The 138,832-nt window shown below is 57.8% G+C and overlaps 2 protein-coding genes and 1 pseudogene across 7 annotated transcripts; 2 read left to right on the top strand and 1 right to left on the bottom strand.

The window, feature by feature from the left end:
• Positions 1–30,856: 30,856 nt before the first annotated feature.
• RBFOX3 (RNA binding fox-1 homolog 3) lies at positions 30,857–117,513 on the top strand. 5 transcript variants are annotated; one of them, XM_087441716.1, is made up of 12 exons: positions 30,857–31,063; positions 94,488–94,742; positions 101,586–101,723; positions 102,971–103,024; positions 103,839–103,931; positions 105,516–105,576; positions 108,871–108,924; positions 109,159–109,291; positions 109,706–109,886; positions 110,897–110,958; positions 112,220–112,298; positions 114,165–117,513. In XM_087441716.1, exons 1-12 carry the CDS (start codon positions 30,959–30,961, stop codon positions 114,207–114,209), a joined length of 1,260 nt encoding a protein of 419 aa, XP_087297842.1. In that variant the 5' UTR covers positions 30,857–30,958; the 3' UTR covers positions 114,210–117,513. The 5 variants fall into 5 exon arrangements, with proteins under 5 accessions (XP_087297842.1, XP_087297843.1, XP_087297844.1 ...); XM_087441717.1 differs by having other exon boundaries at positions 30,858–31,063; positions 116,033–117,513; XM_087441719.1 differs by having other exon boundaries at positions 30,860–31,063; positions 109,847–109,886.
• Positions 117,514–120,244: 2,731 nt separating this feature from the next.
• Positions 120,245–130,262, bottom strand: ENGASE (endo-beta-N-acetylglucosaminidase). Of its 2 annotated transcripts, XM_087441714.1 has the most exons (14): positions 130,129–130,262; positions 128,421–128,488; positions 128,058–128,259; positions 126,888–127,036; positions 126,173–126,330; positions 125,444–125,592; positions 124,934–125,099; positions 123,881–123,984; positions 123,398–123,506; positions 123,015–123,205; positions 122,282–122,430; positions 121,656–121,764; positions 121,206–121,320; positions 120,245–120,989 (listed from the first exon to the last, which is right to left on the bottom strand). In XM_087441714.1, exons 1-14 carry the CDS (start codon positions 130,236–130,238, stop codon positions 120,570–120,572), a joined length of 2,199 nt encoding a protein of 732 aa, XP_087297840.1. In that variant the 5' UTR covers positions 130,239–130,262; the 3' UTR covers positions 120,245–120,569. The 2 variants fall into 2 exon arrangements, with proteins under 2 accessions (XP_087297840.1, XP_087297841.1); XM_087441715.1 differs by lacking the exon at positions 130,129–130,262 and having other exon boundaries at positions 128,058–128,255; positions 128,421–128,483.
• On the top strand, positions 130,237–137,604 carry LOC101399400 (translation machinery-associated protein 16 pseudogene; annotated as a pseudogene).
• The last annotated feature ends 1,228 nt before the right edge of the window (positions 137,605–138,832 follow it).

The raw sequence follows: 138,832 nt of genomic DNA, 5'->3' as shown, positions 1-138,832 counted from the left end.
ACTGGGCCCTGGTTCCTCCTGTGGCCCGGGAGCCCCTTCAGAGCCTGGCGGGGCTTCTCTCCGGTCTGGGGCTGGTAACCGGGAGATGCACCCCGGTGGCTGGTGTGGGGCAGGGGGGGCAGAGGGGAGGCTTGTCCTGCCTGGGCACTCTGCTTCTCATGGGGCTGCCCGCTTCTCTGGGGATCTTGCCTCCGGGGACCACTTCCGCCCACCAGGGCTCTGTCTGTGCTTGCCCACACTCCCAGTGAGGCCCTAGGGGATGTGCCGAGTGTGCCCTCGCTGAACCTAGGAGGCTATCTTAAGACAGAGGTGGAACCTGATCGGGACAGTCTCCCCGTCTCTTCTTCCCAGGCCGCCTCTGACTTCCAGGCAGGGGTTGGCAGCTGTAGAAGGAACGAGGCCACAACAGGCGGACCCCTTCTCTGGGTCTCCTCTCCCGCTCTCCCTCCCTGAGCCATGTCACTCACCCAGTTTGGAAGACGGCACCCGAACTGCCAACTCCCAGGTCAGCACCCCCAGACCCCCTCCACGCCCCACCTGCACACTCCACCTGGTGTCCACCACTGTCCACACGCTCCTCAGACTCAGCGCATTGAAAACTCACATTGCTCGTCTGACTGAAGGAAAAGAAGGCTTTTCCTTCTTAGTCCTGCGGATCACGGGAGCGTCCCCCAACCCACCTGAACTCTCGGAGTCACCCCAACTCTTGCCGACCTCAGCTGCCAGCACACGCTGGCCTCCTCCATTTCTCTGGGTCCCCTTCCGCACTCCCCCAGGCCTAGCCCCCAACACAGGTCCAGTCTAACGCTCCTAGCCTGGAGCACAGTTCTTTACCACCCACTCAGCCCAGCCTCACCCCTGCAGCTCCTTCACCTCCCATGTCCCTGTGCTCCGGCCAGGTGAGCTGCTCCACATTAACCCAGACATCTGCCAGGCTCCCCCTCCCCCAGGCTTGTTCCTCTTAAAACACCCTCCCTCCCACCCTCACCCCCAACCCCCAGCTGGTTGTTACCTTCCCTCCCCTTCAGGGTGAGCCTGCAGGCAGGGAGACATGAGGGGCTGCAGCATGTCCAGTGAGAGTCAGCTTAGACGTCACCACCTCCAGGAAGCCCTCCCTGACCACCCACAGCAGGGTGTTGCTCCCTCCTCTGCACTCCCATGCACTCGTCTGAGGACGGGTCATTAACCGTTTACTCTGCCATCTCCCCTCCACCAGTGGCCCCTCCAGGACCCTGCCTGGGTCTTGCTCAGCTCTTGCTTCTGGTGTCTGCACTGTGACTGCGCTTGCCCATGGCTCCAGGAACCTTGTGCACTGGAATGAACTAACGAGTCCGTTCCAAGAGGCAGGGCGGGGCCTGGTCAGGGGGTGTCCTCTGAAGCAGCAGCCCTATAGGGCTCCCCTCTCCAGTCTAGCCATTCCTCCCGTCCCTGCCCAGCTGGCCACCCAGTTGACCATGTGCTCTGTGAGAGAGGACCCCCACTTGCTCTGGGGGCACCTCTGTCTTTGGACTGTCTGCCTGGGGACTCCACCTGGAGGAAGGCTGCCGCCGAGGACGGGAGACAGAGGGGACGAAGGGCCGCCGGGTCTCGGCAGTGGGCCCAATGCCAGGGGCAGGGGCTTTGCATCCCTCAGGCTTGGCCTGGGATCCAGCTCTGCCACTCAGCAGCTGTGTGTCCTCAGTGAGTCTCCAAACCTCGCTGAGCCCCAGGGGCTCATCTATAGAATAGATCACCAGGTCATTGTGCAAGGTGAGTGAGAATCAGAGATGGTTGGCGTGTTCCATGCCCAGCACAGCAGGAGGAGGGATATTCACCAGCAGGACAGGGTAACCCGGGATGAGGTGACATCTTGTCTTTCTCACCCACCTGGGCTCTGCTCATGGCCGCACCTCCCCCTCAACCCAAAGCCTCGTCTGGCTTCACTGCTGTGGGATGAAGCTCACACCAGCCATCAGGACTATGCTGTTGGCCTCCTGGGTCCATAGCATTTTCTTCCCCATACCCTGTGGGATGCGTGGTTGCCCTTGGGCAAGGAGGAAACTCAGGCTGAAAGGTTGTGCCAGCGTCCACAGCTGCCCCGTGGCAGAGCCAGGCCTGAAGCCAGCTCTCTCACTGTAGCACCCAAACGCCTCGGGGCGCATGCTCACGCTGTCTCTCCCCACCCACCTCTGCTCGTCCGTGTCTGGTGTCCAGCCCTGTGCATCCGGTGGGGCCCACATGGTCTTCCCTAAGCCCAGCTCTCGCATCCTCTCTCATGCACGGCACCCTCAGACTGGGAACTCTGCATGGGCAGGAGATGTGTCTGAGCTGTCGTTCTGGCTGTGCCCTGGAAGGGGAGGAACTGGACAGATACTTGTAGGAGGGAGGGAGGAAGAAGGGAGGGAGGGAGGGAGGTTGTTGGTGGTGACATGTCCTTGGGGGGCAGAGCACCGGCTGGTCGTTCGTGTGTCTGAGTGAACAGGGGTACTTTCCAGAGCCGCCTCCTGCATAGGTCACAGTCATAGGGCCAGAGGTGCAGTGTGACTCCACTGTTGGTGGGGCTGAGCCCAGAGCAGACAGGACCCACCGCCGGCCCCTCCTCCTGGGCACAGCATTGCTGGGCTCCCCTCAGAGACACACAAGGGCAGACAGGTGCCGGGCCAGGGTCCGGGGGCTTCAGCCAGGTGGGAGCCCTGCAGAGGCAAACACCTCCCTCCCCACTTCCCCCACAGAGGGACCTCGGGGAACTGGCCTTCCCTGACAGATGGACAGGTCAGACAGATGGCCCAGGGTAAAAGGGCACTGGCTGGGGTGTGTGAGTGCCTGGAGGGGTGGCTTGGGTGTTTGCTCAGGTCCACAAAGGGGAAGGACAGGGAACGGACAGGGCTCATGTCAGTCCTGCAGCCTCAGGGTTGGGCGGCAGGAGAGGCTGGGGGTGGGGAGGCCAGTGGGTGGCTTCATAATGACTGGCACCGGGCAAAGATGCCAAAGCAAAACTTCTCCAAATTAGCAGTAATTGCAGGAGAAATGAAGAGCAAACAGGCAAGCTAAGTGAGGTTTTCTATAAATATTTCGTTTTTTAAAGTTTGCCCTGGAGTAATAGAAGCTGTTTAAAGGCTAATATCCTACCTGTGCATTTAAAAAGCCTTATAACGAGGATTTGGGGTCTGTGCTTCCTGGTATCCTGGCTCGTGGGTCTCCAGCCTCCTCTCCCCCGGGGGCATCTCAGGATGGGCACCCCCAAGAGTCTGAAAACCCACCTCACCTGGTGGGACCAGCCTCACTCCACTCATCTCTGCCCAGGTAGACGGGGCCCTTCCTGCTCGCCACACGCGGCCTCTAGGACACCTGGGCCCCCTCGCCCATCCCTGCAGAGATTCTCCTTCCTTATTCCCTTCTCCCCTGCTTCTTCCCTCCGGCCAGCGAAGGACGGCCAGCAGCAGCATTCTCTTGGTCAGAAACTCTTTTCTCTTGACTTTACTACCTTCGGCCTATTTTGTCAAGGCCGAGAGCCCCGCAGTCAGAGGGACAGCTTGTCTGATTGACGAGGGGATGACGTTCCTAGATGAGGCACCTACAGGACGATGTCTGGTTTTATTAAAAATCATTAAGCAAAATGTTCATTCATGCCGGCAACCACCGCGCAGCCATTTTCGCGTAGCGAGGGAGAATGTTGCAGGGGTCGCCCCGTGCATCCCCCAAGAGTGACTTCATCAGGGGCCTAACCCCACAGTTCTGGTGAAGAGTAGTTCCTGAAGGGGAGCTCTGGCATCAAAGAAATTCAATCCACTGGACCCCGTTTGTTTGAGCACCTAGTATGCACTAGGGCTGAGTGGGCCGCGCAGGTTGGCTCCGGGCGTTTCTTCTCCGTGGAGGGTCTTCAGGACACTTGTCCATCCAACCCACCAGTGCCACTTTCAGAAACAGACACGGGTCTGACGGCGGCGGCAATTCCTGCGCTCGGCGCACGTGACACGTGCAGCACACAACGTCGTAGCTTCCTCCACGTCCACAAATCCCAGCCCCGGACGTCGCGGGCTGCAGATTGACCAAGGTACACACCCGGGCTTGTGTGTGGCCGGCTACAAAGTCAGGCTGCACTCCTGCGGCCCTTATGCCCTTGTGGCACAAATGTTCCCCAAGTTGCGTCTGGTGGGGCCAACACAGGAGGAGAGATCTTACCACAACCCATCAACACCTGCGGCCAATACAGTCTCCCCGGAGTGAGGCGGCTCGAGGGGTCTGCAGCCCCCATGAAGGCTCCGAGCACTGCAATGGAAGGACTCGGGCCCCTGAGAAACAACAAGTGCGTGAATAAACGAGGAGGGAGAGGAGCGGCGCCTCAGAGCGGGGCTGACACTGGGGAGGAATCACACGGCCTGGCCGGCCACAGGGTCCTGGGGAGGGCCCAGCCCTCGGCTTCTGCTATCATTTCATCCTGCCCAGTCTGGCAGTCGCTAGACACAGGGCCCAGTAGGAGTTGCAGGTAAAAAAAATTGAGATTTGACACCACTCTGGAAAGACTCAAACCGACAGATGAAGACAAAGACGCCCGGTGGTTGAGTCTGATGGGATTTGAACAGTGGCCTTGCCCCACCCCACATCCTGTACCCTCCCTGTGAGAGTATGAGGTGGGGAAGATGCCCCACCTACTCCCACGGCCCTAATGCGGTCACAGGAGAAACGGGGAATTTTATCCCTTTTCTATTATTGTTAAAATGTTCCTGTCTAGGTCATAGCCGAGGTGATCCAGGTCCAGGTCCCAGGAAAGTGGCAGGGAACCAGGGGTGGGGCCTGTCATATTCTCACCCTTCACAGCACCCCCCGACTGAGCAACTTGGAATGTGGGGACAGCTGGGGGCATTTGTGACTCCAAAAGAGCAGAGGAAATAAGGACCGAAATTGTAGCTAAAGAATCCAGGACTGGGAAGGAGGAGGGTTTCAGGATTTTCTTGTGAAAGAAGCAGGTTGCTGAGTCTAATCTTTAGAGCTGATGAAGAATGAGGGGGTGGGCGGGCAAGTGTGGAACAGGGAGCAGGAGGGAATCTCAGGGGGCAGGCAGGAGGCAAGATCTGACCTCCAAAAGCGGGGTGACAAAGGCAGGGGTCTTACAGGAAGGAGACATTGGGAACAGAAGCCAGGCAGCAGGAGAGAAGGGAGGAACAGCTGGGGTGGGCTCTGCAGGAGCGGGCACAGGGCAGGCGGGGCTTTGTGGGCACAGACACTTCCTCGGGGGGCTGAATGGCTAGAAGAGGAGGGAGGGTAGCAAGGGAGCAGCCCTGCTCTAGACCTGAAGAAGCGGAGTGGGGCTGGGGAGTCTAGAGCCTCGAAAGTCTTCCAGAAAATGGACGACAGAGACCTGGCCCTCCACCCTGGGGCCATTGCTCTGCTGTCCCGTCTCCGGCATGGTCAAGGATTCCAGGGTGGGGCTATGCCCTTTGGTGTTTTTCAGTTCCCAAAATGCAGCAGGACTCGAGAAGGGTGAGATGCTGGCTGGTTGTCTCCAAAGATCCCAGGGGACCAGAGCTTGCGAGAGCTTGGCACGTCGAGGCCCTCCTGGGCCCGGCGGGGAGCTCCCTGTCCTGTAGCCTAGGCCCAGCCATGAGCCTGTACAACATGGGTGCCCTACGCGGGTGCTGAGCGAGGAAATGAGTGGATGTCAGCATTCAACAGAGTCCCAGGCAAGCACTGTAGTGGTTTCAAGGAAAGCTTGGCCATCTGAGATGATCCTGGTTCTGGTGAAGGCCTTTGGAGATTCTCTACCCAATGGTGGGAAGTAAGTATTGGGAACAAGGAGTCAGAACTGGAGACCAACCAGGGTGCGGTCCTGCTGGGGACTCACCTCAGGGCATCTGCAGCTGCCCGTGGTGTCCCTCAGCTCCCAGGGTCTAACTCTAAGAACCCCCTGGCTGGGCGGTGGGCAGCCCATCTCCTGAGCTGTTGGCAGGGCCAGCATGCCCCTCCAACCCCCATCCCCAGGGTTGCACGCCAGCGTCCACCTGAAGCCAAGCCCATCTGCTCAGCTGAATCCAGAGTTCAGCTGATTGTGATTTCAAAACTTCGTTATGGAAAGAAGCTGGGATTCCGGACCCTTCCGTTTGTTTTCCTCTGGCCGTGGCTTGTCAGTGGCTGGGATTTGCAGCATCCTGCTCACAGCTCCGGAGGATGAGCGGGGAGATGCGACAAAGGCCAGCTTTGGCAGGGTCAGGAGTAGGGGCTGCAACGTGCTGGGATGAGCATCCTGATTCGGCCCTGTCCCTCCCCCACAGCTGAAGCCACAGCCCCCGCCAGGAGACAACGCGCCCCATTTCGTATTTCACCCTGCCTGCTGGAGCCGCCTTCCCTCAAGTCCTGCCGTCCACTCCGTGGCACTGGGCACTCGGGCCAGTGTGAGACCACGGGACCTGGAGAAGGGCGGGATAACCTCCAAACTCGGCACCCTGACGGTGTCCAGAGCCCAAGCTGCGTGCTACATCCTTTCTCCATCCCCACACAGCCCCGCCGGGCACCAGATGCACGGGCAACGGGGCAGGTGGACACGCACGCCTCATCTACCCCGGCCCCAGCTTCTGGAAGGGCAACCTGGCAGACTGTAACCAGAGCCATCCCGACCCTGTGACTCCGTAATCCACTCCTGGGACCATATCCTCGGGAAAGAATTCAAAAGAAGAGAAAAGCTTGAGGTACCAAGATATTTGTAGCAGCAGCAGAAGCCCCACCGGCTGCAGCCTACCTGTCCGGCGGTTAGGCAGTAGTTACATGAATTATGCGGCAGCCACTCGATGGGATATTATGCAGCCTTTAAACCCAATGGGTAGGAAGACTCGAGACAGGGAAGGTGTCTTTGAAATATCATTAAATGAAAAAGTGGGACACCTGATTACAACTAGGTAAAAACTATAATTACATATAGATAAAGATCAGATGAGGCCACAGCGAAATGGGAACAGCAGTGTTAAGATGAAGAGGCTGGGCACCTAACTCTGAAAAAAATTTGAAGAAAAATAAAACTTACCGAAAGAATAGTCTCCCTCCGAGACGCCAGCCCCCTGTGCTTTGGGGTTATCTTAGCCAGGGAGGAGCCGCATCTGCCTGTCCTGTTTGTTCCCCAGCATTCTCTAAAGCGCCCTTCATGCACATGGGAAACGCCGTCCTGATGGCAAATGTCAGCCCCGCACACCCCGCCTCTCACTGTGTACCCACAGGTGGTTTCCTTGCGTTTATTTTTATTGAGGCAATACTATGCACAGACACTTGTGCTGGACCTTGGGAGTATGAACGGGCCCATCCCTATGGGCACAGGTGCAATGTGCAAGAGCACAGCGGGAGGGCGCCCCTGGCCCCTGGTGGGAGGAGGCTCACAGAGGGGTCCCTGCAGGAGGGATGCCTAAGCGTGTCACGAACCATGCCTCGGATGGGTGGCCTGGGCAGAATAAAGAGAAAGTGCAGAGAGAGGGCAGCCCAGGCCGAGATCCGGAGAGATGTCCACCTCGTTGGCAGGGTGGGAGCTGGGTGAAAGGGAACGTGAGCAGCGCCAAGCATGGGAACTCGGCCTGGAACAATTCTTGCTCAGCACCAGGAAGGGGCATCAGTCAGCAAGGCATCCCTCACTCGTGGCTACTCAACCCTGCTTGTCTGGGACCAACACTCCATGAGAAGGCCAACAGCTGACTGTCCAGACAAAGATACCACATGGGGGAACCAGCTGGAAGCTAGAGATTGTCCATAGAGAGGGGAAGTCAGCCAGTGGTTGGAGACCCCAACAGAAAGGAGCCAGTGCCTCTTTCTCTTCACCTTTCTGACCACCACCCAGCCCCCTCCCCCGTTGCCTGACTGCCCGTGAATCTGAGGGTCAGGACCTCAGGCCATTGGCTGCAATGGCCTTGACTGATGTGAACGTGATGGAGACGCTGGGCTACAGAAAGGACGACGAACCCCAGCTCTGTGCCTGAGTCCTGTCTCAAGAGCCGCAGAGCAGGGCCAACAGCTGGAGAGCCCTGCTTGCCAGGCAGCGTCTCAGCTCCTCCATGTCCACTTGGTTACGGTTACACCAACCGAAGGTAGAGGGAGCGTTTCTGCAGTGACTGTAAATAAGGCTTCCCCAAGAGTCGCAGGAAGGAGGCGGGAGTGACAGGAGAGTGCGAGAACAGAGAGAGGGGTGGGCCGGCCCAGTGGCTTAGGGGTTAACAGCATGTGCTCCACTACTGGCAGCCCGGGTTCGGATCCGGGCGCGCACCAACGCACCACTTCTCCGGCCATGCTGAGGCCACGTCCCACATACAACAACCAGAAGGATGTGCAGCTATGACATACAACTATCTACTGGGGCTTTGGGGGAAAAAAAAAAAAAGGAGGAGGATTGGCGATAGATGTTAGCTCAGAGCGGGTCTTCCTCAGCAAAAAGAGGAGGATTAGCACAGATGTTAGCTCAGGGCTGATCTTCCTCAAGAAAAAAAAAAAGAACAGAGAGAGGGGGATGCCAAGGACCAGCCAGAGATCTACTACCTTCTACAACGCCCAGCCCACACTGGCGGGGCTCCCACAGCCTCTGACTCATAGCAGCATTGTTTAAAAAGAGAGAGGCAAGATAGCGATTAATTGCATAACTAAATAAATAATCGTTTTCTCAATTCAGGAGCAAGACTGGCTAGATTTGAAGGAGCTGAAGCTAAGTAAGAAGAGAGGGAAGAGGATGAGAGAGGGATGACCCACACTCGGGGGCCCCTGGGGTGCCCCGGTACGCACTTGGATCTCCCAGAGGCCCAGGAGAAAGTTCCATGAAGGCAAATGCTCCCCAGAGGGCAGCACTGAGACTGAACAGATGTCCCCCTAGAAAGGGGGTGCCTGGCTGGGGACTTGGGGCTGGAGGGGGGTGCCAGGCAGGCCCATGAGAGGAGGGCTTCTTCCAGAATGTCCTGCTCCTGGATGAAAGCCCACGAACCTCACAGCCCATTGGCCCAGAGTCCCAGCTCTAGCCTGGTCACCGGGAATGGCCTGGGAAGCTTCCGGCTGAGCTTGCAAGGGCCACCTGCTCCATGTAGGGAGCGGGCCTCCCTAGAGGTGAATGCCGGGAAGGGGCAGTACCCAGGGCATGTCTGACCAGAGCTCCCTGACTCTGGCCTCAGGCCACGAGCAGATGGTGAATCGAGAGGCCCTGGAGGTCTCAGATCCAGCAAGCATCTTAGGGACACGAGGAGAAAGGTTTTAATTCTGTGCCTGAAACTGTGACATGGAAACAGCACCATGCTGTTCCTGCTACTTACCAACCTTAGGCCCAATAAGATCGCTAGATCACAGGTAAAAATCATCATATTTTGCTCTGTTTTCTAAATTAAAAAAAAAAACCTACTAATTATAATATTAAGAAGTACTTTTCACCCAACAAATATTTGGAAACTATTAATCTATTAGGGAGACTGGAGAGGAGAAGAAAGTCGTGTGACTTTTTTCTTGGGATGAGGAACTCCGGGTTTCAAAGCTTAGCTGTCTTAGTCTAGATTTTCCCCCAAAAGCAGAGCCTGAGACAAGGGCTTGTATGCAGGAGTTTATTTTGGGAAGGAGTCCAAGGGAAGGGGGGCTGGGAAAAGTGAGATGCGGAAGGAGGGAAGCCAGCACGGGTGCGTTACTGAGTTGATGAGCGCGGGCAACCGGGGCTTGGTCCCACGAGACTCCTCTGAGGAGTCTGCACCTTCTCTGAACGCACCTGCAAACTGCCCACCAGAGGGACAGGAGAGGGGATGGCACAAGGCTCCAGCTCCTGGCCTATCAGGAGGGTTATGCTGTGGGGTATTAACTTGCGGGCACCTCTAGGTTCGCTCCTGCGTTGCTTCCTGCGTGCATCTCGCACAGTGGTTTCCTGGGAGAGAGAGATGTAGTTCAGCTAAGGCAAGGGGCGGTCAGGTTGCACCTGTGGACCGCTGACTACTGCAGCGAAGGCTGGAGGAGAGAGGAGAGCTGAGAGGAGGCGAGGTCCACCTCTTGCAGCCCCATATTACGTCCAGCCCGTCACAGAGCCTTCCAGGTGGTGGCCAGCCTCAACCACCACTTCGGAGTCAGCACTGTGTCTCTTACTGAGACGTGCCAGAGACTGTTCACCACATTCTGGTCCCCTACAATATACCCCCAGCTCCCTGGGATGTCTGTGCTGCATCTTGGACCTGACACAGAGCCCTCTCTTGCTCTGGGACCTACTCGAAACTGGTAGCTCTGGAGACGTTAATATATGCCGCCTCCAAATCCAGAGAGGCCACTAAGCTCTGTGTCCCCTTCTTGGTGGAAGGGGTATAGGGCACAACAACTTGCCCTTACGTAAACTTCAAGGGGAGGTTCCGGAATGCCCCAGACTCTCAATACTTCATTGAGAGGGCAAGCCATGGATCTTCCTGGGGCTCATCTCTCACCCTCTGACACACATGTTCTACTGGGGTGTTTGGTCTACTTACCTCTTCCTGCCCATCCAGTCCTCAACATAGTGGGTGAGGTGATGTTCTGTGGAATGTCAAAATGACCAAAGACGCTGCAATATTGTGATAAAGAGCAAGAGAATAGTTATAGCCCCGGGGCAAGACAGTAAATATGTGTTGCTGTCCTTCCTGTATAAAAGCAAAGAGCTTCTGGCTGTCTTTACCCAGAGGGATTGGAAAGAGCACATTTTCCATATCAATGATGACGTACCAAGTAATAGAGGCTGTGCTGATTGGCTCCAGTAAATAAAGTGCTGCCACCTGTTCTTGGAGGCTTGGCTAAGTTTGTGGTAGTCCACCGGCATCCACATGATTCATCTGGTCCTTACAGGTGAATTGAACAGGGGTATGATGGGGGCCTCCACCCTTACTTCCTTCAAGGCCTTGATGGTGGATCTAATCTCTGCAATTTCCCTGAAGGGGGTGGTGTTAATTTTTCTGATTTGCTACCTCAGCTGGGCTGGGGGGAAGTTTCATGGGCTTCCAGTAGGCCCTTCCAGGTCAGAGAACCAATATGACGGTTATGTAAGATGTTAAGTATGTTCATCCGAATAATGTATTTGGAGATGAGAGAAAAAAACTGCAAGGTGGGTCTGTGAACCGCTGGACTCGCAGTAAGATGGACTTGGGTCAGGATGTCATGTATCTCTGGCTTTCCATAAACCCCTCTCTAGCCAGGGGACTATGATGGTGTTTCAGTTTCACTAGTATCTGTGTCAGCCTTGCCCACATACCTTACAGCTTTCAAAGTCTGGATATCTCCCCCTTTCCCAGGTACATGTTCTCTGGTAAATGTCCCTGGTCCCTTTGGGGAAGGCTGGGGAACTCTCACTGTATTTACCACAGGGGCATTGCAAAGCCCTACCTGGTCTCCCTCCAGTCAGTGGGATCTGATCTAGAACTGCCTTAGACCTAGATCTGGGTGAAGTATGGCATGTTTCCATTGTGAAGGCTGAGGACATTCTTCTGCTCACCAGCTCTTGATTTCTTTCTGGTTAGACAAGTCAAGCAGCACCCTAGCTGGCTGCCCATTTGTCTCATCCCCAGGAACACCATGGTCTATTGGCCACAGATCCCTGCAGTTCAAGGCACCCTGGTTGCTACCAGGCCTTGTTGACCATGATGGCATTTATGTCCACTTTACCTCTGATGGTTAAATGTGACCACCTCGACTATTCTGGAATCTTCTCATCCTCATTGATTCTAAAGAGCTCGGTTAGTGGCAATATCTCCTAATGACATCCTGGCCTGCAGAAGGCAGCCACCCCTGAGCTTTCCATAGACGTTGGTGCCCCCTCAGCAAAGCATTTCTTATCGCCTTTGTGAAGAGAGTATTTCCTGGAACCTCCTGGGCATCAGTCACTGGTGGCTTTTTTGGTCACATGACCTGGGCCCCTTCTTCAATGCTCTGCCAGAGTAGTTTCAGTGTCTCTGTCTCGTTTTCTGAACACCGTCAACGTGTCTGCACTTCAAGGAGCTGGTTACTGGACTGGCTCAGGTATCCTCGCCTGAGTCATGGGAGGCTACTTTCATGTCAATAATGTCTCCCCCATCCAGACTCATATTCTGCCCACCCTGATCCAACTCCTTCAAGGTCTACTCAGTCCTGCTCATAGTCCCACAGTTCCTGCTGCCACAAAACAGCTGGGTCTTGCAGGTCTTTGAGTGTGTAGGTGATTTCCTCCTGGAGCTGGGGTTGTCCCCCGACTTGGCCTCTGCTACATCCTGACTCCAGCTACTGGTCTTACAAAAATGAGAGAAGGTAGGGGCAGCTTTTGATGGGACAAGCATTATCTTGTGAGAAGTCTCCTCAAGGAACATTTTTGCTTGTTCTCCAGGTAAGGAGAGCCAGTTCTCTTCTATCAAGGAGGAAAGGGCTGCTTCTGCCAACCCAGAGAGTTCAGGAAATTCAGGGGGTTCAGGACCCTCAGGATCCCCATAAGTGTTCCATCCCCGGGTCCCACTCTTTCTTGTCAGGGCTCTGATTTTGGCAAAGGAGATGTGCCACGTCTGTGTGTTCAGGCTCCTTTGTGACTCTGCTACCCTTGTCAGTCAGTCCTGGGGCTTCAGAAGATAAGGTCGATTTAAATATATGGAGGCCAATGTCCCTTAAGCTGATAGCTCGGCTGAGATTCTCATTTTCTCTTTTACAAGGCCTCTAAAGCCAACCAACTCCATAGTCCTTATAACTTCTGTTGCCCCAGACCATTGCCACAGCTACTGCATAACCAAGTGCTTCACATTCCGCCTGTCCCTCTTCCCAATCCTCTGCCAGTGAGAATCTGTAACTGTGATGCTCCTACGTGTCAGGAGTTGTCACAAGCCTATTGGTACCAGCAATGAGGTCCTTAGCAGTGTCTGATGGTGAACACACAGAACCCCGCCCAGAGGGGCTGCCTTAGCTTGGGTTCCCCCCAGACACCAGGCTCTGGGAGAAGGGATCAGAGGCAGAGTGTATTTTGGGAAGTGCACAAGAGTGAAGGGAACTGGGGAGAATAAAATAGGGAAGAGGGAGAACCAATCCAAGGGCATGTCGTTGAGCTGGTCACCAGTGTGGGCAACCGGAGCTTAGCCCCACAAGGAAGCCTAGGAGGAGCCGAGAACGAATCCACCCGAGGTGGGGAGAGGGAGCATTGCCCACCGGGTCCTTTCTCCCTCTGGTCAAGGGTTGCCCCATGTGGCGTTAGCCCCTTCACACTTCCAGGTTTGCCCATGAGGTAGAACGGCTGAGTGGGCTCCTGCAGGTGTCCCAAGTGACAGCAGCAGGAAAGCCCCAGGGCAGACGGTGGAGGATGTGCAGTGAGCTCGCGAGAGGTGCTGTCAGATTACAGCTGGGTGCAGCTGGCTGGCATGGAGTGAAAGATGGATGGGAGCTGGGGCTTGGGAGATGTCTGATGCCTCGGCTCAAGTTGCGAGGTCTTGGGCAGGTCTCCTGCCTGGGCCTCACTGTCCCTGTGTGTAGGACTGCAGCATTAATAAGCACTCTGCAAGGGGGTGTGAGGCTCACATGAGATGGTGTTGGTGAAAGCTTTGTAAGCTATAGAGCTCTGCCCTCGTGTAGGGGATTTGCAGTTATTGTGCATGAGGGTGGCACCTTGGATGCAGCCCCAAAGTTTTCGTGGGGCTGCCTCTCCTTCCTACAGTGCTCCAATCCCCAAGCTTCTCCTCTTCTGCTGGGACAAGAGGTCCCCTGTAGATCATACAGTGGGAGGGAGTGCTGTCCATATCAGGTGCACCCCAGGGTTTGTGCTTCTCCCTCCAGGTTCTCCCTTGTCTGGGCCCTGCCCCACTCACCCACCCCCCAGGCCAGGGAAGCCTTGTCAGTGCCTCCAAGAACACCCAGGGGACCGAGGGCACTCTCCCAGTAATGACTGCTAATATTACCGAGACGTGTGTCATCCCCCCAGGATTGTGACAGCTCTGAGTGAAGCAGGCAGGAGGAGGAGGAGACGACAGCTGCTGCAGAGAGGAGGTGGCATCAGTTTGAAGCCTAGCTTTTGGGTCGTCGGCTGCAGGGGAGGAGGCGCCGAGAGAGGAGGCCTGAAAGTGGAAGGCAACTTTTAAGGAAGTTTGCCAGAGTCTGCCCCGGGCTCTTCGTCAGTCTCCTCCAGCCTCCAGCGGAGTCAGAGTGGGGAGAGTGTGGGGGAAAGGAAGCACCAGGAAGGGAGTGAGGAGGCAGAGCGACGAACACAGCACTGGGGGACCGTAGAGGGACAGGGGTTCCAACTTCATCCTCTCCAAGGGGCAGGAGGAATTTATAATTGTAAAATATGTTATAGACTTGCAGAAGCATTTTATATGTTCTAGAAAATACAAAAAAAAAAAAAGAGAGAGAGAGAAGTGATGAAGATCTCTCGAGAGGATGGACAGAAATCACCAGTGTCCCCAGAGTTAGAAGAGCCTGCACACCAATGGGCAGGTTCAGGACCAGGGACAGCATCCTGGGCAGTCTTGAGAAGCCTGGGTTTGGCTCACAATCCCCTGAAAATCCCACTTGTGCTCATGGTAGGAAGCCTGGTTTTCTGCATCCTGGCAGAGTTTGCCATTGCTGGTGTTGTGGGAAGCAAGACATTCCCTGGTTTCCCTCTTTCCATCCCTCCCACTCCATACATCTCCCCCACATTCCCTTTAAAAGCATCCGGAATTCCTTCTCTCAGCCCATTAACTTTGGATCCAAAAAGGGCAGATCTATTCCAACTTGGAGAACAGGAGAGAGTGCCCCTGGATGGGAAGGAAGGGCTCCTTGTTGGGGCAACCATTGGATCAGGATGGTTTTACGTATCACTTTTTGTTTTTGTTTTGTGGGAAAACAAGGTGATGTTTAAAAACTAAATAAGACAAGGAGAAGAGAAGAAGGGTCTCAGGGAGAGCAGAGGTGTGTGGGAATGGATGAAAAAGGGGCGAAGGACAATGAAGAACTGGGGAGTAGGGATGGGTTCATCCCGAGGGAACCGGGACGTGGCTGGCCCAGCTGCCCACTTCCAGAGATGCCCAAAGATGCATGGGTTTCTTTTGCCTTGGCATCCCCACGTGGCCTGAGGAAGGGATGACCAGGACCAATCTCTGCATCAGGTGGGGGCTCAGGCATCTCAGACTCATCCACCAGGTCAGTTTTTTGAGTTTTGTCCCCTTCCTCAGCAAAGGTTTGTTCTCTGTGCAAAGTTCCCTTTTGTTTTTTATTATTGAGTTGGTGTGTGGGTTTCTGCCAGCCCAGCAAAGCTTTCTTGGCTTCAGCGACTCCCCACAGACATGCTCTGTGAAACCCCGTGGCCCGACCTGCTGTGGCATTCCTCCCACAGCCCCCTCTCTGGTGCAGCAAGGAGCCAGATGGTGTGGAGCCACAGGGCTCTCCTCCCTCACTGCCACCCCGCCCCCGGGGTCACCTCTGCCCCTCACAGCTCTGTGCTGAAGCCATCCTTGTCTTGTAGCTCTATCTGTGGGGCTCATCTCCTCTTCTTATATTTTCTCTAAGCCTACGCGGCAGTATGAGTGACATGGCTGTTGCCCACTGTATCTGCCAATAGATAAGGGGCCTTTGGATCTCTCCTGGAACCTCATCCCTGACCCCCTGGGATTGGCCATGTCAAAGAGCACGTGTCCCATTGGCTGCCCACTCTCCACGGGTCTTCCAGTGCCTCTCTCCACTCCCAAGAGACTGGCAACTTGGGCACTAACCATGGGGCCACTTTGTTTACAATTTGTGCACTATGCTTTGATCATCTGCCATCTCACTGAGACTTGGACAATAGTTGGGGCACTTTTCTCCCCATTTTACAGATAAGGAAACTGAGACATGGGAAGCTGTAGAGCAGGACTGTCCAATAGAACTTTCTGCAACCATGGAAATGTTTTATATCTGCATTCAATACAGTAACCACTAGCTACATGTGACCATTATGCATTTGAAACGTAGTAGTGCAATGGAGGAACTGGAGTTTTACTTTTATCTCATTTTAATTGAAGCTTTAGAAACTTACTTAAGAGTATCTAATTACTTTTAGAACTGGGACCAAGTCAGGCTGTTCTGGTCACCTATTCCCACCACAGAGGTCACTGGCATTTCAAAGTCTACTGTTGGGTTCAGACACTCCAGATGTCTGGGCTTCTCTTCCTTGACTCTCACCTGAGCTAATTACTCACCCTGAAAACAACTCTGAGATCTGCAGTTCAGCAAGGAGGGATGAAGGGCAGAGAAGCCAGGCCCCCGGGCACACTCCCTACCCTGATTCTGATTCCCACACTTGCTGAGGGCGGGTAAGTGAGAGCTATGGGAGGAATGGGTCCCAGTGAGGGGGTGGCAGAGCAGGTGTGAAGCCTACCTGAGGGGTGTGGCCTGCTTCCCACCAGCTTACTTGGTGGTACCTCGCAGAGGGTCCCCCTCAGAGTGGCTGGCACTTGGCTGCAGCAGTGGTCACTAGTTTCCTTTTCCGATAGCCTCTTGCCACCCCTCTACTGCCTTCAGAGAAGATAGGGCAAGCGGCCAGACCCCACAGGGTGTCTTCCTATCTGCCATGGTATTACCATGGTGGCACCGTTTTCTGTGCGGTGTTCACGCCATGGAGGCAGCCCCCACTTGCTTCCCACTGGCCCAGTGTCTTCCAGATCTCCTCCTTCTCTCCCCAAAAGCCTACTCTCGGTTAGCCGTCTCACAAGGAGCTGTGGGTGAGCTTCAGCTTCACATGCTCAGCGTCTTTAGGGAGTGGAAAATGGTAGCACATCAGGCTTCAGGAAGCTCAAACGCAAGGAGGGGGCTTCTAGCTTCCTCAAAATCATAGCGGAGTGGCCAGAGGCCTGGACAATGGGTTCTGGGGGGTCCCTTAACTTCTCTGAGCCCCGGTCTTCCTCGTTGTACCTGTCCGTCTCACTGGATTGTGTGAGACACACTGAGGTGACATATGTGAACATGATCTGTGAGCTGGCATGCAGCACACAAATGGCAGAGTTTCCCTGTGGCCTTAGCACTGTGGCCCCTGAGAGCTGGAAGGACATCCTGAGTCACCACCACCCCCCAAAAAAAAACCCAGCGCACCTGAGCCTGAAGGATCATCCTGTGTGGATGGAGAGGATGCCAGGGCAGAAGGCTTTCAGGGAGCAGCAGTCCCTCAGGGAGCTTGCCTTCTGGTCTGGTTCAGACCAGAGAATGACCAAGCGTTCCACCCATAGCACTTGCTGGATGACAGCCTACCCCATGTTCTCTTGACACAGAATGAGGCCCTCAGATGGTGAAATCACTCGGCATGCTGAGAAAACCAGAGCGCAGGCCACTCATGGATAGCTGTTGTCTTGGTTGCCTAGTCTAGGGGCAGGACCCTCACCAATTCCATACCTGGAGATCTCTATGTGGGGTGGGTATGGGGAAGAGAGGGGACACAGAAAGATGGATTCATTGTGTTTTCTCCTTCCCTCCCTACCCTACAAAGAGAAATGGGGTGTCCAGTTAGATAAAACCTTCTTGGCCACCACAGTTCATGATTCAAGAGGGAAGATCCCCCAGCTGACCCCCCCAACGGAAGAGATGTGTGTTGAAAGAAGTATCTGTTTCCTGATTTGCCCCGGGGAGAAGAGTGCTGGAAACAGCACCAGTGGAGGAAGGTGTGGAGAGTGAGGAAGAGACACACACACAAAGACAGAAAGACACGGAGGGAGAGACACAGAGAGGAGCCCAGAGAGAGACAGAGAACAAAATATGGAACCCCTCAAGGGAAGGATGCAAGTGGGTACACATCTCATCTCTGCTCCTGCCTCCCCGGGAGACAATATCCAGCTCATGGGATCCAGTGTGGCCCCCAGGCCTCCACGTTGCCCACTCGTGCCCAGCCACCCACATAGGCAGACCCTTGAAGCAGAAATTAAAGTATCAGCCATCATTCCTCCTGGGCAGATATCAAGAAGAGCCTAGCACCCACTCCCTCCTTTTCCGTGGGTGTCAGTCCCCCCCCCCCCGGGTTGGTCTGTGGCTGGTGTCCACCTGGTGGTCCCGGTACACTTCTAGGGCACACCCTTCACCACCAACCAGTGTGAGTTTTGGGAATGCAAACAAATTTGAGCCTAAGCCAGAACAAACAGTAATTAGGAAGGTAAATCCAATGCAAAAGTAAGCACAATGCATTTCAAATTCAAATAAGAATTATTTGTGGACTCACTGCTCTTTCTGAGTTATCAGTGGAACGTTTCACTCCATTTGCATAGATAATCGAGAGCTAACTGTACTTTCCGTACCAAGACCTGGGAGATGGTTGGGGCAAATTCAGTTCATCTGCGTGGAGAGAAAGGAAACTTCATTGGCTGTCTCATTTGGCCACTGCAGACAGAGGGACCTAGAACAAAGCCTGGCATTTGGAGGCACTCTGTAGATATTTGTTGAATTAATTAACATGATTCATTGAGCATCTACTGTGTGCCAGCTCCTCTGTATGCAGAAGGTCTTTGAATGGCCACAGCCCTTGAGGGAGGTATTGCTTTCCCATTCTTCTAGATGCAGAAAGTAAAGCTCAAGATGTTGAACCACTTACTCTGAGTCTTATGGCTGGTCAGTGAACCACTTACTCTGAGTCTTATGGCTGGTCAGGGCAGAAATGGGCTTGCCTCCAGGTCAGGGTGCCTCTCAAGCCTGAGTGTGCATCACTCCCTGCTGGTGGAGGTTCCAGAAATGCAGAGGCTGGGCATGGGGTGGAAAGCAGGAGACATGGGATTACAGTCTTCTTATGAGCTCAGCTCTGCTTCTTTTCCTCAAGTCGAAGGGGGCGATGAAACAGACCCCAAGTCTTGGGTTCCACTTCGCACACTGGGACGTTCCTCTGCTCTCCCTGTTCCTCTTCTCCCTCTGATGAAACGGGAAGAATGACATGTCCACTCCTACTTCCTCCTCCCACCCTCCAGGGGGCTCGGGCATGGAGTGAGGCTGAGGGTGCTCTGGCTGCCTGAGATCCGATCTGTCCAAAGCACTGTGATGATGATGATAATTACACCGTGCTCTGTATCACCAGAATGGAATTTCCGAGGCCTCTCACTCCACACTGGAGAGGAAAATCAATACGCTCACCCAGGAGCCAAATGCAAACAAGTTCAGCCGCATGGGAGTTGGCTGCTGGGACGCTTTCTCCCACTGCAGGTCAGGAGGAAGAAGTGCCAGCTGTGAGCTAAGCCCCAAAGCAGAGCGGTGCTTGGAGTGCTGGTCTCCTTGTCCTGTCCTGGGCAGGAGGGGAGAGCAAGGAGGAAACCAGCCCACCACCACCATTGGCCTCTGGGCTTGTGCAGCGGCACTGGCAGGACATAACAATGACCCCAGTCCCAGACATCAGGATGGAGCAAATGGAAACCAAGTGACACATATTTAAATAGAGCAAACCCCATTGCTGGACGTCTCTGTCTGGGGTGGGAGAGTCAGGTGTGCTTCCTGCCAGCACGGACTATGTTCTCTGGGCCCCACCACAAGAAGAGACGCGGGCGGCTGCTCCTTCCGCATCCCACCACAGGCAGGCACTGTCGGACAATGAGTGTGAAAACGGCATGCCCCTGCCCCAGCCCAGTGCTGCCCAATGGAAGTATAGTGCAAACCACACCTGCCCATGTGTAACTTTCCAGTAGTCACATTAAAAAAGTAAAAAGAAACTAGTGAGATTAATTTTAACAATACACTTGAACCCAATATATCCAAAATATTATCATTTTGATGTGTAATCAGATACACAAGTTATTTTTCAATCTTTTTGTTGTCCCAAGTCTTCAAAATCTGGCTTGTATTTTGCACACATGGGAGCTGGTGGCTCCTGCGTTGGATGGCGCCAGGTCTAGACAAATCTCTTAAAGAACCGGGAGGTGATTTGTACCTAAGGTCCTGACAGACTCCCTTTCTCAGAATCAGAGTTTCCTTATTACAAGCCCCCTTGGACCATCTGGGCAACTGGGATCCTAAAGAGAAGCAAAGAGGAGGAAGCAGCCCAAGTCCAGGTCTGCCGTGGCGGGTATCGGAATGAAGGCTGCACCCTGGCAGAGTGGGTGTCTTCATGAGAAAGTGATCTATCTGATTTTTTTACCAAATTTTTTGCAACACCAAAAACACTGGACAGGGAGAACGCCAGGTTATTCCAGTGCTGCCTTCCGTCCATCTCCATCTCAGTGATCCCTCTCACTCTGCTGATAATGACAGTCCTTCCTTCACAGTCTCTCCTGCCTTCTTCAGACCAGCCTGGGAGGCATCGGGGCTGCCCCCTGGGCCCAGAACACCTACCTACCCCCTTGGTGTCCAGCCACCTTCTTGTGTGCCAGCTTAGGTGGTTCTCCTTTTAAACTGCCTCCGAACAGGCAGTGAACCAGTCACTCTTTCCTCCAGAGAAGAACCTGGCCAGCTCAAGGCTCCATTGACCCTCTCCACAGCATTTACTCTCAAAAATACAATTCCAACACAGTAAAGATTCCAGTCTCCCAGCGTGGATTTCCAATTACCCACACTCAGCCAAGTGGCAGGCACTTCATTATAATTCTGTAATTGCCATATAGAATTCCTATAAATTTGCTGTTAATTTTTAACCACTGCATCCTTCTCTTAGAAAGTGTAGCAATAATTTGAAAATCTATAGACGATATTTTTAAGTGGATAGAGGCAGAGTGGGGGAAATAAATCCAGCAGGGGCTAGGTCTAAAGAAAATCTTAATAAGACAGCAGTAGGGATGAGCATGAGAAGGCGAGTCTGGGGCTTCCTTCAACTTCAATGCAAATATTTCTTCCTAATATATGGCGTGTTGGTGGCAGCAAGGATTGATCAGACTCTGATCCAGGAAGATCTGCTCTTAAATGGGAATGGCTTTGCGCACTGGGTTCTCAGTTAACAGGCGCATTCCCTGCCCCCACTGGGAGGTAATTTACAAGCCCAGCTTCCGAGCATAATTTTCCCGCATTGTACTGCTCCACGGTGCCTCCGTGAATTGCAACACGGACCAGGTCTATAAAAGACGCTTCGGAGGAAATGGCAGCCACATAGGCATTCCCCACCCCCCCCCCACCGCCCCACCAAGCAAGTGAACACCCAGGTGCCAAGCAGAGAAATTAGCCTGCCTTTCAGGAGATGCTAATGAGGCAAGTTGGAAGGGGATGAGGTTGAGGCAGAAAGGAAATTGTTGCGCCCACAGAAGCCGTGGGCACCAGGGACTAGGAGAGAGACAGGCCAGGTAGTCCTAAGAGCAGCTGGCTTCTCTCTCGGGACGTCTCAGGCGGTCAGAGAATGAGAAAGCTGGATCTAGAGAAACTCTAAAGGGAAACCGTGCAGTGAGAGCGTGCGGGGTCTCAAAGGGGTACAGAAGACTCATTTGGCTGGCAAGGATGTTTTGGTGGAAGGCAGCCATCAACAGGGCTAGCCACTGGTCATCTCCAGCAAAACAGTGAGGTCTTTTACACCCATCTGTGTTTGGGCTCAGGAAGGCATTTAGGCAGTGCTGGACGCCCCAGGACCTGGCTGGAGCTGTCCCTGGTGCCGAGGGCTCATACACAGTTGAAGTGCCACTTCCTTCCAGCTCTCATTCCTGGCTGCCAGGAGGGTTTCAGCCATGGACATCCACGTCCAGTCCCCGTCCCCACCCCTGGAAAAGAGAGGTATTGGCACCAGGCTGGGAGGGTTATCAGGCAGCAGCAGTGATGAGAAATTGGGCCACGGAGCGATTTGAAGGTCCTAGTGTTTGATCTATTGCAGGGCTGGCTCCTTGCAGCTTTGCTGCTCCAGAGTTTGGCGACCTGAGAGAATTAAAGCTTCCTTAAATACAGTCTCTATTGGCTGTATATTAATCAAGCAGGAATCAAAAGTCACAGCATCCTAGGGAAGTAAGAAGAGGAACAGACGGCTCCTGCCATCCTAATGCAGCAACTCTCAGCGGGAGGAAAGGCTGGGAGCTGCTAAGAGCAGCACAGGGCCCTCAGCTGGCTGCCAACTTTCCCCAAACCTCCTTGCCAGTGAATTCTCAGAAACCTCATGCCTTGGAACTGGAGAGTTGTGTTGGTGCCAAAACGGGGCTGGACCCCAATGCTAGGATAGATTAGGAAAGAGGAGGGCTCCTCCCCCTAGGAGTGAGAGGGAGCAGAACAATAGGGGGTCAGCAGGGGTGGGGGCCCAAGAATAGCTTCACACCTAGGTCCCGCATACCTCCACCAGAGATGTCCCACCACTCTTGGCAATCTTTAGGGAGTCTAAAGAAACACAGCAGCAGCCACTGCCTCTTTCTCTGCTGCATTGTACTCACATTGAGCAGCAATTCACAACTCACCTGGTGTGTTTTGAGCTGCCAGGTAGGGCTGATGCTAGCCAGGGTCCTGCCTACCCCTCCCTTCTCCTTGCCCTGGCTCACTCTCCTCAAAGCCTGAGAGAGGAGCTCATATCTGGCCTCTGTCACACCTGGGGGTATAATGAGGAGAGTCTGCAGGTAAATATGTCTGTTCCTTTGCTTCCTGGCAGGCAGACTTTTCCCCACCCCTGTGAGTCCTGGAGAAGCTCAGGTCCCAAGAGGCTTCCTTGGAAGAGCCTCCTGCCTCCCACGCCCGCCTCCCACCACCGGCCACCTCCCTGCTCCATCGCTCAGCTCCTGTCTGCAGCTTGGCAGTGGCCGCCTGACATGGTGCACCTGCCTCCCCAGGGCCGTGCGCTTTGCCAGGACAGTGCTTCCTCTCTGGGCCTTTATTGCCTCGGGCTCCTAATGAGCTTTTAATGAGCTGATCCTTTGACTTTAGGGGGCATGAAGGGGCAGAAGTAGAGCGGCATGCCAGCCCCTCACATTCTGCTTCCCGAGGCCTTCAGGTCACTTTTTAACTAGCTGAGTGCTGGGACTGGGGCTGTAGGCAGATGTGTGATGCAGAGTCTTTCAGATTTGTTCAGAGTTGGAGGACCAACTTTCACAGTCCTGGGGCCCAGGCTACCCCCTGGCCATCCCTCCCTCTCTACAGGGCTTCGCTGGGTCTGTCCCTTGATGGCCTTTCCTCACCCAAGGCCGAAGGAAGGGGTGTTAGTTTCTCTGTTAGGTAAGATTCATTTTAACTGATGACAAAGTGAAGAGGCCAGCTATTTCAATTGCTGTCTTTATGAAGAGGCAGGAAACACAAGGATGGCCCTTGCTGCTCAGACCCATCCCCTATGAATGAAAGAACAAAGCTCGACCCCTTCCCATGGCTCCACTTATGGACTCTGAATGCTTTGTTTCCTCAGTTCAATTCTAACTGAACTTGACACAAATTCCTGCTGGTCACAGCAACAGGAGATTCCCAAATCGTCACCCACATCATGGGTACGGCCTTCCCCTTTGGACACCTTGAAGCATGCAGTGCCACTGTTGGACACTCCCCTGGAGCACACAGTCTTGTTCTACAAGTTATGGTGGGTAACCCCTGGCCCCTCCCGGGAGTTAGAGGAGGTGACAGTGGCTTCAGCTGCTGGTGGAAGGTCCCCCTTGACACTCCTTCAAGGCTTTTCCCCTTTGAATAAAATTAAGGTGGAAAAGGTTTGTGTGAGACAAAAGGCAGAATTTCTTAACAGTCAGGGTTATAAAAATCTGAATGGGCTCTCCAGAGAGATGTCAGGGTATCCCTCAATGGAGTGCTTCAAGGAAAAAAAAGACGGTGCCTGTCCCTGAAGGTTTCAGTGACTGCCAGCTAGGAGGCAGAGGACTGGGCAGTATGATCCCAAATTCCCTTCCAGCTCCATCGCCTGTGCCTATGAGCATTCTTGTCTCTTCCAGTGACTTTCTCACTGAGGGGAAGGAAAGGTGACCGGAAACAAGAGACTAGAACTGTCCCTGGTGCTGAAGGGCAGCAAGTAGTGGAGCCGAGGGCAATTTTAGTGCCCAGGAGTGCCACCCTGGGTGGGCTGTGTGGAGCAGTGAGTTATGTAGGTTTTCCTTAGCCCCACAACCTCTGCTAGTGATAATCCTGTAACATGAGCCCTGCCCTGGTGTGAGCAGAGGCTGTCATCAGTCATGTCTGCACTGGGGACATGGCCATCCAAGAGCATTTCATTGATGATCCAGTCAGAGCTGGAATCTTCATCTCCAAGCAAATAAACAGACTTCTTGTACCTCTTAGGACTCTTTCTTTTCTGTGGTCATTCGTGGTGTCAGCACAGGGCACCAAGTAGACATGCACAAGTTTCTATGTGACAAGAGAGCTCCCGGTGATGGGGCAGCTCAGAGCGTGGGATGAGGATCCAGAAAATTGAGCATCTTATGGCAGATCAGCTAGGAACCCCACAGAAGGGCTTCCTCAGTCCAATGGCAGCTTCTCTCCTTAGCTTCCTCATAGGGTTCAGCAACCCTAGTGAGTTCTTGTGACCTCCCGCCTAATGAGAAAGAGGAAATTCGAGATAATTGCTGCACAGACCAAGCAGCGGTGTGATTAGTAAATGCCCAAGCTATTGCAAATGACGATTACATTAACAGATTTGGTTTGGGGTTGATCCTGCTAGGAGAGAGAGAGCCAAGGGCTAATGATGAGGATGCTCACAGAAGCATGTGAGCCAAGCACAGTCATAGAAGGGAAGCAAGAGGCTCAAGTGAATCTGCAAGCCAGGAGGCTTGTTTTCCAGCCCAAACTCTGCCTCTTAACTAGTTATGTGACCTTGGGCCACCTCTGTGATCCTAGAAGTGTCATAATATACCACATGGGCATCATTCTACCTTCCCCATCTACCTTGTGAGATCAGACATGTTAACTTACGTTGAAAAGGTTGGGAAAGCACTGAACAAATGCAAGGTATTGTTACAGTTAGCAATCAATAGAATAATAAATCACCATTTTTTCCCTTTGTGCTTAACTTCCTTGGAAGTTTAAGCAAACAGTCAGGCTCTTGAAGCTTTAGATCAGAGAGAGAAATAAAAATTCTGTCCCCCTTCCTCCTCTGGCCCCAGGATACTGGGGCCAGTATCCTGAAGGGTGGCTTAGCCTCAGCTGGCACCGTAAAGCACGGATCTGTTTCTCCAAGGCTCTCTCAGCCCATGCTGCTTCCTCGCCAGGAGCTCATGGCCCAGATGCAGCAGGAGCCTGCAAAAAGCTTTCCAGGGCTGCAGCTGCCGAGTCCTCTTACCCACCAAGCCCCGAGGTAGAACATCACAGTGCTGGCTGATTTCAGATGTTCTTTTTGCTCTATGCTCAGCTCTCTCCCTCTCTCCAGAAGAGGAGAAGGGAGAAGTCCTGGGGGTTCATTTAAAATAAATAAAGCTTGGCAACAGTGCCGAGTGGAAAAGGCAGAGTGGAACAGCACCCACAGCCCCTTCTCTGAGAGCATTCCTCTAGCTCCCAGGCCCTGAGGAGAGAGGAACTTGCCAAAGAAAGATGTGCTTATAACTGCAACCCTGTGCAACTTCTGGCTTTGCCCATATATCTCGAGTGTGCCCTTTGCTTTCAGTCTCCCCGTATTTATTATGTTTAATTTTGCTGGGACATGGTTGTAAGTGAGACGGATAGACCTGAATGTGGCTGGCAAATGCCTCTTAATTAAACAGATAAATAAACTTCCTTTGCACGCCGATTTTTACTTTTGCTGCAGTCTCTGCTGGGGCCAAGGGGATAGCACCAGTGGGTGGGGGCCCCCCCTGAGCTGGAAGGTGGGTGCTGGCCACAGCAGCCTGGGCCAGGCCCCGCTTCTCCTCTGCATCGCTGAGCACTTGGTGACTCAGGGATGCAGAGGGGCCCAGGGGTGGGGAGCACTCCAGCACCCACTCCTCACAAGCCTGGCCACAAAGGGGAGGCTCTGGCTGGTATGAGTGGGCCCTCTGCTGGACGCCTCCAGCGTGGCCTCATCAGCCAGGGCAGCTAGCTCACTTCCATCCTGTCCTGGCAATTCTCCTCCTTGCAGGGGCTCCTCTGCCAACTTTTCTGCACTTCTGGGAGATTGGGACAGCAGGATAAAGCAGAAACAGCCCCCTACTCCCAAGATATAGAAACTTCCACCTTCAGGAATCTGAGGGGTTCCTACACTTTACGAGAAGGCCAAAGAGCTTCCTGTCCTCAACCTGACATATCCCCAGTGGTGTCTGTTGGAGACACCCTGAGTAGCCCTGAGCTCAGGGCTTTCCCCTGACTCCACTCCTGTTCCCTTAGCTGTGGAATTGGGGCATGAATTCCCCTGGGAGAGTGTTCAGTTGGTGATGTGGGCATCTGGTTGGGTCACGTAAAAGAAGCTTCTTGGGTCACGCCCCTCCCATACACACACACACTGCCCACCCTAACCCATCCCACCGTGGAGATGCCACGTACAATGCTGCCTCTCCTGCCTCCTTGGCCCCCCAGTGCTCACGCCTAACCCTGTGCCAAACACCCTGAAGTTGAGGCAGGAAGATCTAGCTCTGCTGGAAGCATGGAGCACACTGTCTCTGTGGATTATGGCCCAGCTGCAACCAGAGACGGTGAGTTCACCCCTTGTCCCGGGACGCCTTTGCCAAGCTCCACGCTGTCCTCCCTGCATGGGGAAAGCCTGAGGAAGCTAGCCTGCGCACTCGGAGGGGGAAAGAGGGGCAGGCCATGAGTAACTCAACGCCCACCCCATCTCCCCTACAGGGCCTGCGGGGCTGCTTGTTTCCTGCTGGAATATGCCGGTGTGCAGCCTTGGGAACTTCCCAAGGATGGGGGCTGGGGGTGTGGTCATAGGCAACACTCCCCCAAATCATTTGGCCACAGAACTGCCCACCTTTTGTTAAAAACACAGGCCATCTTGAACACTTTTTGGCACACACTCTCCCAGGGAGACTTCTGTGTCCACATTTCACAGAGGTGCACACCAAAGAGACTGAGGGTGTTTGCAAAGCTACGTGGGCCTGGGTCTCCCAGGCTGGCTCACCCCGGGAGGGTGGAAAAGGCAGACCCCGCCCTGCAGGGGGAGAGGGGGCAGCGCCTGCAGCCAGCAGAGGCTCCCCTGGGGAAGGTGACACTAGATGGGGGCAGGAAGGAGCCAGGAGATCTCCAAAGCCTTGGAGCCATCCGGACCTTTTGAGGTGCCTCCTTGCCTGGTATTTATAGTGGTGCCCAGGAGCGCAGAAATAATTACAGCTCAGTTCCTGCCTCCCTAACAAGGCCCGTCTCATATTCAGGGCGAATGGGATATTTTTTTCCTTGGCTCTTTTTTTAAGTAGTGAATATTAGCACTGGATTGACAGCTCTTCCCAGCTCGCAGCCTCCCTTCGCCCCAGAAGCGGGGGTAGCAGAGCAGTGAGCCCTGGGCTTCCCCCACCCGCCGCTCAGGGCCGCCCACTCTGGTCCAGGTGGCACCAGAGGGGTCTGGGGGATCTGAAGAACATTGCACCCCACAGTCTAAGGTGCCGCCCCCACACCAGGTACTGGAGGTCCTAGGTGAGGAGAGCAAGGTTCCTAACAGTAAGAAGGGCATAGACTCGGAAACAATCACAGCAGATGTGGTCTGTGCCACTGGGGCACTCCCAGGAGCACTGTTGGAGGAGCATGGAGCACGCTTCTCCTTTCTCCTCCAGTCCAGGAGAAGGGATGGTCCTGGCACCCAGGCACTCAGGACATCCAGCCGGGGGCACTGGTCTTTCTGCTGCAGGCTTGCCCAGCCCTCTCAGTGCCTGTGTTTCCTGGACCCTGCAGCAGCAGGGCCACCTCACCATCAGGACGAGCCCAGAGAGGGGGCAAGGCCGGGGCGACCACCCTTATCCCTGCCCGGTGCTTATTCTAGGCATTGGGATGATGCTCTGCGCCAGCCAGCAAGCTCTCTGTCCTCCTGACACTGACTCTCGAAGGGGAGACCCAGAGGAGACCAGCTGGGCTATAGCATTCGGCCGTTCCATGGCCTGACCCCACAAAGACACCCCTCAGTGGACCAAGGCCTCCCTCAATTTGCCATTTAGTAATCAGCTCGTAGTGGAAGTCCCAACTCCAGGGCACAGGGCGGGGAAGCAGTGGGCACGCAGCCCCTGTCCTGAAAAATAAGCCAAACACACATGTTGTTCAAATCCTTTTTCTGGAGGTTTTCTTTTAATTCTATTTTGCTGTTCTCAATCTCTCTGGAGCCCAGGTGTGATTAGCTGGCTGATGGAGGCAGGTGTCTAGACATGCTCCACGGGCCTGACACTCTCTGGAAGTGAGGCTTGAAGGCAGGTGGCTGGGCTGAGAGGCCCAGGGATAACGAGGTGCAAGGCCACTGGAAGTGATACAGATATGGAGGGTGGCCTTAGCGACTACCCTGGATTTCTTGGAGCCAACGACTGAGCTCAGGGTTCCTTCTAGGAAACCTTCCTTGACCGAACCCCAGGTCTAAGCTCACCCCAGATCTGAGCTCCCACTATCCTGGGCTGTCTTAGCTCTCAGCACAGCAGGCTGCACTCTTGGTTTGCTGGCTTGGTTTTCCCACCAGACAGTGCGCTCACTCCAGGACAGAGAACTTTATTTCTGCAGCTCCAGCACCTGGTTCAGTGCCTGCACACAGTGGGTACTCAATACGCAAGAGCAGGAGAGTCGACTCAAAGGGTGTCTGCTCTGGGTTAGGCACCGTTTAGGATATGCTCCCAAATCCTCTTCTGGGAGGGATTAAAGCCTTGATCTCAGTAGATGCTCGATAACAACAGAGAATTAATGAGTAAATGATTCTCGGGCAGGGGGATTTGGAGCCCAGGGCTGAGGGTAAATGCAGTGTGGCTGCCTCAAATTCCCGAGTGTACTCCAGGGAAGGAGTAGCAGGGGCAGCGACAACTGAGACGACCAACGACTGATGGGTGCTGGGAGTAGACAGAAGGGGAGGGAAGCCTTCTGAAAGAGGAAGGCAGAGCAGCACGACTTGAGAGGCAGGAGGCTGGCAGGGCTGCCCCTGCTCTTGCGGCCAGGGCCACTCCAGGGTGCCGCACTCCACAGGAGAGCCCTCTGCAAGATCTCCACTTGCAAATGCTGTATCCAGCCTGTGCTCCTGCCCCAGATGCACCCGGCCTGCGTGCCGGGCCTCCCCACCACTGTCTTAGACTGTAGGGGAGCCTTTTTGGGAGACCAAGTTAATAGCTGGTCCAGCCTGAAGGCAGAAGACTCTGCAAGTCCATGTCAGGCACCCCCATCCCCACCCCATGCCAGCGCCACCCCTGGGGCATCACAGTGAGGGATTCCAGAGAAAGGTCAGGCAAGTGTGGCCACCTGGCGAGGTGGGTCAGCTCCCCCCTACAGTCTCTCCTCTGTCCCTCATGCCTTCTCCCGTCTGCCTCCCCCTAGACGTTGCCCCCCTTCCATCTAAGAGGAAGATGAACTGGAGGCTGCTTTGTTCTGGGGACATGCCCTAGAAAGGGGCGTCCAAGGGGCACACGCCTGCCTGCCTTGTTCAAATTGAGCTTGTTCCCTTCTGTGGCCCATCCCGCTCCCCTCCTCCTGCTTTGTCTTGAACGGCCCTCTTCAACACAACCTGCAGTGAGTGCAACAGACATCCCAGACATCATCCAACCAACCTCTTAGGTCGGGTGCAGAAACCAAAGCCCAGAGAGGACAGGCGACTTTCCTAAGATCACACAGCAAGTGAGGGGGCCTCCACTTGACTCCAGGCCGCTGGTCTTCCCACTACCAGGGGGTCCCAGCCCTGCTTCCCTTCAGAGTGGGGCTCCCTCTCTGCAGTGAGAGGAGGGGACTCACAGGTGCCTTTAGGTAGGACAGGTGAGTCCAGAATTGGTACTGGGTATCTGGGATTCGCCCCCTTCCCAGAGGAAGTATTCATAAGTGGGACAAGATGCTGGGCATGCCCCCCTGCTGTCTCTGCCTCTGCCGGTGGCGAGCAGCACCCTGTCCCGCTCACAGCGGAGCTCACCTGTGGCTTGTCCTAGTGAACTGAGCTTGGCCGGGGTCCAAAGCGTGGCAAGCCCGCACGCGCGCGTGTGTGTGTGTGTTTGGCTGGTGAAGCTGCAGATGTATGTGCATGTACACACACACACACACCTGCCACAGTGGTGGTGTAGGGACACAGCCCAAACTTGTGCAAAGCGCTGACGGGGGATCAGGGGGTGGTAGCGTGCACTCCTGCCCCGTTGATGTGTGCACATGAAGTCAGGTGTGTTTGGGTGTGGGGAGGGGAGGACGCTTTGTGGCCAGTGCCTCTTGCCCCCCCGCCCCCCATATTAAGTGTCCACAAGATCACGTGCCTGTGGCAGGCTTGGGGTGTAAATAGGGCCTGGGGGCCAGTGGGAGAGCAGGAGAGGCTCCCGCGGGCTCCAGCTGGGTTTCCAAGCTTTGGGCAGCGGGAGAAGCGTTCCCCAGCGCGGAAGCCTCTGCGTAGATGCCCTCATTACATCACCGACATCCCTGCCACTGAGTCGGCCTCCCTTAGGAGAGGCGCTTCTCTCATCGCCAAGCAGGACTAAGCGCCTTCCGGTCGGGCCGCAGAGCCCACAGAGCCGCTCCTTCTCTCCGCAGCGGCCAGACGGCGGACAGAGCTGGGGAAAAGGGAGATTGCAGACCCCAAACTCGGGGGCAGCTGCTGGATGCAGGGAGGAGGAGGAGGGGAGCGGAGGGGCCCGCGGGAGGTGGCCAGGGCTGGCCGCCCCTGCGCCGGCGGGCGAGGGGTTAAATGTGGGATCAGCTGTTGTGCCGTCGTTGCCGATTCTCTTCCCTCCGCGCGGGGGCTGTTTGATGTTGGAGTACGCCAGGGACTCCCCCTCCCACCGCTACACACGCGCGCACACGCGCACACTCACACACGCACACGCACCACTCTTTGCAGACAGGGCTCCGGTGGCTCCAAAGTGACTGACTCGCTCTCCCCCGCTGTCCCTCATCCATTCTCTCGCGCGTATATCCTCTTTTGCCATATTCTCGCGCGCTCTCTCCAGCATCCCCGTCCGGCAGGGGAGCACCGGGCAGAGGCGGGCCGCTTTCCTTCCATGCCTCCCTCTTAAAGAGCGCCACGAGGGGGAGGGGAGGGCCGGAGGAGGAAGAGGAGAAGGAGGAGGAGACCGAGAGGGCGCCCGGGAGGCACGGCGCGCGCACACACCGAGGGACGTGCGGAGGGTGCGAGCCGCGCAGCGAGCGCAGATCTGCCTCCGGCCGCTGGGCGCCCCCCTGCCGCCCCATGCTGTGCTCCATGGCGAACTCGGGCTGCCTCCTGCTGTCCAACTCCGGCAGCATGCTCCCGCACTCCGTGCCCTGCCCGCCCGCCTTCCTCTACCTCCAACAGGTAAGCGGCCCCCGGCCCGGCCCGGCCCCCCGCCCGGCGCACGTGTGCCCCGCGCCGCCGCCCATACCCGCGCTTGGCCACCTCGGCGCCGCCGCCGGGGCCCCGCTGCACTCCCCGCGTCATGGCGCCGGGCCCGGTGAGGGGACTGCGCCCCTGCGCGGCGGCCTAGTGCGGGGTCGCCCGGGGCGCGTGTGGCGCCGGGCAGGGGGCCGGAGTTTGGGGCGTCGCTTGCAACTTTTCCAAAGGCGCGGGAGGGGGCGGCGGGCGGAGCCTCGGGGGAAACCCGAGGGGAGGAAAGGGGAGGGGGCGGAGGTGCTTGGCGCCCGGGTCACTTTGGGGAACTTCGCGCCGGGCCGCGGGGGGCGTGGGGGCGGGGCGCAGGGCCCCTCCCCGGCCGCGTCGGGAAAGCGTGGGGGCCGCGCGGAGGCGGCAGGGGCGCCGAGCTGTGCTGCATTGGGAACCACGCGCCGGGCCCCGGGGGAGGCGGGCCACCCGCTTGGTGGGGCTGGCTGGCAAGGGAGGCCCTGGGAGCTCCGGTCCGGGAGGGGGTTGGGGCTAGAGTTTTGCAATCTGCGGGGCTGCGCCGGAAGCTCGGGCTGGCGAGGGGGGCAGGAAGCCAAGCGACTCTGAGCCCCCAAATCCCCAGGACGCTCCACGGGGAGATGCGCACAGAGTATAGCTGCCGCCTGCCCGCCAGCCGGCCGGGATGTGGAGGGCAGAGGTCTTGCGATCCGCGATCCCCGTTACGGAATCAGTGCGGTCCCATGCCTGCACTGGGAACGGTCTGGGGACTCCCTCGCCTCCCCCAGGCCCTTTGGCCTCTTGGGGCTGCGGTTGTAGGTGCCAGCTTGGCCAGAGCCTGCCGGGGGCTACAGTACCCTGCTTCACCCACTCTGGGTGCCCACGCCTCCGGGCCTGCCCTCCCTCCTTTTGTCGTTGGGGCTGTCTTCATCTTTAGCACCCTCAACCTCTGCCTGGGCCTGCAGGGGCGGGAGCGGCTGCTTGGGGAGGCCTGGAGCTTGACGGGGGTGGACGGTGAGGCCGGACAGCTTCAGCCTGACCTGGGGCCTGCCCGGCCCAGCAGGAGGGCTCCCATAGGGCCAGATCTGCATCCTGGGCTGGGTGTGGACACGGGAAGCAGAGAGTAGGGGAGGCTACCCCAATGCTGGTGATCAGGGTCAGGCCAGGACTAAGGGTCGAAGTGGACGTGTTCCTTCACGGCCTCCCCGGTGCCAGCATTGGAAGGGAGGAAGGCAGAGGTGTGTGTTTCTTGGAGACAGTGAGGCTCCAGGTGGGGCTGGGCCTTTGGACAGTGGGTTCTTGTCTTTTTGTGCTCTTTGGGCTCTCCAGGGAGCCAAGAAGGAAGGAGCCATCGGAGGTGGCTCGGGAGGAGCTGTGGAGATGACAGATAAAGATGGGGCACTCAGAGCTGAGCCAGGGCAGCCAGCCCCTGGGCAGGTGGGCACTCGGGTCGGTTCCTCCCAAGGGTCCACGCGGCAGGAATTGCCAAACATGTTAGCAACTGCAGAGGAAGGGACAGGTCGGGAACATGACGGTCAGGGGCAGAGGGTGGCCGGAAGTGGCCTTCAATCCAGGGTCACCTGTGAGTCTGGGCCGCCCTGGGCACAGCTCAGTGGCAACAAGAGCCGTTGCCGGGGCCTCCATGCCCACAGGCAGGTGTCCGAGCCCAGGCCGTGGCCAAATCCTGAAATTCCCCACAGATGGTCAGGGTGGACCTCGAGGGTCAGCTTTCCAGCACCTCCCAAATTTCCATGGGGTCTCTGGGGTGGGACCCAAGAATCTGCATTTCTCACAAGCTCTCAGGTGAAGTCCAGGGGCACACCACTCAAAGTAGCAAGGATCTGCCCCACCCAGTCCCACCCCCACCTCCCTACTGGGCAGGAATGCCCTGGGCTGCAGGAAGAGGCTCCAGGTTCCATAGGCAGAGTGTGGGATTGGAAACTAATCTATGGTTTACTGATTGTGTTAAGCAAGTCAGTTCACCTCTCTGAACCTCAGGCTCTTCCTCTCAGAAAGAGGGTGAAAGCATACCATCCCCCCGGGCTGAATGGGAGGAGGGGTGAGTTAAGATGAATTAGCAGCAACCTTCCGAAGAAGCCCAGGCAGACATTGGCGCTGTCTGGATGGAGTCAGACCAGTGTTCATGGTTGGAGTGAGTGCACCAAAGTGATCAGTGGGGAAGGCACCCCGGTTCCTCCAGGGCTGGGTGAATGCATCCTCAATGAGTGGCGCTTGAGCTTTCTGTAGGGGCAGCGGGATGGCAAAAAGGCTGCTCGTGAGCCATACGCATCCCGAGTGAATGTCAGCCATGAGCAGGATCATTTCTGGGAGAGCCACAGAGAGTGCCCATAGGGCCAGGCTTTGAAGTTTCCTTCACAGCTGCCTGCAGGGGTGGCCCAGTGTTTCAGTGGGCTGGGAAAGATCTAGAATGCAGCCACTTCCTGCCTGTTTGTGGGGGCCTGTTTTTATAGGCGCACGCGCAGCTCTGGTGGTCCAGGGCCGATACAAAACAAACAGTGACATTTAGAGACCCAGGTTGTCCCAAACCACTTTTGAGTGAGACACAGCCTCCCGTGTCCCCTGGAAGTGGAGGCCACGTGAGGAGGGGGCTGGGGCAGCCCCTGGCCAGGCCTCCAGGATCAGAGCTGCCCCTCCTGCAGGCTCCTGGCGAGGGGTTGCAGGTCTGCATGAGTGAACCTTGGTGCCATATGTAGGCTGCGTGTTCAGTCTCAGCAGCACGTTTGATAACAGGAGCAGGAGCAAAAGATGTGAAATCAAGCAAGGCAAGAGGTGTAGTTTGTGGTGCATTAAGATGCAGCATTTAAACAAGAAGCTTTTGAAACATAGAGTCTTTCAAACTGGAAATTAGAAAATAAAACCCCAACCGATGGAATTCTTTTGTATTAAAACATCAACGTTTACCTGCTGCCCGGGCTGGACCCCAACTGTGCTGAGAAAGGGCTGTGTCCCCTCTGAGACACAGCAGCTCTATACGTAGTTAATTAGAGAAGCTTGTTGTCCAGCGTCCCTCCTCTCAGCTTCTCAGCAGTGCTGATATTTTCCACAGTTCTAACTGTCTGCGGGACAACTTCGGGTCCCCCGACACCGGGAGGAATCCAGCTGCGGTTGGGCTCTGGCGTGTATTAAGAGCTCACCTGAGCGGCCCTGGGCCTTGCTCAGGTTGTGTCCCACACAGCCCGGCCTTGGTTTCCCCACCTGCCCAGCCCGCCACGAGGAGCCCACCTACGGGCTCCGGCTCCATGTGAGTACCTCGGCTCCCTCCAGGGCAGTCCTGGGCCCTGGTTGCCCCACATCTAGCCCCTGCCAGGGATCTTGGGATGGGACGCAGGGAGGCTGCTGTCCCTGGTGCATTGCGGCCAGCGAGGGGTGGGGCCGAGACTGGTCACCTGTCAGAGCAAAGGGACCTGATCTGGAAATCCAGAACGTCCGCAAGACTCCCCATGAGGCCTGGTCTGGGCTCCAGCAAAGAAAGTTGTAGGAATGGGAGGAAAAAACCCCCATGCCCACCAAAAGGGATTTTCTCACGGTAGTTACTTATTATTAAGCTGCAGTGTCCTATAAAAGAGACTCTTATCACTACATCCGCTTGTGAAGCAGGGAAATGGCTCTGGGGGAGAGAGATGTAAGTGCTTAAGTTCTGTACAAAGGAGCCTTAGTGACGGAGGGGCCGGGGCTGCGCTGGCTGGTCAGAGAGGAACGGGCCCGGAGAACGTGAGCACCTGCAGCCTTCCTGAGGGCGGTGTTCTGAGTTCTGTTGGTCTTCTGTCTTTATGTTTTAATCAAGGTGAGATCACAGATAGCTTCCGTTGCTGTCAGAATTGCCAATCACCGGAAGTTTCCATGGAGGATGTGGGGTTTCCATCCAGCTTTGCAGTATGAGGCGGATTGCTTCTTAGAGTTGGTGAGAGCAGAAAGTGCTCCCTCAGGTGTGGAACCCAAAGGCTCCTCCGGGGGTCAGGGAGTTCCAGGATCTGTTCTGAGATTCATTAGGAAGCTCTGCTCTTATTAGTAATCATTCTCTTTGGGGTAGTAACACTGCTAATCACAGGAATTTTTAATAAGAATTAATTACTGTAGCAAAGGTAACACCGCTTCTCAAACCTTCTGAGCACGCCTGGGCGTTTCATCTCCGTTCCTGGGCTGTTGGTGTGTCGCCATGGTGGGGTTCCAGGAACCCCGACTGAGACCTCCTTGCTCGTGGTGACATCATGTGCCTATGAGTACCCCCCGGCCCGCGGGAGGGGCAGGCACCGAACAGCAGCTTGCCCACCTGCATCTTCAGAAGGACATGCTGTTGAGGTCTGGTCTGTTGGCCAGAGCTACATCCTAAAAATTATCCTATGAACTGGGGAGTTTAACCAGACGAGTAGTTGAGGTCACATGACGCTCATTCTAAATTGACCCACCTGGTCTAGGAGCCCTTGCCCCCGGGCATTCTTGGGGACCAAGGATAGCATTGTCTTAGCTACCCATGCCTTGAGACTTGTGTCCTTACGGCGAAACCACGTTACCCTGGCGTCAATTGGTTGCTGAAGTAACTCAGTTATTTCCCTGGGTTCTTCCCCAGTTTTCACTCCGGCAGCTCATGTTTGTTCCAGAATCTGCTGAGTGTATGTGCACATTTTACAGCTGAGGAAACTGAGGCACAGAGAGGTTAGGGAACGTGCTAACTCATATAAAGCTGCTGAGCCTGGATTCGAGCCAGGCAGTCAGACCACCGGATTGCCGCTCAGGTCCGCCTCACGTTCCGGTGAGTAGCGAGGACTTGGGAAGTTCTTTTCTTCTGCGGCCACGTGCAAAAGAAAAATGACTGGTGCAGCCTTCACGTGCCTTAAACGCTCTCGGCTTCCCTGCGTATCTTGAGCCCGGGTGTCCCTGAATAGCCAGCGGTGTTTTGGAGATTCCTTTTGGGTTGGGGAAGGTGGAAGTGGCCTGCCTCCAAAACCCGCGCATCTTGTCTTGTCATGTCTTGTTCCTTGGGGTGAGTGGGTTTCTCTGAAGAGCGTGGAGCAGGGGGCTGTGTCTGGCTGGATGTGGGATGAACACAGGTGGTGAGAATGGCGAGGAGCGGCAGCCGAGGGGAGCTCCAGCTCCGGGCACGGACAGAGGGCTGCTCAGCGCAGGAGCCGCGGGATGCTCCATGTTCAGACCCAGCAGAGCGTGAAGGCTGCGCAGAGCAAGTGGCCTTGGACCCTCAACTGCCCTGTGGGGCGTCTCTGCCCAGAGGCGGGGTGCCTCAGGCCAGGGACAGGGTCCTCCCCAATGAGACATCTCTGAGCCTGAGTCAGTGCGTCAATGTGGAGAGACACGCGTGCCTCGAGGCCTGGAGGGGTTGGGGGTGGTGGGGGAAGTCGTGGGGGGCCTCATAGCATATGGGGAATGGCTGACTTTTCCCAGCGTTGTAGGATTTTCCCGTTCTGTTAAGGAGGTCTGCGACTGTGTCTCATGGTTGTGGCTGAGGTTCGACTCACATACCCAGTTCCCGAGAATCATAAGTGAAGTGTTGGCTGGGCTGTCATCCTCCCCCACCTCAGGGACCCCCTACGACTCTGGGAAGTGGGCCCACCTGCACTGCGGCTCTGGGTTCTTGTGGGGTGCAGAGAAGGCTTGTCCTGACTGCCTCCCGAGGTCCTGGGTTTGGTGGCTGAGTAGATAGTGCTGGCCTTCCCCCCTCACCCTGCTGTCCAGCTGGTAGGGGGCAGAGGAGCAGGGGTGGCTGGCTTGGGGCTAAGCTGACAGCCAGTTGGCATGCTGGGAGGCCCGCAGAGGGCAGGGGAGAACGCTGCAGCCAGGCAAAGACTAGGCCTGCAGCCTCTTCTCTCCTCTGGGTACAGCTGGGTGCCCACAGCCCCCTAGACCAGCGGGGCAGTCGCTGAGCTGCACACACAACTTGGAAATCACAAAATGGCACCATCCTTGGAGGAGATGAGGCTGAAGTCCCAGCCCAAGTGCCCTCTGTCCTCTGTCCCTCTTGCTGAGGACAGCCACCCGAAGGCGGCTCAAAGCAGAATATTGGGTTCCCGGAGGATAGTGGGAGGCTGGCAGGGCCTCAGGCCAGCTCTGGGGCGGTGCCTGCCACTCCTGGCAGCTGGCTCGGCTCCTGGGCCAAGGCAGTGGTCCTGTGGACAGGGCAGGCGTCAGGAGGGAGGTCACAGCTCCTGGCAGCGTGGGGCCTGAGGAGCCTCAGGGGCCTCTGTGACCCAGAGTTGGTTCTGACCCAGGCCCTGTGAAGCAGCGGCTGTGCTACGGGCCTGCAGGAGGGGCTCCCTTACTCCCCAAGGGCAGGGCTTGGCCAGCCACCCTAGACCTCTGGGGACCCCGGTGAGCTGCACGTTGCTGTCCCTGTCTCCTCCTGGCCTCTCTCCCCCCAGCACCTCTCTCTCTGCTCCCCAACAGCCTTCATCCTTTCTCTTCTGCCTTCATGTCACTCGTCCCTAGAATATTCCACGCTGCTAAGACTCTCCCACCTTCTCCTCTCCTTCCCTCCCGGCCTACTTTCTCTTCTCTCCCGTATTCATTTTCTCTCTGCTTTTCCCCTTCACCCTGACTCCCTCCCGGGGTTCCAGTCCCTCCTCATCCCCTGCGCTCTGGCCAGCCCCCGCCAGCCCCTCCCCGGCCTGCCAGCCCATCAGCCAAATTGTTATGTGGCTCCGTCAGGGGCTGCACATACATTACAAATTGCATTTACTCGGACCAGCAGGACTGACCCCAGCCTTTTGTGTCACCAGCGCAGCTGAGCGTGGTCCTTGGCCTCCAGGGCTCCCTTGGGGAGCGAATCCAGTTCTGGAAGGAGACCTAGGTGGGGCTGGGACTTGGGCTGGGGCAGGAGGCCTCGGGCTGCTCGGCTGGGCTGTCAGGCATGTGCTATGGGCCCTGCTGTGGGGCTCCCTGGGGTGGCTCTGGTGCCAGCTGGGCCCAGCCCATCTGCCGGCACTGGAGTCACCGCCAGCTGTAACAGAGACGGGCCGGTAGCCTCTGAGAGGCGGTGGGAGCAAGTCTTGTCCCCCTCCAGGCCAGGAGCTCCAGGGGGCAGGCAAGGTCTCTGTACCCCTGGGATCCTTGCACAGCTCAGGGGATCGACAGACGAGGAGGGGGTGGTCAGCGTCCACGAATTATCTATGGAGTGGCTATTTGTGCCAGGCACTGCATTAGGCCCCGGGTTTAGAGTTGGGAATCAAAGCTCCCGTCCTGTGCTTCCTGGGGCTCACAGGCTCAACTCAGCCTCAGCAAATTGGCCTCGCCAATTTGGGCCATGGACATGCCGTGGCTGCAAGGGCGTGTCCATGGCTGGTCAGAGAGGGGGCCAGCCAATGTCTTCCCTCCCTGGCCAGGGCTTCAGTGTCCAGGCCTCTATGTTGGGATTTCACGTCTTCTTCCTTCCCCTCCAGAGGGCTTTTAGGGTGCAGAGGCTCCTTCTTGCTCCCCCCAGCCCATACCTGCCCCATCACCACCAGCCCAGGTGTGGCGTCCAGCCTCTTCCTCACCCCGAGTGGGTGTCTCCGGCATGCCCAGGTGTGGTGAGTCAGCTCTGAGCGTCTGACCATAGGGAGCTTGTCCAGGGGAGCAGTGGGGGGCCTGGGTGGACATGTGGGAGAGGACTGGTCCCTGGAGCCCCTCGAGCAGGAAGGAGGCTGCTTCATCGTGCTGCCTGAGCCAGTGCAGGGCTAGGCCCACAGGGGACTCCCAGAGTCACACCATCTGCTGGCCATCATGCACACTAGGTGGTCCTGAGAAGTGGCTTCCCCTCTAGCCTGGGAACGGCCGGCTGGAGGTCCTGTAATATTACCCCTGTGGGGGGTGGGGGTAGACTCTGACTGTCCTGGGCTCCCCCCAGCAGCTGGCCCTGGGGCCTAGAGCATGTGCCTGGGCTCTCCGTCTTGTTTCCTCAGGTCTTGTTTCCTCATCTGCAGAGCGGAGGTAGGAACCAGCAAAGGGCGGGGTGCTCTGTCAGCAGCGCCAGGTACGCCCCATGCATATTGGCCCCAGGCTGGTGTCGTCCCTGCCCACATGGAGTCTCGTTCCAGTGGGGAAGGGAGGCAACGGAAAGTCACCAGAAAGGCAGATAAGATTGCCAAGTGTGAGAAGAACAGTGAGGGACAGAGGTGAGAGGTGGAAAGGAGGACACGGGCTGGGGGAGGCCACGTGGCTTGTCAGGCGGGTCTCCCTGTGAGGGCAGAGAGGGCCTTTAGCTGAGACCCGGCAACAGAGGAGGAGGAGCCATTCTGGGCAGAGGGAGCAGCACTGCAGGGCGAAGGCTATGTTCTGCTGGGGTTCACGGCCATCACTCCTGCCCAGGAGGACCCTCGATTCTGCTGTGCCCAGATCACGGCTCCCAGGGCTTAGTCTCATTTAGACAATGTCGCCTGCACCCACACTGTGCCGAGGGGACGATGTGTATGTGCAAGTGTCAGTGAGACTGTGCAAGTGCCTGTGTGTGTTTGTGTGCCAGTGTGTGCGTGTGGTTGTGTATTGTGTGTGGTTGTGTGTTGTGCGTGTGCATGTGTGTGTGGTGGGAAAGCAAAAGGGAGCCACCGTGACGATGAAGATGCAATCCCTAGCCCCCGTGAACCTACCACCAAGCACTGGGGGACATTTGCTTTGGAGGCTTCCCTGGTGCCCTCCACCTCCGCCTGCGGCCACCTGGCCAAGCGAGACGCCCTGTTCTCCTGTTCTGGCCAGGGCTCACCTCGTGTTCCTGTACCTCTTGGCAAAGATGGGCAGGCCGGGAAATTAAGAGGAACGAAAAAAAACAGGCAAAAGAAGTATACACGTCATGAGCCCATGAGCCGCCGCCCTGACGATGATTCTGGGGTTGGGGGTCACTGATACGACACCCTGCTCCCTCCCTTGTCTGAAAGGACCCTCAGGGGCGGTTCAGCTTCAGTGCGTGGTATGTGCAAAGCTCCATATGCCTATGGGGAGGGGGGTCCCAAGACAACACAGGCAGAAACCGTCCCAGTAGAAGGTGGGGGGAGGGAAAACTTCATGCGTCTGGAGCTGCATGGCAAGGCACTGTGGGAAAAGGCCTGGATTAAAAATCAGGAACGTTTGAGTTCTGATCACAGGTCTGCCCGACCTGCCCTTCTCCTCCTGGGCCTCATTCCCTCATCAGGAAACCTGCCAAGGGACCAGTTCAGGGCTGCGCAAACATGGGGAGTGGGGTTAGGAATGGAGAACGCATGCGCGGGAATTTGCTCCGTCCCACGTGTCATATTTTCAGGGGGAAGGTACTGCCACACCATGGCGTATTTAGGGCAGGGCGAATAGGAGCTAAAGGCATCTGGGGGATTCAGTCAAGATCTTGGCAGGCCATCTTCAAAGCTCAGCAGGTTGGCACGTGGGGAGAACAGACCCTCCCACCTGGACAGGACCAGAGGGTGGGAACGGGCAGTGGGTTTACCGAAAAATCTCGAAGGACATTTCTAGCTATAATCTCCCAACTTTAGCATTGGTTGTCATGCGAGGTGGTAAGTTCCCTGTCACAAGAGGAATTCAAGAGAGGCTGGCTGGCTCTGTGTCTCAGAGGCTCTAGAACAATGCTGTCCGATAAAGATATAGTCCCAGCCAATAGGAAAGTTTAAATTTTATAGTAGCCAATTAAAAGAAGTGAAAAGAAGCAGATGAGATGAATTTCAGTAATACCTTTTTTTAACCCTGATTTATCCCAGATATCATCCCAACAAGTAACCAGTGTGAAATACGTTACTAATGAGTTGGTTGCATTCTTGTTTTTGTACTAAGTTTTTGAAATCTGGTATAGATTTTGCACGTACGGCACATCTCCATTCAGACTAGCCACATTTCAAGGGCTCAGTGCTCATGTGGGGTCATGAGTAACATGTGGGGCAGATCTAGAATGTTTCTGTCATTGCAGAAAGTTCTGTTGGACAAATGCAACTCCAGGCCTCACTACTCATAGTCTAGTCTGCAGACCAGCAGCACAGGGAACCAGGTAGAAATGCAGACCCTCCGGCCCCCCAAACCTCCTCCATCGGAATGGGCATGGAATGGGGGACCTGGAGGAGTCCACTGCTCTAAAACTTGGTGTGTTTTGGGGGGCCCCTCCTGCGGCCGCATGTCTCAGAGGCCCAGCATGTCTGCCAGACCCAGGGGCTGGCCTAGACCGACCCCCCAGTGCCAGTCTAGACGGGCTGTGTCCTTGACAAAGCCTTCACCTACCCGTGGCAAAGTGGGAAAACTAAGAGTCTACGAGTAGTAAATGTCTTCGTAAAGATGCGTCTGTTCACTCTTTGTGTGAATCCCCATTTGAATGCCCATTTTAATGAAGTGACAAGGATACCCATGGTTCACTTTTTTCATGTCCGTATTTGGTAAAATAAAAGGTTGGCAGTTGGAATCAATCTGCCCTCCCCCTTCCCCTTTTGAAAAATACATTTTACTAAGTAGTCCTCTTCAAAAGTCTAGAAACCAGTGATCTAGAGCGGAGACCACTGGGCCAGATCCATCCCACCCTCTGTTTTTATAAAAAAAGTTTGGTTGGAACCCGGCCACGCTCATGTGTTTACATGCTGTCCGTGGCAGCTTTTGCGCTGCGGTGGCAGCCTTGAGCAGCGGCAACAGAGACCATATGGCCCGCAGAGCTCGGAACATTTGCTGGACAAGTATGCCGACCCCTGGGCCGGAGCAGCGGTGTGCACAGAGGTGCAGTGGGAGCCGTGCGGTACTGAGGTTTCTTGTCTCCGCGTTCACCAAAATGAAAGGAAACAGACGAAATTCATCTTAATGATATATTTTATTTCACGCAATCCAAAATATTTTCATTGCAACATTTAATCAATCTAAATATAATTGAAGTATTTGGCATTCTTGTTTCATGCTAAATCTTCAGAATACACCGTGTATTTTTCACTCGTGGCCCTTCGCTCATCAGACCAGCCGCATGTCAAATGCCCAGGAGCCGCATGTGGCTGGTGGCTGCCACAGTGGACAGTGCAGTTCTGGAAGGAATGAGGCTAGTTCCAACTAGGGGATCTGGGAAGGTGGCTCAGAAGAGTTGGGCTCTGCCCTGGGTATCGATGGAGCTGAGACCTGCGACAGGTGAGTCTGTGGGCGGAACCATTTCCAAGGGAGGCAGCAGTTTATATGGAGAGACACAGAGTTGAGTGGGTTTAGGGTGGGCTCCTGGCCTGCCTGGTACCTGGGATGTGAGGGAGAGAATGACAACTGGGGTGTTTCTGGGTCTAGGCTGAGAAATTTGAACTTTTTTCAGGGGGCATTAGGGAGCCATGGAAAGTCTCTGAGCAGAGCAGTGGTGTGATCAGTTCTACAGGTAGGGAAGGTTAATCTGGCGTAGAAAAGAAGGCTGCAGAGGAGGAAAAGCCAGGACAAAGGCTTGGGCAAGAGACAGTGGGGCCTGGCCCAGGGGCAGGCAGTGGGGATGAGCTGGGGTGAATAGGGTAGATTTGCAGAAGTGTCCCCTAGACATGGTAACACATGGACCATGGAGAAAGAGGGTCTGTGCAGAATCGGTAGTTTCTGGCTTGAGGTTGGAGCCCATGCATGGTGGGATGCCCTAGGGGCCGTGGCCCAGGCCCTGGCTCTTTGGAGGAGAAAGCCCCCCCGCCAGCCGCTAGTCCAGGAGCCCTCCTGTGGGCGCCAGGTGGGGCTGTGTGCCCTGGTGGAGGACCACGGGTCCTGCCTCCTCCTTTGGCCTCCTTGCAGGCCTGCTCTGATGGACCAGGACAAGTGCCCCAGACAGATGTGAACATCTGGCTATGCCCTTTTGGAAGCTTAACACCTTCACCTCTTGTTCTCCCTAAACATCTGATCTGAGCCTGGCTGCAGCCTGAGGCAGCCCCTCTTGGATCCTGCTGTCCCCAAAATAAACGTGCTCCAAAGCTCATTTGCAAGGTAGATGGAACCACAAACTCCCACAGCCAGAGGAGGCGGTGGCCCCACATCCCCAGCCACTCTCACAAACACCTGGCCAGGGAGGTGCATGGCAAGGGCTTGGGGCAGACGGCAGGTGGCCTCCCCTGCGTACCTGCTGGGTGGAGGGTGACAGGACCAGGAGCATCTGGGGGAGCGCAGGAAGGTCCCAGCTCACCTCTGCGCCACCTGGAGGGCCTTGTGGAGTGAAGCAGGGCTCACCTGAACCGGGCTGGGGGCTGCTTGCCTGCCTGGGCGGGAGGACGGTGGCGCTCGCCAGGCAGCTCCAGCCTCCTGGCCTTTGTCCTTGCTGCGCCTTCCGCCAAGAGTGCCCGCCCCCAGACAGCGGCCTGACATGCCTTCTCACTGCCTTCAAGGCCTTGCTGTCTCCTGAGACCTTTCCTGCCTGTGATTAAGTCATCTAGAAGTGCAGCCGCCTCCATCACCCTCCCGCCCCCTTTCACCCTCCCCTGCGGTACTTTTCTTCGCAGCGTTTGTGGATATCTGGTATATTATACATTTGATTTCTTCTTCTGTTTGTCTGACCCGCCCCTTCTACAAGGGGAAGACTTGTTGTCTATTTTGTCTGCTGCTGTTCCGCCAGCACCTGGAACAGTGCCTGGCACATGGAAGATGCTCCATAAATATTTACTGGTGGTGGAGACCCCTGCCCTCCCTCCACTGGCCGTCTCGGGGAGCGAATGCTCTGTTTCTGTCCTACCCACTGCCCTTTCCAACACCCCCAGCCGGGCGCCCCCTCCAAGCCCAGCCATGTGCGCAGCCAGCCAGGAAGTGGCTGAGGAGCTGCAGGTGACAAAGATAGGGTGGGGGCTTCTGTCACAGCCCCTGTGGAGTTTCAAGGCTCAAAGGACAGGAATGTTCTGGGGGGAGAGCAGGCTTGGCTCCTTCGTTCCACCTCTCTCTCTCTCTTTCTACCGTATGGTTTGTATCTGTGGCTCTTTTTCTATTGAGGTATGAGTCACATCATAAAATACACCCTTAAGAAGTGTACAGTTCCGGGGTTTTTACGATATTCACAAAGTTGTGCAGCCGTCTCCACTATCTAGTTCCAGAGTGTTTTCATCCCCTCAAAAAGAAACCCCATCCCCATTAAGCAGTCACTCCCCTCCTCTCACCTCCCAGCCCCTGGCTCCACTGATCTGCTCTCTGCCTCTGTGGATTTACTTCTGGACGTTTCACATGGACGGAATCATGCAGGATGGAGCCCTTTGTGTCTGGCCACCACTGTTTCTTGGACACTGTGGTGTGGGGGGCTCTGCAGCAGGAAGATGCAGGCTCTGCCCTCAGAGGCCTGCAGACTGGGGAGGCAGCCGGTGTCTTGGTCCTGGGCAGGGTGTGACCTGCAGAGTCATCCTTGGCTGGCCCCTGGAGGGGCCTCGTGGGAGGTTCACCTTCCCTGCGCATGATGGGAGAGTGGGGTTGGGAGGAGCCCCTGCACAACCAGGAGGTGGCCCCTCAACTTTCCCAATTTGGTCTCCTCGTTGCCACCCTAGCATCTCAGTCCGAGCCTTGCCCCTCGTAGTGTGCGTGGAAAGAAACACCCAGACCCTCTGGTTTCTTCTGATGAAACCCAGGTGGCAGGTACTCATCAAGCAAGCACCCTGGGCCCGAGCAGACGTGAGCGCCCCATCCCTGACATCTGGGGACCAGCTAGACAACTGCTGCCTCCATCCCGCGTGCCAAGCCCAGCTCCTCCAGGCCCACATCCCCAAGTAGAAATGACTCCTGGACTCCCTTGGTCCCAGCTCCATGCAGTGGGCCCTCTGTGCAGCGGGGCGGGGGCCTGGGTGGCTGTTTGGAGGCCTCCGGGGCCCAGCAGGCAGCCTGGTGAGAGCGTGTGTGTTTGGTGCAGTGGTTTCCCGGGGTAGCACATATGTATGGACAGCTGTGTGTCTGAAGCACCACAATGTGGCTGAGAATTTGGGACTATGGGTGCAGAGTGAGTCGCTCTCCGGGCTGGCATGTCTCCCCTGGATGCGTGTGCCAGCGCACCGCCTGCGTGACCGGGGCTGGGCCAGGCGCTAGGACAGGGCGAGCTGGAAGGATGAACCACAAATGGCCTACGTTCCCGCACGGGCAGCCTGGCAGCGGAGGCCATGGGCTCTGTCCCTGCCAGACCACCTTTGCTGTCCCAGTCCCCAGGGCTGGAGGTGGGCAGGGCCTCCCGCAGAGCCCTCAGTTGTCTAGAAGTTGGGCCTCCCTGGGCGCCCCGTCCTGCTTCAGTGCACATGGTGTGCTGGGCACTGTCAACAGGGGCTCAAGGAGCAACAGGCCAGGCCTGCCCCTTGCCTGCTTAGTGACCCCTGGCACTTCTCCATCCGGTTTCAGTTTCCTCATGGGTCCGTGGGGCTGACAGTGCCTCCTCCTGTGGCGTCCAGTTGGGGGATGAATGGCACAGTGCAGCCAAAAGTGGCCAGCCCCGGGCCTGGGGCAGGGCCAGCCTGACGGACACTGGCCTCTTCTGTTGTTTAAAGCTCCAAATGTAGTAAGTCAAGACAAGGAATTGCTAAAATAAGGTCACAAAATGTGTAGTTAATCTTAAATATTTCTATTTAGCTAATTAACAATTTAAACCCATACTCGAGCAAATGTTGTGTAATTGTGCCGTTCACAAGCTGATGACAGGGATTTACTTTAATTCAAGATTGAAAGTGTACATTGGAGGCCAAACATTACCTGCCCCATGCAGCCCCGTAGGGCCCGGCAGGCGCCGGAGGGCCTGGGAGGTTGCGGGGAGGGCTGGGTAGTCAGTGCCCTCAGAGCTGGGTGTCAGAGTGGGCCTGGGCGTCCAGAGCCTCCAGGGCCTCCCGGTCTCTCACTGCGGGCTCTGCTGTTTTCCAGCTCCATAGACAAGCACTGACCACCCAGCCCCGTTTACCCACCCCTGCCCGGCACTATGGCTTGCATCCAGCCGGGGCCCCCGCCTTCTTCAGTCAGAGGAAAGAGAAGAGCCATTAGCTGTGCAAGGAGAAGGCCCATCCTCTCCCTCCTTCTCCTTGGAAATTGCTAGAGCCTTTGGAGGGCTCTGTGCAGCCCCTGGGTGGGGGACTGGAGTAGACCCTAAAAGGATCCAGCAGCGGATAGGCAGCTTCCCAAGGCCCTTCTGGCTCCTCTGGCCCTGAGCTCTGGCTCCAGGTTGGCCCGGACCTTAGGTGGGGCCAGGGCCAGGCGAGAGATGGCACAATTGTATGGGGGAAGTGGAGGAACCCATCGAGGGGCCGACCCTCGGGGTTGCAGGCGCGGGGTGAGGGATGACGAGCGAGGCCAGAAGACTCGGGCCTAAGGGGCTTGTGCCATTGTCGGTAAATTGGGGCTCAGGGCCCCTGCTGGGCCTGCGATGGCTGTGAAAGGGCTTCATGACCCACAGAAGGCTGCAAGGGGACCATGCATCACCACCAGACCCACGTGTGCAGTGTGGAACTCAGACACACACATCCCTCTGGATCAGTGCCGCCTTAGAGGGTCCTCAGTTTGCGGGACTGCAGAGCTTGATAGAGACCCCAGAGAAAGGGCAGGAGGGGGACCCCAGAGAGAGGACAGGGAGGGGAGCCAGCATTCCTCGGCCTTGTGCCTGGCTCTGCTCTCTTATGTGAGCTTCCCAGCAGCCCCAGGACATAGTCTATCAGCCCATTTTACAGAAAGAAAAACCGAGGCACAGAGAGGCTAAGAAGATGGAAAGGTGACATACCCATCTCACCCAGGTGGCCACAGCCAGAAACTACCCTGATGGGCAGCTCGCCCTGGGGCACTGCCGGCAGAGAGCCCCACTGCCCCCAAGCTCAGCTCCCTTGGTTACCAGGTGGTCACTTTTTTGAGGGTGTTTCTAGGTTCCCGGAGGGCAGGGACTCCAGTCTCCGCCCCTTACTACTTTGTAGTAGCTTTATTGAGGTATAATTTGCATGTCATAAAATTCGCGCGCTGTAAGGCGTACCACACAATGGCTTTTAATAAATGGAGAGAGTTGTGCGACCCTCGCCGCAGACCAGCGGTAGAACTTCCATCACCCGAAAAGTGTCTTGGCGACTTCCCTTTGTTTTGATTCTGCCACAGACGGGCTGGGGGCCGCCCTGGCGGGAGGGTGGGTGGGCTCTGAGCAGCCTGGGGCTTCCCTCCGGCGGGTGAGGTCCGAGCCCCCGCTTCCCTGCTCTGGTGCACACTCGCAGGGGCCAGGCCTCCTCCCCAGGAACCTCAGCGCTCTGGTGTTCGAGGTCACCTTCCTCCAGGCTCTGCCCCCACTCAGGACCCTCTCGAAGCCCCCTAGCCCCCTTCTGCAGCCTCAGCTCCCCATGGGTGGCTCGAGGACCCCTCTCTCATCCGTGGCTCAGAGCTAAGCCTGCTTAATTCTTTTGATCTTGGTTCAGAAATTAGCCCCTCTAGCCATTCCTACTCTGCTTAGCCGGGTCTGCAGCGCCCTAGTCGGAGCCCTGGGCTGCCAGCACCTCGTGGGGGGAGTTCCCCTGACACCTGGCCTGGCCTCCTTTCCTGAGCATAGCCCCCGCCGTGGGCCTGCCGGGCACTCTCCGGGGCGGGGGGCTGGGGGGGTGCTGCTTGCTGGGGTGGGAGCCCCCAGGAATGCAGGAGGGCTAGTCCATCCCTGGGTCTGCTTGCAGCTGGGTGTCTGTGTCCTGTCTGGGGTCAGGGTTTGCCCAGCCCCCGCCCCCAGGGGAGGAACAGGAGAGCGAGCGTGGGCAAAACCCAGATTTATAACCCATGGTACCCAGGTTCTCATCGCAGCTCTGCCGCGTGCTGGGTACAGAACGCTGCAACATTTCATCCCCCTCCCTGGGCCTCAGTTTCCCTATCTGTAAGCCTAGGGCCTACGGGTCATCGTTCCACCCCTGTCAGGGCAGGCAGGCGCCGGGCCCCCAAGCCAGGACTCAGCCCCTAGTGACCTTCTGACCTCACCTAACTTCTGGAAGCGCACAGAACGGGGGAGAGGGGATACACTCTGGGCACAAACCCCCAAGTCAAGCCAGAGAGCAGGGCTCAGACAGTCTCCCCGGCCAGTGCCGAAGGAGCCAGCGTGATCCCCTGGGTGAACCCAGAATTCCTGCAGGGGGGCCCCCGAGCCAGCAAATAGGCCTGGAACAGGAATTGATGTAAAGTTCTTCCCATCAGGCCCTGGGAAGGCCTGCTGTGGAGGAATCCTGGCCTGCCCAGGCTCTGCCACCACCTGCCCCCTAGTGGGGAACCCCACCTGTGCCCACCCCCGCCCCTTCCATGGTTCCCCACTCTCCGTCTGAAATGAGAACCAAAGGAAATGAGAGACTGGCAGTTCATTTGTAAGCTGCATTGTGTTGGGGGCTCTTAATTAGACCTAATTAGACTAATTAACTTTCAAATGAGAAACTTGGATTTTTTTTTTCTCCTGTCTCCCTCTCTTTCTATTGCTTTCTCTTCGTTCCCCTTTTGGAAAATGAAGCAAGGATAAATATTTGAGTGGCTCCCTGCAGCCCGGAGGGTGGAAGCCAGCAGAGGGCCAGGGGGAGAGCTCTGGGGGGGGTGCCCCTTCCGCCTTCCTCATCCCTCCCCTCTCCCCCTCGCTACCCCCTCCCTCCCCTATCCCTTTCTTCTCCCCACCACTCCCTCCCCCTCTTTCTGGCTGTGTTTGCCCTGGGGCCGTGTCAGGCACGCTTTATTCTGCTCTGGGAAGATTAGGGTGTGGCCGAGTCTTCCCTTTAGCAGATGATGTTCATTTTGTTCCTGACGCCAAGAGTGGAAGATGAGTAAGATGTTGGGTCCCCTGGGTGAGACTGGTGCAGGGAGAAAAGGGACAAGGGGACTTAGGGTGTGCCCTGCCCCCCCTGTTTCACTCTGGCCCTGCCCGCCTGCCCCCCCCAACCCTAACCCTTCCGGCCCCCAGCTCACCTGCCCAGGTGCTGGCCATTGGAGGATCAGCTCCAAACCCACCCCCCGTCAGTGAGGCTCAGAGAAGGGCTGCCGCCCACCCCTGCCCCAGCCCTCCCCACGCGCTCCCATGGGAGCTGAGGAGAGCCTGCTGACTTTGTTTGGACCCCCTACCTGCAGGCCACCAGTGATGCCATTTTTGTTGGCAAAGGTGGCCATTCCCCAGGTGCCCAGGGTGGGTGTTGTGTAGCACCACCCTCCCCCCGCTGGGAACGGAGACCCTCCCCCAGACCAGAGGGGGTGAAATGGTGCCCCCCTCCAGGAGGGGATCTGGCCAGGCAGAGAGCTCCTGTCCTCTTCCCCGAGATGGAGCCCCACGGCCGCTTGCTTCCCTCCTCAGTAGATCAGGGGCCCACCAGCACCTGCGCGGGGGAGTTGAGGGTTCAGTGGAACAACCCCATAACGAGCTTGGCTGGGGCCGCACAGGGAAGCCCTGTCTCCCCCACCCCCCAGGCATGGCTTCTGCAGATGTCCTGGCCCCAGAGACCCTGCACCTGGAGCCCTTGCCCAGGGGGACCTGCGGGCGCGTTGGTGACCTGAGGATGGCAGCAAAGCCCACCCCCAGAGGGCCTGGGACCTGGGCCGTCTTGCTGGCCCGTTCTTTCTCTCACCTCGTCTCACGCTTCCCGCAACCTGACGGGGAAGAATCCTGACACCTCCTGCTTCCTTATTGATTTCCCCTCTGCCTCAGTCCCAGCTGCCAGTGATGTCCCCCAGGTGGGCCCTGCAGCAGAGGAGCAGGAAGCTGCTTCTGCTGATGTTCTAGAAGATGCTCAGGCCAAGGGGCAGTGGCCAGGTCCCACATGGCCCCCTCTGTGCTGCCCCGGCTGGTTTGCGTGGCTCAGCATCAGGGTCGGGCTTGGGCCAAGTCCCCAAGGAGGCCTGGGCAGGGGGAGCTGCAGCAGGCTTGTCTGGACGCCATCTGGCCCGGGGCAACCCACAGCACCTGGGCAGGGAGAAGCTGAACCGGTTCTGCATCTGGTGGTCCCTGACGGCAGGCCTGAGGGGAGTGGAGCGCCCTGTCTGCAAGGCCTCGCATCAGCCGGGCAGAAAGCAGGCCGGCTCCGGCTGGCCAATGGGGCCTCCCGCCGGGCTTTCCCGCTCAGGCAACTTTGAACCCAGCGCTGAGTGGGCCAGGGCAGGGAGGGAGCTCAGGCCCCTCTGGTGGGCTGCTCAGGTCACCTCCTTCCTCTTCAGAGCCTGCCCTCTAGCTCTTGGGTTCCAACGACTTGTGTTGAATGGGTCTCCCCAGAGGGATGTTCTCCTGGACCACCCTGTCCCTGAAAACATGGGTCCGCCTCAGAGTCAGAAAGAGGGTGTGCAGGATGCCCCCAGGCCTCCGCACGTGCCCTGCCAGAGCCACGCCCCAGAGCAGACTTGAACCTTTGTTTCTGCGATCTGGGCTCCCCCGCTGCCTGTGTCGACACCTCATCTTGACACCAAAGGCACTGGGGGTCCAGGCCCAACTCTGGCCAAGAGCGCTGAGCCAGACAGCCTCTTCGCCCAGAAAGTCCCCAGGTCTGCTGCTTCCCCCTCGACACTTAGTGTCGGGCAGAGTTTAGTGACAGACTGCAACTCTGTGTTTAACAAAGCCAGCTCGTGATGGTGTGTCCTTCTGCGACATCTGTGCAACTCGGTTCAGCAGCGTGTGGTGCACGGGCTCTGAAGAGGGGCCACCCGGGCAAGAGAGGCGGGGGAGGCGGGGGAAGTCAGGGGAGAGGTGGCCACGTGATTTTCTCTCCCCCAGCTTGAGCCTCTCTGTTTCGGGATTGGAAGTGGCATGGGGACTCCACAGTTTCAGTCCCCAGCTGTCACTCTCTCTCCCCCAGACTGCCCCCACCATGCCTGCACTTGCTCAGGAATGTCCCCGTAAGCTCTCTTGCACAAACCTTGGTCCCCTTGGCGACTTCCTCCAGCTCCAGGTGGCGCCGGGGGATGCTCTGAAAAACTGCAGTTTGAGAACTGCCAGATCCAAAAAGTGTGTGGTTGGGTTTTTCCATTCCAGCACCTACATTTCTCCTAGTTCTCTGCTCCCCCGCCCCCTGCGCTGCCTCACTCGGAATCTCCCCGGATTGCTCTCGGCCTGCCTCTGCCTGTCTGTCTGTCTGTCCCTCCACCCGCTGCAGACCCTGCCTCGCTCGCCAGATCTGCCCGCATTCCCACCCTCGCCACCCGCAACACCCCAGGGCTTTGTTAGCACAACTCAGTTCAAATGTCTGATTAGTCCTTAGGAGATCCAGGGGTCAATTTTCCACAGCTCCTTCCTCTCCATTTAACTAATTTAACTGCACGATTGTTACAAATTTCATTTTATTATAGCCCTGCTTCTCAGTCCAATTGAATTACTAAAATCTCATTTTCTCAGAAGTGCTGAATATGTAATTAGGGGAAAAATTATGCTCCTGTCTGCCTATTAGGACGGTTCATGCATGTGTGAGCCGTGTGACATGTGACGCCACACGCACGTCCTGTGTGTGGTGGGCTTGGCCGGAGGCGGGCGGGAGGCGGGGCAGATGCTCCCGGGCAGGAGGCAAGCGTGTCCCATGGCAGTGCCCTGCAAAGTGGGGCCAGCCCCCGTCATGTGGGTGAGAACATGTGTGTGCAGGCAGCCCCATGATTGCAAGAGGGGAAAACCACATTAACTCCCCCATTACAAATTAAACAATATCTGTGGGCCATTGTAATTAAAGGGAAATTCAATTCCATCCTAATGCCCCATTATGCCAGGCTCTGCGAGGTGAGCTGGGCTGTGCAGCTAGTTTAATGGGACCCGAGGTTACGGGGAACATCGGCGTCCTCCTTCCAGCTCCTAGGCCTCAGCAGGGGCAGCGGGAGGAGGGCTGTGAGTTATTTTCTGATCTGCCTAGTCCCAGGAATTTCTTCCCATCTCCGCCCCTGAAGCGCCCTCAGTGGTGGCGGCAAGGTCTTCTTAGATACTTGCTTTGACCCTGGGGCCGCTGCCCACCCTGCGGGAGGCCCTGGTCCCCCCAGAGTGGGCAGGTGGGTGGGGGAGGGGCCGCACCAGAAGAGCAAGGGCAGATTCAGACAGAAGCCAAGGGCAGGAACAAAGCTCAAGGTTTGGGGAGAAATCCCTCTGACGCCCACATGCCCCAGAAGGGTGCTGGGGTGCAGGAGGACCCGTTGTGTCCACAGAGGTGAGGCCACACCAGGCTCTGGATCAGGCCGGTCTGCAAAGACCCATGGGATGGGATTGGGGTACGTGCCAGGGCCGTACGGCATTTCCGGGCCTCTGTCAGGGTTCTCTGGGGCTCCTTGGCAGCAAGGGATGGGCTTCTCTGGGCTCTTCAGTGTCTTCCCCGAACCTGACCCTCCAGTCTGGGCTCCAGGGGCACCAGCATGTGTACATCTTGCCTCCATGACTTGACTTCTGCTGGCCTCTGACTTGACCCTTTCTCGATTCCCTCCTCTGCATCCTTCAAGGCTCCAGCTGAGCCCCCTCCTCCAGGGAGCAACCCTGAGTGCCCCAGGCTGGGTGAATTCATCATAGACGGGCTGTTCTCTGTCCTCACACAGCTTCCGATTATCTGCAGAAGGGCCTGTGTGTCTAACTAAACTGTAACTTCTTGGAGGACAAGGGCCAAACAGATGTCTCATTCAGTGTCTGGCCCAAGAGACGTTTATAAAAAGGATGAAGGAGTGAATCTCAACTCCTGCCCTCCTGGCTACTCCATGGGTCTCCCATCATCCTTCTCGGAGACTTCTCTGCCAAGAGGAGTGGTAGACAGGATGTAGGGGCCCGGGGGCTCAGGGATCCCAGGCCTGGCTCTAGGGTAAGTGGACAGGGAGAGACAGCTGCAAACTCTGGTTACCGCCTTTCACCCCAGACACTGCCCAGACGTTAGAACCCAGGCCCTCGCCCACCCAGAAAACCACAGAGGACCCGTCCTGCTCCATCCCTGCAGCCTGGGGTCTGTGTGCCCCTGTGTGCTCACATGCTCCAGCCTCTGCGATTCGGGTGCCCACATGGTCCTCGAGTCTACCTCTCAGGTGTGCTGGGGGAAGCCAGGGGAAGCCGAGGTCCACGGGGCCAGCCCTGGCTCCAGGCTGCCCACCTGGCCTGGTTGTCTAGGAGAGCATCACGTGCAGTCTTTCCTGCCAGCCTGGAACTGTATCGTGTTCCCTAATCCCTGGTCTGTCCACTCTCCACACTCACGGGGGAGTCTCCCAGGGCCACAGCTGGACCCCCAGTTATCACTCACGCACAGTCCCTGAAAGTCAGCTGGGGGCCCGCTGGCCCGCCCTCGCCAGGCCTGGGAGGCCGCGAGCAGATTAGTTCTCCGTTTCATCAGCACTTCAGAGAGGGCGTGGGGATGCAGGGGCGCACACATGCGTGTGAGCACACAAACAACCCTCAGCCAAAGCCTTTGAACCTTTGCTTGTCAGGTCTTCAACCGTAAGGGAGCTGGGCATGGCGGCCCGTCCTGCACCATCGTCAGTTTTAGAGCTGTGTGAGGGTGCGAGTGTGCTGGTGTGTGAGAGGGAGAGATGTAAGTGACGGTGGCACATGAGTGAGTGTGAGCGAGTGTGTCTATGCTGTTCCTGGCTGTGAGTGGCGGCGTGGCCCCCAGGTGATCCCCAAGTGCTGGAGGGCGGGGGTGTCTTCTCCCGTCGGCTCATTTGTCAGTCTGTTTTCTTGTCCCATCCCGGGGAGGGGAAGGGAGCATATTCGAGGACCAGGGCCCAGGGCCACAGCCTCCCTGGCCGACAGGTGCCCCAGGTCCTGGCTGTCTTTTCCTAGGGGCGTGGAGGTCAGGAGGAGGGAGAGGAGGAGGCAGGGGCAGCTGGACCGGCCTCTCCCCTGGGGCCGCGGCCCTGAGGTGCTTGTTGCGCTGTAATATCACAGCTCAGCACTTCAGCCCTCACAGCATTTCTCAGGCAGTAATTGCCCCCTGGCCTCCCCTCATACAGGCAGAGAGTGGGAGGGGGCGCAGGGAGGGGTCTTAGCCCCACTCGACAGACGACGGGCAAGCTAACACAGGCCTGGGGGAAGCGCTTTGATGCCTTGACCCTGCGGTCAACAGGGCCGCAGTCTGGCAGCTCTGGGCACCTGGTTGACCCCACGGGGTAGGTGCCCCGCCTCTGCCTGAACCCCACTCAGCTCGGGTTAGGGTCCCTGAGCCCGGCCTCCTAGGTGTGTGTGCTTCCCGTCCCGCGCCCCAGCCCCTGCGACGGCGTTTTCAGGTTCCATTGACCGTCGGGCAGTGAGCGGTGGAGCCGCCCCCGGAGGCAGCTGTGGGTCCGGGTGCGCCTGCAGAGGGTCCACTGCCCTTTGCTTCAGTGTCAATGGCCGAGTCGTCGGGGCTGCTCATCCACAGGCCACTCCAAGGGTGGTCACGGCCATGTGCTTTTCCAGGCCACAGCGGGCCCAAGCTCGGTCCCCGGGGCACTGCCCAGCGCCTGCAGTGAGTGGCTGGGGCCATGGGGGCACTGGGGGAAGGACAGGCGCCAGACCAGGCACTTGGACTGCCACGTGAGGCAAGCCTGGCCTGGCCTTCTGTGCCAGGACGACTTGGGAGCAGTTGGTCACCCTGCCTCGCTGTCCCCCGTTGCCCCTTTTCTCCCCTCCCGGTTGCTCACCCCCACCCTATGTCCCCGCCCACCCTGGGGGTAGCAGCAGGCATCCCTCCCCAGCCCAGTCCCCCCGTCATGCCAGAACCATGTCTCGTGCACATGGTCTCAGAGTCTTGGGCTCCCCGCTGGCCCTGTTGTGAGCATGTGCTGAGGGCTGGGGATGTCCAGGCCGGCCAAGAGAGTGGAGACGCTGGGGGATATGTCCATGGTCTTTGAACACTGCAAGGCAGTCACATTAGAAGAGGTCTTGCTCGTGGTCTGGTGGGGCCCAAGGGCCTGGGGCTACTGGGAAGGGTCTGGGGGGCACACTGCTGATTCCCTCCTGGGGCCCCCCTCTGCCTGGGACACACAGCTCCGGCCACCACACCTGCGTCCAGTGCACACTGACAGCCCAGCTTCTCGGACCTAGATGCAGCCAGTTCCCTGGGTTCAGCTGAGACAAGGTTGACGTTTTCCCGAAGGAACTCTGCTGTGAGACTAAAGGGAAAACCAGAAAAAGGGCCCCGGGAGCCTGCTGCCAGCCGGTTTCCAGAGCCCAGCCTTTCCCACGGAGGCGGAGTTTGCAGGATGATGTGGCTGCACAGCATGGCCTGGGCCTGGAGGGGTCTCAGGGGTCGGAGAAGCCAGGGCTGGGGCAGGCAAGAATTGGCCCTGCAGGTCGTTTCTATAGCACCTGCAGAGCAGTGAGGGGGGCCTGCCTGGTGCCAGCTGGGCCCCAGGACTCTCTCCACACGGGCGTCTGCCTCCTGGTCTTTTCTCAGTGGATGCCCCGGCACCCCCAGGTCAGCTGGCCCAGTCCCAGGCAGTGGGAGCCACCCTGGCCACCCAGCACAGCTGTTGGAGTCTTACACCCCTGACTCACACACCCCAGCTCCCACCGCCCACTTGCTGCAGAAATGCCCCCTCCTGCTCCCATGTGGCCTCAGCAGCGAGGTCACATTGTCGTGCCCTGGTGCCCGGCTGTGAGCTGGATGTGGCCTGCATACAGCAGGTGCTCACGCAGTGTCCCCCAGACTTAACCATGCACTCCCCTTGCTGTCCTTCCTTTCACCCCCGCCCCCCGAAGATCCTTTCTCCTGGACAGAACGAGGTTCAATTCGATGCGTAGTTAGCTGTAGCTGCTGTGAGGGCTCTGGGCGCCGAGGGGGTGCCAGGCTTATCCCTCAGCAGTGACGAGGAGAGACCCCCACACAGGCCCATCCACCATAGGGACTTGAGCAGTGGGACACCTGTCAGCCGGGCACTGGAGAAAGTGGAGAATGGGGCCTGCACCTGAACCCTTTCTCCATTTCTCCATGTGTTCGTTTTGCCTGAAGCAAACCACCTACCATCTGCCCCCGGGGGGAAGGCTGGCTCCTTCCCTGCTGTGCAGGGCCAGTGTTTGGAAAGAGGCTCTACCTGCCCCTCGATGGACCCGCTGCTCCCTCTGAGCAGCCTCAGCTGGTACTCGGCAGGGACTGCCACTGCCCCCTGTCCATGTGGGCCTCCTGCGTGGGTCTGCCCACATGCCCCCTCCCTTGGGCCCCCCACCAGGGACATGCAAACTCACCAGGCTCACGTGCCACCACACGCCCACTGTTTTCGGGTGGAGAGAGTCTTCCACCATCAGAGCTGCCAGTGCCGACAGCCTCCTCCAGACACACGGGTGCCCGGCCCCGGGAGCCCAAGTAGGACCCAGGAGCCGTCAGTCAGGGATGCTAGAGGAGAGGACCCCTGTGTGGCCTGGACCAGGCCGCTGTCCAGACCCCTTCCCACCTCAGCCAAGTAATGGCATAGGTAGTGTCCGCGCCTGTGGCTGGGCCCCAAGCCTCGGTACCAGGGGCTGCCATGCTCCCTCCTCCCTCTGGCTCTTGTGGTGGGGTGCCGATCAGGGGTGTCTGGAGCGAGTGAGTGTGAGAGCTGCAGGCAGGGGCTGGGTTCTCCTGGCCTGGGAGATGTGGAGCGGGCAGTGACAGTAATAGGGACCATGCATACAGTGTCCCACGTGCCAGCCTGGTGGGAGCTCTTTACATGTTTTAACTCACACTTATTATAACCCCTCTAGGTGGGCACGTTGTTACCCCATCTTACAGTAGAGGAAACTGAGGTGCGGAGGGCACGAGCAGCCTACCTAGGGTTGTCTGGTAAGTGGCTGTGTTAGTTTGCCACAGACTAGGCGGCTTAAACAACAGAAATTTATTTCTCACAGACTGGAAGCTGGAAATCTGAGATCAAGGTGCAGGCAGGGCTGGTTTCTCCTGAGGCCTGTCTCCTTGGTTTGTAGATGGCCGTCTTCTCCCCCTTTCCTCACATGGTCGTCCCTCTGTGCGTGTCTCTTCTCATAAGGACGCCAGTCAGATTGGATCAGGACCCCCCTACTGACCTCAGTTAACCTTAATCGCCTCTTAAAGACCTTCTCTCCAAATACAGCCATCTTCTGAGGTGCTGGGGCTCAGGGCCTCAACACGTGAGTTTGGCGGCGGTGGGGCGGGGGGGACGAAATTCGGCCCCTAATGGTGGCAGAGGCAGCTCCAACCCGTCTGAGCTCCGAGTCACCCCTGTACCGCCTGTCCAGTAGCTCGATTATCATACACAGCAGTAATCACCAAAGCCACTGGGGCCGGGCAACCAGGGAGTGGGCTGCCCTTGGTCATCATGGCCGCAGTGTGCCAAGCCAGACAAAATACAGTAGCCCTCGGCCTCTAGAGGTACTGGAGGTGGGCAATCTGGACCTGCGACAACTGTCTGGGAGGGACCGCTCCTGCCCCCGCCTCCGCACCGCCACATGATGGCCTCCCTGAGGGACGGCTCTCCTGGGGCTGGGAAGCGAGGTGTGCTCAGGGCCCAGTTCGTCTGAGCTCTCAGGGACTCGTGGAGACCCGGCCCAGCGCAGCCTCACCCACCGAGTCCTCAGGCTTCTCCATGCTGAGTCCCTTGGGGACATCATTGAATGGCTCTCTGAGTTTGATTCATTGGCCCAGGTGGGCCAGGCATCTGCATTTTTAGCAGGTTCCCTCACAGGGTCCTGATGCAGGTGTTCCTCGGGCCTCACGGGGAGAAACACTGCTGTCGGTGTTTGCGGAACAAGGCGAGGGGGCGTTTGGCAGCCTCTTGTAACCCGGAGAGGAGAAGGGGCAGGCCTGGTGGCCAAGGGGAGGGAAAGCTGTCAGCCGAGGGCCAGCAGAAAGTTGGTCGACTTTCAAGCCGCAAGGGCCAGCTGCAGCCTGGACAGTGCCCAGGTGCTGATGGGCACCGGCGTGGCCAGTCTGGATCAGGAGCAGAGAGAGAGTGAGGGCAGACAGACTGGGGTGTGGCGTGGGAGACTAAGAGAGTGAGGACAAACTGGACACGAGAAGAACAGAGGACCAGAGGTGGCCATGAGCAGGGCAGAATCTCCCCGGGTCCTTGAGAGCCCTGCAGGTGCTCGTGCCCTTCAGCCCCCTCCCGCACCCCCTGGCCGGGGAAGGGGGCGGCCACCCTTGCTGGAAAGGCTGCAGACCGGACAGTGTGGCTCTGTGGTTCACCAGGGATGAAATTCATTCTCACCCAATGACCACAGTGGAGGCAGATGCCACCAGCCAAGGGCACGGAGTCACCGCTCCCTCTGTGTGTCCTGTGTCCTCTCACTCCCGCAGAAGCGCCAGTGCCCATCCACAGCAGCCAGAGGATTCCAGCAAACTGGTGCATCCCTGTTCTGCTGTCTAGTTCGGGCCAGCAAACCCATCCTGTGAGGGGCCGGGCTGTATACAGGTTAGGCTTTGCCAGCCGTACGGTCTCTGTTGCAGCCCCTCAGCTTTGCCACTACAGCACGAAAGCAGCCGTAGACCATGTGCGAGGGAATGGAGGTGGCTGGGTTCCAATAAATTTTTTTTTTTTTTTTTGGTGAGGAGTACCAGCCCTGAGCTAACATCCAATGCCAATCCTCCTGTTTTTTGCTGAGGAAGACTGGCCCTGGGCCAACATCTGTGCCCATCTTCCTCTACTTTATATGGGACGCCACCACAGCGTGGCTTGACAAGCAGTGCGTCAGCACGCGCCCGGCGAACCCCGGGCCACCGCAGCGGAGTGCACGCGCTTAACCGCTTGCACCACCGGGCCGGCCCCCCGATAAAATTTTATTTGCACAAACAAGCAGTGGGCCAGATTTGCCCTGTGGGCTCTAGTGGGCAGTGGACCCGTGGTACCCTAGGCCTGCCCAACTGTAGAAGTGGAAGAGGGGCGGGGGCGGGCCACGCGGGCCAGTCAGCAGCCAGTTGGCTCAAGGGGGGTTTTGCCCTGCCCTCAGCAGGACATGGGGCTACCAGACCTCTGGGGTCCCTGCCCTTGGAATGGCGAGGCTCCCAGCCAGGGGCTCTTCCTCCGGTGTGGGACCTGGGAGGCTGGCCTAGAGGAGCCGGGGTTAGCATTCTGGGTGGATGAAGACTGGAGGCCTGGGGGGGGGCCACGGTGGGACCCCGAACTTGAGCCCTGGCCCGGGAGACAGACGCCTCGGCGTCAGAGACCAGAGAACACTTTCTCCTCTCCCTGGGTGATCTCTGCAGCCCAGAGCTCATCTGAGATCCCTGGGCATGTCTCAGAGCCAGAAAGCAAGCAAGGCGTGCCCTCCCTCCTGAGACGTTGCACACACAGCCCCGAGTGGGCCAGTCCCCGGGCAGCGGCCAAATCAGACCCGTGGCTGGAGGAGCGCTAGGCCTAACTCCGGCATACCACTTAGATGGGGGAGGCCCCCTGAGTGATGCACACCCAGAGGGGCTGCATGGGGGTCTCCGTGGCAGGACTGGCTTGAAATCCCCCAGAGGCGCCGGCTGCTCCGCACCCGGGAGGCAGCCAGTGCTGAATCGGCACCAGGGCCTTGGCCTGAAACCCAAGCTCTCTGTGGCCGGCAGAGGGGACAGGCGCAGGCGGGGAGCCATCGGGACAGGAGGGTGCCTGGGGAGCCTCTGCCCGGAGGGTGGAGGGTGGGCTGCCTCCTTCTCGGTTCTAGAGCCTTCAGGGGCTCCCACAGCCCACCAACCATCCCTCACCACCCCTGTCTGGGAGCTGATGTGACCCCCCCTGGTTCTGTTCCTCATCCTGTTCAGAGAGCTGGTCATCCTCGTCTCTGTGCTCCCGAGGGACAGGAGTCTGGGGGTATCCTCCTCCCCACCCCACTCCATCTTCACCCTGAGAATTTCCCCGCCCCCCGCCCCTGCCATGCTCTGGCCCTCCTGGTCTCGCTGCCTCTGTTGCACAACATTATCATTTCATAATACTTTGAAATATACATGAAGTTGGCTGAATGCAGACAAAATTGCACCATTTACTGCATGAATATTTCATGCTGGCTTCACTCCGAGGTGTCCATCTGATGGAGCTGGGAGCCTGGACCTGGACCTCCCTGCCCATTCGCTCCTGGCTGAGAGTGGGCAGTGCTGGCTCCTCTGCTGAGTTGGGGTTGCCTGAGGAGGAGGGTAGAGACCAGGGCTCAGGGGTCCGTCGGGGTTTGCTGGCGAAGGTTGGGTCCTGAGCTGCTCTGTGGCGGCCACACCCCCACTTTGTGGGCTGGGTATTCAGAATAAAATCTTAGTAAGGCAGGGAGCCCTGGGGAGGGGCCAGGAACCACGGGGCACTGGCTGGCTGCTTTTCCAGAATGCTCCAGCACTGGCTGCTACTGTCCAGGGGGAGCTGGGCAGAGCCCAGAGTGCCCTGGCAGGGAGGCTACCATTTCATGTCTGCCCACTGCCACCTCCCCAACCTGGCCCTCTGGGAGCCTGGTGCGGCAGCCTCGCCCTTCCACAAACTCAAAGGCCAGGCTGCTGCACTAGGGGCTGTGAGGGCTGAGGAACAGGACACCCTGGGCCTGGGAAGGTGGGCGAGGGGCCCTGCGCATGGGTACGTGTGTGTGCACCTGCACACAGGTGATACGGAAGTGCACAGGTGGTGCAGGTGCTTGCTCCGAGGAGGACGTTGGAGAGGCCCTGCCACTTGGCAGGTGAGCAGCACAAAGGCCCTGCTCCTTGGTGCCCCCTGCCCACAGCCTCCCCTACCTCATCAAAGCAAGGACAGGCTGATGGGACAGGTGCCGGCAACTCTGACCTGGCCCCACCCCAGTCGCCCAGCTGCTCCCCAGTGCTCTGGACACTGGCGTCCATTCCCATCGCCATAGACCGTCTCCGCACTTGGGTCCTGAGTCTTTCAATGCAGACGCCCAACTTCTTCTACCCACTGTCCCTCCACCCATCCAATTACTGATTCACTCATTTGTTGAGCACCTGCTGTGTGCCAGGCATCGTGTGGCACTGAGAACAGCAGAGAACAAGATACATGTGGTCCCTGCCCTCGTGGGCTTGCAGTCTCCTGGGGCACAGAGACAATAGACAAGAACCAAGAAAATATTTACAAGTTGGCCTCAATGCTGTGAAAACAGGGTCCTGAGACAGAGGGTAACGGTGGGACTAACCTTAGATAGGGTGGTCGTGGAAGAGATCTCCGAGGGGGTGTCTTTGAAGCTAAAGGACTGACAGAAGCTGGGCGTGGAGAGACTAACGGGAACAGCATTATAAGCACAGAGAACAGCATGTATGGAGGCCCTGAGGCAGAGGGAGCTCGGTGTGTCCAGAGCACTACCAGAAGGCCCCAGTGACTAGAGTCAGGTGAGCAGGGCCGGGTTGGAGAGGAGGCGGGGGGCATGACCAGCAGGACTTTGGGGGCTGGAGGCAAGAGTGTGCATTTTCTTTGAAAAGCGAAGTGAAATCAGTAAGAGGTTTTACGTGGTGGGGAGACACAGTCTCATGTGTGCCTCATTTTAACTCCATCTGCATGGCTGCTGTGGGAGCTGGAGTCAGGCTGCGTCCCCCTAGCTCTAGGACAGTTGGGTCTGCAGTGGTCGTTTGAAGCTGAAGGTGATCGTGCTGCGCGGAGGCAGGCAGCCCAAAGTTTAGGCCTGTGGAGGAGTGCTGGCCGAGGGCCGGAGGTGGGGAGGAAGAGGGCAGGGCTGCCACAGCAGGTGCAGAGCGTCAGCGTCCACAGCTCTCACCCGGCGAAAATGTGTGAGCCCGCTGCCAAAGACGGGGTGAAGAGATGGGAAAACCAAGCACTGGAGTTAAGGTTCTGGGATTGCAGGTGATTGTTGTTCTTTTCTGTTTTCTTTTCCCCTGTTTATAATGTTTGTGTAACAAGGAAAGATTAAGAGGAAGCAAAAAGGAAAAGAGTGCCAGATGGGAAATTTGGGAGCCTGGCGTTCTCGCTCATAGCTGCTGTGTGTCCTCCGGCAAGCCCCTCTGCGTCTCTGGGCTCCATTAAATGAGAAGCACTGGCCCGCAGTGATTCCCAAGGGCCTGTCAGCTGTGCCGCCTCTGTCACTCTGGAGCCCCAAACCCTGTTCAGGAAGCGTTCCCCACACGGAGGCTTAGCCAGGCTCACGTCCGCTACCACCCCCACAGTCTCTGAAATGGGCTTCTCCTGGAGTAAGACAATTTTCCAGCTGAGGGAATTTGGAAATCCTTTCAATTAGGCGTGGAGTTCTGTCAACACATAGAACGCGCCATACCCTTGGCTCACCTGACCACACCCTCTGCACATCTGGGCTGGAACAGCGCTGGGAACCAAGGTGACAGTGAGCAGCTGCTGCTGCTGCTCGCCCATCTCTCACCCGCTGTGCCCGGCACCCCGCCCCCAGCCTGCTCCAGGATCCGGGGTGTCCACAGTCTGCATAGTGAAGGGACTCCAGGGCAGGGGCGGGGCGGCCAGACAGCTGGACCAGGGCGGGGCAGGAGGGAGCTGTTGACAGACAGGGCTGGGACGGGGGACAGCGGGGAGAGAGCACCCAGCGGGCAGACATCTTTCCTTGCACTCTGGGAGTAAGCAGGGGGTGCAGTGTGCTGGATAGCAGGGCCCCCAGCCCCAGGCACTCCCTCCTGTCCCCCCTCATCAGGAAAGGGCCAGGAACATCCCTAAGCGCCCCCAGGCTGCAGTGAAGGGCAGTAAATACACTAAATAAATAGATGGGCGAACGTGCCAGGTCTGGGCAGCTGGATCTGTTCTCTTGCACAGAAGCGGTCGGGATGAGCCCCCAGCATCACAGCCCCAGCATGTGAGCCCCCAGCGTCGCTGCTGCGGCCCCCTCTGCCCCCTCTCTGCCTCGCTCCCTTCATTACTTGGATATTGTTTCCTCCTGCAGCCCTCCCCGCCTCACCTCTGCTCTGGCTCTCTCGCTGGAACGGACAGTCACATATGTCCTTCCCCTTCCTCCTCCCTCCTTCCAGGGTCCCTCTGCCTCTCTCATCTCCCGGGTCTCTGTCTGGGGGCAGCTCCTTCTTGTGGTATACCCCACCACTGTCCCTCGTGTGCAGCCTACAGACTTGTGCAGGGGTGCAGGCCCTCGGGGGATGTTAAACAGAAGGAGCGCCCTCCATCCCAAGTTGGGGGTGGTCCCTGGCCCAGCTGGAAGTGCCCTCCCTGCCTTGGCCTCCCCTAAGAAAGTGGCTGCCATTGTGGGGCGGGCGCCTGCTCCTACAGCTGCCTCAGCGGCCCCTCCTCGCTGGCCGGCCCCTCCTCACTGGCTGGCAGCTGTACAGCACTTTGGTTTATCTGGAGGCAGCATCCGTATTTGCTGGACCTAATCAGCTACTGCTCAGCTAGTGGGGTTGAGCTGCGGGGCACCTGGGAGGGGTCTCCCCAGGGGCGTCCAGGCCCAGTGGCTGCAGAGCGTCGAGGCCTGGACATGGCTGCGGACGCTGCAGGGACTGAGCCCTCTGGGTCTGGGGTCCCTACAGTCCCACAGCCCACCACCCCAAAGCAGTGGGAACCCCCAGACAGCCAGCCAAAACGAGCTGTAGCCCTCTAGATGTTAGAGGGAAGCTGCCCCAGATTTTGGGCACTTCCCTGCCCCCCTGCTTCCCCCTTTCTGTGTGTTCACCCCTCTGGGGGGCGGGAGGAGCCCGGGGGGGCCCTGTGAGAGCGCACCTAGCTCCTCTCACTCCCGCCACTCCCCCACTGTGCTCTCTGCCAGGAAGACCCTTCCCAAGTTTCCATGACTCCGAGTCCCAGCCCTGCCCACCAGCCTTTCCTGACCGCCCGCCCTGCTGGGGTGGCCCTCTTGGTGAGCTTCCGGCCCCCTGAGTCTTGTTACTCTCCCTGGGGTGCGTGTCTTGTCCATCTCCTGAGCCCTCCTGGGGCAGATGCCGGCTCTGCTGCTCACAGGCCACCCACCCCAGATGGTCAGGCCTGCCTGGGTGGGGGGCAGTGTAAGGATCAAATCCAGGTCCGTGTGAGGTAACCTGCTGGTTGCTCCCCCCTGCCGTCAGGACTTTATTGTTGTTCTGAGTGTCCAGGTGCCCAGCTGAGCAGAGGACAAGCGTGGCCTCGAGGGTGGGCCCTGCCTGGGAGAGCGTGGATCGGGGGCGTGGCGGCAGTTCCTGACCAGCGGCCTGCAGGGCCAGCAGTGGCCGGGCACTTGGCAGGGACAGGTCTCCCTGGGGGCGGCAGAAAGAGTGAGCGAACCTTCATTCCCCTCACTGTGCAGATGGGGACACTGAGGGGTCACGTGCACCCGCCCGGCTGACTGCAGGTCCGTCCGTCCCCGGGCCCCGCTCACCGCAGTCAGCTGTGCTCTGGAAGGTTGGGGGCTGGCTGAGGATGCGGGGCAGGTGGGAACTGATGGGGAAGTGAGGACAGGGAGGGGAGTCTCTGTTGCCCCTGCCCCTGTCGGGCCTGGCCTTGCCCTGGGAGGTAGCCAGCTGTCCCCTAATTCAGTGGTGGCCCTGCACCTCCCCCCACCGACGGCCCTCAGAGAAGAGGAGCTGACCTGGGGGTGGTCAGGAAGATCAGCTGCCTCCTGTCCCAAGCGCTGGGCACCTGACACAGGGTGTCATTGAGGCACCAAAGGAACTTCCATTTGGGCTGTGGGAGCCAATCGGGGTGTAGGGGGTGCAAGTGGAGCGAGTTGGGGGCTGGCACCACATGGAGCCCAGTGGAGAGCCAGGCCCTGTCTCTGCTGCCTGCACGCCCAGGCCCAGCAGGCCTTGCTTCAGACCCCTCACTTCCGAACCACTTCCTGCCCCGGAACAGCTGGGCCCACTGCCTCCTCTCTGGGCGACCCCTCCTCCTGGGCTTCTCCCTCCCTCCACGCCTCCTCTCCCCCGGCCTGTGTCCCTGATGCGGGACTATGGCAGCCAGTTTTGTCCCTTGGCCAGAGTGAGCACCCTACCCTAGCAGAGCCACCCTGGACACCCCAGCCAGGGACCTCTGCAGAGCCCGTGCCTCCGTCTCCCAGGGGTGTGACTGCTGCTCCGAGTCGTGGCCAGCAGGCCGGCCGCCCACTGCTTCCCACTATGCTTCAGACTCTCTTATCCTGGCCATAGGGCTGGTCCTGGCCACAGCTCTCTCAGGGGACACCAGGCTCCTGAGAGCCCCTCCCTGTCTGCCCCCAAGTAAATGCACCATGTACCCCCCATCCCCGGACACTTAATGTGAATCCCTATCACAGTCTCAGACAGTCTGCTCATAATGCCTGCCCGCCCCTGGAGAGGAGGGGGCTGGCTGCCCAGCTCTGTCCACTGGCCCTGGTGTGCAGAGATGCGCAGTGGAAGCTCACTGCACATGACGGATGGTGGCTGTCCTGCCCTGTTCACTCCACAGGACTGGCTTCTCCAGGGGAGCTGCAGGTCCCTTTGTCAGCAGACCGACCCCACTCAGTGTCCCAGGTGGGGGCTGGTGTTGGGGGTCCAGCAGGGTGGGAGAAGGCTTGAGGAAGCACTCAGGCCCCCTGCAGCCCCCTGGAGTGCATGGGGGCCATCCCGGCTGACATGGGAAGAGGCTTGTGCTCAGTTCCGCAGGAGGAATTTTCCACAGACGCCCCCAAGTCACACCTCCCAGTGTCCCATATGCCTCGCTGCCTCAAGCTCCTCCATGCAGCCAACCCAAGTCCCTCCTACTGCACTCCAAGCCCTGTCCTCCTGTCCAGCCCCCTTCCTCCCAGGACAGCACCTCCCATATTCCAACTGAGCAAGCGAGGTGCAAGGAGAGCCCTCCTATAGCCACCAGGAGGGTGTCAGGAGCTGGGCAGGACTGGAGACCAGCCCCCACCTGCTCCCTCCTCCCCTCCCACTCCGCCTGCCAGAACATCCTGGCTCCCTGCAGCCAGACCCTGCCTCCCAGGCTCTGCTAATCCCCAGCTGGATGTCTCCATCTCCTCCCCTGCATTTGCTAATTTGGAAACCCCGTTCCCAGTGTAACCGGCAATAGTAGCAAAGCCAGCACATCCCTGGTAGCAGGTTGGGGTCTGTCTCTGGGGCTGCGGGTCTCTTTAGGCATCTTAGGCTTCTGGGTGCCCTGTCACCAGTTGGTGGCTGCAGGCCCCACCCAGTCAAAGCCCAGCACAGCACAGAGGTTTCATTGTTCCTGTTTCTTGAAAGAATTTTTTTCCAGCCCCTTGAAATTCCTAGAGAAAGCCCCAGACTGTCTGACTTCACCCCTCATGATCTTATAAATTCAGGAGCTGGCTTGATGCCAAGGAGGATAGTCCCAGCCTTTCCCGTCCTCTGGGGAGTTCAGCCTCTGTTGTGCCCTGGCCTGGCCCAAAGAGGTCCTCGGAGGGTGCTGGGAGCACCGTGGGGTCCGTCCTCCCTCCCTCCGTCCTCAGACCCTGAGTCTGAGCTCCCAGGGCAGCGTCTCCCATTAATAATCACTTCCACTCGGCCAACTCCCAGTTCCCGGCGGGCACTGGGATTAGATTTCGTGTCTTGTTTCACCCTCAGCCACCTGTCAGGTAGCTCTGGTTATTAGCCTTCTGTTGGGACTAGGAATCGGAAGCTCAGAGAGGTTAAGTAGTCTGTGGAGGGCGTCCAGCGGCCAAGGGGCAGAGGCAGGATTTGAACTGTGGGGCACATGACTGTTTCCCCTCCCATGGCTTGACCCCTGTCTCAGCATCTGGGTGAGGAGGTTTGCCTGTGAGGTCTGCAGCGTTAGCCCTGCCTGCCCTCACCCACCCACCCCACCACCACCCCCCACTGTCCCCTGGGCCCAGCAACCGGGAGTAGGGCAGCATGAGCTTCTAGGAACATCTTCTAGAGACATCTAGACCCAGACCCACTTCTGCATGAGGCCCGCATATGGCAGATGTGAGGCTGTGGGACTCGGGGCAGGAAACTGGACTCAAGATCTGGGGCTGGGAAGTGCAGGACATGCTGGAATGGAAACCCCGTGCACATAGGGCCAGGAGTGTTGGTGGTCACCACTCCCCAGACTGAGAGCAGCTACACCTACTTCACATCCCGTCCATGGGCCCCCTTCTCTTTCGGTGCTTAGGACGTGCCCTGGGGTCTCAGATGAGGAAGCAGATCTAGGTCACAGCCTGGAGATGTGAGAGCTGAGTGGAGCGCTCATGGCCCGTCGCCTCCCCGGCCCCCAGCGGCCACATCCTCCCAGGGCCCAGACGATCTTGCAGGCCAGCCCCCAGCGCCATGTCCAGCTCAGGCCCCGGCCGAGCTCCAGGCCAGCCCCCAGCACGGCGTCCAGCCCAGCCCCGGCTGAGCTCCCGGGCCGTGCTGCAGCAGCGGCTGCTTGGTATGGATGGTGCAGCATTTTGGGTAATGAAATATTCACAGGTCAGTGATTCCTTGAGAAATGATGGGGATCAGTCAATTCCTTTTCAGGGAGTAATTTTCTTCCCCTTCACAGCCTCTGTTTCATGTTGACAATTATTAGCATGAGAGAGAGGCTGGATCGAAAGCGCTTGTCAGAGCCGGGACGAGCTGCCGCCTTGTCCGGGGTGGCCGGGCCGGGTACCCAGGCTAGGGGGCGCAGAGCCGGGCCTGGATGCCGGCATGTGGTGGCAGGTGAGGACCTTGGCAGGCTCAGAGCCAGGGATGCGGAGGGCTGGCTGGTGGCCCTGAATGTCCTGCCCTGCTAGGTCTCGCCAGCCTATCTCCCTCCTGGGCAGGGGACACTCTCACCCTCCCCAGGTGAGCTCTTCCTGGTCTCAGGCCAGCAGGGAACTCCCCAGGGCTCCCCTGCCGCACAGCACAGAGAAGGTTCTCAAGGGGCTGGGGGCCAGCCTTACTGCATCTTACAGCCACTTCCAGTGCTATGGGCTTGAATCCAAGCTCTGACGTTCCCAAGTTACTCATCATCACTGGACCTCGATTTCCGCTTCTGTAAAATGGGCTGCACAGGCTGGTGTGAGTCTGAACAGGGTGGATTCAGCTGAGGCATCCACAGTAGTGGGCGCTGAACTGGTTTCTTTCTTCCCTGGAGGGCTGCACACTGCCCTGCCCCCTGTGGCCCCAGGCCCCATGCGCCTCATCGTTCTCACCAAACCCATGGCCTCGGCCACTTCCCCACCTGTGACCACAGCTCATGCTGATGTGGGCCTTAGTGTCTCAGAGGATGAAACGTGTCCAGGGCCCTCGTTCAAGTTGGATGGGTGCCAGCACCAATGTCCATAGTCACACAGTGGGTGGGAACCCACCACTGGGTGCTCGGCCCAGGATGACCAGAGCCGGGGGCCAGACCTCCCACTCAGGCGTCGGTTTTTATTTTGTCTCATTTTCTCTGTAAGATCAGAAGCAAAGGATCTGGCCCCCTGGGTGTTTCCAGGAGCCGGGAAGAAGTTTCGATTGTGCTTTGCTAAAGCCGGAGGGGCAGCGATGGAGCAGCTGACGCCCTGCCTGATGGCTGCCAGCAGGGGGCCACCCACTCTGCTCCCAGCATCTGCCCACTCCCACTTCCCACGTGGTCGGACTGAGCCTGAAGACGGGGAGCCCCTCTGCTTCCCAGCACAGCTGCTGTGGGGTTGCAGGCAGCAGGCTGTCCCACCTGACAAGAGGCAGCAGGTCCAGAACCCCTCAGAACACACTCTCCTAGGCCCAGGCAGGGACCGGGACAGCCCCTTGGAGTCGAAGGGGCTGTGGACCTTTGCCAGGAGGGGCTGGGGCTTGGGAAGAGCAGCTGCAGGAGGCCTATCCATGATCTGAGGTGCCCCAGCGCCGAGCTGGCTGCTGTCACACACAAACCAGCCCCAGGTGGGGTGAGGACAGACACCTCATGTGCAAGCCAGCCCGGGCCGGGGGCCGGGCCTGTGATTGCTGCCCCTCATGGCCTGGGGAGGGGCCTGAGGGTCGCAGTGACGCGCTGGTGGGACAGGGGCAGGGAGAGCCCTCCGCTGCTCCCCAGTTGGGCACAGACATGCCAGTCTGCTCTGCAGACACCTGGGAGCCAGAGGCTTTGCCTTGTACGGGTGTGATTTTGAGCCGGAACGACTCAGAGAAGGGAAGAGTGGGAGCTGAGCCTGAACCTAAAGCTGATCAAGGCACAGCCCTGGATCCTGAGTTCCAGTCCAGAGTTCAAGTTTAGACTGCCACAAGTCAGGAGTGCCACGGGCATCTAGTGGGTGGGGGCCGGGGCGCTGCTCAACCTGCTGCAGTGCACAGGACAGCCCCACAGAGAACGACCCAGCCCCACATGTCAGTAGTGCCCCGAGCTGAAATGATAGGACGGGAGGAGGCCTCAGCTACAGGGACCTAGACCGGCTTGCCAAACCAGAACTGACCCCGAGAGAAACAGAAGGGCGTGGGCAGAGCACCCCCAGCTACCACCCCGTGAAGGGACAATGCCAAGCAGGCCTTTGCAGGCCCCGAAGAGGCAAGCCTCTCCCCAGCGGGGGCAGCCAGGCCCTGCTTACAGGAGACTGGGCAGCTCAGGGCTGGCTCTGGAGAGCACCAGGGAGCCAGGGCCCATGAGGCCACCTGGGGCCATTGTCCAAGCCAGTGCTTCTCAAACTCAGTTGCACATTAGAATCCCCTGGGCAGCTTTTAAAAACCCCGGTGCCTGGGCCTCACCCCAGACCAATAGCAGACCCTCTGGGGATGGGACGCAGGTACCGGTATTTTTTAAAACTCCCGAGGTCATTTCAGTGCGTGGCCACATTTGAGAACCACTGGTCCGTGGATGGATGGCTGCCACATCCCTGGGAGCTTGTTTGAAATGCAGAAGCTCAGGCCTGCCCCACACTGCTGAATCAGAACCTCGGCTGGACCCTGGGAGAGGTGGATGAACCTCCAGGGGCAAGATGCACAGGCCTCCATGTTGGGGGCCCGCCTGACCTCAGGGACCCAGGGGACAGGATCTGTGCCCCCAACTTCTGAGCTGTTTTCCTCGGGAGTCTGTGTTTCCCTGACTGCTGGAACTGACAGCACCTAAGGGCCCCGGGGGCGGTTCGGCGATGCTGCGTGAGACCCGAGAGCGTTGGTGCAGATGCACCTGGCCTCGTGCGGGAGCTGAGAGCATGAGAGCCCTGGTGGGCTCGTCTCCCTCTGACTTGGAGCCTGGTAACAGCTCGGAGGTGGACAGATAGTGGCTCCCCTGCCCATTTTAGGGACCAGGCTCGGAGGGCCTGGCCTGGCCAAGAGGCAGGGGGATGGAGACTCTTGACCTCCTGTCTGCTCCTCTTCAGCATCTCAGCATCTCACGGCAGTGCCAGGCCCCGCCGCTTAGATTGTCCTTCTCTGCAGGGGGAGTCGTGGGCAGAACTAGCCAAAAGGAGCCTGTTATCCTTCCCCAGGCATGAGCCGAGCAGGCCAGCACATCTCAAGGGTGCCTCGTGGGCCAGCCTCCCCTCATGGGCTGTCCTTGAGTGGAAGGATGGGGACAGGGTACAGCTAGGGGCTGGGGGTCTGTCTAGGTTGGTGGACGGTTAAAAAGAAACGGGTGCTGTGAGGAGCACCCTCTGCTGGCGTGCCGCGAAGTGAGCATGGGCATGGCGTCGGAGGTCTTTATAACTTACTGCTTCCTGCAGACGGGGCTCAGAGCGCCCACTGCCCTTCAACCAAAAACATGCCCAGCCCCTCGGATGCAAAAGCTGGCTGTGGCTTCCAGGGGAGGGGGCTTGTGCTGGAGGATGCCTGCCCCTAATTTCCCACCCCTGGTGAGCCCCTGCCTGTGGTTTTGAGTCAGCTGACAGGCTAAGTGGGCCACCTGCGGCCCAGAGCAGACATGTCCCTAGCAGGAGGGAACCCTGGCTCTGACAGCCGAGGCCCAGCCTGCGTCTTGGAACCACTCAGCACAGTCAAGGGTGATGGCGTGCCTGGGAGGGGACCCCCATGCTATGTCTGGGGCCCACCAAGGAGTGTCGGGGGGCCTTGGGAAGTGGAGGGAAACATTTAGGGGAGAGAGGGTCAGAGGTGGGGACCACCGGGGGAGGGCAAAAGAAACGCCTGAGACCCAATTTGTAGGACTCCCTCCCCCAGAGGACAATTACCCAAAGGCTGCATCTGCGGGCTGGGGTGACCCCTGGGGGGGCCTGTGCAAGAAAGAGGCCAGCGTGCGCGGAGAACAGGGTGAGCTCCAGGTGAGCTGACCCAGCAAAGATCAGGCGCTGGTCCCCTCTCCCAGACGTGGGGCTCTCCAAGATGCAGGCTCAGGGAGCCACGTCCTTGGGGGCGCAAGTCCGTCTCAGACCCAGCCAGCTCCCATAAAAGAAACAGATGAAAGGATCATGCCCCTCTTACACTAGCCGGTCCTAGGAGGCGCACTGCGAATTCTCCCCCTTCAGAGATGGGCGGGGACCCCTTTGCTCCTCCACCTCCCGCCCCGGGTCCTTCACCTTGACCTTCTTGTCCCGGGGCCCAGACTCTGTGGGACACTAGGAGGAGCCTTGTGCAGGGGAGGGGGCAGCACTCCCTTGGACCCTCTTGTCCCCCATCCTCAGACTTGCCCCTTGGGGAGGATCCAGAGGCAGAACAGAGCCCCATGGGAACCCTGCCGCTCTCCCCAGCATCCCAGACCACCCACTTTGTGAGAACCCCAGGCTGGGTCTCAAAGCAGCAGCTCTTGGCCTGTTCAGAAGATCCCAGCATCGCCCCCTCCCCCCACCCACCAGCCAGTCTGCATGGAGAAGGCAGGCTCTCTCTCCACCAGCCTGCCCCTCCCCACCTGCAGGCACCTTGGAGGGGTGGTCTCGGCCACCTTGCCTTTGGAAGCCCATGGGCTGAGTCGGGTTGCTGCTCCGGCGGGGGGTGATCCTCTGGCCTAGTCAGTCCTGTTAGGGTCAGCAGGGTGGGGAGGGGGCGCCCACAGAGAAGGGGCAGCTTAGAATGGAAATTCCATTAGTGCTCAGCCATGGGCAGCAGGGCCTGTTCAAAGAATACATTCAATTAAAAATTGATTTTTCAGTTTACTCTCAATCATAATGAACCGCACTCGAACCGCTTCCCCCTCCCCGGACAGTGCCACTCCCACCTGCCCGGCCCAGCCCTACAGGCTCCTCTGCCAGCTCCCCATCCTTCAGTGGGGGACATGATCTAGTGAGGGGACCAGGGGCTGGGGAGGGGCCCATCCTTCACCGCGTTTTGGGAATGATTACAAAAGAGGTGCACAGGGGGTTGTGTTAAATGAAAGCGCCACGGTGGTAAATCGTATTTTTATTTACTGCGAGGTTGTGTTTTCAGTGTGGCTCCAGTTAAAAGCCACAATATTTAATTTCCCTTGATCCAGACAGTATTTCAAAAGCTCCATAAAATGAAAACAGCACCAACTTTTTCCCTCTCTCTTCCCGCAAACTCAGAGACAGCAGGCGAGAGCCCCGCCCCAGGCCCGCCAGCCGGCTCCCAGGGTCTCTCCCTTCTCCCTCCTCCCCACGTGTTACTCTTTCTGCTTCTGAGGTCAGGCAGGGCAGGCCAGGCCTGCTCTCCACAGCTCCCCGGGGTGTCTGGGCAGCGGAATTATCATATATACGCTCATCTCCAGCAGCCTGGCTCACAGTTTGGGGCACCTAGGCAACACGGCCTGGTGCTGCCTGCTCACCTGTGTCAACACCTCCCGTCTCATAGGGTCCACCCAGGGGGACGGGGGCTCTGTTCTGATACCTGTGTCACAGGCAAGGAAACAGAACCTCAGGGAGGTGAGGGATTTGCCAAAGGACCCTCGACTATGCGGGACTGGCGCTCAGGCCTGCTTGACCCAGGCGCGCGGCCATGGCTCTGCTGTATTTGGACCTCAGAATGCCCAGACCCATTCTACTCCCCTCCCGACCCTCACCTGCTGATTTGCTGTGTGGCCTCAGGCCCCCTACTCACCCTCTCTGAGTCTCTGTAAAAAAGAGAAACCCAGCCCTGGCTGCTCATGATATAACTGCAAGTTCAGAATCGGATGCCCAGGAGGCACACTCCAGCCCCGCTCAGGCAAGTCCTCTGCCTTCTGCCCGCCAGCTCGGCTCTCCACATGACTCCCGGCAGCAGATGGGCCTCCCGGCTGGCCACGAACACGGTTTCCTGTGCTTTCCTGGCCCCAACTCCAGCTTCCTGGTTTGTTGTTTTTTGGGTTTTTTTTCACTGATTCCAATTACACTAGTAGTAGATTCACCCATTCTCCTCGTTTATTACAGAAGGATGGCGTCTTTGATCCCTCCCGACCCCACCCCTGTCCGCGGCGGTCACTGCTCTGGGGGCTTTCAGTCCTGTCCTCCCTGGCCTGGCGCCTTGTTTTCGCCCGTATTCACAGCTGCTGGGCCCTGGGGTTCCCCCCGCACCCCTCAAGTACAGAGCTTCGTCCCCAGGGGGTCCTCCGGAACTGTCACTGCATGCGGTGTCAGGACTCTCCCCTGGGAAGCCAGCCGCCCCCTGTAGAGCCTCTGCCTCCGCTGCCTCGGTCCCCCCTCTGCCCGCTCAGCCCTCAGCTAAGGCTGGAGGTCCCGGGGAGGGGCAGCCCACACCCCACGACCTGGGGCCTGGGATCTTTTTTTCATTCGGCAGAGGCCCTCAGCATCGCCTGGGAGGGGACCCTCTGCCAGCAGCGGCCGGCTGTCCCTTTGAGAGCACCAGACCCCCACCTCGACCCCCAGCGTGGTGTCTGGCTCTGTTTTCCAAAGACCTCAGCTTCTGGTAGGCCTTGGGCAGAAAAAGAATTCCAGGTCTGAGAAGTGTGGGAAACGGCAGGTTCAACACCGTTAAATGCGTCTCTTTACTGCAGAAGTTCTTGGGGCCTTTTCTAGAACATTCCAGAAGACTAGAGTTCCATAGCACATGCCTTGGGGAGTGCTGGTCCAGGGGAAACAGCCTGGGCTTCAGGTGGGCTGGAATCTGTCTCACTGTGCCTCTGTGAGCTGTGGGACCTTAGCCCCATCTCTCTGAGCCTCAGTTTCCCCGTCTGCAACAACAAGGGCTGTGATACTGCCAGGACCATCGTGAGCTTCACAGCTACTGTAGGTGAAAGTGCCGGCACGCAGGAGGTACTCAGCACGCATTGTGTCTCCGTTCCACCACCACTGGTCCACACGGGCATCCGGAGAGGCAGATGTACAGCTGGCGCCCGGCCAGTGGGTAGCACCTTGGCTCTGGGGCTCACTGGGGCTGCCGGACAGGGGCTCAGTGCTGCTCAGGCCCTTCCAGGGCCAGCTCTCAGGGCTCAGAGACTGGAAGCTCTGTCTTGTATCTTGTATGAGCCATGTGACTATGGGCAAGTCCTGTAAGCTCACCGGGCCTCAGTTTCCCATCTGTAAAATGGAGACAGCAGCACGTCTCCCTCAGGTGTGGTAAGGAGCCTGTGAAGATAAGGAGCAAGAAGGATCTGGTAAATGGACATGTGTGGCCATCAGAGCTAGGTGGGCAGAGCCACCCTTGGGGATGCCAGGACCCCCTGGGGAGGCCCAGGGTGGAACAGCCTGGCAGGAACATGGACCTAGGAGAGTGTGGGCTGGGGATCCAGGCAGAGCTGTGCTCAGAGCCATGCCATCACTTGTCGGTAGGGAGACTGTGAGACCGGTAGGGAGACTGTGAGACCATTGTTCAGCTTCTCTCAGCCTCAGTTTCCCCATCAGTACTACAGGGATAGTGACACCCACCTTTTCCCGCTGGGATGAAGAGTCGGTGAGCCATCCTTGCCAGACACAGGCAGTGTGACTGTCCCCCCAGCCTCATTGCTGCAGAGCGCTGGTCCTGCCCTGGCCACAGACTCGCCAGGCCGGCCCCTGGTCCCAGAGGGTCCCATCTCTGCCTTGTGGGAGCGGCTGCTCCTTTCACCTGGTTGTTAGTGCCCAGTCCTGGTCCTAAAGAGTGGTCCCGTCCTGTCCCACCACAGGGGACTCAGGAGAGCAGCTCGCCCCTCCCTGGCTGTGGAGCAGTGACCCATGACTGCCAGCCTGGTGGGTACAGAGCCCAGCATGCTCGTCAGCAGGAGAAGATAAACGTTTTAATTCGAGGAGCTTTCCATGAGCCGATGGAAGGAGTGAAGCATCCTCCCAGGCCCTGGAGCCAGAGCTGGCACCTGTCACAGCAGGCTAGGCAACCAGCGGCACCCAGGGGCAGCCAAGCAGGGTCGCTTGCACAGCAGCTGGACCCAGGGACGTGGCCACCTGGCGTGCCGGCATCCCCCCTGAGCTCTTCTTCGTGGTGGGGGTGGGGGCGGGGGCAGTCTGCCTGACTTCTCCTTGTTATTCTTGTTCTCCTGGCCTGTACTGGCTCTGTGTGTTTGGCTGTGCGTGCACTGCACGTGAGAGCCGTGAATGTGATGTGGGACATGGGTGTGAGCATGCACCAGGGCAGGACTGTGAGAGCATGTGCTGTGTATGTGCGTGGGGTACACACAACACCTAGGCACGGTGTGACGTGGTGTGAGTGTGTGCAGCATGAGAGCCTATGCTGTGTGCCTGCACCACCTGTGTGTGTGTGACATGTTGCACACAGGTGTGCTCAGTGTACCTGTGCACCTTGTACACGTGTGTGCAGGTGTGTTGCATGCACGTGGGGGTACTGCACATAGGAATGTGGCTGTGTGTGTGCTCAAGCAGGAGTGTGCCTTGCACACACTCGGCCAAGCGCACCTCTTGGTGCCTGGGAGATGAGACCTGCCCTGTGAGCCAGCACTGCATGTGTGCGTGAGCACGCGTGCGCCTGGCTGTAACCAAGGCAGTGGGGGTGCCTGGGTCATGCCCCCGTCTGTGTGTGCCCCCGTCTGTGTGTGCAAGCACACATGTGCACATGGCTTCTGGAGAAGAAATGTTTATAAATGGAGTTGTCAGCCCCGAGTTGACAGGCGCAATCAGCAAAGTGCAGCGTCGGCAGGAACGGCCGCGGCTCCCTCAATTACCCGGGAGGAAACGGCCCTGCTTTGTGCTGAGGAGGCAGAGTGTGGCTGGAATAACGCAAGTGGAGCAGGCCCAAAAACTTCATTAATTAAAGAAACTCATTAATGAGGGACATTTAATCAGCTGAAGATTAGATCCACGCTCGCCTCTTCCAGGAGCCAGGCGCCAAACAGGAAAAGGAGCCACCCGCCTCCACCGCCTGCCCGCCCCTCACCGGGCGCCCTGGCCGGCCAGGCACCAGCAGCCTGGAGCAGGAAGAGGGGTGCCGAGGCCTGGGCGGCCGGGCTGCTCCTCGGGGTCAGCTTGCACCTGGGCAGGTGGACCGGGGAACACGAAGCGTGTGGAGCGGGTGCTGTGTGCATGATCCTGTGGACGCGTGTTTGTATGATGGGGGGGTGAAAGGGGTATCTGGGTCAAAGGTGCTCGACTGAGGGTGGCTTTCCCCCCTACCTGGGGACATGTGGCAGTGTCGAGAGACATTTTTGGTTGTCACAACTTGGGGGAGATGCTACTGGTATCTAGTGGTTAAACCCAGGGATGCTGCTCAACATCCTGCAGGATATCCCCCACAGAGAATCATCTGCCCCAAATGTCTACGGTGCCAGGGCTGAGAAACCCTGTCCAGGCTGGGAGTGTAAACGTCCTTGGGGGGACGGGGTGGGTGTGTGGCAGGTGTGAGCACATGTGGCTACGGGCATGTGTATAAAGTGTGTGTGGGCGCAAGGAAATGTGTGTGTGCATAAAGGAGCGTGCATGTGTATGAGTATGTGTGCACAAGGGAATGTGTGTGTGCACGGAGAATGCATGCATGTGCATAAAGGAATGTGCATGTGTGTGAGCATGTGCACAGAGAATGCGTGTGTGTGTGCACAAGGGAACGAATGTGTGCACATAAGAGAATGCATGTATGTGACCGTGTATACATAAAAGATGTGCATGTGTGTGCACAGGGAATGTGTATGAGTGTGCACACAGGGAATGCATGTGTGAGTATGTGCATAAGAGACTGTGTGTGTGAGTGTGTGCATGTCTCAGAGTGAATCCCCGTGGCGCCACCACTGGGCGTTCAGAACAGAATACACAGCGCCTCTGGTGACACGAGGGGAGGCTGGGTCCCATTAGACCTGGAGGAGGCCCCGGGGTGGAGTTCAGAGGCCTGTGACTGGGTGTGCAGGACCCCGGGCCACTCAAGGCCATCCCTGGGCCCCTGGGAAGGACCTTGCTTCTAAGTGTGTTTAGAGAATTGTCCATTTGGGTTTAAGGCTGTGAGGAGAATGGTCCTGCCCTGTGGCAGCTGTCTCCTGGGAAGCGGCCGTCAGCCCCGGGAGCACTCGCCCCTGATTCACAGGGGCTGCCTTGGGCCCACAGCACATGCCCAGGTGACAGCTGGCGTGGCTCAGACCACAGCTCCCGAGGACCTCTGCACACCCCCACCCAGGGCAAGCTGTGTGAGGACACGCATGGAGTGGGCCGCTGCCTGTACCGGGGGTCCTGATTGCACGTGCAGGGGCCTGGCTGGGAGCGCCGTCCTCTGGCAGTGGTGCTGCAGGTTCCACCGTGCTGCCGGGTCCCTTCCCCGTCTCCACTGCTCCAGCAGTGCTCGGCCAGGCTGCCTCCGTGAACAGAGCTTGGGTGAGAGAGGCAGAGGCCTGAGCACCTGGAAGTTTCAGTAGCCAGGACCCGTCTCTGCAGTGCAGTGTCCCCACCTCTGACGGAGAGGGCTGGCAACCTGGGGCCTTGTTCTCGGCGTGAGGGCCTCTCCCTTCCTATACTAGGTGGAACAGATACAGTGGGGCACAGGCGGCGTTGCATCTCCGGGGGCAGCACGAGCAGGGAGGAGGGGGAGCAGAGGTCCCAGGGAGCAAGCTGGTCCTGGCTCTAGACGTGTCCAATTCAGGAGGAAGACCCAAACCTCTGTCTCTAGGAAGAAGCGAAGCAGAGGAGCTGGGCAGTGCTGCAGCAGGAGGGACCTGGGTTTGACACCGAGACATGCGACCCGTGATGGGCAGAGGTGGCCCCAGGGGCATGGAACCCACCAACCCACAGCTCTCAGCAGGGTTTAGCTCAGTCCTGTCTGGAGGCAGGGAGTGGCCCCAATGGCCTGGTGTGTCCTGCAGCCCAAGGCCTCTCCATCCGAGTCCCTGATTCTGCCTCAGCCACAGGGACGAGGGCGGGGCCCTGGGTGCCAGGCCCAGGGAGGGTCTTAGGCATGTGTGTGAGGACCACTTCCAGGTCCTGGGGAAAGGATGACAAGCAGATGGCCCCACATAGACCCTGCATGGGAGTAGATGGGGACAACCCTTCTAGGTCAGGGGTGATGGGGGGCCCAGCCCTTTGCCTGGATTCCCCTTTTAGAAACACTACTCCTGCTGTGGGGAAAGGGCCTTCTGTGAGTCTAGGGGTTCAGGCCTCCCAGGTGGCATCCCTGTGTGGCCCGGGCACAGCCTTCACCCCCAGAGTGGAGTTGAGCCCGGGGACAGACATGGAGGCGGCTCAGGGCAGGTGCATCCCTGCTGGAGGGAAGGCAGCGGCCGTGGCTGTGGGCAGCAGGTTCTTCCTGTAGACAGAGGGCAGCACTTCAAGTGGGCCTGGCTCCTTCCCCAGGGGCCCCACCACCACCTACCTCACCTCCTGGGGGCCCCACCCCCTGGCCTGTCCCTCCTCACAGGTCTGTCGCTGCTGACAGACTGCTTGTGTGCTGCCTCCATCGCCCCCGCTGGGCGTGAGCTGTGCCGGGCAGCTCTGTCTTGGGGCCGCGGGCGGAGCAGGTGCTCGGAGGTACAAACTGGTGAAGGAACAAGCACGTGCTGCCCCCTTGGGATTCTAGACCAGGTGGTGCCACTGACATGCCCGTGACCTCGGGGTGTCGAGGGTCTCAGGGTCTCAGTTCCTCTTCTGGACATGCTAATGTCCCCACCTCACTGTCTGCGGGGTCAGATGGGGTCACACCCACATAATTCTCAGGAGGACACTCAGAGTCCCTCTGGCATCAGCCGAAATCTCTGCCGCCGCCTCAAGCTCTGCCCCAGTTATTGGGGGCTGCCCAGTGACTTAAGAGCAAGCCCCTGGCCCTGTGTTCTTCCTCTGGGCTCCTCTTCCAGGCCCACCCTCTGTTCTGGCACCGCTGGTGTCCACCCACGGCCACTGTCCCCTGATGCTCCTAAGGAAATGTCCGTCCAGGCCTGGGGATAGGCAGACCTCCTCCCTAGTTCCTGGTCACCAGAACCTCAAGGCCTCGCAGTCTCTGGGGAAACAGTCCCTTCAGTAGAAGGCAGGAGTCTCCCAGGGTCCAGGTGAGGCCACCCCACCCCCCGCCCCTGCATGGTAGCACCTCCCTGCTCCGGAGCATCAGCTGACACCGGCAGACCCTGGCCAGAGTCCCAGGCGCACCAGGTTGGGCTCAGACTCAGTCAGGGCGCCAACAGAGATCAGGAACCCTTCCTGGAGACGTTCGTGGTTTGTGATCAGCAGTGGCAGTTCTCCTGAGTCACAGATTCTGAGTCGGCAGGTCACGAGGGCCCGAGAATCTGCATCTGTAACAGCTCCCAGGGCAGGTGACGCTGTTGGCCCTCGGGCCCCACTTCCAGGACCTCACTGTGTGGCCCACAGCTGCAGGCCAGAAGGTAGCGGATACCTGCTGCGCGCGGCCATACATGACCAGGCTTGAGCGCCCAGGGGCTCTGTCCCCACCAAGTACCCCCTCCCTGAGACACTGCCCTGACTTGAATGTCCCCATGAAAGAAGGACCACCAGGAGAGTTATCCCAACCAATGAATAAATCCACAGTTCTCATACCAGATCCCCAGCGGGTGTTAGACTGTGGGACGCATTATGTAATCTTCGCTCTCAGGAGATTTACCTTCCTAATTACATTTTACAAATTTTCATTCGAGTCTGCCTTCCCAGAGCTCATAGTAACTAGGAGAAGGGCACCATGGGAGGGAGAGGGGGACATCTGGGACCTGAGGGCACTGGGCACAGACCGTGGTCTGCACCCAAAGGTGGGTCCTGCCCACCCCACCCCTACCTGCCCACTGTCCCCACCGTCACCTGCCCACCTCATGTCCTGGGCACCGTGCTTAGTATCCTGTTCCATTTGCTAAGTGAAGCCCGCGGGCCACTAATAATGCTGATATTCCTTAATGAATATGCAGGAAACAGATATGAGGGTGCCTCTGTGGATGAGAGAGGGCTCGTCCTGGGGGTGCAGAGCCATCTGCCCTGGACCTTTGGGGGAGAGGGGCCTGGAGGCTGCTGGCGGTCGGGATGGGGGGCCCTCGGTGGCGCTCCTCCTTCTGTGGGTCTCCCTGACAGCTGTCCCGTAGCTTTGTCCTCACAAGACCCTGGGAGGGAGCATTGGCCCCGACAGTGTTCTCTTGATCCCACCAAGGAGGAGACTGGTGTCCACCAGTCCACGCTCGTGAGTACACGAAGATGCCACGTGTGCTCACCCAGTCATAAACTCACAGCAGCATCTCAACAAGCCTCAGGGAAGGATGGAGGAGAAGCAGAGCAAAATGGAGATCACAGGGGGTAGGGATCGCTTGGAAGGCTTCCCAGAGGAGGTGTTTGAACACCTCCAGGGCGGGGGTGGGGTGGGTTGGAGGAGGGAAGAGGCCTGGATCCCAGCAGAGAATCTCTGCACACAGCCCGTCCATAAGCACAGCACTGCAGCCATGTTTTTTACTTTAGTAGGTGCTCAGCAAACCTAGTGGGTGCTCAGCAAACAGTTCTTGACTGAGTGAGTGGGAGGTGAAGGTATGGGACAGAATGAGCTGTGTGTGAGCTGTAGTGAGGCGCTGCTAGGAGTTGGCAGTCATTGTGGTCAGTCAAGGCTGGGCCTCGGCCCGGGGCCTTCTCAGGGACCCTCCCCTCTGGTTCCTCATCCCTCCTCCCTACATAAGTCTCCAGCAGCGTCCTCAGGCTTCTCCCCGCCGCCCCTCGCCCTTGGTAGCCCACAGGCATCTCAGAGCCTTTGCTTCGCAGCCCCCCCAGGGCACAGGCAGACGGCCAGTCGAGCCCTGGGCTCCTGTGGGCAGGGGCACGAGGCCACTGCGAGCTCCTGCTGCTCCGGAAGGCAAAAGGGCTGTGTGGGCAGGAAGGGGTACTTGGGTCCCCACATGCTTAGGTCTGAGGCCCACCCAGCCTTGGCCCCTCTCTCACCTGTGGTCTCAGGCACGGTGTTGAGCCCCAGGGAGCCTCACTGTGCTCATCTGTACAATGGGGAGAAGCCAAGTGCGTGGGGTCATCCCGGGACCCAGCCCCTCTACGGGCTGCCCTCCACCTTCCAGCAACTGCTACCCACACTTCACCTGTGTGGGCGAAGAGGGTCCCTTGCACCCCAAAGGGGTTTGCTTTTCCCAAGTGCCTCTCGGAGTGGGGGTGCTCTCCTCCTGGTCCTCCTGACTCCTGTCTCCAGCACCCCTCCCTCCTGCTCTCAGAGGGAAGGCCAAGCAGTTGAAAGCTGCTTGCGGGGAGCTGGGCAGCACCTGCTCAACCCCAGGGCGAATGGCCCCAGCTCCCTCGGCTCCCTTGGTGACCCCAAGTGCAGTGCTGGTCCCCACCACCACCTGCCCTCCTGCAGAGACCTCCTGCAGGGGGTGCCCGTGGCAGACCCCCAGCCTCAGTGGTCCCCGCCCGGCCCAGCAGCCTCCAGCTCTGCACAGATCCCAGAATGTGGGACCTGTTGGTGCTATTGCCTTCCGTCTTGATTGACAATCAAGAGTGAACTCACTTCCCAGCACACAGCCGCCCCCACGCCCCGCTTTTGGAGCCCCATCAGCCAGACGGCTCCTCGCTGATTTCCCCAGGCAGGACGGAGAGTTGGGGTGGAGGGGAAGCTGATGGGAGAAGAGGATTTATGAATCCACATTATTTTTGATTTGTATGCAGTGAGCTTGGAGGGCGTTACGGCTTAATCGTGCAAGAATCCATCCCCTCACCTGGGGCTTTTCAGCTGAGATCTGGTGGACCTGATGCGGGAAGGTGCTGCTGAGTCTGCGCTGAGGGCCCTCAGTGGGCTCTGGCCAGGTGGCCAGGCTCCGTTCTGGGGGATGGGGCTGTGGTATCTCTGGGTCGTTAGAGCGGGAATGCCCCTGTGGTCTGTCGGGGCCGAGGGCTCTTGCAGTTTCTTGAGCCTTGAACCTTCTTAGCGTCTGGTGAGGCACATGCACCCCTTCTCAGAAAATGGTATTAAATGCATAACATAAAATACCTACGATTACAAAGGAAACCATTTTTATTGAAACACTTATCAAAAGAGAAAACATGCAAAATGTCTGTCACTTCTTCACTAATGCATGAGATAACCAGGCCCGTGGCTGGGTCTGCTCACCACCCTAGTTTTGGAGTTGGGGTGAGCGTAAAGATTGGCACATGTCAGGGTAGCCAAGGCACGGTAGGAAGGGCCTGTGGTTCTGTGGGTGTCGGGGTCTCACATGGTGCTCACGCCCTGGGTTTGCAGCCACGTTCGTGGGTGGAGGCAGTGCCGACATTTCAGTTGGAGGATGTAAGACGGAAAGGCGGGGCGCTTCCCCGTCAGCGAGCACGGACGCCCTGAGTTCTTTCCCCAAACATCACACAGAACATGCACAGAGCACACACAGCACCACAGGGCACGCACAGAGCATGAACAGAGCACACGCAGAACACACGGCACCCACAGAGCACACATGGAGAGCACGGGGAGCACACGCAGAGCACACACAGACCACGCACGGAGCACACATGGAACACACGGCGCCCACTGAGCACACATGGAGAGCACGGGGAGCACATACAGAGCACGCACGGAGCACACACAGAACACACTGCGCCCACAGAGCACACATGGAGAGCACGGGGAGCACATACAGAGCACACACAGAGACCACGCACGGAGCACACGTGGAACACACAGTGCCCACAGAGCACACATGGAGCGCACGGGGAGCACATACAGAGCACACATAGACCATGTACGGAGCGCACACGGAACACATGGTGCCCACAGAGCACCCATGGAGAGCACGGGGAGCACATACAGACCACACACAGACCATACATGGAGTGCACATGGAACACACGGCGCCCACAGAGCACACATGGAGAGCACGGGGAGCACATACAGAGCACGCACAGAGCACACGCAGAACAGGGAGCATGCTGCTTCCCAGGCGCTGGGCTGATTCGGGAGCATCTTGTTTGGCCTTCTAGGGTATCAGGGGCAGCCTGGGCACCAGGCCCCTCGTGGAGATGGAGGGCGGGAAGGAGGAGAGGAACCTGTGAGCCCTCGATCTACCGGTCCCTCAATGAAGTAATAAGGGGTGTGACAGGCTGGCCGATGGCCCTGGTTAATAAAAGATATGAAGCTGGCTGCCAAGGGACCGAATGGGTTGGATGGGGTGGGAAGAGCACCTGCTCCGATGGATCCCTGCCCAGCCTCCAGCCTCTGAGCCTCCCTCCCAGCAAGCAGCACGGCTGGCCGCTCTCTTCCGCGGGTCCCTGGTGTCTCCGGCCACTCCCAGCACAGCCCCTGTCCTCGCAGAGCCTCCGTCCCAGCTACCGCCCCCATCGCTGGCCCTCCCCAGACCTCCAGTTGCTGGGACAGAGAAGGTGAACTGGAGCCCGATTGGGCAGCCCCTCCCCGCCCAGGGTGTGCTGGAGTCATTCAGACAAGCCCTATTGTGCGCGCGTCTTCCCAGCTCCAGTGACTTCCTGCTGGTACCTTGAAATCGGCAGGGCGGGAGTATTTACACCACGGAAGTCAGCAGGCGCCACCAAGCAGGGCTTTCCCCCACAGAGCCAGTTGTTAAACACTTCCCAGCACACAACTGCCTCCCCCCCCCCGTGGTGGGGAGGGGGCCTGGGGTCAGCCCATGCAGAGGCCATAGGCGCGCTCTGAACGTCAGAGGAAAATGTCAGCACGGAGGTGGGCACTTGTAGGGCTGGGGACGCCCTGGCTAGTTGCAGGTTAGAGTGAATTCTAGGAAGCCCGGGGATCTTGGGGAAGGGGAGTGAGCACAGTGGGCGGCTGACCCTCCCCCAGGCCGTGGTGGAGGGCACGCCCTCTTCTACTCCCGTGTGGACAACAGCCCATACCCATCGGGCAGCCTCTGGTGGTTCCAGAGGCAGGCCTCGGTTCACGGCCCAGGTCTGCCACGTACCGGCTGTGTGCACATGGGCGGGTGACTTCCTGTTGATGATTACATGAGATAACACATTTTTATTGCTTAACACAGTGCCAGGCTCTCGAAAGCCCTCAGCCAATGGCTGTCACTGCTGCAATTGTCAGTGTTACTCAGCGGTTGCTGAGCACCTGCTGTGTGCCCGAGCTGGGTCAGGGGCTGGGGACTCAGTGATGAGCCCTTGCCCTTGGGGGTCTCGTGGGCCGGAGCTCCACTCTCCACTACTGAGGTTCTGGAAGGCCAGGTGGGCTCAGGTGCAATGCATTGCCCCTGCCACCCCAGTTCCCTGCTCCATAATAGGAGCCAGCTCTGCCTTGAGGTGTCTGTACCAGCACCCCTCTGCTTACAGAGGCCATGCCCCCAAAGTCTCTGCTGTGAAGTGCTTGCCTGCAGGGACCTCCCACCCTGCACCTTTGGGATGACACCTTGAAGAACTCATGGAAGGGAGGCATGAGATTATCCAGCAGAGAGAAGTCTCTGCTGTCCATCATTCTGGGGTGGCGGGCTGGAAGGGGCCAGGGAGGGGTCTCGAATGGAGATGGGAGCTGGGCCTGCCTCCCAGGCCTCCCAGACTCCCCTCCACCGGCCAGGACCTGGCTTTCCCTGGGTGCCCGGGCTGCTTGGGGACCTCAGGGATGCTCTCCCACAAAACTTGGGATCAGGAGCCCACGAGCCATGAGGTGGTCTGTGTCTGGGCGGAGAAAGCAACTGAGTCAGAAGGCAGGAACCTGGTGAGGGAGAGGGCCGCCGCCTGCCTCCTGCCGGCGATCTCCATGCTGAGGCAGCCCCTGCTGAATCTTGGATCTGCTCTTTCTTTTGTTCTGGATCGTGGCAGGTCCTCTAAGACTCTGTTGTGACTGTTTATTTTCATAGGGGTGCTCCTGGGAAAACAGAGCCCTACCCCTGTTCTCCACGAGGAGGGAGCGCCTCCACGAGTCACCCAGCAAATGCTCCGGGGCCGCAGAACCTGCCCAGCCGCCGAGCACACCTCCTCCTGCCTCTATCAGTTGGCTGCGTGGGAAATTCTGATGTTTGGCCTGAGCCAGCCACAATGGAGGCGCTAATTGGTTACCCCATGAAAATCACATCATGCATTTCCAATTCCGTTAATGCTCCTGGGGCTTCCACTGAGGTGTCTGCTCCCAGGGGTAGGGCTCTGTGGTCGCTGGTGTGCCCCGGGTGCTCGGTGCATTCTGGGAGAGCAGTTCATGTGCGCCATTGCTCACTCTCCCGCTGGCATCGACGCAGGAACACCAGCCTGCCTGCACTCAGCCGCAGGTGACTCTGGGCAGTCAGCCTCCCCAGTGCCAATCTCCTCCTCAACCGCGTGGACATAACGTTCTCCAAGGTCCCTCTCTGGGATCCCATCTTCATTCCTTTTCAATAGTCTCTTCTTTTGTTTTCCCCCAAAACTTCACTGTCCTATGATTAACACATTAAAAAAAGAAAATAGGAACATTCCCTCCAAGAAAACACCCAAATGAATGAGGCTGGCGATTCTCCTTCCCTCCTGTCCCTCTCCTTTTCCTCTCGCCCTCTGAGCGTCCCCTCCTCCCCTGGCACGGCTCACGCGTTATCACGGGCACTCCTCTTGTCCATGCAGCTCCCCTCTCTGCTCCTGAAGCCTCACCACGAGCAGGCATGGCCAGAGAAAGCCTCCCCTTCAGCAGGTGGGTGTCCGCACCTGAGAAAGGGAAGATGCCATGGTCAGGGTGACGCTTCAGGACGCTGGCCTGGATTTGGATCCACACAGAGCCGTTGACCTGCGTTTCTTCACCTGGAAGATGGGACAGCCGTACCACGTATTCCTGAAGCTGCGCTGAGGAAGAACCGCGATGGGTACAGCTGTTGTGGACCCTTCGCCTCCTTGGAGGGTCAGCAAGTGGAGGACGAGTCCATGGACTGCTGTCGTGCAGGCCCTGGGCTCAAGCCGGGTGCTGGGTGGAAGTTTCCAGAAGACGGATTTCAGCTCAGGGCATGAGGAGCTTTCTGGCAGAGCTGTTCTGAGACGGAAGAGCCTCCAAGTTGGTAAAGAGCAGAGGGGGGCAGGAGCGCCTGTCGGGGAGGACATGGAGATGAGAGTCCCAGTTTGCCTGGCAGGCTAGCTTGGGTGTCGCCTGCGGTCGCCTCCTGTTCTAAGATTCCAAAACTGAAGGAGTCTTTGATTTGCTCAGGATGCAGACTCCCCCAGCGTCCAGAGATTTGGGCCACAGCCTCACGTGTACACACCCTGGGACGAGGGGAGGGCAGGACCATCCCTGATTCCAGGCTAGGGGCTCAGAGCCGTGAGCCCCCTGGCTCAGCTGTCACTGGGGGCCCCAGGGACATGAACCCACACCTCTTGCTTGCCGGAGGTCAGCACCCAGGTCAGCCTTCCTCCCTTTCTGACACTGATTCTTCACAGAAGCGGGGGGTGAGCTGGAGGACAGGCCAGGGGTGCTCAGAAGGGGCTCTCTGGGCCGGTGTCTTCCACGTCCCTGTGCCCGGCAGCAGAGGCCCAATAGATGCAGGTGACTTGTGTAAAAATCAGTATGGGGGCCGAGGGTCCGCTGCCCTCTCAGGGCAGGTGAGTGTTGTACGGAGTGGGACGGGCAGATGGCATACCTACCAGTTTCGTCTGTGGGGCTGGTTGTTCTGCCTTGCTCCCCTGCTCCGTCCTGTCTGAAGCTGGCTTTGCCCAGAGCTGGTGAAGAAATGGCTTGGTGCCCAATCTTTGCCGCCAGCCTCCCTCCCCACTGCAGCCTGGCCTGTGGGCCAGGGCCATGCGGCGCCCTCCCTCCCTGGGTGAGGAGTCTGAGAGGCAATTAGCCTAATCGTCGTGGAGGGGCTGTGAACAGAGGGAGTCGGGAGGGACTGCACAGCAGGAAGGGGCTGGTGGGGCTCTGTCTGCTGCTACTGTCTGCTTTCCCCCTCCCTTCCACCACCCTGATCCCTGAGCATCCTGCCTGGCCTGTCACCTCAAACGCACAGGGGACCCTGACCCGCAGGATGGCAGCAAACTGGCTGGGGGACACAGGAATTCACGCTGGACAGAGAAAGCACTGGCTGGCAATGTGGGCAGGGACACTTGGGGGGTCTTAGCTCTAGATCTGGAAGATGGAGGTTCTCCCACCCAGCCCCTGCCTCTAGGAAGACATGTCACTGTCCCCCTTCCACAAACTAAGAGGTAAGGCCCAGCCCAGGGTCACCCAGAAATGGAGGGTTCTGTACCAAAGGCACACCCAGCCAGAGTGCAGGGGCCAAACCAAGGTGGTTGGCCACTGGGCGCCCCTGCTAAAAGCCCCTCCCTGTCCGTTCCTCGGGCTGGACAAGCCCTTCCATCCCACATCACCATGTCGTCAGAATCCAACAGAAAACAAGTGGCTGCCCGCTCTAGGATAACTGGAGGCCAGTTTATTTACAAGGACACTGTATGCAGTGGTGTCTGGAGGATGGGCAGAGGGGACCACCAAGGATAGCACAGGCCAGCACAACCCCGGAGCTGGTACCACCACAGGCCAGCATCCTGGAGCAGCGAGCAGGAGTGAGGGGGAGAGGGGAGCTGGCTGTGCAGATGGCGGGCACCAGGCGCAGTCACTCACAGAGCCCTGGTCCCAGCCCTCAAGGCCAGCCACACACACCCTCCCTGTGACATTTTGCCTCGTCCCCAGGTCGAAGTCGGTTCCACCCTTCTGTGTCCATGGCCCTCAGTTCCCTTTTGCCAGATGAATGAACTTCAATCTTTCTGGAACGTACTGCCTTCTAGCCCCCATTATTGTTGGCTGGGAGTGGCCAGGGCACAAAATGCGCCTTATTCATCTTTAAGTACAAGCTCCGAGAAGGGGCTCTGCAAGTGTTGCTTGAATTGCACTTAATTTTAAGATGTTGAATTCACACTTTGCAGACAGTCATGTTCAGTATCGCTTGTCTCCCCCCAACATCACCCCTCCCCGGGTCAGCCCTGGCAGTCACCGCATGGTGTGATGAGGAGGTCAGGTGGTGGTGTGCTAGTAAAGGTCTAACAACCAGCTCTCCTAGACAGACCCAGCTCTGATGTGTAGCATTAGCCAATTCCTGGGGTGTAAGCACTCCCACTGTGGCCGCTTTCCAGCTGCCAACGTGAGTCACCAAACTTGGAGTCAGAAAGAGATGCTTCCGGTCAGCACTCAGGAGCCAGAATGAGCTGGAAGGAGCCGGCGCCAGCACACCACAAGCAGGCCACCACCCTCCACTTACAAACTCAGCTTGTGCCGTCTTACCCTCTTTTTTGAAATTGGCACGTGTGCAGAAGAGTGTGTGGGATGGGATGGGTCTGTGTGCTTATCTGCTCTGTGACCCCGGGCGGGCACATTGGTCCCTCTGTGCCTCCTTTTCCCCTCTGTAAAAATGGCGGTCGAGATACCTACCACACAGAAGAATTGTGAATAAATACTAGATAATGGGCACAGAGCACTGGACACAGAGCAGGCTCTCAGCACCACAGAGTTTCCTGTTGGGTCCTACTCAGGGTAAGTACCACCTGAAGGTGATGGCCGACCTCCGCTGACACCCGCTCCTCCCAGGTGATAAAGGAATTACAGCCCGATCCTGCCTCTCGGGCTTGTTGTGAGGCCTTGGGGTCATGGTCCTCGGGGCACCCGTAGAGCTCCTTAGTGACCACTCTCGCAAGGACTTTTGTCTTCTCTCTTCCTGCACATTCACTCACCCGCTAAGCACATATTTCTCACATTCCTACTATGTGTCATGCACCACTCGGATGCTGGCAGTTCAGCAGCGAGCAAGACAAAGTCATCTGGCGATGATGCTCTAGGAGCAGGAGGCAGACAGTGAATGATGGACATAAGGAGACTCTCAGATGGAGAAGAGCAAAGCAGGGTCGGGGGAAGGGGAGCACCGGGGTGGGGGACCGCAATTTTAAAGGGTCCTCCCTGAGAAGGTGACACTGAAGGAGGTGAGAGTGCCATGGGGGAACCTGGGGAAGAGTGTTCCCGCAGAGGGATCAGCCAGTGCAAATTGCTTGAGGCCAGAGCTGGATGTTCAAGGAACAGCAAAGACACTTGTGGCCAGAACAGAACAAGCAAAGGGAGTGAAGAAGGAGATGAGCGCCCAGGAGTAGGGGCTCCAGGTCATTCAGGGCAGAGGACGCTGTGTCAGGACTTTGGATTTTACTGTGAGAAGACTGACTGTAGGGGGCAGGGGCGGAGGCAGGAAGACCAGGTGGACACCATGGAGGCCCGGCCCAGGGGAGCAGTGAGTTGATAGAGGCAGTTGGATTCTGGGTACATGTTGAAGGTGGAGCCAACAGGGTTTCCTGCTTGATTGTTTGTGGGGGACAAAAAAGAGAGGCACCAGCGGGGACCCCCAGGTTTAGGGCTGAGCACTGGACCTGGGGGATGGTGTTTCCTGAGATGGGGAAGACCTCAAGAGAGGCAGGTTCGATAGGGACAATGGGAAGGAAGCAGGAGTCCCTTTAGGGGTGTGTCAAGCTTGAATGTGTATTAGGCATCCAAGTGCAGACCCCTGGTGGGCTGTTGGAATTCTGGGGAGAAGTCCAGGATGGAGATATAACTTGGCAGTGTTCACCATATAGATGGTATTTTAAATTTTAAAACTAAGAACCTTCGAGTAGTGAGTGTAGCCAGAGAAGAGAAGAGTCCAAGGACTGAGCACTGGAGCCCTCCAACATCTAGAGGTAGGGAGATTTGAGGGAACCAGTGACGCGCAGACTTAGAAGAAACTTCCAATAAAAGTAGGAGAACCAATAGAGAGTGATATGACAGAACCAAGAGAGGAAAGCATTTCTAGAGAGAGGCGGTCCATGCGTTCAGTGCTGCTGAGGAATCAGGTCAGATGAGGACTGGAAACTGGCCATTGGGCTTTCAACATGGCAGAGGTGGAAACCTTGACAAAGGTAGTTTCAGGGAATGGTGCCAGGGAAAGCTGGTTTGGAGTGGGATGAAGAGAGAACAGGAGTAAAGGAATTGGGGGCCACAGGTCTGGGCAACTCATTTACAAAACTTTGCTCCGTAGGGAACAGTGAATGGGTGTGTAGGCTGAAGGAACTGTGGAGTTAAGGAGGTTTTTCTTTTCCTACCATGGGAGAGATTGCAGTGTATTGCCAGAGCTGTGAGCACGTGTGCGTGAGAAGGGCTGGACTCCAGCATGCAGTTGAAGTGATTGGTCATAGACGGGAGCATGGACCTTCATCCCCAGGGACAGGAGGAAAGGCAAAGTATAGAGTACGAGGCAGGTGGGCAAACAGGTGAGCATGGACATTCTCTTCTATTTTCTACAGAAAACAGGAAGCAAGTTTTCACCAAGAGTGAGGATAAGGGAGAATGTTTGCAGGGTTGAAGAGGAAAAGTGAAATGGTCATTCAGAGCATGAGAGCTGAGTGGCAGTGCCGGCCTGCTTCAGTCTGTGGTCAATGATCTCAAGTGAATCACTCAGGGTGATTTTGTGGTTTTCTGTAGTGGTGTGGGCCATGGAGTCGAGTGGGCTCTTACCAGTTTTGTCAGGCAAATGTGATAACAGGAGAGAGGGACAAGTTTGTAGAGGGAGGGGGAATAATGACTTGACCAGGGTCTTTTTACCTTTAAGCCACCTATCCATCTACTCATCCATTCATCTGTCTACCCATCCATCTTTCTATCCATACAACTTTTCATCTACCCAGCCATCAGTCTTTCCATCCATCTATCTATCCATCCATCCATGTATCCATCCATCCACCCATCTGTCCATTGGTCTGTCCATCCATCTCTTCATCCACCATCCTTCCATTCATCCATCCTTTCCTCCATTCATTCATCCATCCATCCTCCTACCCATCCATCTTTCTATCCACCCATCTTTCCATCTTCCCACCCATCCATCTGTCATTTCATCTATCTATCCATCTGTCCATCCATCCATCCATCTTTTCATCTGTCCATCCTCCCACCCATCCATCCACCTAGCCATCCATCCATTCATCCATTGGTCAATTGGTCTGTCCATCCATCTCTTCATCTACCATCCTTCCATTTATCCATCCTTCCATCCATCCATCCACCCACCCACCCATCTGATGTGCATTGAGACTCTTCTGAGTGCCGCAGAGTGCTGTGCTGAGAACAGAGATGTGGGGTTGGAGGGTGAGTGAATGGCCTCACTCCCTGGGAATTCACAATCCCCTGGGAAGCCAGACGTTCACAAGCTGCTCTGGAACAAGGCCATCTGAGATGAGCCCCCAGCCTGGCACGGGGACTCCACTCAGCTCACGCTGCAAAGCCCAGCCCCTCATTGCCTCTGGTCCCAGCAGACTGGGGAGAAAGGAAGAAAAGGAATGTGACAGACACTGGCTGTGCAGCCCTCTGTGTGCTGGGCATTTATAAACCCCCTCAGGGTGGACCTGATACCCTCTGCTTCTATATCCAAGTCTGCTCCGGGGGCTCTCAGCCCGGGCTGCACATGAGAACCTCATAGGAAAGTTTGGTTGGGAATTGACTCAGTAGCCCTGGGGTGGGACCCAGGCATGGGATATGCAGCCAGGGTAGAGCCACTCGTGAGACCACAGCCACCTCCAGCATGGGCATGGAGGAGATGCGGGGCAGGGGTGTCAAGAATCACCTCAGAACCCACCGAATCATGCTAGCTAGCTTTTATTCTGCACTTCCTCTTACTGGGGCACCCGATGACCACTTGCAGATGGGGAAATCTATTCAGAGGATAAATGGTCACCTAGGTCCACCCGGTGGCTAAGAGGGAGCCCATCCCTGTGCAGTCCGAGGTCTAGACTCTGTCACCTGGCTGTGAAACCTCACAATCCTCCCAGGACCCTCCCGTGAAGGGCCACAGTTCTGCACGAGGGGCAGAGGGGTAGGTTTTGGAGCCAGGCAGCCTGTGCCCTATCCTGGTTCCTCCTGAACTAGCCTGACAAGTCACTTAGTCCCTATGCCTCAGTTTTATTAGCTGTGAAATGGGGAAGTGATAGTGTCCACCTTGTTGGGGTTGGAGGGGGATTAAATGAGTTAATGTCTGCAAAGCAGGGAGCACTGTGTGCTCAGATGTGCTGACTTTATCATGATGTCACAAATCTCACAGCTGCCTCCTGCCCACCTCAGACCCTAGCACTCAGTGCCCCACCTTTGCGTGCAGGTTCCCCTGATGCTCTGGCCTCTGCGCTCCAGCCAGGGAACTGCGGTGGGAGTGATTGGCAGCTGTCACTCAGCCCGAATGGGACCCAGGGAAGATGGCACTGGGGACAGTTGGGGCTGGGGTGAGAAGGATGCAGATGGGAGAGGAGCCCCCCTTTCTCAGGGCCTTGGAGGAGGCGGGGCCGCTGGGAAGATGTAAGTTAGTGAAGGTTCTTAATCAAATATTAATCAGTTAATTGATCTCCCAAGGCCAAGGCCACTGACAGCGCCGCCCCGTCCTTCCCTCACCCTCACCTTTCCACACTTCCAGACTCTTCCTCCCCGCCCAGCTCCCGCCGCTTTCCTCGGCCCTTGCCCTGGCCTCCGTCCCTCCCAGTCCTGGCCATCCTGGGTGCTCCTCCACCTCTGCCACAGCTCCCACCTCCCCCGGCCCCTCTCCTCCCTCACCCTGAGCCAAACCCTTCCCCCTCTCAGCTGGGAGGTGGGGGACATCATTGCCCACACATTTGCTAACAGCGGGTAAAGGGGCAATTGGCAATTTGGAGCAATGAGGCAGGAACTCCAGTAGGGGCGTGCATTCGTGTGTGTGCGTGTGTGTGTGCGTGCACATGCATTTCCCTCCTGTTGTCAGGAGTGTGAACACTGCCCCGGTTTCAGTCTCTGTGGAGAGAGGGTGGGACCAGGTGGCTTCGCCGAGGAGGAGGAGGACAGGAGTTCTGCTCATTAGGCCACTGTTCAGTGGTGTCAGGGGTACCCCAGGAGTCAGGGGTGGCGGGCACTGAGACAGCGGCGGCTGCCATTGTGGGGTTTGGGAGGCATGGTGGAGCTGGGCCCCAGGCAGAGAGTTGGGGCCTCAGGCCTCCCGCTAGGAGGGAGATGAGCAGGCAGACAGTCAGTGGGGGACAGGGCCCTGGCCTGAAGGCAGAACACCCAGCCGGGGTCTTTGGCTCATTCACCATCGCCCTCGGGTGACCAGGCCCCTCAGGGCACCTCACACTCTAGCAGTTGATTCGACATCTGGCTATTGTCTGAATTTCTTCTCCGGCTGTATGCAGACCCCAGAAGGGCAGGGGCTGCCCATCCCGCTCTCACTCAGGCCCCAGGCGTCACATCCCCAGACATCGGCTAAACAGTTTTTGGGTGAATAAGAGTAGTATCCAAATGCAGGATACAGCACAGAGCAAGACACAGCATGTTCTCTGGAAGGAGCGCCCATCTCGAGGGGGTGATGGACAAGGAGACACACAGCAGAACATGCCAAGGTTGGTGTGATGCAGGAGCGTGGGAGCACATGGGCTTCCTCCCTCTCAGGGCATCAGGAAACTAGTCCTGAGTGTCAGACCGTCCACATCTGTGCAAGGTCCTTCCACACCAGTGGGCTACTCAAGTGAGAGATGGTACCTGTCCTTGGAGCTGGACACTCTCTCCCTGGGGACACTCTCAGAAGGCCAGAGAGTGATGCACCTGCTCAGAGGTGCCCCAAGCCTGCCCTCCCCACCGGCGTGCATCTATAGTGGGACCCGGCTAGTGGGAAAAGCCGGAACCCCGCCCCTGCCCCACCTCCCCTCTGACTCCATGTCCGTGAGGGACCCGGGGCCCTTCTCTGGGGCTGAGGGACTTTGCACCAGGGCTGCCTTTTATGTGCTCCCTCAGTGGTTCTCACCAGCACCGAGATTGTGGGAGGAGGTCTGGGGTGGGGCCGAGAACCTGCATCGCTGACAAGCTCCCAGGTGATACTGATACTGCAGGTCCGGGCCCCCCGTTTGGAGAACCACTGCCCAGAGCGTGGCTGGGCCTGCCAAGGGTCAGGGCTTCTAAAAGCCCCCGGGGGTGGCTGGGGCCAGCTTCATAGCATCCAGAGAGCACTTTTCCCTCCCGAAGCAGCAGGCCTTCAAGAGGGTGGGAAGAGATCTTCAGGAGATCTTGGGGATCCTCAAGACAGAGGCAGGAACCTACCATGCCCAGTAGACGGCACCTCACCACAGTGGCCACTGTGGGGGCTATGGTGTACCGGGCTCCGTGTCCTGTATGTTCCACTCTGATCCTCTCCCCATAGGCTTTGAGTGCGTATCCTATGCCCACTCCACCCATGAGAAAACCGAGCCTCAACAACCTTCACGAGGCGGGAGGGAGGCAGGTGCAGTTAGAAAGGGCGACAGGAGGGATCCTGGTGCTGCTGGAACGTTCTGTATCTTGACTGGATCCATGCCAGTCTCTGGTGGGATGGCTTCACAAGATGTCACCGCTGGGGGAACTGGGTAGATGGTACAAAGGATCATGCTGTGTTATTTCTTAACACTGCATGGGAGTCTATAGTTATCTCAAAATAAGACAATTTTTTTAAACTAGATGGATTAAAAAAAACCTTTAGTGTACTCAGGTCTGACAAGTGTGTGTAAGTGGCCTCAAACCCTGGGCTCCTTAGAACACCCCCCCGGCCCGGTGGGCACCTCCTCCAGCTCTGAGCTGGTGCCCCATGCTGGGGGAGCCCCAACTTGGGGGCCTGGAAAATGCTGCAGAAAGAATGACATCGAGAGGACAGGGGTGTCTGAAAACCCCCGCGCGGCTAGGACAGCGCCGGGCCCCCGGGCTCTGGGGAGGGAGCAGTGTCCAAGCCGTGCAGGGTCTAACCAGCTTTGCTCTCTCTCCCTCCACAGGGCAACCAGGACACCACGGCTCCGCCCGAAGCGATGGCCCAGCCCTACCCCCCTGCCCAGTACCCCCCTCCACCACAGAACGGCATCCCTGCCGAGTACGCCCCGCCCCCACCGCACCCCACGCAGGACTACCCGGGCCAGACCCCGGTCCCCCCAGAGCACGGCATGACCCTGTACACACCAGCACAGACCCACCCTGAGCAGCCAGGCACCGAAGCCAGCACACAGCCCATTGCAGGGGCCCAGACAGTGCCGGTAAGGGGCCCCGAGACCCTGGAGCTTCAGGGGGCAGTGTCGCCCAGACGGGTGACTCGTGGGGGCAGTGAGGCGAGGCAGGGAGGGACCTCTGTATGTGGAGAGGCAGGCCCCATAGCAGGAGTCCTCGCCCCCAGGGAAGGAGCTCCCAGCCTTGGAACTGTTCATCATCTGACACCAGGGATCTTTCTGGTGGCACCTGCTCAGCCAGGCACAGCGGGGTGGGGCCGTGACCCCTCTTGTAGCCAGGCCTACCGCCTCCAGCTGCCCCCGGCTTCCCTGAGCCACAACTTCAGGCAGACTCTCACCTCATCTGGGAGATGGAGCGTGTCCTCGGCTGCCAGTGACCTGTTAATGGGAAGCAAGGGAAATGGCGGAGACCAGGGCCTGGGCTCACCCCGTGTCATGGGGGCAAGCCGGGAGGGCTGGCGGCGCGGGAAGAGGTCCAGGGCCCCTTAGAGCTGTCTCAGGTTGCGGGCATTCCTATCATTTCTAATCACTTGTAATCTACCTGCTTGGCTGCCCTCCAATCAGATAGCTTCAATTATGTGGTTGTAACGCAGCTCCGAGGAGAAAGTGCTGAGCCTGCACTTCTCAGAGATGTCCTGATAGCAGAGGAGCGTGGCAAGGAGTGGCCGACCTGGGATGGGTGTCCCATGAGAGTAGCCCCCTCTCGGAGACCAGGCTGCTGCCCAGGCCCTGGAACCCTGGCCTGCTCGGTCCCTTTCCCTGGCCCTCTCCACTGCGTTCTCCCTGTGCCCGCCCCTCACCGCTGCTCTGGGTTCATCCAACCGTCCCTACTGGCTCCATCCCAGCGCTGGCTGGTGGGGCTGGGCAGGAGGCCAACATGCCCTGCACTGCCCAGGAGCGGCAGCCTCCTGATGGGTGCTCCCCCGCTGTGCTCCCTCAGACCCCCTAAATCCATCCTGGCTCCCAAGATGCTGTGTGGATCCAAATATTACCCACCCTCCCCATGTGGGCAGCATCATCCAAGCTCTGTGGGGAGAGAGCCCACCCAAGCTGCCTCCTGGGCTGGACTGGACCCTCCGCTGGGGCCCAGCCAGTGCCCTTCCCCTGTTCAGAGTGCTGCCTAGCCTGAGTCTGCTCCGAAGCCACCAGACTTCTCCATTCCTCCAGTGTCCCTGGTGCAGGGTGTCTCCCAAGACGCCCCTAGGGTTCCTACAGATGGAAAAGGTGAGGCCCGCAGGTCCTAGACCTGGGAGCCAAACCATACTTCCCAGGCTTCCGCTGCTGCTGAGTCCTCAACCCCACGAGCTGTGTGTGCTCAGAAGAGAGAGAGGTGGGCGCGGGAGCCAGAGTGGGCTCATGGTGAGGGAGTCACGGCTGGCAGACCGGTCTCTTTCTGAGGGGCCACGGTGGACAGGGTGCATCTGGTCCAACCTCTCACGCCCCCCTCGTGAGCCACGGGGATTCACCCTGGAAGCAAACACAGAAACAAGATGATCAGACCCGCAGATGCCACAGGCTGGCATGATACCCATGGCTGATAGCTGCACCACACCAACGAGCCCGAAGGCTCCCTGACCTGCGCTGCAGCCTCCCCAGGACAAGTGTAAGGCCCTCCTTCCTGCAGCTGACGCTCGTGGGGCACCTGCTGTGTGCCGGGCACGGAACCATCAGTCCCCACCCATCCAGGACATGAGAGTCGAAGGGGAGCCAGCAGCCTCCGTGCCTGTGAGAGTGCTCGCGCTCTGGAGAGGATCCCAGAGTCCCAACTCAGAGAAGTCAGAGTCTCACTGCTGGAGCCCAGTGCCTCCCCAGGAAAGCGCCTGGGCCAGAGAGCCCCCACTCTGGTGAATGGAGCAGCCCGGACCTTCCTTCCTTTGGCCCAGATCTCTTCGGGGTCTGCGGGTCTTCCATGCAGGGCTGCGGAGGGGAGGCAGTTATTCTCCACGCCCCGGGTCCAGACGAGCACCGCAGGCAGAAGTTACTGGATTAGCAGAAAACTCTGAAGACACCCCAAGGTGCCCAGCAAAGACCTCGGCTACGCTGGAGGGCAGAGCGCTCTGACCCTGGAGTATTAATTCAAGCAGAGGCTTCCCACCTCGGGAGGAGCTGGGGAGAGTGACTGATGCCCTGTCCTGCTCTGACACCCCAGGAGCTACCTTCTTCCCAGAGAAGCTGCCCCGGCGCTGCCAGCTGAAGGCTGAACACCTCCATGCTGGCCAGCTGCCCCATGTCCCATCCTTGTGTGAGGGCTCCTTCAGCTCACCCGAGCCCCTCTTGGCCTTCCCCAGGCAGCCTGGGCGTTAGGATCGGGAGGCATGGGGCAGCCGGTGGTGTGGGCTCCCAGCTCTGTCCAGCCCTGCCCTCTCTCCTGTGTGTGGATCCGTATGTCACCATGGCGTCATCTGCGTTCTTTTGACAAAAAGCAGCACAGTGCGCAGAGCGTGGCTGGGGCTGCTGATGGGTCAGGGCCCACCTCGCTACTCTGCAGAGCCTCCAGGGGCACAGTTGGGGACCACCTCCCCAGAGCACTCATTCATTCAAGGTCGTGCGGGTCCCCTGCAGGTGTCCTCCACCCATCTGTCCACCCTGAGTCGTGGCACAGCCAGAGTGGCTCCTCTCGGAAACTGCTCCCACTCTCCCCATCCTCCTCTGGGGCTACCTCATCTTTACAGACGAGGCCCTGCCCCGTGGCCCTCTCCGCGCCACGAGCAGGCGCTGTGGCAGCAGAAACTCCACCAGGAGCAGTGGCCTTTGGTCCCCTTCGCTCTTGGCTCTCGGGGCTTAAGAAAAGGGAAGGAGGTGGACCGTGTTGGAGTGCAGAGTGGAAAGGCAGGTGAGGAGAAGTGTCTGCCCCCGAACCACCCCGGGGTGAGACCCAGCCGTGCAGCCAGATGCAGTGTCAGTGGGCGCCAACACCACAAGTCCAGTGGCCAGCCTTGAGCTCCGAGAGTCTTATGTTGTTCAGAGTCTAAAGTGGACACACAGCTCCACCCGAGGAGGGGGCTGCCCAGCGCCCCCCAGGTTCTGAAGAAGATGTGGTAAATGGACGGCTCAGGGCCACATGCGGGACTGCCTTCTCCGAGGCCGACTCGCCACCCACCAGGGCGAGCTGTGTCGGCCAAGCAGCTGACGGTCCCTGCACCAGTGGCAGGAGGTCTCTGGAAGAGCGAGGGAAAGGGGAGACGGGGCCGCAGAGCAAGGGGATGTCCAAGAGCCACTTCATCTTGTGCTGCATCGGCAAGCCTTGGCTCCGTCCCAGCGACAGGGCCACCAGGTCCTTGCCTTCTGCCCAATTCCCTGCTGGACCCACTGGCCCCTGCCCAGGGCCCCCTGGGCCTCTCCATGTGCTGGGCTTGGAGAGGCCCAGGCGAAGGGGACTGCAGGCTCCTCGGAGGGTGGGAGATGCGCTGGGTGGCATCTGGGCCCTGTCCCTAGCCCACCAGGGGCCGGCTCCTGGCCTTGAAATGGGGAAGGGGGCCCATGTCAGCTGAGGTGACACAGATGGGGGAGGACGCAGAAGCAAAGCCACCGAGACCAGCCAGGGAGGCAAGGGGATGTCGCAGCTGTTTCGTTTTTCCCTGCGTTTGAGAACTGAAAGCAAAGATTGCTTTAAAAAAAAAGAAATCCCCCCCGGAAAGGTGGTGCGGGCTGCCTGGTCCGCCATGGTAAATGGAGAGAAGGCCCCCGTCTCCCCTCGGGGCAGCCTGTGTGCTGTTACACTCTGGGGCACTCAGCGTGTCTCACAATCTTACAGTCATTGAATCATTTATCTGCCTCTGTTGCACTCCGGGCGAGGGAAATGGGGGCAGGGGAGCTCTTACTGGTGTCCTGGCCCCACTCGAGGCTCATTCCACACCACCCCCTCACCCCACTTCTCCCTCCTTGCCCTTGCTGCTCCCCTTAAGGGCCTTTGGGGTGGGGTCCAGAGGGGGGACCCTGGATCTTGGAGACACACAGTGGGCTCAGCCTCCCGTGGCCCCCTGCCCAGGGGTCCCGGTCTCCTCTGAGTGGGAGCTGGGCCGTTCCCATGGTGTTGGCCACTCTGCTGGGCTGACCGCTGCCCTCTGCTGGTCCGAAGCCAGCATTGCATGCCCCTCTCCTTGCTGGATTCCCAAATACAGGTGACTCTATTAGTCACCTGTGCCCAGGAGCAGCTGAGGGCACAGATGTGTGAGATGCACTCGTTGGGAGGTGCACTTGTCTCACTGGGCCCACCCTGACCACTCCACAGAAGGAGCCACACCTTGTCGTAGCCAGAGGGTGGGGCTTGGCCCTCTGCAAGAATCAGCTGCACGGCAGTTCTGCTTTGATTCAGGGGCACAGACGAGCCCTCTGGAGGTCTAGCACAGGCTTGCTTTCTGCGAGAAGGACTGGGACCAAGGAAGGAGGACAGGAGGAGAGGTGGGGAGGGGCTGGGCTGTTGGGCATTTCCAGGTCCCTGGCTTAGTGGGAGGAGCCCTCAGGTGTCCCTGAAGAGCCCAAAGGCAGCTGCCCTTTGGGCAACGCTTCTGTGTTGCCCATCAGGAGTGAGGGCCTGGTGCAGGCCAGACCGGGATTCTCTGGAGACCTGCCGCCCCACTCCCAACCCTGCCAGCTGCCCCTCCCTCGCAAGCCTCCCTGCTGAAGCCCTGGTTCCCATAGAGAGGCTCCTGGGGGTGGCAGTTGTTGGCAAACCCCAAGGCCCAGGTGCTGGGTCACCTACAGCCCACCCTTGTGCACATGTCACTCTCACAGCCTGACGGGAGGGCTCAGAGAACACACAGCCTCAGAACTGGGCCTGCTGCACGTAGGATGGCCAACCTGCTGAGACAAAGGTCATGCGTGTCCCCAGGCGAATGAGAGGACAGTGGCTTCAAACCCACACTTAGGATCATGTGCCGTGTGCTCCCTTCTCGAATAGGAACACAGAGTTGAGGTCTAAGGGACGTTTGAACAGGATGCTCCCGCACCCCCTATAGCCCTCCAGACCGCACTCCCAGCTTGCCGCCCAGAGAGGTATCCTCGGCCTCCCTCACCAGCCTGGGAGCTGGTGACATCTGCTCCCGTCACCTACGGCACCTGCTGCCCTGGAGCCTGGTCAGAGGCCTCCTGGCTGAGCGCAGGAGGGTGGGGAGTGGCCCCATCCTTCTGGAAAGGATGACCAGGATGGCCATCGAGGGCAGCCACTCAGGCGTCCAGAGACAGACCCTGCATGGCCTTGGGTGAGGCTCTGCTCCTCGCTCGAGACCTAGGGCACAGTGGCCTGGCCCTGCTCATCCGTCGTCACTCTGGGAAGCTTGTCATACCGGTCAGTGCTCCTTTGGTTGCTGGGGATGGACACCCACCGGAAAGTGGCTCAAGCAAACAGGCAGCTCCTGGGACCCGTGGGGAGCGCTCTCTGGCCTCTTTCCTCAGCTTTCCCCCGGCCTGTCTCTGCGTTCCAGCCTCCCTCCCACTGCCGGCCAGCTGCCTCTGCTCAGGCCACGTGGGAGACACGGCCACCCATTTGTATAAATTACAGCGTAGGCCTTGGGGGACCCTCCTGCCTTTGCTGTCTCCAGCAATTTCAGAAAAGCTCTGGGAGGCTTTACTGGAGCCAGGGCCTCCCTCATGCCTTCAGCTGGGGTCCCGTCCAGGAAGCAGACCCCAAGACAAGGATTCAAGTCCAAGCAGTGTATTGGGGAGGTGATCCCAAGAAAACCCCAGGAGGGAGTTGGGAATTGAGAAAGGAAAGGGAAAGAAGCAACAAAAGGTGTGTTCTCAGCCCGTTATCCCCACTAGGGACAGTAGAGCCCCCCAGAGGAGCCCCAGGGGAGGGAGCCAGGTATCTGTCCACCCACCAGATCTATCGCCGGCTGAGGGCTGCTCCTAGACACTGACACTGCGACTTTCCTTGCCAATGGGCTGAGCCGAGAGAGTAAGTCTCGGGGCCACAGTCCACAGTTCTGGTATGTCACCGTGAACACCCTGGCATCCAGGTCATGGTGAGCTAACCGGGCACCGCAGTCAGTCAGCCACTCGTTCACCCAGCCAGCGCCAATGGAGCACCTGCTGCTTGCCTTTGGCACTGGTGGCTCAGCAGGCACAGAACCAGGCCGAAGGCCAGCCTGGCAGTGAGCTGGTGCCCATCCCTGGAGAAGTCCCCCTGGACGAGCCTTGCACACTGCCCACCACGCCACGCTGTCTCTGGGCTCATCACGGCCTCGTCCTCACAGGGGCCTGGGAGGGGGGGCCTTGCTTTGTGGCAGCTCTATTTCCTGAGACTCAAGTCTTTTGGAGCCCCTCCCTTGACCAGTGTTTGGGTCCAAAATGAGGACCAGCTATAAAGGACTGGGCTCGGCCACCCAGGCCTTAGAAGAATGCAGCCCCCAAAGGTGTGGAGCAGCAGCAGCGGGGCTGGACTAAGGGGCAGCCCTGGGGTGACCACCGTGGGGGGCAGCACCCTACGGATCCGTGTGCCCGGGTTCTGAAGTCTCCCTGCTTTCTCGTCAGGCTTTGAAAGCCAGAACAGTGCCCGCGTCCCCGGAGCTCAGGCTCTGTCGGGGGAAGGGCAGACCCGTGTCCTCGAGACGGTAATAGTTCATGGAGCTGGGGGACCGTTGAGGTCAGACCCCTGTGGACAGGGCCGAGCTGCAGGGGCAGAGAGCACTGGGCCAAGGAGGCCTTGCCCTGTGGGGTGTCAGGCACAGCCGGGGCAGAGCCTGGAGTTGGGCCCCTTGAGGTCGAGGTGCTGCTGTGCTGTGTCTCCTGCAAATCGTCGGCCCAGGCCCCTCTCAGATCTCAGCCCTGGGATGGGGGAGTCCAGGGGGTCAGGGAGGATCTGGTCTTTAGGCCCTCCCCTCCCCATGGGATGGGAGCCGAGGGTCCACTCACAGCCCGGTCCTCTCCCCGCAGCAGACAGATGAGGCGGCACAGACGGACAGCCAGCCGCTGCACCCCTCCGACCCCACAGAGAAGCAGCAGCCCAAACGGCTGCACGTCTCCAACATCCCCTTCCGGTTCAGGGACCCGGACCTGCGGCAAATGTTCGGGGTGAGTGTGTGCGGCCCCTCCATCCCCACTCCGCCCACGCCCAGCACACAGCCCTGGGGTTTTCTGCCTCCCACTGTCTCCTGGGGCCAGCCCACTCTGACCTGAGCCTGCTGATGGGAGGGAGGGGGAAGGACAGAAGCTCAGGGTAGAGGGACCTGCTGTGGCCGCAGACCCCTGGCCAGAAATCCACCCACCACTCAGTGCCACCCATCCTCAGGGCTTTGTAGGGTCCCCTTGGGGCCGAGGCCAGTGCCGATTACATTATTATTCTGCAGTCCCAGCCTCTGACAAGGGTTCCAGAGACCCCTGCAGCCCTCAGAGGGCACCTGGAGGGGCAGCCCAGCCTCCTGGCCTCAAGCTCAGCAGCACACTTGGCCCCTACATGATGCCCATCAGCTCACCCGGCCCCTCCACCAGGGCAGGCACTGTCATCCCTCTTTTGGCCCTTGGCAGAGTTGGGGTGGCATCACCGTCGGGCTCCAGTCATCTCGCTGCCTGTTTTGACACCCACCTCCCCATGTTGTGAGGTGAAGGGGAAAGCCATCAACTGTACACACCAGAGACCTCAGGACAGGCCCCTCGGGACCTCACTGGCATTTTTGGGGACCTTGTTCACAGGTTCATGGTCTCAAGCGCCAGTAAGAGAGACTGCTTCCCCTTGGGGGTTCTGGGCCAGTGACAGGGCAGGAAGCGGCAGCCGAAGCATCTGGGCCTGCCTGGCTGGTATGCCTTGGTGGGGCAGAGGGGCCTGGGGTCGCTGCTGCTCTGCACCCCACCCAGCCCAGCCCTGACAGCACAGGCAGCAGGTAGTGCAGGGTTCCTCCAGGGCACTTTGTCTCTTCCAGGAGCTCCTGCTCCTTGCCTGTCCATAGCCTTTTACCCTTTAGTGTGAATTAGGAGTGGCTGTCAGTAACGTGGGGCAGAGGCCCAGCAGGGAGAGGAGAGGGACACTGGTGATGCTGCACCCACCCTGTCCCCAGCCCCCACCCGGCTTGTAGGTGGGGCCAGAGGCCTGGCAGGAAAAGCTCTCTCCACGAAAAGGTGGGGAGGGGTGTCCCTGTGTCCCCCACTCCCCCATGCTGCACCGAGAGCCCCCCCTCCTCTTCCCTGCCAGAGGCAGAAGGGGGCCCTCTGGGCTTAAGACCAGACACGGGCAGCAGATGAGGGTCTCCTGGGGAGCAGGCGTGTGGGCAGCAGTCTTAACCCACCCTCTCCTGTCTCCCACCCACCCCTCTCTGTCTTTGCAGCAATTCGGAAAAATTTTAGACGTGGAGATCATTTTTAACGAGCGGGGCTCCAAGGTGGGTGCCGCCCAGAGGCCGCCACCATTACAGCGCCGGCTGTAGGTCCCGCCAGGCTAACGTGTGAAATGTGCGTTTCCTTCCTGGAGAGCTTCGAGCCCGAGGACCCCTGAGCGACACGGGTGCTTGTATTCCCCGCTCCTCCACCCCGCCCCCACCCCACCCCTGTCTGTGTTGTTGCTTCTGCTGCGAGGCTCCCTTCTCTCTAAGCTGCCAGGACCTCTCTGTCTGCACCCGGAGCCGCGGCCCCTTGGCCTGGGTCCCCACCCCCGGAGCCACTCCTCCAGGGGCCGCTGGCCTGCCTCAGAGCTGGCCCAGAGGCTTGGGGAAGGGGCTGCAGGGCGGGCAGGTGGGAGGGTGCCCAGCAGAGACAAGCCTGCTCCCCACTCCAGGAGGGGAAGACACACCCTTCCCCAGGCTCCTAGGGTGAAGGTGGGTGGGGCTGCCCCCGGAGGTCCTGAAGCCCAGCCTCGGCCCCCCATGTGGAGTTAGAGCAACAGTCCTGGCCCCTGGCCAGTTTAGCATCTCTTCTGTAGCTTTCACCTGTCCCCTCGCAGGTGCCAGGCAGTCAGCTCAGGCCAGGCTCAAGCCAGGCCCCCAACCTGGGCCTGTACCCATCCTGGGCATCCTGCCGGTGGCACCAAGACAGACTGAGTCTCTCCTTCAACTCACCTGACTCAACCCCTCTCTCTCCCTCTCTGTCTGTCTCTCTCTCCCCCTCCCCACTACCCTGTCCCCCACCCCCACGCCTCCTTTTTTTTCCTGTTTCTCATCCTATGTCTTTCTCTCTGTGTCTGTCCTTCTCCGCTCACAGGGTTTTGGGTTTGTAACTTTTGAAACTAGCTCAGATGCTGACCGAGCCCGGGAGAAGCTGAATGGGACGATCGTAGAGGGACGGAAAATTGAGGTGCTCAGATAAGTGTGCTGTGGCAGGGACACCCTTGTGAACTGCTGCCTGTCACCCGGGGTCTCCCAGCCCTGCTGCTGCCCGGCAGAGAGCCGGCCCTGGTCCCCCATGGCAGGAAGGCGGGGCGGGGGCAGGGCCACACTGAGGTCAGAGCCGAGCCATCCCCTGCCGCCCCCATGGGTCTAGGCTTCAGGCTCACCCAAGGGCCCCCCTCCTCTGCCTCCTCCCTCTCCTTCCTGGAAGAGGCCCCCAACTGCGGGGATTAGCCAGACACTGGGAGGAGCCCCAGAAATATGTGTTTGAGGCTTGGCAGCTCCCAGGACCCTGGCCAGCCCAATCTGTCCCCCAGTTGGGAGGGGCCATCCATCCCCTTGACTCCTCTCACCAGGGAGTAGCAGCTACCCCCTGCCCTCCCCCTCCCCACGCCACCAGCACCCTGTAGTTTGCCCCCTGCCCTCATCCCCCAGAGGGTCAGCAGCAACAAGTGGCTAGGACCTAGAAAGGGACCCAGACTAGAGGAGCAGCAGGGACATGAGGTGAGGGGCTCCCCCCTGGACACCTCCTCCCTTTCTGCCCCTCCCCCGGTGGGCTGCATATCCCCCGCCTCAATGCTGTGGCTCTGAGTGCTAGGAGCTGGGCTCTCTGACAGGCAGTGAGTGAGGGGTGGCTGGAGAGGGGAGGGGTCAGAGCCCCTAGGAAGAGCGGTGGAAGGGCCTGCGGGGAGGGTTTCCGGAAGCAGAAGGAGTACTGGAGGCACTGACGCCAGCCAGGCTTCCACTCAGCGCCCGGTGGGCACCTGAGGCTGGAGCCCAAGGCCCCAGGGGTTCACACTGAACGTGGGGGAGGCAGCGTGGCCCAGACCCCTTCCTCAGGTTCCACCGCCTGCCCTGCTCTCTGCTCCCTTCCGCAGAGGCTTCCTCCTTCCTCCACCCCTGGCCCCTGGGCAGCGTGACAGGGACTTAGGTGTCCGGAGAGTAGGACCCACCCCCTTGGTGCCCGTCTGCCCCCTCCCCACGGGCACACGCGCCCCATCAGAAAGCTCTGCTGGCCTTGGGGGAATAGGGTGGCCATCTTGGTGCCAACCACTAGGAGCCACCAGGGCAGAGAGTGTCGTGGGGGCTGGTCTGTTAGCTGGGCTGAGAGCACTCGGTGGAGAGCCCACCAACCAGCTTTGTTGCCAATGGCCTTGGGTTGCCAGAGAGGCTGGGGCTTGGTGTGTGGGAACAGCCATGCAAAGGGCAAGACCTAGTGGGCTGGATGCAGTGCCTGAGCCAAGGGCCCGGGTTGGGGGCCAGGCTGGGCACCAGCCAGTGCTGGGAGGAGTGTGGCCAAGACTCCCTGGAGCGGGCAGCACAGCAGAGAGAGGAGGCCAGGCAGGGGGGCAGGCCAGGGTAGGGGGCCAGGCTGGTGGCAGAGGCCGTCCCGTGCCTCCACCTGGGTGCCCCAGGGCCTCCCTCCCGTTCCCCCGGCCCCCAGCCCCTTCCACGGTGGCCATGGAGGACCATGCAGAGTAGGACTGGGGCGGCCAGTGGCCCCCAAGGAGGCTAATGCTCCCCTCACCCTCCTCTCCCTCTCTCCGGGCAGGTCAATAACGCCACGGCCCGAGTTATGACCAATAAGAAGACTGCCAACCCCTACACCAATGGTAAGGGGCCCAGGACGGCCCGGGAGGGATAGAGGCCTGGAGGCGTCCAGGCTGCAGAAGCTGACCTCCCTGGATGCTAAGTGCCCCTCATGTCCCAGCTCTGCCCCTCAGAGGAGAGCTGCGGCCACCCGCCCACACGCACACCCACACCAAGACTCCTGGGCTTTCCCAAGTGTACATGGCACCCAGAGACCACGTGGACAGGCTTCGGGCACAGCGGGATGGTGGCCACTTCGGGGATTATTACTTATTTTCTAAGTGCCGAGGGGAAGCCTGGACTGGTCACGCTCGATATTTAGTGAGTGTGATGACAATTAGAGGGACAGTCGCCGCCCCAGACCTTGGAAACAACCAAAGGTTGAGGCCCCCCAGGGTGAGCCCCACTGGTCCATAATGTGCATCAACTGAGTCGTCCACTTCAAGCACACCTGACCGTAAGCAGAAGTGGCCGGTCTTAGAAGATGAAACTGGTGATGCAGAGAGGTGGCTGCCGGGAGAGATGCAGGGACCAGCAGGCTGCTGTGTCTTAACTCCACCAGGTGACGGGGCTGGTTTGAGTGTAGCTGGCAGCGTCTCAGAACCAGCTCTCTCCTAGCCAAGGAGCAGCAGTCAGGACGAGTCCCCCTGCAGGCGTGGGCTTTGCTTTTCACCCCCAGTGGGGACTGAGTGGACTGAGCCACCCCCAGTCTCTCTTGTCCCTATATGATCAGCCGCACGTGGAGTCGGGTAACGGGCCAGCGAGGGAAGCCTAGGACGGGACAGTGGGTGGACCTGCTGCGTGACCCCTCAGCAGGGCCTCCCCATCTGTCCTCCTGGGGCGGGGCAGGGGCTCCGGCCAGGCCTCATTTACGCGACATTATTGTGGCTCCCATCCTGCTATTTTGAGGACTGTCAAAGCTCAAATTCTTTCTAAAGATCTGAGAGTGCCTGGCTTTGCCAGCGTCCCAAGCACACCCTGGGTGTGACCCTTCTGTGATCTGGTGCTTAGCACAGGAAGGGAAAGCAGCAGACATTTTTATAGGGTCAGGGTGATCATCGGGGGGCTACGAAACCACTGGAGCCAGCTGCCCTCCCTTCACCCAAGAGCCACGCACCCCTGCTTTCCTGGCAGAACAGAGAATGTTGAGGAGCATGGAATTCAGAATGGAATCCATCCCTTAACAACTGCATTCTTGCACGGAATGGGCATGGACCCCGTGCTGGCTGAGTGACAGGGATGGGGAGAGAGAGAGAAACCTCTGCTCACTTCTGTGGCAACAACAGTTTCACTTAAACGTCTTCGTTGTCCTGGGCAAGAATGACAAGGGCTGCAGTGGGCCAGCCCTGGGTCCTCTGGCAGTTGGCAGTAAAGGCCGGCCGGCGGGCTCTGCTGGCCTGGGAGTGTAGCCTGACTTCGCTTACACAGTCCTGAGCACTCGGAAATTCACCGGTTGGTCTGGGGCAGACGTTTCCACCATAGAAAACAAACTCACGAGGTTTGGCCAGGTGTTACTATTTACAGAAGAAACAGAGGTGCCCCCCAGGTGCATCTCAGGCTGCCTCTCTGTCACCTGGGGTCCCAGACAGTGAAATGGCGCCAGCAGTGACAGGTGGAGGCTCCCAGGTTTCCAGGGTTGGCGGGCGGAGGCGCCAGGGCCATCTTGAGCAGAAGTTCAGCCTCCAAGAGCGGATCTGGAAGAGCCACCAGGATGGAACCTGGGGGCTGGGCTTGGGTCCTTGGCTCCAGGACTCGGCTCTCTCGTGGATTTTTACTAAGACGACTCAGTTCTTGGGACTGGAGGTCTTCCCAAGATATGGAACATTTCTTCCCTCCTAACGTGGGATTTGTAGAAGATTCCAGAGTCCCAACAGTAATGTTCAGACACAGACATCTGTGCTGGTGCCGTGTGGTGGTGGATCAGGGATGGAAGGCGGCCCACAGTCTCATGGAGAGTGTGGAGAATGGGCACCCAGGAGAAACAAGGCCCCGGACATTCTGTCCTGTATGCCTCCTGGCTGCCCACCCTGTTAGAATCTGGGTTTGGGGCTCACCCGTGGAGATTGCCACTGATGGCTTGGCCTGCCCCTTGACATGCTCTCCAGACATGTCTCACCAGCTGGCCAGTCTCACTGTCAGGTCCCTTCTGTCTCTCCTCACACAGTGAGGCATGCTGGGAAGATAAGACCCAGGTAAGCTGAGTGGGCCGGGGGCTGGGCTTGGTAGAATAAGCTGTCCCCTGCCCGTGCTACCCGAATGCCTGCGGCCAGAGCCCACTCAGAGCCAGCTGATTTCCACCCCAGAGGCCTCAGGTAGAAGCAGGCCTTCACTCATGCACCCAGTCCCTGGTGGGAGAGGACAGCTGGCCCAGGAACAGCGGGCCCTGAGCCGGCTGACCTACAGAGAGGGAGAGGCCGGGTGCCAATTATAGCTGGGGGCCAGGGAGGGGGCCAGGCACGTGGGTCTGGCATCCGACTGCTGAGTTTGGCCTGGATCTGCCAATCGCCAGCTCTGTGACGAGAGGCTGCTGGGCCTCCCTGAGCCTCCGTTTGCTCATCTGTAAAATGGGAGGATGGGACGCCTACCTCCTTGGGTGGGTTTAGAAGGGTGTGGCACATGGTAAATTGCTCAGGAATAATGATTATTATCATCCCAAATCCAAAGGCTCTTCTTCCCCATGGCTGCTTTGGGGAAGGACGGGGCCCCAGGATAGCAAGAGCGGGACTCGGCACTGGGAAAAGCTCCGTCCCAGGACAGAGACTCTGAGGCAGGAGGTGGGAGGAGGTTGCGAGCAGAGGCCAAGCACCTTTTTGGCAGCCTCTGACCCTCCTGGAAGGCAGCCAGGCACCCACACGAGAGCGCCCCCACGACTGGCTCTGTCCTGTGCTAAAGCACCAGGGCACCAGGACCCCTCGTCCTGGGTGTGGGCCTGCAGACGCTTACATAACGTGCTCCACTTCCCTTCCTAGTTCTCTTCTGCAGAGATTACAGACCCCAAGCTGCTGGGGCTGGTGCCCTGGGGCCAGGGAGGCCAGGGGGAGGCTGGGGAGGGCCACAATTTGACAATCAAGAAGACACCCAGGCAAATGGGTCGGGAGTGACCCGCTCGCTGGTATTTAGGGAGCAGAAGGAGCCCAGCCCGGAGGCTGCAGCATTCCGCTAGGGGCCAGTGGGGGGTCCGGCCAGCTCTCTGCAGAGGCCACCCCCTCAGATGTTCCCAGAGGGCTCAGCCGGGTGTCCCTGGGGTTCCCAGGCAGAGTGCGAGGCGGGGAGAGGATGGGGAAGCTAGTGATTGGGTTTCTTTGCTTTTGTTCTAGGCTGGAAGCTAAACCCGGTGGTAGGCGCAGTCTACGGGCCTGAGTTCTATGCAGGTAAAGGCTGGAGCAGTGGAGTGGGGCTGGGATGTGCCTGGCTGGGTATTGGGAGGTCGTTGGCCAGGTGGCTCTGGGTGAAAGGCCAGGGCCGGGTGGGAGGCGTGGCTGGGGGCGTGTTTGGCCGGGGGCGTGGTCGGCAGGTGTGGACGGGAGGGGCGTGTTCATGTGGGCGTGATCTGGAGGGGCGTGGCCAGGTGTGGCTTCTCACAGGCCTGGCTCCCTTTTCTGCAGTGACCGGGTTCCCCTACCCCACCACGGGCACAGCCGTTGCCTACAGGGGTGCACACCTACGGGGCCGGGGCCGAGCCGTGTATAATACGTTTCGGGCTGCACCGCCCCCGCCCCCCATCCCAACTTATGGAGCGTGAGTACCTGGGGGGCACGGGGAGGGAAGCATGGAGAAAGGTCAGGGGTTGTGGAGAGGGAGGGCTGGGGCAGCCAGAGGGGCTAGGCAGCCTTCTGGAACTGAGGGGGGCTGTGGAAACCTCCAGAACGTCCTACTGTAGTCACCTCCATATCAGTACCCCCACCCCCACCCTGGTTCAGGGAATCAAGGGTCACAGGCATTTAGGGCGACCTTTAATGGGATCGTGGTTGGCCCCTGAGCCCTCCCTGGTCCATTTCCCCGGGGCCCAGTGCCTTCCACTCCTGGTGTGGGGGGACAGCTGCTTGGGGTGGAGTGGTGGGAGGGTGAGCAAGATGGGCCACTGGGCCCCTGGGTTTGTGGGAGAAAGGAGCTGACCAGCAAGGGTGTTACTCTATTGTTATACCAAAACAGGGCACTGGAGCAAACGCTTGTTAAAATGCCAGTCCCATGGGCAGGGCTGGCACCCTGCCCCCTCCCTCCTCAGCAGACACCGGAGCCGGCCTACCCCACCTCTCCAGCGTTCCCACCACTTTCTTGTCCGTTTGCTTCCAGGGTCGTGTATCAGGATGGCTTTTATGGTGCTGAGATTTATGTAAGTGCAGCCCTGGGGAAGGGAAGGGTGGCATCCTGGTGTTCTGTCGGTGTCAATGAGCAGTCAGTGTCTTCCCCCTCCCTGCCCCTCTCCCCCCACCCCACACCCATCCTTGGAACCCAGGAAGGCGAGGGTGCTGTGTCTGCCCAGAGTATTGCATCCCAAGGGACCTTGGCCCAGCTAAACCTGGGTTATCTGGGCTCATGTTGGGAGTAGTAATGGGTCTCCCAGCAGCCTCATGAGCCAAAGGCATGTCTTCTCCATTTCTCAAGGTGCCATATGATGGGGGCAGTGGGTGACTCTCCTATATCCCTAATCACATTGGGGTCACTCAGTGAGCCCCCACAGGCAACCCATGTCCAGTACAGAGGCCCCAAGAGAGACCAGGAGGCAGGGGCTTGAGGTCAGACCCCTGGTGGGGTCCTGTTGCTTCTCCCTTTCTTCATGGGGCCGCTCTTACTGCTTCCTCTAGCTTGGAGCCCTTGCTGACAACCCCGCCCTGCACACACACCTGGCCTAACATAAGACTTCCCTTCCTGGGCAGTCGCCCATAATCCAACGATCCATTTGTGCCAGGGCCACGACGTGTTCTGAGTTAATGCCCTTTGCCCTCGACCATTCCCAGTGTCGGGGATAGCACCCAGAGTCACCCATGGGTTCTCCATTCCCGTTGGCTTCAAAGTCATGGGTGCACTGGCCTGGTGGCAGGTCTGTGGGCACCTATGTGTGCCAAAGCCTCACACACAACCAGACGTACAATTGGTGCCCACCAGCGTGTGTTGAATGCACAAATGGATGTGTGAATGAATGAATGAATGAAGTGGACACCCACCCCTACCTCACCTGGAACCACTCCACTTGACAGTCTGCAGTCTCCATTAGACCAGAAGCTAGGTGCCCCCAGGCCTGCACCTGCTGACCTCACCTGGCCAAGGTGAAGGTTGAAAGGCTGAAAGGTTGTCCCCTCTCCACTAAGCCAAGTGCTTTCTCTCCCTCTGCTTACCCTGCAGGGAGGCTATGCAGCCTACAGGTATGCTCAGCCAGCAGCGGCAGCAGCAGCCTACAGCGACAGGTATGGCGGGGGGCGGGGAGCGGGGCAGGGCAGGGGCGGGGAGAAGATGGATGAGATCCCTGTAGGGCTGGGCTCAGACAGACAGGAAGCCTTACCCACCGCTCAGGGCCTGGGGGTACCTCCACCTGGTGGTGCAGGGTCTGGACAGGAGAGCAGGCCCTCGTGGGCTTGGAGATCCCTGAGCCAGCAAGCCCCCGCCCTCTGTAATCACTTCCTGCTTGCATAACGGGAGAGGCTGTGGAACCCCCCCAGTTCTCAGGTAGCAGACAGCTCCTCTGATCCCCAACCCTGGAGGCCTCAAGTGAGAAACATAATTAGGAGCCTTTGCTTCTGCTCCTGGGCAAGCCTCTGATCCTCCTCAGTGCTCCCAGGTCAGAAACCCTTTCGCTCCAAGAAGGAAAGGCAGAGCGTGCCCATCTGCCTCCTCCCGGGGGTGTGACAGGACCAGGTGGGCTGTGTGCACCATTTGAGAGCAGCAGCCTCTGCCCATCTGCAAGCACACCCAGAGGCCGGTGGGTAACTCTTCATTTTGAAGGCAGGTCCTCAAGGGTAGCCCAGGGTCGGGGGGCTGGCCTGGCGCCTCTCCCCATGGGCACTCGGCCTATTGGCTGCAGAGCTCCTGCCTGGGAAGGTGTGCAAGTCCTTGCATCCACACACAGCAGGCTCCGGCCCAGGGACACTTGGCCCTTCCTCGCAGCCTCTGGCTTCGTCTCAGGCATGTGTGGGTTTTGTCAGGTGCACAGCAGGCCCCACAACCCAGCCCTGTCCTCTAAGAAGCTGGTATTTCATGCACAAAATAAATTAAGCCAGAGGAAGGTCATCAAGGGGACACTGCTGCCTCCTTCGTGGCGACGCCCCTGACGCCCCACCCCGGATCTTTCCTTCCTCTCTGAGCCACCTTCTCCGGCACTTTGCCCCTGTTCTTTCTGGGGATCGAGGTTTCTTCTCCCTCCACACCAGCTCTGCAAGGACTCCCTTTTCTCTCCCACATGGCACTTGGGAGCACAGGCTGCCCCTGGGCAGCGTCAGCACACACTGGATATACTGAGAGGGTGGCCAGCCGCGTTCTGGACACTTCCTTCCAAACAGGCAGGAAGGACGGCAAGGAGGGCTGCAGGGGACGGAGGGGCCTTGCAGGTGGGACCACACTGGAGGATGCTCACAAAATGTCTGGGAAGACATGAGAGACCTGTTGCCACCCCCCGACCTGCCCTCATCACCCCATACCTCCCTACCTCCTTCCCTGTGCTCGTCTCCCCAGCTATGGCAGAGTCTACGCAGCTGCTGACCCCTACCACCACACCATCGGGCCCGCAGCGACCTACAGCATTGGGACCATGGTAAGGAGGCTGGGGCCCAGCTGGCCCTTGGCACTGGCAGGACAAGGAGGGCCCGGCGCTGCAACTGGGGCGGGGCGGGCAGACCCTTAGGAGGATGACCCAGGCCTCTGACCAGTGCCTCAGTCCTGGTGCCTGGAAAGACCAAGGCCTGGGTTTGAGTTGGGGGAGGACTTGCCCCATTATGCCCTCATGGAGTCAGAGGGAGGTGGGTTTGCCCAGACGCTCAGATGCCCAGTCACGACGTCTCGTCCTCTGGCAAGCATCCCGGTGTGGCCCAGTTTTCTGAGCTCCATAACTAAGTCCCGTCTGGGCCCTCCATCCCCCACCAGGAAAACCAAACCAAACCTTCCCGGCAGAGGCTCAGAGGCAGGCAGGGCCTCCCTTCCCTCATGTGCGTGTCCATGCCACAGTCCCTCTGTGTCTTGTCCCCACCTAGCCCCACCGTTCCTCAAGTCCAGGAGGAGAACAGGGCTGCCCGCTGTTTCTCACCTGAGCCCCTCTGTGCTCCCTGTGGCCCTGGGCTGGGTCTGCAGGCCCTCTCCTGGGGAAATGGGGCCTGCTCTCCCCCCGTTTCCACCCACGGGCCCCAGAGAGGAGCGGAGGGGCGCCCTCCTGATGGGCTCGCTGCGACCGAGGGGTGCGGGCCAGTGTGTCTGTGTGTGTGTGTGTATGGCCAGCTGTCGACACATACAGCCCAGCTCACTCTGCACCTCAAAACCTGCTTCCAGTGGACACCTATCTCCTGTGCCCACCCTGCCCAACCCCGGGGGTGTTAATGTCGGTTTTTAGCTAGCTTGGCATTCAGCATCAAAGATGAAAACATTTTTGGTGGGGTAAGGAGGGAGAAGGTTCATAGCCAATATGGATTTTTTTTTTTCCATCTCCCTTGGTTTTGATTACTCCCTCCCAATTTTTATTTTGTCTTTTTGATTTTTAACAAGCCTCAGACATTCCACTCAGCCTACAGTGACAGCTGGCAGCCACAGGCCTCTTGGGGGCCCGCACCCCCTCCTGGATGGCGGGCCTGAAACTGCAGCTTACAGGCCCTTGGCTCCCAGATCAGCTCAGCCCTCCGTGCAGCTGCTAGCTAAAAGCTTTCATTAATTCACAGAGGGTTCTTCCTATGTTTTCATTTTTTATTTTCAAGATTTTCTATTCTTTCCCCAAATTTTCTTCTCTGGCACTTGTCGTTTTCTCTTTTCTGGCAAAAACTGGTGGGTGGGGCAGGAGGTTCCTGTGGAGGCCTCCCTGACCCAGGGGAGCCAGGGGCACGGGAGAGCAAGAGCACCCAAGACCTGTCCTCCCGGCAGCATGGCAGGTCAGGCTCAGACTGGGCCCTAGAGGAGAAGCAGGACGCGTGACCCCAGAAAGCCCCTCAGAGCTGAGCGAGCAGATGCAGCCCCTCCTGGGGAGCCAAGGCCCGGGAACCTTGACTGGAGGCCCCCATACCCTCCCCGTGTCTGGAGGGGCTGAGTCCTGCCCCATGGCAGCCCCCCGGGGCACGGAGGCGGTGGGGATCTCGCTCAGACCTCCCCCTGATGAAGGGGAAAGGGGGCAGTGGAGGGCCACGCCTGAGCCAAAACAGTCACCAAAAGACATCTCAGACCGTGTTACCCAGAAGCACTGTGGCTGGTGACCCCGCAGCCCCAGCCCTGAGACCACTACCACATCAGAAATAGGCCCAGGGCCCCTCCTGCCGCCATGACAGCCAGCACCCATTCTCCCCGAGGCAGACCGTAAAGGGGGCAGGAGACAGGATTTAGCTGTTTCTCTTTTTGTTTTTCCTTAGTTTTTTTTTTCTTTTTGCTTTTTCCCCCCTACCAAAAGGCGGTACTGATTGGCTGTTTTTCATCTTTGATGTTGCAGGCTAGCCTCTGCCGAGGAGGGTACAGCCGCTTCACCCCCTACTAGCAAGAGGCCCAGCCCCTAACAGCATTCACTGACTGCCTAGTACACACCAAACCCAGCAGTCCAAACCAGGCACAGCCACCCGGAGGACAGTGCACCCCTCCCGGTCAGCGACACGCACCACTGACCTCCATCCATAGGTTTTACCTCCAGCCAGCTGGTCTCCCCCTCGATGGCGTGTGTGTCTCTGACGTTGGTTACCCCCGTATGTCTGAAACCTTGGTTCCTATTTTCACTTTGTTGACGTTGTGCCCCCCAAGCCATTTCAGGTATGGTATGCACAGAGAGGGAGAGGCGAGGCTGGGCAGGAGACCCCTCCCCGAGAATTAGCAATAGAGCCCACGAGGGCAGCACCCCCTCCCCATCCCCCGGGTCTGCAGAGCCACAGAAGACCTCCAGCTGGCCTCCCCAGGAAGCCACCCCAGCCAGCCCAGGCCACAGCTCCCATCCGTCACCTGGGGTTCAGGGAGCGAGGGGCTCCCGTCCACCCCAGTTGGTGGGTTCCCGGGCACAACACTGCTCCCTTCCGACCCTCACCCAGCTATTCACGGCAGTAGCCGCCTCTGCCCTCCTCGCCCCTGTCCAGCTGAAACTAACATTTCTGATTAAATTTTGTTGATAATGTTTCCTGCCAAAGCAGTCACAAGCATGTCGTGGGGGAGCCACACCAGCCTCAGGGGTTTCTTAGCCTCTATTGTAACAGATGAAAGTGCAGGAAGAAATTTCCCTGCCCCGAGACCCGGTGAGGCCCATAACTATACTGCTTTGCAGTGCCTGAGGGCCCCTCCAGCCCTACCGGTCCTGCCAGCAGCAGGCTCTCCCCTCTGGCCAGATGGGGGCCCGGCCAGACTGACCCTGGTGTTTGCACAGCACCGCCTTCCCTTCCCAGAACTGGGACACATCTTTTTATCAGGGTACCTTTCAGGAGGGGAAGGCCGGAGTGGGAGAGCAGGTGGGGAGCAGGGCGATGCCCATGCTCAGGCCTTTCTGGCGGGACAGCGCTCAGTGTTAATCTCCCGTCTAGAGGCTCGGCACTTAGCCCTGCGGCCCTGTGGTCCCACGGCTCTGTGGCTGTGCAGGGCTCTGGGAGGAGATGCTGGCTGGGGCCTGCAGGTAAAACAGACAGCTTAGGGAGCTTCTGGAAGAGTCCACCCAGACAGGCCAAGGCCCTTGCCATGTGCCGGCCCCAGCACCTCCGTTACAGGAAAGTGTCACAGCCAAGGAAGCCCTGGTCTAAGCTGCCAGAGCTGGGCCTCCGGGGTGGACAGCTGGCTAGAGGATGTGGGGTCCCCATCAGCCAGGGTGTGATCCGCCACCCTACTCCACCGGCACATCAGTCCCTTGCTGGTGGAGTGGGAAGATCACACCCAGGGCCCCCGGCTCCTCACCTTCCGTTCCCCAGTGCACCGCCTTCTCAGCTGCCTCATTCCGGACCCCACATGGCCCGTGCTGCACCAGCCATCCACCACACCCTGACTCCGGCCCTCGTCCAGCCAAGCTAGGCAGGCCCCTGCCCTCTCAGCTCCTAGCAGAGTCCACTGGCGGTGTCTGCCAGCCAGGTTCACTGTGGTTTCTCCATTCCTACTGCCCCCAGTTCTTCCCACCACCAGTCCATGCCCTCGCTGCCCTGGAGGATGGAGGCCTGCCTTAAATTCAACAGAAAGCTGGGAGGAGGGGACAGGTTCAGGGATGCTAGGACTTTAGGGCCCAGGCCCTCCCTCCCACCCTGCACCTTGGGGTCGCAGGGTCCTGTCGCCCTCCCAACACGCCTGGCAACTGGTTGCTTCTGAGAAACTGCAAGTCCCCCCTTTCTGTTTCTGTTGTAGTGAAAGCTTCCAGCGTTTCCTTCTTGGACTATGAAGGGCAAAAAAAAAAAAAACAAACAAAAAAATCACAAAACAAAAAACAAAACAAAAAAAGATGTTACGATCCAAGCAACAAAAAACCAACCAAACCGAGAAGCATCCACCACGTCTGAGTCCCGCGTGCCGGCGCACACGGCAGCGAGGGAGCACGTCCACAGGGCACTGCGCCCACCAAGAGGGAGAGCACCCAGGCCTTGCCCATCCCCAGCTGGCAGTGCTGGTCGGAAGCGCCCCTCCCGACTCAGGCAGGGGGAGAGCAGGAGGGAAGGGGCCTCCGTTTTCTATCAAGTCTTCCTTTCCCAGCCCCCACGCCCAAGGCAGTGTGGGGCCAGTGGTGGAGTGGCCACAGGCCTGAGCAGGGAAGAGCAGGCCAACTGCCAGTGGAAGGGACGGCTGCGCCAGGCGGGCAGGGACGGGGGAGGGCAGCTTTCATTCCCAGGGGCTCCGGCCCATGCCCAGTCACCCTTGTGTTGTGCGCTCTGGGCCCCAGCTCCCCCTCATGCCATGCCACCAACACCCGTATCCTGCAAACCTGGTGAAGGACTTTGCAGGCCACTGGATGCTGTCCAACCAGCAGCCCTGGGGTCTGACCCCAACACCAAGGGCTGACGAGGTTCCAGAACCACGGGGCACCCAGGTTCCTCCCTCCACATGAGGGGGCCCTCGGGCTGCCCGGCCAGGATCAACTATGCATACCTAGGAGCATGGGAGGGTGGGGGCCCTGAGCCGAGGCCTCGGCCTTGCCCTGCCTGGCCATTTCTTATTCCCTTTCTGGAGGAGGCCCCGGACCTGGTCTGTGGGAGGGAAGGCCGACCTCACACTGCCTGCTGGGACAGCCCTCCTCGCCGCTGCCCTGTCCTGCAGGGAGCAGAGGGACGGAGCCGGGCCAGCGCCTGGCTGCAGGGTGAGGTTGGGAGTCACGGTGCTATGTGTCTGGACGGCCACACCACAGCAGGGAGAGCGAGGGTGGGAGAAAGACCTGCCCTGACCCCTGCTCCCAGGTCAGGCCCCGGGGTGGTTGGGGAATGGACGGTATGGACCAGCGAGAAGGCCCTGGCCGGGAGGAATGGCTGGAGTAGGAAAACAGCAAAAAATAAAAACACGGGCTCCCCACATGGCTCCACTGTCTCATGAAACTTCAGAAGTAAAAAGTACACCTCACTTTATATTCAGCATCAGCTCCTAAAACCAGTCTCCTTTTCTAGTCCTGTGTACATAGCCCCGCCCCGCCCGGCTTCGTCCTCTGTACAGAGCACCCCCTGCTGTCCTGGACCCTGTTCTCGCAGCAGCTCCGCCCCTGCCCCCACCCTCCCGGCCCCTCTAGGACTGCAGCCGAGCCCCAGACTTCCTTTCTTACCATTCCGTATGCTTCCAAGGTGTGACCATTCAAATCAACAGTATTATTATTATTAAGATTATTAATAAAGATTTCTTTCTTCAAACCAGGACAACTCTTTTTGATTTGGCAGCTCCCGGGCACAGAGGGTGGAGGGCACAGGAGGACCAGGATGCCCACGGGGTTGGGCCCAGGACAGGAAGCTTGTTCCCAGGATACAGCCTGCCCTCAGCTGAAGCCAGGTGGCCAGAGGGGAGTCAGAGGACTCTTCTGGGCGAGACATGCTAGAGTCTCAATCCTTTAGACTGTCCTCTCCACACCCCGTCCCAGGACAGACGTGGCAGGGCTCACGCGTGCTCCCCACAGCCTTGTCCTCTCTGCGGGTTTGTGAAGTTACCAGCAGATTCCAAGGGAGAGGGCAGCCTTGGCCCCTTCTCAGCACTGGGCACAGCATGCACACCCAGGAGGCAGAGGGGCACCCCGCCTGCCGAGGGGTGGCTACTCCACATGGGGGTCTGGCCAGGCCCAACCACACGCCGCCTGACGCTGGGACCTGCCGACAGAGTGTAGGAGAGGGGATAGAGCTGGGGACATCCTGGGGAAGCAGGACTGCTGCAGGGGCATTCGTCACTGGTGCTTGGGGACAGAGTCTTTTAGATCTCACCCACACTACCTGCTCAGCTGTGGTCCAAAGGAGCTGCTTCAAGGTAAGCCCATTACTCCAGCCCCTGGTGAGTCCCCCACTCCTGGACGGTTCGGGTGGGGGCCAGCAGCCATCCTCACCACCCCCCGGAAAGGAGGGAGAACCAGGAAGGGAAGCAGCAGATTCCAAACCAAGAGCTTCAAAGCCTCAGGCCTGGGGGCCGGGACAGAGGGCCAGATGCCAACACCGAGCTGGCGCTGCCTGTGACACATCTCACCAAGACTTGAGTTCTTCATCTTTCATGTCAGATAATTTATCTCAGAGCAATTACACCCACCAGAGGGGCACAGGCTTAAATGCTAACATATTAATTTTCCTGCATATAAGCCTTTACCGCCAGCGGGACCAGGGACCATGCTCTTGGGGAGCTGGGGTGTGATTCCACCACACACTATGCTCTGCTAAACCCCTGACTTCTAATTGCTTGCTCACCAGACTGTGAGAAAATAATTGCCACTATAAATTTTCCCTCCTCTGTATAAAATATTCGGGGGAACCAGCACTTTAAAAAAAACTGCTCCTCCTTCCAGCTGCACTGCCCCCACCCAACTCCACCTCTGGGGCCTGGAGGGAGCGGCCAGAAGCCCCGACCCCGTCCCCCATCCAAAACGAGACTCAAAGCGCTCTAGGGAATTCTCAAAACAGAGGCAAGTCAGATGAGCAGTTCCAAGTGGCAGCTGCTCATGTTCAGGCCCCCAACAGTCCACTGACTGTTCCAGACTCATCGGGAAAACCAGGTGCTGGGACCTGAGCGTGGGAGTCGGACAGCAGAGGGATCTTCCTGCCGCATGAGCCACCTTACCCTCTCCCGGGCAAACCTGTGCCCATCCCAGGCCTGAGCTGGCGGGGCCCCAGGCTGGGACATTAAGAGGGAAGCACTCTCCATTAGCAGAAAGCACAGGCCCCAGGCGTCCCAGGGTCTCACTGTAGCAGGCACATGGGCACCCGCGGAGGCAGGGAGGGTGGAGACAAGCAAATGTCAGCCTTGGAAGGAGACTTCCTCCGCAGTCCTACGGCTTCAGACATTTCCTGGCCCACCCCGTGCGCTTCTCCAATTCTCAAGGACTGGGAACAGAGCAAGAACAGAGGCGGTGTGGCCACACTGCCGCCTAGCGGCCTCTCCCCTCACTACAGCGTAAAACAAGTCCACTGACCCTGAACTGGGAACTGGGACTGGAGGCTGCCCCTGAGGTTGACCTCCAGCTAGGAGACCACTCCAGTGTCCTAGCCCTTAGCGCCCCTTCATATCTCGTAGCACAGGCGGAGGACAAGAGAAATGGGTAAGTAACCCCTATCACTGGCCTCCGAGGCCCAGGAGTGAGAGACTCCAAGAACGAGGGACTTAAGGCTTCTGACCACGTCAAAGGATCACAACACACTCCGCTCAGGCCTGGAGACCAGGATTACCCAAGGCCGTGGGGTCGAGACCCCTGCCCTGGGAGGCCACCACAGTGGCCCAGGTGTCAACAGTGGAGCTGTGTGGCTGGAGAAGCCGCCTCCAGCTCCCTTACCCCTGTCCTCCCCATGCAGAGCCACCGGCCAGCCTCAGCACAGGCAGGGAAACAAGGAAGGTGCTAGAAGAAAGAAAAGGAAGCGAGAGATGAAGAGGACCGCAGTGGGTAATGCCCCACAGCACCTGCCTTCGCAGCACCCCGCCCTGGAAGAGGCTGAGAAGGGAGGGCGTGAAGGGACAGCTGGCCCAGCGCTCCCACACCAAGGCTGTGGGCTGGGCCGAGGGCCTTCCTGGCCCAACCGGGCCTCCTGCTGCCCCAGTCTGGAGAGGCGGGGCCCAGGCACACAGACCGCCTCAGTGCAAGCTTTGCCCTGTACCTGCAACCCCAAAGAGACGTAGCAGGACACAGGGCCGATGGCAATGCTCCAGAAATGGCTCCGGCTCAGGGGGGCAGTAAATTAGGCAAGCTACAACTTGAGGTGGTCTAGACCACGGCGGCCCACCTTGCCCAGGTGGAGGTGCAACCTGGCGCCAGCCTGGCCCTGGGCTCCCACTCCTAAGGAGAAGCACCAGCACCCTGCAGGGGCCCGTTGCTCCTGCACCCACACCCCCGGCACCCAGGGGGCCTCTGCTCTCTCAGTCCACGCTCTCAGAGTCTACACCATTCTCAGCATCAGAACCTTCCAACCTATTAGGAAATATATATTAATAGAATTTTCTGCACTAAACTTTCCCAAATCGTTTCACTTTTACATGGGACTGTATACTACAGGGAGAGATTAGACAAAACCGGGGAGTGGGGAGGGCCCATTCACCTCAGGGAATTATCAACCCAGCAAACCAACTTCTTGGTTTTCCTATTACCAATGGCCCCCACGAAAAGCCACAGACTGCAACCTCCTGGGACCCGTGGCCCCTACCCCAGCTCTGGGGACCCACACACTTTGTGGCCCAGCGAGGAAGCAGCCTCGGCCTCGAGGCGGGAAGACTGTGCTTTAATGTCCGCTCACGAGCGGGGCGCAGAGTAGAGCATGGCCGCTCTGCCCCACTCAGCCTGTGGCACCAGAAAGCCCTCCTTGGGGACAGGCTCCACCAGGAACTCCACACGGCCATCCTGGCCAGGCCCTGCAGCTGCCACCACCAGGTCCACTACCCGATACTGGTTGACAAAAGCCAGGCCCAGGAGCGTGGGCTTCTCTGGCCCCAAGGGCCCCCTGTTGGGAGAGCAGCCGGCTGTCCCCCTGCAGCAGTGGATCCGGAAGCATCGGACGTGAGAGACGAGGTAGGACCAGTGCAGGGTACAGCTGAGCTGGAGCCCGGCAAGGGGCGCCTCCCCGTCAGAGGTGGCCCGCTGCCAGCACACATGGGAGATAGTGACAGCCTGCACCCGGGGTAGAGGGGTCAGCAGGCTGTTGGCGTCCACCACCTGGCAGGAGAGAGAAGGCTCAGCACAGCTGGGAAGCCAAGGGAGGTTCCGGGTGCCTGTCCTGCTCATTCCCACTCCCCAGGACCCCCACCCCAATTCCCCTCCAACCCGGGGAGACAAGAGGTGGGTGCTCAGCTCGGGGTGGCATTCCGCCCCTTCTGCAACGAGACAGACACCTCAGCCGGAGCCCCAGCGAGCTGCCCTTGGATGCCTCACCTGGATCTCTCCAAGGCGACAGACAAAGTCCATCTCCTCCTGGCTGCCCAGAGGCCGTGAGAAACTAATGAAGAGGTCCTGCAGGAGGCAGCCCTGCAGGTTCACTTCGTAGCAGCTGGGAGAGGCAAACAGAGGCTGGTCACAAGGGGCCTCAGCTCGACACCTTCAAGGCTGGCTGTTCAGAGGCCCCGAGCCACGGCGGGAAGGGAGCTCCATCCCAAAGTGGACCCTGTGGTCAGTGGGAAACCCCAGACCTAAGGCATGACTACGACGGCTCCCAGCGAGCGTCCTGGCTTGTGTCACAGAGCTACCTGAAACCAGGGGTCGGCCCAGGGCCCCTCCATCCCTCCAGTTCTGGGGTTTCTTAACAGAGGGCCCCTCACTCCTCAAGTCTCCACCACAGTGTGGCCATCCTCTGCTGGGGACTCAGTAGGAAGGAGAGGGACTCACCGCTGGACCCAGCCCCCGCTGAACTGCTGGCCGCAGCGGCCCACCCATCTGGCCAGCTTGGTAGGGGGCACCCGGAGGGGTCGGGGGCTGTACCTTGAGCTTGTTTCTGCTGGAGAAGGAAACATGGGACTTGAGAAAGAGGGGAATCCACAGGAAACCGCGCCGGGAGGTGTCCACTGAACAAGACTCCCTGGTGGCCCCAGCGCTCGGGAGCCGCCAGGATGGGCTGAGGCCCCAGGGGAGGAGGAGGGGTGGAGAGGAGAGCACGCAGACGGATGCCCGGGACTGGAGACGGCCCCACCCTCCGGTCCCTCGGACGTCCTCCCTCTCAGTGCCACGGCCGGGAGGAGGCCAACCCCTGGGTCTCTGAGGGAGTGTACGTCCACTCCATACGGCATGCTCTGCTGCCCAACAGGGGCTGCGGGCCGGAGGTTTCGGCTGATGAATCTCCCTGTCCAGGCCTGGATCACACCGGCGCCGACAACAGCAGAGGCAGGATTTGCTGACAATGCCCACACCAGCTCCCCAACACTCCCATGCACCTTTCTAGACTCCTCTTCCCCGAGATATCCCCTGAGAAGGGGGAGAACTGCAAGGAGAGGCAGGAGCCAACCCCGTCCCCTCACCGTTCAAGGCTGAGATGCCACCAATGTGACAGCTGCCCGCACTCCCTGTGGTGAGCTCCAGGGCCACCCCGACGCCTGAAGGCCCTTCGAGCTTGTACACCATGGACAGGAAGACTTTGGGTGGCACCGGGACCTGCAGGGAGAATAACCTGGAGGGGGAAGGTCCTGATATGAGGTCCCCAAGAAAGCCCGCTGAGACCCCCAAGCTGGTCCAAGTTGCAGCCACCAACCTCGCCCTCCAGGAAGGGGAGTTTGGGCAGCAGGGGCTGTTGCACTCGGGTCCTGCTCACCGCTGGGGACAGCCCTCCCCCAAGGCCAGATCCTTTTGTGGCTGAAAAATCTTGGTTCTTAAAATCTATGAGATTCCCCGTATAGGAGGAATCTAAAGTAGTCAAACTCACAGAGACAGAAAGTGGAGTGTGGGTGTCAGGGCTCGGGGAGAGGGTGGGAGCTGTTCAATGGGGACAGAGTTTCAGTTTCGCAAGACAAAAAAGTTCTGGAGACTGGTTGCACCACCACGTGCAGACAGTTAACACTACTGTGCTGTACCCTCAAAAATGGTTAAGATGGCAAATTGTAGTATGTGTTTTTTACCACAATGAAAAAAAACATCTCAGTCCTGTCGTCTGTTCTCATTTTGGCCTCTGCTGCCCATCTGCCCAGTTCAGCAACTGACATGGATGATGGGAGAAGCTGACGACCCGCCACGTCTCGTCTCCACTCACTCACCTACCTCACAGCCACATCTCCAACCTCGGGCGGAATGGCCCCCCGGATAAGCAGGGAGCTGCCCCCATTCCAGGCGTCCGCCAGGCAGCAGTGCGTCTTCACCCAGCCCCGTCCATCCCCCTCCAGCCTGTGCTCTCCAAACAGGGGCTGGATTTCCTGGGCGCTCGGGTGGTACCAGGGCCCCACCGCCTCCTCCTGAAGGAAAAGAGAGGATTAGAGGGAGGGCTGGGGGCAGACGAGCCTCCACATTCTCCTTCACACACCCCAAGGCCCCTCCCACCTCTCCCAGCTGAGGCTGGAAGATGGGGAGAGGAGGCAGCCACATACCACGACGCAGACCACCAGGAACCCCACTGCCTCAATCACCCAGCGTAGTGACCCACACACCTGGCCATAGCAGACTCTTCGAGTCCCCATGCCCAGGCAGAAAGAAGTGACAAAGGGCAAGGAGCAGATGCTGTGTGTGGGCAGATAGCGTTCCAGCAAACTCCAGAACCTGCAGAGAAACACGCAGAGAAGCAGCTCTAGTCCAGAGCAACAGGGCTTCAACATTCCTTGACCTCGCTCCTGGTAACCTGGGGCTTTCCGGGATCCCTTCCAGTGACTGCAGCTTCCACACAGGAGGAAGCAAGTCTGCCGGAAGTGGTCCCTCAGGATCCCCAACCTCCGTCCTTCCTGCTTAACTGGTCTCCAGGACACTCCCACCTAGAAGCAGCCAAGGTGGCTGAGCCCTTCGTCCTGCCTTAACCACCTCCAGAAAGGTCACTGGAGAGCAAGTCCTGAGCTACTACTGCAAGAAGTCAGAGAAATCGCCGGAGACCCCTCCCTGCCATGAGCCCATGCTAAGCCCTTGGGACAGGCAGGACTCACTTGTCCTGGTTCTGGAAGAAATCCTTCTTCTCCAAACACTCGTACACCCAGCCAGGAGCAAAGAGAGCCACCGAGAATCCATGCTTCCGGATCAGCTCCAGTGACTAGGGAGACAGCAGTCAGAGAGATGCTCCCACCCCAGCAACGCTGGGCACATCGGGACACAACCAGTGTCCAGACACAGGGGTGGGTTCTCTCGGGGGCCAGCCTGGAAAGGGCAGGCTGGAGCTGGCAACTACTGCCTCCCAGCTCCACTTAGAGCTTTTAGGATTCATCCCCTGTAGTTCCACAGCCAACCAGAAGAGGGCGCTATGGCGGTGGCGGGGAGAAGAGTGGAGGGAAACGTCCGAGTGGGCGGGAGTCTGCAGGTGGGGCACGTGTCTCTCTCACTACACCTCTCCTTATATTATCAGACTCACAATGGGTGGAGGGGATCTTCAGTTATTGGATTAAGCTATTCACTTAAAGCGTAATTAATGACTGAGAGCGTCCTGTGGCAGCGGGATGTGGCGGGATCGGCAGCCCAGGAGACAGGCTGACTCCCTCTTTATCCGGCACCCTCCTCCTCCTTTCTCACTGCCGACACACCACCACACGACCGACCAGCCTCGCCAGGAAAGCCTCACTTGATCTCACACCAGCAGTTCCCAAAACTGTGGGGGGTTCACTAGGTCCTCGGCCCTCCGCCACCCGTGACAGAAAGCACCACCCGGGAATGGGCCTGATGCTGGAAACCGCGAGCTCCGCGCCCTTCGAGGTTCGCAGTCTGAGGCAGGAAGAACCAGCTAGAGAGGAGACCAGCGGTCTGTCCTCTAACACCTACGTAAAGAGTACCCTCTGACTAGAAATGGGCTGGAAGTTATGATTTTAGGGCACGGCTTGGCCTGAGGGCAGGTCACTGGTATTTCCCCTGGTGCCTCAGTTCCCCACTCTGGGAAGAATAACCGCCACCCGTCCTTCCCTTGAGGTGCAGATGGGAACGAAAGGCCCGCCACAAAACTAGGCCCACAGAAGGCACTGCCCACCCTCCCAGGCACAAAGGCCACCACCCACCTTGTCTGTGTCAAATCGGCCCCCTACGACATTTCCCCGGGCGAACACGTCCACGCCCACGTACACGTCAGCCAGGCGCTCCCCAGCCTGCCCCAGCATACGCTCCAGATGCTCCTCCTGCCAGTTATAGTTGGTGAAGAAGCCATCACAGGAATTGAAGAAAACCCTGGGAGGCACCAAGGACTAGCCGTGAGGACCAGGCCGAGGGATCGGGAGTGCCCATCCCGCAATCTCAGCCTCCTTCCCCCGCCCAGCACTTGCATCCACTCATAACCCAGACTGCGGGCTGCCTCCAGGACCCAGACTAGAGTCTGCTCCCAAAAAAGGGACCAGCCCAGCACGACGGGCTGACAAGGCACTGATTCTGCCTGTTGACAGTCGGGCTGCGAGATAATGCCGCCTCCTGCCTCTTTTCAGCCAAGGCAGTCAGACACGCAACACCCCAGGAGACACATGGAGCTCCCGCCTCTCTGTGCCCAGAGGGTCCGCCGGCCACACCTGCAGGCCCACCTGTTGTGGTCGTTCAGTTCATCTTGCCATTTGAGGTGCCCACTGCTCACCACACTGTCATACCAGAGCACCAAGCCCCCTGGGACCTGCTGGTGTAGCTGAGTGGTCAGGTACTGAAGGAAATGGGGCATGTTCCCCACTGCAGCCAGCTGCAGAGAGGGATGAAGACAAGACCCTCAGTGAGGCCCAGAGATATGTGTCATGAGGAGTGCCTGGCTCAGGACAGACAGGACACTTAATCCCAGGTGCAAACAGATCCACCAAAAAAGTCACGGTCCTAGAAGCCCTTCAACCCCCCAGCCACCGAGCAGAGGGTCCAGCCAGATCCAGTGCAACTTTCCTTCCTTTCTGAAGCAGAAAGGACACGGGCACAGCAATCAGGAAAAGATAAAACACCACGACAGGGGAGGGTGGTGTGAAAAGGAAGCCACACACACAGCGCAAGCAAAGCAGGGATGCAGAAGGACAGGTGTTGCCTTGAAGGAGCCGGAGAAGCAAAGCTCAGCCTAGCGGGGTTTCTGGACACAGCGCTGGAGAAGCTTCCATCTCACTGCCAAGTAACAGAGACGTTGGAGCTGGCTCCAACTGGGAAGCGAGAAGTGGCTCCTGCTGCTGTAACAGGGAGCCAGCCCGGACACAGGCCCAGGTGAGGCTGAGGACAGCGGTGGAGGGACACCACATGGCAGCAGGGGCGGGGCTGGGCAAGTGCCAAGAGAGGGCCCTGCTCACACTCAGAGAGTTCTCAATGTTGATCAGCCAGCCGTCAAATCGGAAAAACTGGGCGATCAGGACCAGCTGATCAGCCACCGCCTGGTACGAGCGCTCGTCCCCGGCCAGGAAGGCTTCGCAGAGCTGCCCGCCTTCTTTCCACTCGGTAATGAAAGTGCCTGTGAGGACAGGAGAGAAACGAGGTCAGGCATGTAATCCTTATCCCTCCGACCCGGCAGTTCCCACAGTGTGGTTCCTGCACCAGCAGCACAGGGACTGCCTGCAAACTTGCCAGACAATTTGAATTCTCGGGCCCCAGCCCCAGATTTCTAGTGAATCAGCACTGATTCGGACACAGGCGGAGGCTTGAGAAGCACTGCTCTACCCAGGGGTCAGCCACCTATGGCCTGCGGGCTATGTCCAGCCACCACCTGTTTCCGTAAATACAGTTTTACTGGAACACAGCCATGCCATTTGTTTGCCTATTGTCCGTGGCTGCTGTTGTCTCACTAGCAGTTACAACAGGCACCCAATGGCCTGCAAAGCTGAAAATATTTACTACCTGGTCCTTTCCAGAAAAAGTTTGCCCACGCCTGTCTTAACCCATCAAGGCAGCCCCCAGGTGAGGAGTTCTCCTCATTAAGAAGCAGACAAAGCCCGAGCCATTTCATCACTGGGTCACCTGGGAGGTGTGCTAAGTCTGGCTGAGTCAGATGGAGGAGTCCTTGGCTCTTACCCAGCACAGAGACTCCATGCCTGTGGGCAGCATTGGTCCAGCCTACTGGGGGGATGGTGACCGTGTGATGGCTGAAGTACACAAAGATGTCAATGTACTGCCAGTGGTAGAAGGAATAGGGATTCTGCACTGCTGAGCCCTGAATAAACCTGAGTAAAGAAACAGAAACAAAAACAAAACAAAGTCAGGACCCAGGAAACAGAATAAGGAGGCAGCGACCTCAAGGTGAAAAGAGAGCAACCTGAGTCAGGTTTCTCTTCAGTTCCCTTAGATTGGCACTAACTGAGAGCTTGCTGTGTACCAGGCACTACGCAGACACTGGGGCAAGAAGTAGGATTGAGCCACAGTCCGCACAGCAAAAGGACGAGTCTTAAGGGACACATTTTCACAGGCTGTGCAGGCACTCGCCACTGGATCCGGATGGACTGAGCCTTTTTAGCCTCAATGAAAAGACAAACAAAGGACGGAAGGAAAGACAAGCAGATGGACTCATGCAAAAGCTCCAAGCCTTGGCTCCCCCACCCTCTTCAGAGGTGAGCAGTTCCTCCAGGACACAGCCTCCCTGCACGGAAGGTTAGGGTTGATAACCACAGGAGCTGCACTGAGACTTCATCACCTGCCCCTGTCTGTACCTTGACGGCCACCTCTGACTCAGGCCATCAATCATCACCATCACACAATGACATCAATCATCAAAGCCAAGATTGTTTTATGGACATGTAAAATCTCTACTCTGACTCCACAGCAACTCTGGAGGTCATGTCCCTGCTGGGAGGGGCAGGGGGAGTGTAACACCTCTGAGCATCAGAAGCCAGAGCCAATGGCCCCGAAATGGAACTGGAGCTTAACTGAGGAAGGTGAAGAAATCAGGTACGCGCCAAGTTCCCCGGCCAGGCAGCCTGACGAAAGCGCCCTGCTGCTGCGCCCTCTCCCGTCTACCAGATTTCAAGGATAGGCAGTCCTCAGAATCAGATGGTTTCAGAGCCAAAAGAGGCATGAACTATCACCTAATTCTTACAGAGGAAGCACCCAGGCCTGAGCTCCTCTCCCTGCTAGTGGCGGTCTGGTCCCGCGCCCTGTCTCCATCCCGTGTTTCTACACAAGGCACTCTCCCTCTCCTCCCACCAAAAGAAAATAAGCAACAAAATAAGGGTCAGGCAATGTCCTCACTTGTCATCCAGGTACCCGCCCATCATGTCATGGCACAACAAGGTCCGGGGCCTGTGGCTGCTTAGAGGAGGCTGGCGACACTCGGAGGGCTCCAAGGCCACGTTAAAGCCGTCCTCCATGTTGGGCGTCCATGCCAAGAGCTCCTCCAGCGACGACAAGTAAAAGCTGATGGGCTTGGTGGTGTCCTTGTCATAATATCTAACTGGTCAAAGGAGGCAAAGAGTGAAGAATTAACGGAAATCTGGGGATTCATAGAAATGCTCTGACAATAACTGAGCTAGAATGAGAGGGGGAGCGAGTAGGCAGCCCAGAAGCCCCCAGAGTGAACACGGAGACAGTGCTCAGAGCCTCCATCCTTCTCACCTGGCAAAGGATCGGGGGTAAAACTGACCACTTCATGAAAGACTGCTTCCTCTTGCTCCTCTTCAATTCTAAGGAAAGAGGGGGTTTAAAATTTTTTCTAAATAAAAGGGTAGAGAATACTCCTAAAAGCAAACGGACTAGGCCCCATCTGGATGTGCAGGGGGAGATAGTTTCTGCCTTGCCTTTTTAAATGCAAACTGTGGAAACATGGATCAAACCAAAGAGGCTAGCAGGCGCTGGTCTTCCAACAGCAGCCCGTGTTAGCAACAGGGCTCAGCCTCTGCTCAGACATACATGCAACCACTATCCACTCGTTGGGAATAAACTCCTTACCCTCCAAGACAGCCACCAGACATCACCCTGCAGAGACCAAAGATACACACTCCACAGGTTGTGCTATGGCCAAGGGGCAGGAAAACTCAAAGAACTAGAAAGTTTAAGGGCCTAAGGGAGCAGGGGCCAAGCTTTCTCTGCAGTCCATGTTTCCCTAACTGCGTTCCATGGAACCCTCACTAACTCCCAGCTGCTCACGGAGGTCTGTCATGGGGAGAAGGCGCCTTTGGGACATCACGTTGGAAGACCCTGGATAAATCTAAATTAAGCAGCTTTTTTTTTTAATTATTACTATTACTTTTAGAGCAGTGAGAAGACTGTGCAGCCGCATTTATTGGTCCCGGGCTTCAAAGGTGACATTCCCTAAATCTACCAACGTCCAAGGCCACCTCTTGGTTAATGGGGGTATCATCTGCCAACACCCCACTTCCACTCAGAGGCCTGTTGACACAGCCCACTCTTTGGGATCCGCTATGCCTGAACCTTTGGAACCCTGAGAAGTACAGCCGTGGGTGGCAGGGATGAGATGGACTAACGTGCAAGGGCCACCGAAAATGCTCCTTTCCGAATTTCATTCCACCACTCTCTGCTTCCCCAACAGCCAGCAGCCATTTGCTTTCCACTCTTGACCGGACTGAACTGGACCAGTCTCACTCTTTTGGGTTTAAAAACAAAGCCAGGGATGCTGTTTCCAGAAGGCCATGTCTGTCCTCCTAACTTCCGAGAGGTAAGCAAATGTCCCGACAAGGAACAAGGCCCAGGACCAGAAAGGCATGCTCCTCCCTTATATGCTTCTGTGCCTTTGCCCATTCTGTTCCCTCAAACTAGAACACCCTCCTCCCCATTCTCCATCTGCTGAAATGTTCCTCCTCCCTGAAGACCCAGTTCAAACGTCCCCGCTCCGGGCGCCACTCGCTCCGGTCCAGCATGGATTAGAATAATCCTAATTACACCAGCTGGCCCCCAATGAGCAATTACAAACGCCACACTAGGACCCTCTGCGTAGATCCACAGCCAGGGGAGGAAGGAGGCATTATCAACCCATTTCACAGATGAGGACGCCGAGGCTTCCCGCCCAGGCGCCAGGATTCGCAACCGTCCCGCTGCTCTGGGGTCGCACCCCTGTACCGAGCCCCTGTCCGGCGCCCGCTGCTGCTCGGGAGTCTGTTCTGGGGAGGGGCTGGCTGCTGACGGGGCGGGCGCGGTGGCGTGAGCAGGACCCGCGGCGGACAGGAGGCGTGGGAACCGGGGACCAACGTCCTGCGCCCCCAGCCCGCCCCCGCGCCCCGGGCCAGGCGCCCACCGACTCCGTCCCGCCTGCCCGCCGCGCGTGGGAACGGGATCTCAGGGTTCGCCCGCCCGGCCTCCCGCCCACCTCTTCCGCGGCCGCCGCCGCTCCCGCTGCTCCTCCAGAGCCGCCGGCGGCCGCAGTCGCCACTCCCGCCGCCGCGCCACCGCCCGGGTCGTGGTCCCCACGGCCTCCATGACGCCGCCGCGCCCGCCGCCGCGGACTCGCCGCCCAGCCAATCGCAGGCCCGGGCCCGCCCCCGCCACGACCCGCCGGCCAATGAGGACTGCGCAGCACGGCTGCCCCACTCCGATTGGGCTCGCGTAGACGCCGGCTCGCGCTCTGGGCCCGAGCCCCGGCCGCCCGGACTTTGTAGCCGGAGGAAGGGCTGGGGGCGGGGCCGGGCCGGGGCAGGGGCGGGGCCGCGGCGAGGGGCGGGGCCTGGGCGGGGCGCGAGCCCAGGGTTCCGGAACGGTTCTGTGTGCCAGTTCTCGCTCGATCCGCACCAGGCCCGTTTCTCGGATGCAAATTGAGGTTCGTCTTGGAGAGATTACGCAATCTTACAGTCAGTAAACTGTAAAAGTGAGATCTGAACTCAGCTCGTCCAACCGTTATTGAAAGATAATTTTCAGAAAAAGGTGAAATCGTAGTTCTCATTCAGGTATAACTGTGGACAAGTGCTAAAGACTTTACTCGTTAATCAGCGAAGGAACCAGACAGGTGTTATAACCAAAAGACAGTCGAAAAAGAGACCCGTTTATAGACCGGGAATATTGAATATGTAAACGGGGCAGAACTAGCTTTTCCGCAGGGTAGGGGCTGGGGGGATCATTGAACCTCTACTGGACAAGGCGATTTGCACGTCCGTCGGTTACTTACAACTTACAAAGAGTTGTAAAAAAGGCAACTTTTTTGAATGACTAGAGTCATAACAAGGATGTGCACTATGTAGACAATGCGTAGTTCTCCATTAAAACACGAGTGTTTGCACCCCCAAATACGCGCTCTGCGGTAAGTGTGCGGCTCCAAGTGCACAGGGCTGGGAGGCATCTCAGAAATGGCACTTCCCACCACCTTGGCCACAGACAAGTTCGCAGTAAACGTGATAGAGCGGAGGCCTGAGCAGCGAGGAGAAGCGGGAAGTTCGAGGAGAAGGGCCTGGGAGGCGGGACTCGAGGGGTCCCGCACAGGGCAAAGTTTGGGCCAGCCTGAGGCTCTCCTCTCCCAGCCCCCAACCCCCTTTGTGCAGCTGGGAGCATCTGGCGCTAGACTACAACTGCTGCCCAGCCAAGTTGAGCGGGCCTGTTTATTATAGTTGCAGACTTTGAACTTTATGAGTCCCCAAGCTTCCATAAACCCTGAGAGTGAGGAGGATGCTAAGGCTGTGGATTATGGGCCCTGACCATGCTGCAGGGAGGACCCGTCACTCGGGAGCAGGAGACAGTGATCCAGAGGGAGGACAGAGATCGCAAAGCCCTGGGAAGTGTGCAGTGAGGGGGACAGGGTCACATGCTCGCTATGCTGTGCTCAGGTGAGCTCCACAGATGTAGACTCTTTATTTGGTCTGCATTCAACCAGGTGGTCCCAGGTCCTCACCTGCCTGTTAGTGGTAAACATTAATAAAATTTTTGTCCTAAGATGAAAACCTAGTTCTTAGAGATACTTTACACAGCCCTTGGGTAATGCTCAGTCTCTGGGGAAAAATATGCCCGGGCCTCTCCTCACTGCTCCTCTCGGCAGCGTTGGCCTCTGGTGGCCCAGGGGCAGGGAAGAGCAGGATCTTGTTGGCCTCAGCTTGCTTGCCTGCCCTGCAGGCCCGTGTGGTTCCGGGTCTCTCTGCAGGTCAGGATGAGCCTGGAGGTCCCATGTCTGCCTTGAGCTCACATGGGTCCCAGTTGGGGCTCCAGACCCCTCTGAGGCCTGGCTGGACCTCCTAAAACCCTAACTTTGTAGGGTTTCCATATAAAACACAGGACACCCAGTTCAATTTGAATTATGGATAAACGATGAATGGAATATGAGACATTCGTACACTAAAATTCATTTCTCGTTTATCTGAAATTCCTAATGAGCTAGGGTCCTGTATTTGCTAAGTCTGGCAGCCCTACCAGTGAATCCACACTCTGGCCTTGCTGCAGAGCCACCTTGCCCTGCCACGGGGCTCTGCTGACACCTCTTGGTGGGCCCTCAGCTGTCCCGCACTCTGTCCACGCCAGCACAGGAAGCCAGGCTGGCTCAGGAAAGCTGAGCCTGGGGACCTTCCCAGCCTGACCATACCATGCCACCAACTTGGTGTTTCGGGGCAGCCTCACGTTACCTGCACTGGCTACAGCACCTGCCCCTAAGCCAGGCCCACCGTGGGAGATCTGGGCTCACATCTGCCTGCTTTGCCCTCCTCTCCCTATGGCCTCCCACACTGTCCTGGGGCCGGAAACTAGAACCAAGTGAATGCACATGACCTGCTCCACAGGCTTGGTTGTTGATATGCGGAAGGGTGTGGCAGGAACTAATTGGCCCCGATATCCCTTCCTCCCCTTGTCCTTTAGGACTAGAAGCCCCGAGTTTCAGCTGGGTGAGTGGCTGCCCAGATAAAGACAACATTCCCCGGCAACCCTTACATCTTAGAGGGGCCATGGGAGCAAGTTCTGGTTTCCAGACAAGAATGGAAGTGATGTGTGCAATCTGGTTGTGCCTGCAAAACAAAAGGGCAGGCCCTCCACTTCTTCCCTGCTTCCTGCTGGCTGCCAGGTGGGTGTCAGGATGTGATGGTGGGAACCGCAGCAGCCATCTGAGACTATAAGATGGAAGCCACATGTGGAGGACACAGAGCAACAAGAGGGAAGAGGCCAGGGTCCCCGATAGCACAGACCACAATATCGCCCTGGACTGCTTGTGTTCTGACTCCTCCGTAAGGAAAATAAACTTCTGTCTGATTTAAGCCAATACTGTTTGGGTATTTATTACAGTAGCTGGATCTAACTACGGTGGGGGAATACAGGAATTTAGAAAAACCTATCAAAATAATAGCCTGGGGGCCAGCCTGGTGGCGCAAGCGGTTAAGTGTGCGCACTCCGCTGCGGCGGCCCTGGGTTCACCGGTTCGGATCCTGGGCACACACCGACGTACTGCTTGGCAAGCCATGCTGTGGCGGCGTCCCATATAAAGTGGAGGAAGATGGGCACGGATGTTAGCCCAGGGCCAGTCTTCCTCAGCAAAGAAAGAGGAGGATTGGCAGATGTTAGCACAGGGCTGATCTCCTCACAAAAAAAAAAAAAAAAAAAATTAGCCTGACTTGTAAGCCTGCTATCTTTCTTTGCAAAATCTTCTTAGCTTATTCTTTTTCATTGCATTTGTTCTGTGATAAGTCCTGCTCTCCCTTCATTCAGATAGATGGCCTCAGACCAGCTGGGACATGAACAAAAATCACGTTAAAGACTTTTGAACTATTGCTCCCTTTTATGGAGTTATCCTGGGTGCTTAGAAAAGACTTAATGAATGGAGGAACGTTGGGCTGGCCTCTGGCTCCAGCCGCCCCAAGCCACCTTTACGCTCACTGGAGGCTGTGCCCAGGCACCTGTTCAAACACCCTGCACACTGAATAACTAGCCGCTCCATGCACACGGCCCGCCAGTGCACCTCCATCTGCGAACACACACTCACTCCACGACAAGATGGCAAACCTGGGATGTCTGCTCTTGTCAGCTCCCCGTATTATTATTATTAGATATGCATGAACATTACATTCATCTTCTCCTTTTAAAAAATTAATGTTCCCTTTAATCCACCCCCCTCCTGGTTTCCTTGCCTCCCCCTGTCCTCCAGAGACCCCTCAATATTCCATCAATACTGTCAGTGTGGCCTGTATCCTTCCAGATGTCTTAAAATACTTTTACCCACGTGTATGTACCTGCAACTATATTACATTGTTTGTGTTTTATAAACATGGTATCATGTTGTACATATTATTCTGTATCTTGCTTTTTTCGCCCAGCAATACTTTTGAAACTGAGCCGTGTTGATTTATATGGCTCTAATTTGTTCATTTTGACTGTTATTTAATGTGCTATCGTTTTAACACATGTAGTCTACTTACCTGTCTACCCATCAGTGGACATTTAAATAGCAAACTGCTATTATTTTTTAAATGTTAAAATGAACATCGTTGTATAAACCTTCAAGTGCACACATCCTGTATGTTTTTTCTTTTTTGGATAAAAACATACGAGTGGAGTTGCTCATGGTAATAGCACACACGCTTTCACTAACTGTCGTGCAGGGGGGCCCTCCCACTGACATTCTCCCCAGCAGGGGGAAGTATGGGTTGCCCCACAGCCTCTCAGACATTGATATCATCAAACTTTAGGCCTTTTGCTCACTGATCAGTGCGTGCAGGTGTCTCACTGTTGTTTTCACTTGAAGTTGCACAGCTCTTGGTGTTGCTCAGCTGTTTGGGAATGAGTTATTTCTTGAGTCAGTCCCATCGGGGCCTTTGTGCATTTCTACTGTGATGTGTAGCAGGCTGTCATACATTCTGGATACTCGTATTCTGCCTCTAATACATAGAAATGGAGCAAATGTGTGTGCTGCTTGTCTTGGAACTCTCAAGTATCCTGTAGCATAGGTGTTTTAGATTTCCGTATGGTCACATTTATTAACATTGTCCTTTACGGCTTTGCTGTTTTCTCCTATTTAGGAGGACTGTCCCGACTTCAAGGTCACGAAGATATTCTCCTGCATTTTTAGCTAATAATTGTCAAGGTTAGGTGTCTCTGTTTTTTATGTACACAACTTCCAGATGCCCTTTGGGGATAGGTCTTTAATATTTCATATTCCTTTTTGGTTATTGACCTATTCAGATTTTTCTCTTTCTTCCCCAGCCAATTTTGCTAATAAATGTTTTCCTAGAAAAGTGTCCATTTCATTGAGGTTTTCAAATGTGGGGTATTAAGTCTTTCCTAATCATATTTTTTAATTTCTTGGTTATGCCCTCTCTTTAATTCCAGTGTTGTTTATTTGTGTCTTCTTTCTTTTTTTCTTGGTGCTTTTTGCTGAAGGATTGTCTATTTGATAAGTCTTTTCAAAGCACAAGCTCTTGATTCTGTTCTGTTTTTTTGTTTGTTTTCCGTTTCACTAATCTCCACTTTTATTTTCTTTCCTGTTATTGTCTTTGGATTTATTTTGTTGTTCTTTTTCTGGTTTCAGAGGTGGACAGTTTGGTTCACTTATGTTTAGATCTTTCTTGTTTTCACGTGAATACAGTGGAGGGGATCCATTTCTCTCTGAGAGTGGCTTTCACTGTCTCCCACAGGGTTTGCTATGCAGCACTTTCATTCTCATTAAGTTCTAAATACTTTGTTATTTCTGTTAGTTCCTCCAGAGCAATCCTTACTTTTGCTGCAGAATTCTTCAGGCTTGTCTGTCATGACTAGTACTTTTGTGTCTTTTTCAAAATGTGCTTCTGTTACCACACAAAATTGGGGTTCTCTGCCCAACGCACATCAACAACCAATTCTTTATGGCATCAGCCTTTGGGGGAGAAATGAGCTTTTATCGTGTGAGATCCGTCTGCAGGGAGATGGGGGTAGGGCTGCCCTCAGATCTCTCTCTCCTACTCAGGATTTGGGGCAAAATTTAAGCGGTTAGGGAGAACAGGCTGGCATGCAAAAGCACCGGTGGGACAGGTGGCCTTCAAGCATTTGTCGTAAGGTTATAAACATTTATGACGGGGTTATAAACATTTATGACGGGGTTCTAAACATTCTTGATGAGGTGGGGAAGGGATTTTAACACCAGATCTTCCTGAGTGAGGGACCCCTGGCTTCTGGTAAGAGTCTGACTTTCAAGTTCCAGTCATGTCCTGGTCCTTTGATTCCGTGGGAAGGAGGATCTTTGGTTCCGAGGTCATTTCAGGTCACAATTTCTTCTTTTGCGCATGCCCCTGGCTACGTGACTTTGCAGTTTTTCTGAAAGACAATTCTTAATCACTCTGTTGATGAGAGATGGGGTCAGTTAAACCGATCCTGGAGGGCCCGTGGTTACACTTCCCTACCCCAAAGTCAAGAAAATATGAAATACTCCTGTCACCTTGGGAAGTCCCTAAAACATTCTCCATGTCTAATGCTTTGTTTTTCAGTTGTGCTTGCTTACAGAAACCAAGGCAGAACAGTGCCAGATGGCCAAACCGAAGGACTGGTCCAAACCAGAAAGATCCAAGACGGCGATGGGGTGCCCTGCGCAAAAAGGAAACGTGCAAAAGGTGCCGTGTGCAAGAAGGGAAGATCTGCACATTCCCCAGATGCCCCCACCCGAGGCAGTGACATGGAGACCCCTCCCCCTTCACATCCCATAAGAACCCTGCTCCCCTTCCCTTCGGGGAGAAGGTGTTTTAGAGCACAGCTCTGCCTCCTGCTTTCGTTGATCAACGAACAAAGTTTCTGCTCTGCTATTCTGAACCTGGTCTCATTCTACTGACGTGAGTGGCTCTGGGCAAAAGAACCCACTTGCGGGTCACTGGTCCCTTAGGGCTGGATAACACTCCATCCTCGGTTGTTTGCTAGAAGCTTCATTGTTGTGCCTTTCACCTTCAGAGCCACAGCTCACCTGGAATTATTTTTGTCCATGATGTGAGGGAGGAGGCCACGTTTTCTTTTGTATCATATGGACCCCACTCATTCGTGGTTTTTGGAAAGGCTGTCTTCACCCCATGCTCTGCAGTGATTCTGGAAAATCAAGTGTCCATACATGCTTGACTCTGCTTTGGGTTCTGTGATATTGTGATTTATGATAAGAAATGTGTATTTGGTCATGTTTCTGGCACAGAGCTCCTAAAACCCTTGAAATTTCTTAAGTGATAAGAAAGTAGGGTCTGCCCCAGCTTCCCCGGCCCCACAGGTGTTTGGCCTGGAGCTGCCCATGAGCTTCTGCCACTGCTGTTGGTGAGGTTGCCCGGGTCTGGAGTGCAGAGGTCCCCCGGGGCCACAAGGACATCACCAAGCCTAAAGCATCAAAGGGAAAAAGTGTAGGATGGGAGAAAAACAAGTCACCCATCTGTATAGTAGAAAAGTAGCTATACGAGAAAGGCTCACAAACAAGAGAAAAAGGAAAAGCTGAAGAATGAAAAGGCATTGTGTCTCAACCTTGTTGGTGAAAAATTGCAGTGGTTTCAAAATCATCTTGATCCCCCAAAAGTAGGGTATTCAAAGAAAGATGCCTGTGAATTAACTGAAAGGTATTTAAATCGATTTAGCAGTGAGCTGGAGCAGACCGAATTACATAACAGCATCAAAGACGGGCAGGGAAGGCGGCTCTGTTTCCACAAGACAGTCACTGAGCAGACGAGGGAGTGTGAGCCACAGCAGTATGAAGGATCCGGCCTTGAGATTCCAGACGTTGTAAAACGCAGGTAATCTGAAAACTCGGAGGGAATGGGATTTTGATCTGAAGAAACTACCAAACAGTAAAATGAGAAAAATTTGTGCTGATGATGCACTTCCCAAGAAGTGCAAGAAGAAACTGTTACAACTGCAGACAAAGAGCGAGGGGAAGTGGAAAAGACGACTCTGACGAAAATGGCTCGGATACCTTAGATTTTCTATTTCTCTTAATAATATTTTATGGTTCTCTTTGTAGAGGTCTTACACATCGACTGTTAGATTTACTCCTAGGTAAACGACATTTTGTAAGTGGCATCTTTGATGGATTAAAGATGGCTGCAAATTCTTTTCATCTCCTCCTATAGACAGATGGAGTCTATACCCACCCCTTCTCTGGGCTGGCCAGTGGAATATGGCCAAAGTGGCTGCAGGTGACTTCTGAGCCCAGGTCTCAGGAGGTCCTGGGCTTCTGCTCTTGCCCCCTCGGCCCCGTGTGCTGAGACTGCCATGCTATGAAGAACCTGAGATGAAAGAGAGCCTGCAGAGAGAGGCCCAGACGTTCCAGCCGTTTCAGGAGAGGCCCCGGACACTCGAGTGAGGCCAGCCTAGGCCACCAGCTCCAGCTGAAATGCCAGCTAAATGAGGGACCCCAGACAAGGCCAGCGGAAGAACTGCCCAGCCAACCTACAGAATCGTGAAAAATAATTTTTGGGTTTTTTTAAGCTACTGAGTTTTTGAAGTGGTTTGTTATGCAACAATTGATACCTAATACAGTACTTGTTTTTAAATTTCATTTTCTATTTGTTGCTGGTACAATGATTTTTATATATTGACCTTGCCTCCATCAAATACTCATTCTAATCATCTATATGTAGATTCTTTGGGATTTTCTGGGTAACATATCAACTGTGAATAATGGTAGTTTTATTTCTTCTTTTACACTCCTTATATCTTTTATTTATTTTTCTTTCCTTACTGCACTGGCTGTAACCTCCAAATCAATGCTGAATAAAAGTGTCTTCGTGGAGTCCTGGTCTTGTCTCCAGTTCCCGAGAGAAAGCTTTCAACACTTCACCATTAATTATGATGTTTGTTGTAGATTTTTTTGCAGATGTGCCTTATTAAATAAAAGAAATCCTCTTCTATACTGAGTTTACCAAAAGGTTTTAGTCCTAGATGGATATTGAATTTTTTTTTTTAAATTGATATTTACTTCATTAAGGCTTTTGATTACTTTTAGGTTACATATCTGGTCCTCAATTGAAACAGGTTTCCATCCTGAGATAAAAGTTGTGATTATTAAGTTACGCGGTGTTTTTTCTTGTATGACTTCTATTTTTTTTTTTTAATTTTTTGTTTATTGCAGTAACATTGGTTTATAACATTGTAAAAATTTCAGGTGTACATCGTTGTACTTC

This window comes from Ceratotherium simum, chromosome 16 (assembly GCF_057802395.1).
Source record: "Ceratotherium simum simum isolate JZ-2026a chromosome 16, ASM5780239v1, whole genome shotgun sequence".
NCBI lineage: Eukaryota > Metazoa > Chordata > Mammalia > Perissodactyla > Rhinocerotidae > Ceratotherium > Ceratotherium simum.
The sequence above is the reverse complement of the archived record's forward strand: the minus strand, read 5'-3'. Positions and strand labels throughout refer to the sequence as shown.

Excerpts from the sequence above, each read along its gene's own strand:
- ENGASE (XM_087441714.1), bottom strand. The coding sequence starts at position 130,238 with ATGGAGGCCGTGGGGACCACGACCCGGGCGGTGGCGCGGCGGCGGGAG. Across the intron at positions 128,260-128,420 it reads TACCCCCGATCCTTTGCCAG|TTAGATATTATGACAAGGAC; the intron begins GTGAGAAGGATG and ends TCCTTTGACCAG. Across the intron at positions 123,206-123,397 it reads GAAGAGTCTGCTATGGCCAG|GAGGAGGCGGTGGGGCCCTG; the intron begins GTGTGTGGGTCA and ends CTTTTCCTTCAG.
- RBFOX3 (XM_087441716.1), top strand. The coding sequence starts at position 30,959 with ATGCTGTGCTCCATGGCGAACTCGGGCTGCCTCCTGCTGTCCAACTCC. Across the intron at positions 103,932-105,515 it reads TAGAGGGACGGAAAATTGAG|GTCAATAACGCCACGGCCCG; the intron begins GTGCTCAGATAA and ends CTCTCCGGGCAG. Across the intron at positions 112,299-114,164 it reads CCTACAGCATTGGGACCATG|GCTAGCCTCTGCCGAGGAGG; the intron begins GTAAGGAGGCTG and ends TTGATGTTGCAG.